A 115,733-nucleotide genomic window follows, 5' to 3' on the forward strand; every position below is an offset into this window, starting at 1 on the left:
AATTATAAACTCGACACCGGAGACCGTGAATTGCTTGTTACAAAGTTTTCGCAAAACAAATTTGTTGGCCATTCCCGGTGTTTTAAAAAATAAAGATAGGAAAGATTTTGAGGTTGCGCCGTAATTTTAAACGAAAATTATTGTAACTACTGGTCTCATTCATTTTATATCTAACAAATATTTCTTTTAATAAATATCGTGTTTAGTTAACCTTATTTCTCGTTATCTAAATAAGGTACGAGACGAATTCGATGTTACTGAAAGTTTCTATGTACGTCTCTGTATTTGGAAAGATTTCTTTCCACAAATACGAAAAAGGCGACCGATGAAACGAGAGATGTCTCCCTTTCGGGAAATGAAAGTGGTACAAGTTCGTCCCTTATTAAGTGGAGACGTTCGGCTCGAGTGCGAGAGAACACTCGAAGGATCCGTAAGTGGCACGATTCGGAATCGAATATTTAGACTGGCCATGACGTGTGTACTCGTACGTTTTCCATTTTATTGCCGGCTAACGTTAATTGTGACAGGTCCCGCAGACGGTTCGATTATTTTTTCACTACGACCTTCCCGGTAACCTACCTACAAAATCACCTTAAAACTCTTCGGAACGAAACTCTTGAGATTGTTTCGACGAAATTGTCCCGAACGCGTGAACCGAACACTTTCAATCTCAATGGCAACATTTCTTACGATTTTACGACTTTCGCTGAAACGTTGTGAGATAATCGGTAACGACCACATCGTACGGAAGAAATTCGAAATAGAAAACGAAGTGATGAAGGAAATGTTTAATGGCGGATACGTCTTTGCAAAGAATTAACGACGTCGTTTAAATTGAACAAAGAGGGGGGAGCTTTCAGTATAAGTCATTCGATGTTGAAACTCATCTTTAAAAGCTTTTAACAAAATTTCAAATAAAATGTAATATGAATTATGACCATTTTCTTACTTCTTATGGATCAGTTCAAATTATGGGTTAACATTTTTAGTTTGCAAAATTATTAAGCGCATAATTTTTACATAACCAATATCTTTTTTGTACGCGTTATCTTCAGCATCTTACAAAACATACAAAAAAGAGTCTTTAATTTCACCTGATGACGATTGAATAAAAAACGAAGATGAAAAGAGTTGGTCGAAGGGTTATTTTAGCGAGCGAACTTGCAAGCCAGCAACTGAAAAAATATTTTCGTCGACTCATTGTGTTTCTATTGATATGCAAATTGCATCGCACATTAGAGTCGGTCGCATATCGAAAACTGGCCCATCGATCATTAAAGCGAAAGTTTTGACGGACATAAATTTGATATCGGGAACAAATGACTATAATTCGTCCCGTTCGTAAAAGTGCAAAGAGAAAAATGACGAGCAAGACCTGTTCTGATCTAACTAACCTACCTGTTGTGCCAAGGTCACGCGGAAGATTCAATATTGATTCAGAAAATATACGAAATCAGTCGGTGAACAGGTTGGGACAGGGGGTTCGAGCGATGTTTTTATTTAGTCTGGGTTAAAGCATTTAAGGATTCAGCTTCACGTATTACCCAAAGTACACGTAATTCTATAAATGGTTTTAATACATAACTTTTCTTCCTTGAACGTGTAAATAAAAATATTAATTTTTCTTGAAATTTGAATTCATTAAGATGATCATTAGTATCTTAGTAGTTTAATCATTTTCAAATTCACAGTTGAAAATGGAACAAACCTTATCTACCACCTTTCAAAATTATTGTTACAATATCAATAAATCCGTATGGGAATAAAATTGATTCAGGTATTATGTCGTTATTGATTAAATAAGCCTCCTTCTTCGATGTAGATAGTGACCTCTGGCGATAGAGATTCCAGTCGTCAACGCTGTACTATATCGGTAAAGTAGATTTCTATAGGAAAAGGTTAAAATCAGTTTACGACCGAGGTAAACTTTACCGATACTGGGCTGCTACATGAATTTTCTACTTTATCGATTACTTTTTATAAATATTTACAATATCAACCATCGATCATATAGAATCTGTAACATTGTAATTCAAATTTCAATGAAAACAAACTTCACATTTTTAATAACAAACCCTTTGCTTACGTAACAGTAATTGAACTGTGTATAATACTATCGGATCTTTCATAACATTATCTGTACTGTGCATACATATATTAAGTAACAAATTTAATTCTTTTATATACAAATAACAATTTATACTATACTTTCGAATTAGCCAACTCTGACATTACGTGTTACAATAAATACAAAGCAAAGGAATACCAGAACTATTTTAATAGCAAATTTTTCTAGTGTAAATTTTCGTAATTTTTTTAAGGGTTGCTAGAGGGTGACGCAAGGGTGACGCAGAAAAGAAAGATACTTTTTTGGTATCATCTTCCTGCTGGACGGTCCAAACAGATGGTTCACGTCCGAAAGCTCGTAACGATACTCTGTCTTGTAAACATAGAAAGGGCGGCAGAAGTATTGTCAGTTCCCCCTGTCATGCGCCAGCTAGTATCCTACCAGAAAACAGTCTTAAATATTTCCACCAATGAGAAGGACGGGAGGTGGAAGAAAGAGTTAAGATTTATAACTTCCGGTTCGTTGAAGAAAATTCTTAGAAGATGGCGTTTGGTTCGCAAAGATCACGGTTGCTAAAAACGATCGATTCTTAATCGATGGACAAATCAAATCGATTTATGCAGAACGCCGAGTGCAAACGAGTGCGTTTCTACTGTTTCCTAACCTAATCTTCGATCCGCGTAAAACAATCGGATAACAAACGTTTATTACAAATCTAACGACATCGATTCGATTTTAACCACAAAACTACAGTGGTATGTATGAACGATACACAAACTACAAAACCGATCGTAATGTAGCGATCAGTTGTTTCTAGAACTAACCTATCGTAAACCTTCTCAAAGTTTACAGTCGATCGTCGAACGATACAAACATTGGTACTGTCAAAGTAATCTCATTGATCACGAGGCAAGAATTTCTATTGAACGTAGGTTTTGTTTCGTTCAGGTGTCCCTAGAATTCCGTGAGGCGAGAAATCGGCGCACAGTTACCATTGACTCGTAACGCAGGCCGCAGTGTGTTCACGGTGCCCGGTTTCTATTCCGGTAGGCCGAGTCTTTTAACAAACGGTCGTTAATTTTTAACGATGCCGTTAAACGTCGGCCCGGCAAGATGGCTGCAGCTGTAACGCTCTTCGTTCCAGCTCGAACGAGGCCGATCGACGAGGGCGTATCAGACGAGGGTAATTTATGTCGCGAATTCCGCGATATCTGTTCCGTTCGTTTTGTATTCACTCGACAAGCTGTTACCACTGCGGGCCGTTATGACCGAATATTAATTCGCAGGCTTGGGAACGACGTGAAATAAAGCGTCGGTGCCAGTGTCGATTGTAATCGTCTAAACATTGCGGCGGCGTGAACAATAAATCGTTCGAAACCCCGTCACGTGACCAAATTACGCCACGAAAAAGCAACGCCGCTTTCGTAAAGGACATTGTACCGGCATGACGTTGTAGCGACATAATGATAACATTTAGAGAGGTTAGATTTAAAAACAATACTTTAGCTGTACATTCTTTGCACATTATACTTCGATTCTTATCCCGTCATACGTATATTTTATGTTCGTATTATTACGATGTCAAATAAAAACGTTAATGAAATAAATAAATGTCGAATATAAGGTATTTCGAAATGTTTCAACTCGGAGATTGAAGTACTAATTCTGAAAAGGTATGTGCGTGTGTGTGTCGAATTGTTACATACAGTGATCAGTTTGCAATTCATATTTATTATCAATTATGAAAGAATGTGTACCTGGTTTAGTATTCGTAAAGTATAGCTTCGTAAGCGCGTAGAATAGCAATAAGCTTCTCTATTTAAAATTTTTACCGCATTCACCATCAGGTGGCTACAGCCATCAAACCGTTAGCGGTTTTAAAAATAACACAAAGTTATCTACGTATTGAAAATCGGTGTAACACCTAATCGCGTTTAAAGTGTAATCTGCCAGATAAAGTCGTGCTGAAGAATCGATGGAAACGTGCGTGTTTACATCGAATCTGAAACCCGTAACAATTACTCCTCATTAAATAATCGTACGAAGTATAAATTGATTTATTGTTTGAAGAGAACGTTCCATTTTTGAGAAAACGAATACTCCTTGATCGGGTATTAGCAAAATTCGATACACAAGGGGAGATACAGTTTGATAATACTTCGAAAATTGTAACGAGGTTAATAGAGTCTGCAAAGCGATTGCTATGCTTTCGAATACTACCGTTGGGACACGTAAATGTTCACTCGAGTTGTGTTTGCGTAGAATTGAAGGTCGTTGCTTTGGCACTATCGCGTTTCGATCGTTTGCCGAATTACAACCACGTTCTACGGCAGTGTTTACAAAATTACATGGAACGCATCGAGTGTTCGTGTCTTTCTCCTTTTTTTTTTTTTGCAGCGAAAGAAAAGACGAGCGGGAGGAAAAAAAAGGGTCCAAAGACCCGGGACGGAATCCCAGAGAGGTCGTGTCAGAACAACCCCCTACGGTAGTCGAGATCTAAACACTAAAACACTGGATTAAGTGGGGTACACACGTTGCGTAAACAACCAGTCTCCACAGGGGTGCGGACCGGTTAGTGAAAAATTTCTAGGCAGCAGGCAAGCGTCTATTACTAGAGTCGGTCAAATTGTAATCAAACTAATGATTAACGATCGTAATTACCGCGCGATCGATGATCGTTATGACGATTCTATGGCAATCTACGAACGATGGAAATAATCAAGGTAGGATCATCGAACACGATCAAGTCGTTATCATCGATTCTGTATATTTATCGTGTTTTCGATTGCGTTCGATTGAACGATACAAAGGAACATTGACAAAAAAAAATGTTCACAAAGAAATTGTACGTTTTTCGATGAAATTTTAAAATCGATCATCGTGTACAACGGTATACACTGTATTAGACACTATCCATTTATTATCATTGTGTATATGTACGTATGTCACTTGTTCTAATGAAGACATTGTTTGTTTACAAATTATAGATTAACGGCCAGGAGTTGTGAACGTGGTTTACGACCACCGATTAATCTCAGAGATGATTAATATCTTCGGGGATAACCTTCTACAGACACCTACCGGTGTTTTCAAAGTATGGTCGATTTTTCGTTACGAAAGACTGGAGAGCCCGACAAATTTCAAAAATCTTCAAGAGGTCAACTCACCAACGTGCTTAAAGAAGCTTGGACGTTAGAACAATTAATTAATAAACTTGTAAATCTCGTTGCAAGATAGACATCATAGATTAATACACTTTTTTCTTACAATTCTCTTTATTAGAAATCGGAATACAACAGCACACTGTAAGCTAAATTCGTCGATTTGAGAACCGCGTGGAGAACTCGTGGCACGATTGTTGTCGATTATTTCTCTCGCCATTTCGTTAGTACGTTGAACGCCACTGATGATGTACGTTGACGTCGACGCTTGGAAGTTACAAGGATTCTCTAAAGCGCTTAGAAGACACGACTTTTAAATACTCGTAAACTTTTAAATACCATTTCTCATATCAATGATACTACAAAATCGTACATAAGTACACGGACAAATTTTCTAATATTTCTATTGTTTACAAATACAGTGGACATCCTCGAGCATGGAAAACCGACGTGGCGGCCTCGAGAAAGCTCCAGTGACGAGAAGAGTGCGATATCATCCGAAACTCGAAGACTCTCGTTTCGCGGAACCGTAACGAACAGAGAACGTTTTTTTTTTTTTCGCGCGAATCGAGGTCGCCGTCGTGTCGACGTGGATTTTCCACGTCGCTCGGCGCGTCTAGAATAAAAGAAAAAAATGAAAAAAAGTAAAAAGAACTCTGGGAAGTATCACGGGGATCGATATCGATACCGTGAAATCCGAGCTTTCGCCGCACGGAGTATCGCAGGGAATCAAGGGTAGCTTCCGATAGAGACTTACGCACAGGAGAGGGACTTGCGCTCTTTCGAAAATAGCAGCATCGGCGGATAAACATGTCTTATTTCGAGAGCCCGGTCTTCTCTCTCCCTTCCTCTTCGGGCTGTTCCGCCGGACGAGCCTGATCTTACGCAAAAGAAACACTATCCAGACACTGTACGCCAAGGATGGACCGCAGAAATACAGGGGAGTCACGGTGCTCGTGGAAAGGCAGGACAAGCGAACGTTCGCCTGTGAATTTACGAGCTTCTGGACAGATCGATTCGAGGACGATTTCCTCGCGACCTACCGGCGCAGTCGCCCCGTACTTTTCACTCTGGCCGGTTCGGGTGATTCGATTTTCTCAAGTGGTGAAAACAGTACGCCCCCCTCCCCCCTCCTCCTCATCCGCCGCTGTCTGCAACGCTTCGAGGAGCCTCGTGAGAAAACGTGTCGTTGCGGAGAAACGACATGGGTGGTGATGCGCTAAGCGATTCTTTCGGTTCAGGAACAGATTTCACGTAGATAGATCGAATATGACTTTTATTATATTTTTTTTGTAAGTATATTTGCAATGTAAAAATGTTTTCCATTATTTCTTTTTTGTAATTTTGTTTGTACTCCAAAAATATTTTTTTTTCTGTAATCTTATTTGTAATCCAAAAGTATTTTATTATTTTTTTTTTGTAATCCAAAAATATTTTACTATTTTTTTTTTTGTAATCCAAAAGTATTTTACTATTTTTGTTTTTGTAATCCAAAAGTATTTTACTATTTTTTTTTGTAATCCAAAAGTATTTGACCATTTCTGTTTATAATTTTATTTGTAATCCAAAAATATTTTACTATTTTTTTTGGAATTTTGTTGGCAATCTAAAAATCTTTTACTATTTTTTTTTTCTAATCCAAAAGTATTTTACTATTTTTTTCTGTAATTCAAAAGTATTTTGTTACTTCTTTTTATAATTTTATTTGTAGTCCAAAAATATTTTACTATTTTTTTTGGAATTTTGTTGGCAATCTAAAAATCTTTTACTATTTTTTTCGGAATTTTGTTTGCGATCTAAAAATCTTTCACTATTTCTTTTTTTTGTAATGTAGACGATACGCCCGGTGTCTTCCGTCATTGATTTCCGACGAAAGCAATATCTCCGTTTCCAAAATAGATTTTGCATAGGCAGATCGAAAATGTCGAGCATCCGAACGGTGAACTCGAAAAATTCGAAAACTTGGAAACAGAAGGCGGACGGTATGGCAACCACGTGCTGCTCCATTTTACCCCCACCACACGTACAGTACGTCGCGTTCTCGCGCGGGACGCGGGCCAACAAAAGAGAGACGAAATTGTTTGTCTTAAATACAGTTTAGGACCCAATCAAAACAGGGGCCCGTTGCCAAAGAAAAGATATCGGTTTCCTTAAAGGTGGCCGAACTGTTTCCACCTCGTAGGTGCTTTGAAATAAAACAGACGGGAAATTCTACAATTTCTACGCGCAATTTGCAAAAAGAAATGAAAAATGTTGTCGAACGACAGCGATGGAAATATTTCGAAAAAAAAAAAAAAAAAACAGTTTACGATCGTTCTGAACTTCTTTGGACTCGTTTCGGTACGACTCTAGGAAAAATGGAGGAAGTCGAGGCGGTCGAGGTCGTTAGGGTACGGAAATTGTACAGGTACGCGGAAAGAAAATACATTCTGACGGGGAACGTAGGGCCAGAGATGCGACAGGAACGTAGGGTTCGTAACGTGCACCCACGATCAGCGGCATAAAATTACGGTATCGTGTAAACAGAGAATATCGTCGGCGCGTCTGATGGCCGCTTGGGTGGCCGTCAGGGCCTCACGTGTTCTCCACAAGCAGCGAGGCTCTAACTTCGGCCTCGTCGAGCATCCAGATCGCGTGAATCGTCGTGGTAACGAGAAAACGGAAATTCGCGGTGGAATCGACCAATATGCGCAACGATCGAAGATCCCGAACGCGTTTCCAATTGGCACACTTGGATTGGTAGTGTTCGAATAATTTCGTGTTTGAATATTTTTTAAGTATTCGAATTTCGCGAATACTTTATAGGCATTCGAATACTGTGAGTACCTATATTTTATAGGTATTCGAATGCTACGAATACTTATATATTACAGATATTCGAACGATAAGTGTATTTTGTAAGTAGGCATTCGAATGTTATGAATATTGTATAGATACTGAATGCTACGAATAATGTTTAGGTACTGGAACGTTATGAATATTGTATAGATATTGAATGCTACGAGTAATGTTTAGGTACTCGAATGTTATGAATATTGTATAGATATTGAATGTTACGAATAATGTTTAGGTACTCGAATATTATGAGTGTTGTACAGATATTGAATGCTACGAATAATGTTAGGTACTCGAATGTTATGAGTGTTGTACAGATATTGAATGCTACGAATAATGTTTAGGTATTCGAATGTTATGAATATTGTATAGATATTGAATGCTACGAATACTGTACAGGTATTCGAATGCTACAAATATTGTATAGGTATTCGAATGGTACAAATATTTTATAGGTATTCGAATGGTACAAATATTTTATAGGTATTCGAACTCTACGAATGCTCTTCGAATATCCGAACGCCACGAATACTTTTCGAATATTTGAACGCTACAAATTCTCTTCGAATATTCCAATGCTACAAATACCTATATATTACAGGTATTCGAATGCAACGAATACTGTACAGGTATTCGAATGCTATGAGTACTGTATAGATATTCGAATGCAACGAATACTGTACAGGTATTCGAATGCTATGAATACTGTATAGATATTCGAATGCAACGAATACTGTACAGATATTCGAACGCCACGAATACTCTTCGAATTACAATACTCGTATATTACAATTCGAAGGAAAAAGTATTCATATATTATTCAAACAGCACAGCTACCAACGATGTACCAACAAAGTACAATTTAATCTTATTTCGATCTAATTTTGTTGCCTTGGCGTTTTGAACCAGAAGAAGATTCCCCGTGAAAGTTCGAATCCGTTTCGCCGTTCTCGAAAAGGCGAATCTCGCTCGGTGTAACGAAATGGCTACCCCGCCGGATGTAAACAGACGGAAAGTTCGTTGCGCGCACGTGAGACAGCCAGCGGCAATGTCTGGTTCCGGTCTGCGGTTTTCCTACGGGAACACGTGCGACCGAAACGGGTTTTCTTCGGGTGGTCCCGGTCGTTGGTGCCGCGTACCTCTTTTTATCTTAAAAAAACGCTCCGGAGCGATCCGCGACACGGAGAGTCGCGTTGTTTATCGAAGAAGTAACAAAGAGAGCCCATCGGGGCGGTGGAGGGGGGAGGGTGTAGAGACCGGACCGGGCTTATTTTTCTTTTCAACGACGATCGTCGAGCGAAATTATTTTCCTTTCGCTATCAACGAGGGATTCTTGATAACTCGAGGGGAGAGATTTTCCATCGCTGGCGTGCTTTCTTCTCTGTCGTTGGATGTCTACGACTCGATTAGTCCTCACCAAGGGCCACTTGGAGCTGTCGCAGAAAACGTCACGGGTAAACTTGGAAGCAATAAAATGGTAAACACTACCAAGCGCCACTATCTCCTCGGGGTAGTCCTCGGGAGAAAGGACCACTTCACTTTCAACCCTTAAGGCACGAGGTCCGCTCGTCGAGTGTCCAAGGAGTCTGAAACAGTGCCACGGTGTACAGGGTGTCTCGAGAGCTATCGAAAAATTGAGGAAAGAGTAGATTGGAAATTACGAGAGAGCAAGGACGAGGGAGAAAATAATTTTCTAGGTGTCCTTTGTAAGAGCGAACCATTTTCCAGGAGACACGTATGTTTATTTTTTTGTATCATTTTAAATATCGCGATATGGCGGTCACAGCTACGATTCTTGGAGTTTAAACGTTTCGATAGTGCAATGTGCTTTACTACGGTCGATTATTTCTACGAACATTTATCGTTGAGAGCTACGGTAAACAATGAAGAAGGAGTAGAGAGAAATTTGTGCAGAGGTAAGAAATTGTCAATTTTACGATAGCTCTTATTTACAATTGTTAAGTTTTCGTCGGAATAGATATAATTGCACGAGATTAAAATTTCAATGTGAAAATTTTCTCTTTCCAGCAACAACGCGACGTATGGTTAAATTATGGTTGAGAGTTAACGGAGCCACGAGCACTCGTTGCAGAGATCCGGCCCGAAGGCAAAGACAAGATGGCCGTGACGCTTCTCTTTCGTCGGATCGTTCGCTGTAACGCAAACAAACTCCTTGAGAATTCGTGGTCTAGAGAGCACACGGAGCGCGATATCGTCGGACAGACGCTTGGATGACATTAAATGATCGCTCACCGGATACTCCGTTCTCAAATTTCCGTGTTTCGCGGAACTTGAACGACAACCGGGCGAACAGCCGCAACAAAGTGGCGAAGATTCGGATGTTTGGCATATTTTTAACCATAGGGCGTTCATCGGGTCTTTTGCGATCTATCGCGACTCCATTGTCTACTGTTTTTCTGTAGCTAAAGCTTTTACAGTGGATGCAACTAGATGCAATTGGATGCTTTTGAAAAGTTCTCTCATTATATTATAAAGTTGAAGTTAATCTTGAAGCATTATCACGTATTGTTAAGGTTAACTTTAAAATATTCTTATGTATTTTTAACGATAACCTCAAATGTACCATTAAGGTTAACCTTAAATCATTTCTACGCATTATCTAGTATGTAGATGCAACTGGATGCTTATGTGTTTCTTAAGTTCTCTCGTATTGTAAAGTTGAAGTTAATCTTAAAGCATTGTTACGTATTGTTAAGATTAACCTTAGAGTATTCTTGTGTATCTTTAACGATAACCTCAAACGTATTATTAAGGTTAACCTTCAATCATTCTTATGTATTATTAATGTCAACTGAACCTCGATGGTATTTGGGTTAGGTCCTGTTTTTAATTTTATAAATCAATTAGAGGAATAAGGAAATATTGAAGCATCCAGTCCAATCTATTTTAGTAGCTTTATGACGGAAAAAGAATATATTGCGAGAACACTCTGGGTCGAAAAAGACCCGAGGAACGCAATAGGATTAAATCGAATCGTAAAACTTATTTCGACGTAGACATTTTTCAAGCAAGTTTGCACCTGTTTCAGAACATTTTTATCGGTATTTCTGGCGCCATATTTTCCCAAAATTTGAAACTGGATTTTAGACACGCGTTTATTTATACTTGAAATGAACACGAAATCGTGACGGAGACCTTCGACTTCGAAATTTACCGCTACTTGGGAACATTTATCTATTTTGAGCGTTAAAATTTTTCCAAAATTCGAAATTGAATTTCAGACGCGTGTGGATCTATTTTTAAAACGAGTCTCTACTCGCGACTTGGAGGGATATTCAGCTTCGATCATTGCTACCGCTTCCTCCGACTAGAATAATTAGAATTCTGAGAATCATTGAACACTTGGAGCGTTATACCGGTATACGTATTCACTGATCCTTGAACCTACTTAGAACATCGCTCTTTCAATTTTTGTAACGTTATTTTTCATTGCAGAAGATTACTCGAAAGATGATCAGAAGTTTCGAACGGAAGAGAATAAAGAAGTATTGTGCTTCGATCAACTGTCGAAAGAATTGGTCCGAATTCCTATCGACGATGTCACCGAGCCAGGATCTTGGAACATAATAAATTCGAGCACGTAGCGTCTGCCACTAATGATAAGCTCTGATCTCCTGCGCCTTGTCTGTTACTCGATACACTGTCACGTGCTTCTTTGGATAAACATTTCGTTTCGATCGATAGTGATCAACGAGTCGATTGATAGACGGTTCGTTATGACCTAACCGCGACGATGATTGGTAATCTTGCGATAAGATAATTCACAAAGTTCGTAATTAGAACAATAACGCCCCGTGCGTTGTTCATTGATAAATTATCGATTTTCTACGACGACGTGTTTCATATGGAAATTTTTTTTATATGGAATTTTTCCTTTATATGGAAAACGTACGGGAAATAAACTAATATAATAATACTTTATTTCACGTACCTACGTGTGTTCTGTATTTACATTCAGGGATTTACGTTTTTCATATTTGTGTACTCTTCTTGATGCACCATTTGCAATACGAGTTTCTCGGTTCAGATCTCTTATACCTACGCGGAGAAAATAAGATAAAACAGACGAGAGGAACGAATCGGACAAAAAGGAACAGCAGGACCGATTGTGAATAAACGAGACACTCGCGGCGGACCACATGGCCTGGAAAGCTCATTTGCCATTTGGTGGTCAACGTATATTAGCTTTTCACTGATAGGGTGAAACGTTTGTCGGATAACCGAGAGGAATAATCAAAGGCAGGTTATACGATCGTAGAGTGCAACATCGATGTAAAAAATAATAACCAGATCAATTTAATCGTCTCGTTAGAAGTCTCAGAACGGAACGAAGATCGAAACCTTGATAGAAGTTTGTAAGATTTTAAGCGACAGACGATTGTCGAAATCGATTGCAACGCTTTGGAGGAACAAAACGTGTCGTTTCGACTCCACACGACTGTATCCAGAAACACTACATTGGTTCCTGTTTTTATCAAATATTCTGACAAGAGAATAATGACGACGGTTGGACATTTGATGAGGGATGAGAGATTTGAGCGATGATTCGTTTCTGTCGGTGATTGATATCAATTGGTAAAATTTCCAGAAAAATACCACTAATTTCAGGAAAATCGATGATGCAGAATTTCCGAGAGAAGACCGTAAGAGAGGTTAGAGGGCGGTTCCACGCACGGGCGGAGCATGGCTCTGACATCTCGTTGGCCAACAGGTGGACCAATCGGTTCTTGGAGCTTTTTCGTACTCGTTTGCTGGCAAGTATCCTGAAATTGTAAAATTTACTGCAATGTTGTTCACAAGTAATCGCTTCTGCAGACACCACGAAGAAAATATTTTTCTTATTTAGGGAGTGAACGAGTCTAATGCGACGCAATACGGTTAAATGCAGTGGAACTCGTCAGTCGATATGCATATACCTTAAAATGTGGTTACAACAGTAATTATACTTTGAAAAACTTTAATTTCGTCAAAGGAAATGTTACAGTGAGATATCTAAATTTCGATTTCTGAAGAAACGTAAATTAGCAAAGATATTGAAAAATTACAGCTAATTTATGAATGATTGGAGTCCAAAAGAGAATAATTATGCTTCTGTGCAAGGTGGAAATAGAATTTTTCAAAAGTTATTTTCTACCAATCTGAACAAAATGCACAGAAGTCGTTTTATGACATTGTTTTTTTAATACGATTTACGTTACGATTCGCTCCTAAATATTTTTAAACAGTGTCTACGAAAACATGTTCAACTTCTACGCAAACTCCACCTGTAGATCCGCGTTTAGGTGACATCGACTATTTCGGAATTCGATCGCTAAAGGTCTCTGGTTTTTAGTATTCCATCTGTAGCAAAAAATTGAAAAATGGTACAGCAAATTCAAGTACGATTTCAAGAAAAGTTAAAAGTGAAAGCAGTAACAAGTGTGAATCCAGAGTCTTTGAATCTTGATTTTTTGTTACTAGTCTTATAATCAATATTTCTATTGAAATAAAATTTGTCTTCTAACAAATGTTGTACACCGACAAAAATTCAATTCTCTAGAAAGACTAAGCGATTCTGTAAAATTGACATACAAAAAAGTTCAGGAAAAAACCCAAGCAAATCAAACATTATCGAAATCTCAACATTTAGAGTTACTTTTTTACACCTATTTTACAAATAATTTATACCCATCGACTTGTAGAATTTAAGAAGCGATTAAAAAAAGTTTTCGCGATCCATATTGTCGCAATTAATATTGTTCCACGCAGCCTGGTACAAACGATTTAGTTGTCAGTCTTCCACGCCCCAAAAAACCGGAAGATCACCGCCAACGAAACCGATAACTGATAAGAAACGATGCAAAGGACCACAGTGTTAGCGTCACTCGGCGTTAAAAATGTTATTCGCTCAATTCGGGATCTCCGAATGAAACGGAAAAATGAAAAACGAACGGAGATCGACCATAGAAAAATCGTAAATTTTTCCACAACGAAAGTATCAATCCCCTGTCCGAAAACACTCCGACAACTAACAGAAAGTAACAACCATTTCCGTATACTGACCTTAAGAGGGAACTAATTCGTGGACAATCCGAGGAGCTCGACTGACCGAAATAATTGAACTCGAAATAAAAAAATCCCCGATCGGTGACCATCCAGCCCGAAGTCCCGAACACTGTCGGTCGATTCGACGAGCACCGATCCGATAATCATCGCGAAGATTCCACCGTAACAATGAAAACCGTGGAAATTATGCAATCTTTTTCGTTACTCATAATCTCTCTCTGCGCGGCGCGTCGTCGTCGTTGTCGTCGCCGTGGTCGTAGCGCGCGGAGCTTAGCGCCGTCACGCGTGACGCCCCGCGGGGGTCGCGGGTCGCTCCGATTGGCCGGGAGCGAGAGCTAGAGCGGCGCTGGCCGCGCGGCGACCAACCGGGTCCACGCGACACGGTACACTCGGCGCGACACGCCCCACCCCAGGGACGGCGGACAGGGTCGCGCGCGGCGTGGTCGCGTCATCGGGACCCGCGAAGCTCCCGCACGGTCCGTGGCTCGTCCCGTGGTCCAGTCATCCGAAAACACTTAGCGGCGCATCAGCGCAACGTCCGACCGAGTGGCAAGTCTAAATAATTGACCCCACCGTCGCGCGGCCGGCGCCCGTGTGCAAACAATTTACATCGGAGCCACGCGTAAATAAGGAACCACCTCTCTCTCCACCTTGGATCGCGATTAACGGAGCCGAACCCGCGCGGTCTCCACCGCGCGAGAATATTCGTCCCTCGAGAATCCGGTTTCCGTCTTGGCGCGCGTAAACAGTAAACACAGTGGCGTCCCGACGGGTGTGCGTCGCGACACCGTGGTGCTAGAAATCGGTGGCCAGTAGTGTGCGTCGAGAAAGGAAACGTCCACCTGGGTGTGCACGGAGAGGAATTAGGAACCGATCGCGCGTCAGATCGACCGAGTCGCGACCGATCGCGCGTCGGATCGACGAGTTGCGACCAGTCGCGCGTCAGATCGACCCGAGTTGCAACCAGTCGCGCGTCGGATCGACGAGTTGCAACCAGTCGGGCGCGCCGCATCGACTCGCGACACCGGTGACGCGGGACAGAGTTCCTGGAACACCGTCGATCCGAGGATGTCACCCGCCGCGTGACGAAGAGGACGAAGATGGATCAGACAGTGATCGTCCCGTCGCTTCCACGCGGCAGCAACGTGGAGAACGCGAGGATCGCGATGAAGAACGAGTCGGATGCGAGTCTGCACCTGCAGGATCAATCCTCGGCCGTCGGTCATCCCAGTTCCGGCACCCTCGTGCCGCGTACGAGTTTGTCGATCGCGGGCAGCTTGGGCCAGGATCAGAGCCTGGACTCCCTGATGTGCAACCCGAGCAGCACCGAACTGCCTAGGAAACCGGGAGCACGTCGCCAAGAGAAACCTCCTTATTCGTACATAGCGTTGATAGTAATGGCGATCCAATCGAGTCCCGGGAAACGGTTGACCCTCTCGGAGATCTACTCGTTCCTTCAGCAACGTTTCCCGTTCTTTCGTGGCGCTTACCAGGGCTGGAAGAACTCGGTGCGTCACAATCTCAGCTTGAACGAGTGCTTCATCAAGCTACCGAAAGGCCTCGGGAGACCCGGTAAAGGACACTACTGGACGATCGACCCATCCACGGAGTACATGTTCGAGGAGGGTAGCTTCCGGCGACGACCACGGGGTTTTCGTCGCAAGTGTCAGGCGTTGAAGCCCCAGTACCCCCAGTATTTCTCCGGTAGCGGTCCCGTGGGCGTACAAACCGCCGGTTACGAGAATCTGGCACCTGGTGGCATGGAGTACGCGAACGGTTACCAGAACCAGTACCAGAATTACCAGGAGTACGCGATGTACGGGCCGGGGGCGGCTGTGTCGGCCGATTGGGCGTACCCGGAGGCCACGTACAAGACGCCACCGATCGCGGAGGTGACTTACAAGACTACAGAGGTCACCTACAAAACCGGTGAACCCTCGGTGTATCGTAACGGGGAGATCGTCGCGTTCAAGAGCGAGCCCGGTTACTCGGCCAGGAGCCAAGATCAATTGACCTACAGGCCCACCGAGGGATTCTCGGTGAAGGATCACCAGCAACATCATCCCGAAACGGTTTACAAGGACAACGAGGCCATGATGAGCTACAAGTGCCCGTCCAACTCGACCACATCCGCTGGTCAGACACCCGGACAGGACTATTACGTCGGTTACGGACTCCCCGGGGTCAACAATGCCGGCGCCAACGCGAATGTCTCTATGCAGGGGATCCAAGAACAGACTGGCAACACCAGCCCCGTAGGAAATGTCAGCTCGCCGCACAGCGGCTGCCAGACACCTGTAACGGATACCGGTGAGTATACTTGACCTTTCGATTCGCCGATGGAGTGATCCTGGTCCGGTGAGAACGCACGGTACCGTTCTCAGGGGGACGTCTGATCATTTAGAGAGGAAATGGAACGGACAGTTTTTAACGCGGAGACTCTTACGGTCGAGCTGGACATCTATTTTCGAGGACACGGTGATCATTGATAGCTCAAGCTGGGGGAAGAAAGTTTGGATACACCAAACATTGGTGTTTGGGATGAATCGTTTAACGATGGCTCGACTAGCTTCGGTGATGTTTTTCTGTTTTTTGGGGGGGTTATTCGACTCGAAAGAACTTACTGGACGATTGTAGTAGATTTTTTTGTAAGTTTTGTATTTTTTTTTTTTTTTTTTTTTTTAGAAAATTTTCAAGGTCACTCTTAGGTTTTCAAATAGAAGCGAATGGTGACGATCGACGTACGTCGGATTATAATATTGCGAAGTGCTCGTGGTGTTGCAGCATCTCTTTTTGGAGATTCTTATCCATTGTGAGCATTTTGATGTTTAATTTTGATATTTGGAAGATTCAGAGCTCGTTGATGCTGTCGAATGGTAGAAGAGAAAGCTTTGTAGGGAAACGTTTAAGAAATTGGAGGTGATTTTGTCTATTTTGAAAGTAACTTTACAAATAATTTACCATGATCGACTTGTACGAATTGTAGAAATCGAGAAACATGGAATCGGTGTACCGATACAGAAAATAATCTATGTGATCGAATTACCTCGATGAGTTATCGATTGAACAAAGTACAAGGAATGGATGAATTACTTGCGTTAATGCAACGTAAACTTATTATGATACTGTAAAGTCCAAAAGTAACGTGACAAAGTATCAACAAACAGTGCAGTCGGCCTACTATTTACGAGCGATCCAAGTCTTGTAAAATTCGATAACAAAGATTACACTCGGACATTTATCTTCCACAATTTCGTACAAGTGACGATCGTTGCGAATTTTGGTCCAATTTTTGTTTTTGTGCGTGAGAAATGTCTGCCGTGCTTGTTTGCTAAATTGTGTAGGGAAAAAAAGGACAACGATCGGGTATCTCGTTATTTCGGAGACAAAGCTTGGCTTACTCGCAAGGAATCGCGCGCAGTCGTTGATCCTCGTTGACGATTCACCGAGATCCTGGAGTCGAAGAGAACAATGACAATTCATGACAGTCGGGGCGGGCCATCTGGAAAATCGTAGACAGTTTACGACCACGGAGGCGCCGGCCTCTGTATAGCCGAACTGTCGTCTACACTCGTTCACAAAGTGTCTCGACGCGTTTTACATTCGCGCGATTCGCTTTGGAATCTTTAGATGCAATCCCAACTCTATTTCGCTAGCGACTTCTGCGCAGACTTGGGCCAGAACTGCTCGAATAATTTGGTATTCGGATATTCGGAGATCGTTTCTTGAATAATTGAGTAGGATCGTTTCTCGAGTAGCTGAGTATTCGAATATCATCTCTTGAGTAGCCGAGTATTCGAATATCATTTCTCGAGTAGCTGAGTATTCGAATATCATCTCTCGAGTAGCCGAGTATTAGAATATCATTTCTCGAGTAGTTGAGTATTCGAATATCATTTCTTGAGTAGCTGAGTATTTGAATATCATTTCTTGAGTAGCTGAGTATTCGAATATCATTTCTTGAGTAGCTGAGTATCAACGAGTATTCGAATATCATCTCTTGAGTAGTTGAGTATTCGAATATCATTTCTTGAGTAGCTGAGTATCAACGAGTATTCGAATACAATATATTGAGTAGTTGGTTATTCGAGTATCATTTTTTGAGTAACTGAGTATTAACGAGTATTCGAATACAATATATTGAGTAGTTAGTTATTCGAGTATCATTTCTTGAGTAGCTGAGTATTAACTAGTACTCGAATGTAATATCTAGTAGTTGGGTATTCGAATAAAATTTCTTGAATAATTGAGTATTCGAATATCCTCTCCTGATTCAAATATTATTATCCGAGTATGATTACATAGAATATTTTACCATTCGAGTATCATTACTCTCATTCAAATATCATTATTCAAACGAGTATTCATGTACTTACACTAGAATTAGTACTACTCGTTGAAAGACACTATTCAAACATTACGAATATCCGGATACCTTAATCAGTGTACAAAACATTGGAATACCAGTCGAGTATACAAATACTATTCGAATTATAGGGTCTATTCGAATACAGACAAATTCCACCATTTTTCAAAGTAACCTCCCCGAATAAAAATTTCGTTTCGAAATTGTCTCGACGTTGATAGACACCGAACACTTTGTCGAGTACAATTTTCCATCGAAGACGGAAGCGAACAACGTAAGACGACACCATTTTCGACCGGTTGAATTCAAAGGTTACTTCCGTTTAATAACAGGGGCGGGAGTTAGTACCCGTCCCGCGGAACCGACAGATACGAAATCACCGAAGTTGACAGGACCTATTAGCCGGGGGTGACAGCTCTGTCACGCCCATGGGAGAAGTCGTAATTCGTAACTGGTAACCGAACACGTGTAACGCAACGCGACACGAAGTCTTGGACGTGTTCCCCGTCGGATTAATTTAGCGTGGAGACCCACGTTTAACAGGCTGACGATTAAACACTCGTTAAATGTCGCCTTTTGCCAGACAGTGAAACGCTCATCACGGTGCTTCATCGACTTGTACAATTTGTACCGATATATCGGTTCGAATTAAGGGTAACATGTATACCTAACGCTCGACTTGCACGATAAATCGGTTCTTCAGAGATATTTACAGAGCAGAGAGTAATATTTATAAAGAAGATTGAGAAACAAATACCGTGCTTTCGTTATTCTTTTCTTTCTAATGTAAATTTACTTTTACATTTACCGGAATATATAACATAAATAAATAAATAAATATATATATATATTCGATTAAGAAGATAGATTAATAAACAATAAAAAGCGTTAAATCCGTGAACAAAGTTCGGTGGTAAAAGATTATTTTACAGCCTCCGATAGTAACCACAAAGCGTTTTCGCGGTTACATTTATGAATGAACCGATTCCACGATTGCAACAACGTATCACGTTCAGTCGCGCGATAAACAAATGATCGAGACGAAGGAAAATACACGTTTCAATTTTTTTCTTTTCTTTCTTTTTTTTTTGTATCGGTTACCAGCGGTCGCGTGCTACCGAGCGAGGTCTCGAATCGCTTATCGCGTAAACGTTTACAAGTGGCGTAAACAAGATGTTCTTTAATCTAAGTACATCGACCGTGGGTACCTCAAACACTAGACGTTCGTTTATTAAACCTCTCCGCGGAACCAGTTTCAGTCCGTTGATCCGCAACCCTAAGGAATGTTATGATAGCGAAGATTGCCCACTCGATGACAAACTAATCATTTCTTAAATACCGGTCTTCGTATTTTGCGCGACCGTCCCGTACAGGATGCCACGCTGGAGATAAATTTCCTTGGTACATTCGTTGTTTTAAATAATAGAAAGAAATTTTTCCGCCGGAGGTTACGCAGTTTCGAGGGAGACACGTAACAACCGTGGATGTAGTTTCTTCGTAGATGGAGTCGTAGGCGAGATTACGTTTCTTTCAATGGAACGTTCGGTTTCCTTTCACGGAATCGGATAGAGTGATCAATTCTCGGAATAAAACTATTAAGCGACATCTATCCTAAAACCGATACTTTCCGAGATACGGTGATCCCCGCTTTCAAGTGTCGCAATCGGTTCTCTTGAAACGGGACGAGTAGCGATTTTTATCTCGAGCGAAGAGGCGAGCGTCTACAACGCTCGACGAGAAAAGATACGGGAAGAGCGAGTGAGACGCAGCGACAGCGAGACTAGCATTACACTCGCGGAAACTCGACGAAAGTAATCGAAAGCTTTTCTATTTTTTTTTTTTTTTTTATTACACTTTTACAAGAGTTTTCCAAACACGACCCAATTTCATTCTTTCCACTTATACGTAAAACGAATCACATCCGAATTTCAAAATAATTTGAAAAAAAATCACGTTTCGTATTCGGATGTTCAATTTGAATTTTCCATTGCGAATAAAATTCTCGATCGCCTCGAGAAAAAAAAGCTGTCGTTCGAAAACGGGAATTGGGTTCGCGCCCTTTCAAAACCACGCAAAAGTGCTATTTCAATATCTCGAACATCTCTGGTTCCCGGCACCTTAATACCATTCGTTCGAGAAATCTCGCTCTTTCGAAACGCACGCGATCAACCTCGCGCACCGATTTACTCTCTTGGAAAGACTCTTGGTCTCTCTCTCTCTCTCTCTCTCTCTCTCTCTCTCTCTCTCTCTCTCTCGATCGCGCGTCATTTTTCACGCGTTGTCCTCGAGCCCCTGTCCATTCGCAACGATACCGAGCGACCCGTTCGACGGGCCGTTCGTGTCCGCGCACTCCGGTTGCGAGTACGATCCCGTTCTTTCCCCGCGTCGATACACTGGGCGAAATCGACAAGGGGTATAATAAACGTGCCACCCACGCACCCTTCCGCTACCTCCTGTCTCCCCCCACCCCTCTCCGTCCGCCCTTTCTCCGCCCCCTCTTCTCTCGTTCAGTCGGTAAAGTGTAAACGAGATCAATCTGCAGACGCCACGGTAGGCCCCGGTCCGTTCTCTTTCTCTTTTTCTACACAGGTCTCGGTGATGTATTTCTGGAGCCCCGCGATCTCTCTGCTCGCGCGACTATGGCATCGTTGTTGGCGCGCCGCCGCCGCCTCGCGATGTTCGCTCGGGTGATCGCCGCTGCTGCTTCTGTGCTCTTTTACTGCCCCGAGACGTTCTCGAACGGTGTTCCAGGCCGCGTACGTAGATACGTACGGACGTACGTTCGTACGTGCGTGCGTGCGTGCGCCGCGCCACGTCTCGCTCGGAATAAAAAAAGACAGAAATTCGCGCCAGCGCGAGCCCGAACGCCGCGTCCCAGGAAGCTTCGGATTCGTAGCGCGAGGGGGCAGAAGAGGCGACCGGGGAGATTTTGACTGACGGCACTGCCATTCGGACCTCACACGACGCCGTTTTAAGGCCGTCGTTACACTTGCCTTCGTCCCGGGATTAAACCGAATTCCGATTGCCATCGAGACCGTATCGCTTTTAAACCCATCCGACATCTTCGATCCCTTCCCTCGTCGCCCGAAAATCTCAATTTTTCCTCGGCAAACGATACGGGCTGCGATCGACCCGTTTCGCACCCGGACGGAAAAACGAGAAATACGTAAAGTTGTTACACTTTTTTTTTCATTCGATACGAAAGTAACAATATTTCGAAACGTATCGCGAAACGTTTCAGCGATTTTCAAAGAACGAGAATAAAGAAAGTATGTAGTTTTGGGATGGAGAAAACGGTGACCGTGTATAGTATGGATATTTTAGCGACTAATTACGGGGAATTGTCTATACGTGGGACGAAAAATTTGGAAAATACGATTTAAATGTCGTATTTTAAATTATCGAAGCTTGTAACATGTTTTCGAATATGAAACAATTTGAAACGACCGATCTGAGATAAAATTTGGACTAGGGATAGCGTTACAAGGAACTATGAATCTATGATACACGGGATTAGAACTTGAGAAAACAACTTCCTAAGTGATGTAGCGAGCTGAAGGATAAGATCGCGTATACGTGACAACGGCTGATAACTCCTGGCCGAAAAAGTCACGTACACGTCATTGCGTTACTGGAGTATTGCGAAATTTTTCCGACAGATGGAGTTGTGCGAAATATCAACCGTAGAGTGTGATATATCTTGCTTGCCGTTGCTTCTACAACGAAAACGTATACGACAAAAGTTGTTGAAAATTACATTTGGAAGCCTTTTGATTCTACACAAATTTTCAATAGGATCGACGGTAAACGAGATATCGACCCTTTTTGCTTTAAATGCGACACGAGGTCGAACTCTTCGTTCGTGCACTAGGAAGTGAAACGCAACACGTTGCACAACGGAGTACTCCGGGATAATTTTTGCATTCGGACGATAGTTTCTATCCCGGACAACGTCGGACGATTCAGCTAGTAACGAGTAAGAAAGAGATGGGGACAGAGAGACAGAGACGGCGTCGAGACACGAGTGAAGTGCACACTCGAGGAAGAACTACTCGAGAGCTGCCGGAGGTTCAGATTTATCGTACCTATACAAGGACTGATTTCGTATCGTGAGATCTTTTTCTTCTCTTTCCCTCGGTTGCATCATGTGTGGTCCCGACCGGGTGAAATTTCCGAAAAATTGTCCAAGGATGCGTTGTTTCGACTCGAAAATTTCATTTCACATTTTTGACTTGTTTTTAATCGTAGAATAGGTAGATTCCTTTTGTACTGGTCATCGGGGGATCTGAAAGAAAAAAATTCGTTGTTCAAAGTGTTACGTCCTCGTGGTCTCCACCCCACCGAGATAAAAGTCACTTCTACTGTGTTTTCTTTGAAGTGACGTTCATCTCGTAGGGGTGGGTATTGAAAAACCTTCTTGTAACGAGGTACGGTAGAGAAATGGTAGACTCTAGAAACAGTGTAGAAACAAAACCTCAAATAGCGTGTACTTAATTCGATTTTAAAACCTTGTAACGAGGTACGGTAGAGGAATAGTAGACTCTAGAAACAGTGTAGAAACAAAACCTCAAATAGCGTTTACTAACTTAATTCGACTACGTACTTAATTCGATTTTCAAACCTTGTAACGAGGAACAGTGGAAGAATAGTAGGCTAGAAACATTCTAGAAACAAAACCTCAAAAGCGTTTACTTAGTTCGGTTCTAAAATACGGACGAAGAGCATCACGAATCAAGGATCATAATTTTCTCTGTTCCAGGGATAAAGATGCAGTGCTCGAACTCGAATTCGAACAGTTCCGGTGGTGGACTGATCGATCGTAAACCGTCCTACTTCGGTCACCCTGCTGGATCGGTTACCTTGAGCTCATTGGGTTCTCTAGGATCGCTCAATTTGAGCAACATCGGTGGTTTGAGCATATCGAACATACCCGGCGCGGTTTCCTCGAACATTCATCACACGACGACGACGCCGTCGTCGACGATGTATTACGATCAGATCAAGTACGGTATGTGAGAACCCGACGAACCGAACCTGGATCAACGTTACCATTGCGAAGCCAAAGTGTCGCGGATTTTCGAAAAAAAAAAGAAAGAAAGAAAAAAAAGAAAAAATAAATGAGAAACAGTGCGACGAACGAAACCAAATTCTTGAAACTGTCGCGAACCGGATCGCCTATTACGGAATGTGTGTGTATGTATAAGTTGTAAAGAAACGGAAAATGACGTCGTGTGTTCAAGGATCGAAGTGTTATCACCCGTACAGTCGCGAAAAAAGCCCGTAACAATCTTCGATAACCGTGTACGCAACGACCTCCTATTTATATTTATAACTATCAATAAATGTTATTATTAATTTAAGTCTTTCGCCCGCGAACCAAGTTCTGTAGTATTAAAATGTTCTTTGCTAAAAAAGAAAAAGAAAAAAAAAAAAGAGGGTGTTTGTTGTCTTCGATCGACGCTCTCCACCTTACTTAACATCCATAACACGGTAGACGGACCTGAGAACAGAGCAAGTACCGAATCTAAAATTATGACGTCCTCAAGTCTATAATTGCCAATGACGATGACGAACACGAGGATGAACACGTTCGTAATGTAATGATGGTTTCACGATGACGACCAACCGTTTGTCGATAACGGAAGTTCTTCCTTGTCACTAGTTATCGCCCGTGAATGAATTCAGAGAACTCTTCTCGCTCGTCTGACAGTTCAGGGCTTAACGTAATCTCGAACGACGCGTGATTCGCGTTTCCTGTCGCGGATCAAAGTTTCGTACAACGAATAAAAGATGGTGGACTCCTTCGTCGAATAAAAATTGGAATTCGAATTCTCGTAGGGATTACTTCACGGTGAAGATTTCCTTTTACTCGAATCAAGTTCTGCACATCTCCAGAAAGGATTTTTCCTCTTCGTTGATTCGCCCGTTCTTAACTGAAAAACAAACCATTATCATTTTTTGATCATTTTTTTCTAAAAAGAAACAAGTTTTACCAACTTGAAGATCTGCAGATGTTTTCAACCACTCCATTGTTCGGAATAAAGATAGTGGATGTAAACAAACAGATCGTCACGTGATAAGATTTTTGTTGTATTAGTTAGAGTGTCGGAATATGAAAAATGCAACCTTATATATATATTAAACACACACACACACATATTAAATTCTATTGTGCTCGTATCTATTCAGGGAATAACCCCTCTGTCAATACATTTCTGTCCGAGTCACGTGCTCTTGTTTACGCGCGTTCTATTTTTATATTGAACGAACAATAATTTCCCCCTCCCTCAGCAAAAGAAAAATATTAAAAAAATCTGTATCCCAGAAAATCCAAACCTGTGGTTCCAGATCCCCCGTAGCTCCCATTCGCTTTGCACTTAAAAATTCCCCGATGTTAATAAATTCTAAAAGAGAACAACGCTTTACGACCTCGGTAGTTTCGGTCCTCTTAGATTTTTCTCGTCCTATAACAAAAAAAAGGAGAATGAAAAAAAAATACGAACACCAAAGATTCCGGCTAATTCGTTCGAAGAATTAAGAGTGGGTAGCCCTGGATCCTTTTTTGGTTATAAAGAAGATAATACGGTCGTCAACCATAGTATGCTACCGGTCCAGCAGTGTGCGACAGATTTCTATTGGAACAGCTTGTTGCCCATCCCTGTCATAAAAATGATGAACACGTCGGAGGCTCCAGCAAGGATACACTTATTTGAGTAATATGGCGTTCCCTTGGACGTTCTCTCGGTCACGTGTTCAAATATTGCCGCGGCTCCTTTTCGAACGTTCCGATAAATCACGTGTCGCACCTCCGCACGGATACATGGGCCCGATAATCGATCTCGTCACGTCCTGAAATAGCACGATGACACTTTATCCAGATCTCATTATCGCGGTCAAGGGAAAGTAACAAAGAACGCCCTTGGCAAATTCACGAATGACTCGTGGCCGCTGCATTTAGGCAGTCTGATACATATTACAGGTTACGTAACATCAGAGGAAGATATTCATAGGTTAGGTTACATGGCAGCGCATACGAGTTCCGTCTTTTACACCACGCTGTGTATGTAGCCTTTTCTTACGGTGCAATAAAGACATTATTATTATTAATATTATTATTATTATTATTACTTTTATTACCAACATAATCTGTCAAAATTGGGCTACCTTTTTTGCGTTTATTGAACAATAATAAATATTATCGTTTAAAATTCTTAAATCGATATAGACATTTTTTTATTCGCTACATCAGTTTTACACGTTTACGATGAAAGTCAAGTCAAGATAAATTTAAAAACAAAACTTCGTAAATAGAAAGAAATTTCTACAAGAAATAAAAATTTAGATTCTTATAACAGAAATCTGTAATCATTGGTAGAAACTACATAAAAACAGGCTGCCCTGACGAAATTGAATCGCATAGTCACTTTTATTATTATATTAAATAATTATCCGAGTAATGTTCAGTATTATGATTCTGTCCGTATAGGTTGAAGTGGATGTAGTGGATTCATTTTACATTGCAATTAATTACAGATTACAAATGCAATGCATGATTACTGATTAATAGTTTTAAATTGAATTGAAAAATAATCGATTATTTGCACGCTGCGCACCATTTGCGAATCTGTGCTTATATACACCTACCCATAGTCCTTTTTCACGTTCCTATCCGGTCCAGAGAATTGAGAGCAGGATTGCTTATGCAATAAATTAGAGAACGCTGTGCGTGATGGCGGATCGCATGTGGTGTCGGCTTGCACGAAACAGATTCATCACCGACATTAATTACGCATTAAAATTTTTCCTCCTCGCCAAAGAGGTTGTTCCTCGACACGTACAATAATGTAGACAACTTTTTCGTATAGTAGACTTTTCAGGGGAAAATGGAATTACGAAGATTTTATTTAAAAAATTTCAAATATTTAATAATTTCTTAAGTTTGTAAAATTACCTTTCAATCAAATATCTGTAACATGTCCGAAGTTGGTGAATTTTTAGCTAAGTTTCTAACAAGATAGGATTTTAAATATCATTCCGTTTCGTGAAAGCCAGTTTCTTGGTTGATTTTTATTAACTGCACACGAACCAGATACTAAATTGGTACGAAAAGAGCCACTACTCGTTCGAGTCGTCTGGAATGCACGTAAAGCAGACGACGAATATGCACGAGGTGCAAGAGGAGTCACTCAATGACGTCGCTGACAGGCTATCCGCTGTCTTCTGGCCGTGCTTCGTTGAGTATAGCGTTTCTGCGATACTTTTTAGAGATAGATCGTCAGTCTGTGCATCTTGCATGAAAAAATTAAATGTCTATTTTTTTAAGCACAATCATTACGTCAAACATTAGAAGAATATTATTCAATAAATCACTCAAAAGACTTAGGTAAATTTTTACTTTCTAACATTTTTATCAATTTTCATAAGTTATTATGTAGTAGTTGTGATATTTACTCCGATATGGAAGATATTTAAACATAAATCTACAGTTACAGCACTAACTAACTATTCATAAGAAATAATAAGAACTATGGCAATTTTTGCTGCCCTCTATAAATACATTGTGCATTAATTGCGACATCTATCTCAATGTAGATTTTTTAACCTAAAACCATACTTGTATTAATGACTATCCACTTATATGAAATCTAAGGATCCACTTCCACTATACGTAACTCTGAGATGAGTGTTGGTTCTTGAGCTGCGAGAGATGTAACTTAAGATATATTTAATCTAACATATAAGTGAACGTTATGATCAATTTTCAAAGTTGATAAATTTATTGGGTTGCAATACTTGAAACTAAATACTAATTTATCGATGTGGGATAAGTAGAGTAAACGATAAGAAGCGATAAATAGAATAATAAATTGAAAAATAATGTCGAAGACCAAACGATGGTTCAACATTTTCCACGAACTGGCGTATACGTAGATTTTTAAAACAGCGAACTAAAGAATTTCGAAGACTGCATTATCTCAAGGCGCCTTCGTATCGAAGCTTTCACGGAAAGAGAGGAAGCGACAGAGAGGGCACGAACTGAAAGAAGGGTGAACAAGGAATAGTGAAAGAGAGGGGGATGTGGGAGGAAGGGGTTCGCTCTAAAATAATAAACTGTTCGACGCGTTGCGAGACTTTAGGCGAAGTCGGAACAAACGGTCTCGCGTGACTTACACTGCACAGGCACGAAGATAAAAAATCTGGTCTTAAATTGCGGATATTGAAAAGGAAGCAGAAGTTCACAATAAATAACACATGACGAGTGAACCTTCATTAACTGTTTTAAGACAATCATTATCAACGAACATGATACCAATTTCCAGTAAAAACAAGGAAGAACGAAGATTGAGTCAAGTCGATAATGCAGATTGTACTGTTTGAATTATATTACATTTTAATAAAAATCTGTGTACAGTACTTTGAGGTTACTCTCTAAGGAAGATTTTAAATTGCATGAAGTACTATCGTATTTCGTGCAAAAATATTTGATTGCATGATATCTACTAAATTCTCATAATAATTATAGCCGTGAGTAGTAGTTTAAATATTAATTAGTTTGATATGATATCTTAAATAATTCTCTTGTAGAAAAGATATAATGTACTGTAATTTTCTGAAAAATAATACTTTATGCTCGCTCGGTAAACGTTTTGCTTGAAGTGCCATCTACGTAACTCAAACATTGTACAGTCACTTAGAAAATTTTCATTATTTGTGATAATGATACATCTGTTTAATGAAGGAAACAAATTAAGATATATAAAAAAATATATATTTATAATAATTAAACCACTTTCTTTGTTCACATATTCTTCTTCAAAAATTAAAAAAATTCTATTATTAGAAATAAATAATCTTCAAAAAAAGTTTGTTCATTGTTTATACATTTTAATGACACGCATGCGCAATAGTGGTATTGTATGGACGTCACCAACAGGTCAGAACAGCAGTAGTAGACAGCCGGCTACTTTGTTCATAAATACTATTAAATACGTATTTTATTACTAATATTAAATTAACAATGGAGGAAATACTATCAAAGTTGCTTGTAGCTGATAACGCGACGATACAACAGGTATGTCTAGAAAAGTGACAATTAACAAGAGAAGTAAATTTTGCGATGTTCGGAACATGAGGTCGGTTCGGCTCATAACCATTTTAAATACCATCGAAGTTATCTTATTAAATCCTCGTTGCAGATTTTATCAATTGTTACTCTCTTTTTTTCTGTACATTACGTCTGCAAAATAAATAAAATATTGTATTACCTAAAGCGCTTTCCCTACTGCTATCGTCTTTGATAATTTAATATGCATGTCAGGTAGTCTTTAAGTTCAAAGTAAGGACAAACTTGCGTTTTATTTATTAGCACGTAGCTGTCAAGGACTTACATGCAAAGACTTTTATATTTTATATAATTAAATAGAATATTATAATGGTACAATATTTCTAGGGAACAGCAGAACTCAGAGAAACTGTTAAGAAACCAGAAAGTACACCATTGCTATGTCAACTTATTGTATCGTCATCAAAGGCCCAGGTTAGTGTTTTCATTATGTAAACATTTCATTTAGTAAATATTTCAATGAATCCTTTTTAACAAGAAAATAATGTTTATTCAGATACGACAATACGCAGCTGTATTGCTTAGAAGCCGTTACAATAAAGGAAAACATTGGTTACAATTACCGCAACATATACGCAGTGAATTTAAGGCATTAATATTACAGGTATCAATGTTGGTTATGGAACCATATTTGAAAACAGAAAATGTATTTGATTTTTATCATTCCAGGCATTGGTTAATGAACCAGAAAAATTTGTAAAGAATGCAATTGCACAATTAATAGGTTTAATTGTAAAACATGAATTGCCTAATAATGGATGGCCAGAAGTTTTGCAGTTTGTACAACAATCGGTTACAAGTGAAAATTTAGCCGATAAAGAGGTACAAAAAATATTAAACTTTTTTTGTCTTTATGATTTATTTGATAAGTTATAAATTTATTATAGTTGGGAACCTATACTTTGTCAGTTATGACAGAAATTGCCCCTGATGCATACCTAACACATGCCGAATCACTCACAGTTCTTTTGAGTCAAACATTAAACAGTTTGCAAAATTTAGGAAATCCTGTAGCATTTTATGTTCTACGAATAATGCTAAATCTTGTCCCTTTAATTGGAAATAATCAGACAGTAAGTCTTATACAATAATTAACATTTATTCAAAATAATATTAACTGTCTTTATTAATAAATTATTTTTGCAGCTGATAAATGCTTATCATCAAATGATGCCACAAGTAATAGGCACAATTCAAGCTTTTACTACTACCAATGAAGATAAAGCTATTGAGTGTTTTGAACTGTTAGACGAACTGTTTGAAAATGCAATTGTTGTAATAGCACCTCATGTTAAACTTCTTGTTAGTATGTGCCTTGCTATTGCTGGTAATAAATCGTTAGATAATGCTCTTAGAGTTAAAGCTGTTGTTTCTATTGGCTGGTTAGCCAGAACAAAAAAGAAAGCCATAATAAAACATAAACTTGTTGAACCCATCATAGGTAAGTTGAATTAATGAACATATATATTCTTTGTTCTTGCATAGAGGTATAATTTTCTAGTATGACTTTATAGATATGTTGTTCAGTCTTATGTCCACTCAACCTGAGGATGAGGATGATGAAGTTTACTTTAGTGATAATGAAGACAATACACCTGTAACTTGTGCTGCTCAAGTTTTAGATTTACTTGCACTTAACTTACCTCCAGAGAAATTAATTCCTTATTTGGTACAATTTAGAATATTTATAATAATTTTCTCTGTAAGATAGAAGTTTATATTATGTTTCTATATTATTTTTATAGTTGCAATACATAGAACCTAGTCTTCAAGGAACGGACATATATGCAAAAAAAGCATCGTATCTAGCAATGGCAGTGTTAGCAGAAGGTTGTTCAGAATATATTCGTACTAAATACCTTGAATCCATCTTGCGGTGCACTTGTCAAGGAATTACAGATTCCATTCCTGTGGTCCGGAATGCTGCTCTTTTTGCTCTTGGACAGTTTTCTGAACATTTACAACCGGAAATTTCTCAATATTCTTTCGAATTATTACCAGTATTATTTGAGTATCTTGGTCAAATATGTGCTCACATTAAACAAGAAAAAAAAGCACCACCTTCTGTCGATCGTATGTTTTATGCACTGGAAATGTTCTGTGAAAATTTGAATGAAAGTCTTCTACCATATCTACCGACTTTAATGGAAAGGCTTTTTGAAATTCTGAATGCTGACACACCAGTTCACGTTAGAGAGCTTTCTCTGAGTGCTATTGGTTCAGCTGTCTTGGCCAGTAAGGAGAACATATTGCCATATTTTGAAAAAATTATTTCCATTCTTGATAGTTACCTTGTAGAAAAACAAACAGAAGAGACCATGTGTCTTCAAGTACAAGCAGTTGGTTCGTATATTGAAATGTTTTTTAAACTTTACATAATGTTTAATAATGTAATTAAAAGATGACTGATTTACAGATACTCTTGGAGTGATCGCAAGAACAATAGGTGATAAAAATTTTGCACCTTTAACTACTAGGTCTCTTAATTTTGGAATGAAATTGCTAAAGGAAACACAAGATCCTGATTTAAAAAAGTCTATTTACGGACTGTTTGCTTCAATTAGTACTGTAATGAAAAAGGAAATGGCATCTGCTTTGCCAGAAATTGTTGAGCACATGATATTAAGTATACAGAGCTCAGAAGGCATAGTGGTATGTAAATTATACAAAGAGTACAAATAATTCAATGGTATTTTGCAATCATATCGCTTTATTTTTTATAGCCCCACTATAAGGAAGACGAGACTTCTGCCTTTCCAGTTTACGAAGATCTTAGTGATAGTGAAAATGAAAATGCAGAAGAAGACATTGAAAATACAGATAACGAAGAAGATGGTGATGATTACGACGTAGCAGGTTACAGTGTTGAGAATGCATACATCGATGAAAAGGAAGAAGCAATATTAGCCTTAAAGGAAATCGCCGAACATACAGAGTATAATATTTAATTAATGTACTTTTATGTTTGATTATATTATTTTTAGATTTTTTTACTACACTTAAAATTTTATTGTAGAGAAGCATTTCTGCCATATCTTCAGAAATCTTTTGAGGAAACTTTTAAATTAATGAATTATCCACAAGGAGACATTCGTAAAGCTGCCATTGATGGTCTTTTACAGTTTTGTATAAATTTTTCTAAAATTAGTACTAATGAAGGAAAAGAAGCATTATTGAAAGCTCTCTATGTATTTATACCAAAATTATCGGAATTGATAAGACTAGATAACGAACTAACAGTAGCTATTAGTGGTTTGGATGCTTATTCAGGGCTTTTAAAAGAAATAAAGACAGACGTTCTTATTGGAGAAGGCCATAAAGATGCTATAATGAATTGTGTCACAAATGTTCTGTTAGGTAAGTGTTTAAAACAAATTTATTATATTTCTATTTTTGTTTAGTAATTAATATTGTTTAATATTGTTTAGTAAAGAATATTGTTTACTACAGGTAGAACGGCGTGTCAGGATGAGGAAGATGCAGAAGAAATAGAGACTGAAGCTGAACAAGATGAATTATTGATTGAATGCGCGGGTGATGTATTATCTAATTTTGGAGAAATAATCGCTCCAGAAGACTTCGTGTTTTATTTTCAAATTACTTTGCCGATGCTTTTAACAAGATTGGTATGATTCTGTTTATTCAGCATTAATTGATAAACTATTGTACTCGCTCGTTTAATAACTAAACAATATTTACAGAAAAAAAATAAGTCCGAAGCGCAACGATCTTTTGCGGTGGGAACAATTTCAGATTGCTTCTCAGGACTTAAACATACAGTAGCAGCTTTTATACCTCAGCTTCTTCCAACATTGTTAAAACTTACGAATGATCCTAGTGCCGAAGTTCGCAATAATGCGATTTATGGAATTGGTGAACTTGCTTTTCATGGCAAAGAAGCAGTTTATTCGTATCCTTTTAACTGTTTTGCAATCTAAGGGGGTATTCTATAATTCAAGAGAACCGTAAAATAAAATTGATTTAAATATTTTGCTTTGATCATTTTAATTATACTATTTATTATGGACCCAGAAAATCCAATGTTTTAATGTGTCGTTTTAAATATTGACAGAACACTGCAATTCGATATTTCAAGGAAATGAAATACTAAAATTTTCTTAACAACAATCACATAGACATTATCCTGACATTTTACAAGTATTGTCAGGTTTGATCGCTAAAGAGACTCATGCAGGAGCTCGTGATAATGTTGTTGGAGCAATTGCACGACTCATCATCGCTAATTACTCCATTTTGCCTCTCGACCAAGTGTTTCCAGTTTTTGTTAGCCAGTTGCCATTGAAAGAAGATTTTGAAGAAAATAAGGCAGTTTTTAAAAGTATATTAACATTATATGAGGCTGGTCATTCCATTCTACAACCGCATATGCATATATTGCTGAAAATAGCTGTTAGTGTTATACACGAGGAAAGTGCTACCGATGACGGTGAGTTATGCAATATTTTTTTATTATATTCTATAAATAATTGTCATTATTACAATACGAAACTACTATGACTAATATATCGAATCATTATGTATTCATATTTTCTGTACAGAAGCAAAGAGTTTTGTCTTGGAATTTATCAAGTCTGCACAACGAGATTTTCCAAATGAATGGAATTCCATGTACGCTGAGCTCCCTGCAGAAATTGCGACAAATATTCAACGCCTATTTTCTTAGATTTCAATATAAATTCGAAAACAACGATCTTTTATTGTTCCGCATTGGATAAGACACACGCAGACTGATAAATGAAGATATTTTCGTTGCGAAAAAAGTGACACAGAATATATTTCATTTTTTCCTTTAAGTTATACCTATCGTATCGAGGTTCACGGCATCAGTAACAGTAGTTTACAATCATTTATATAAATTTATTATCATCATACAAATCTTGCTCCATTTGTGCTCACGAAAATACGGTATCGAGCAGTCAATAATTACAATTAATCAAATCAGTGAGGTAACAAAACATGTTCTGTTTAAACCTTCCAGCTCCTAACAGTATAACGTAAGAGATGTCACAGCCGAAGTATACTTTTTATATGGATATATATATACATATATATATACATAAATATATATATTTAAACAATATTAAATTCTAGTCTTGAGTTTCCTTACTTTTTATTTTTAGTGCAAAGAAATTCTCGGTGTAATTCTAAATTGTTTAAAGCAATAGGATTTACAATTGACAAATTTCAATCAACAAAGTTGAACGTATCAATTTAACGGTACCGAATGATGTAAATCAATGATTTCAAATCCTGATGAATATGCGCACTTTATGAAGGCGTAGGCGTAAGAAATGTTGTTATTACAGAGCGGACATTATGATTGTCACGTCTCGAGTTTGTTTATAACCAAGAATGCTCGTCGCTATATGAATCATTGTATGTATACATTGAACATAAATGTATTATTTGAAAAAATAAATCTGTTGCACTATATCCTTTTTATAAATAACATTTGTGTCTTTTATATCTTGAAATTGCATAGCTAAAAATGTCTATATACACAATAATTTGTAAATGTAGATAAGTATGTTGTAATTCAAACTAAACATAGTGATAATTAATTATTTTTGTAGCAGATACACGTACGTGTACATGCGAAAGATGATTGTTCTCGTAAAAATAAATACCTTTTAGATTCTTATTCGTTATTAACGAATACTAGCAATAATGCATAATAATAATAGTGTGAACAAAATTATTCAAATGAAAAGTTTTACTCAGATATTATTTAAATAATATTGTTAATATCTAGATCGAAATTAATTTCTACAAGTAAATCAATCATTTATAATGCATAAATAAGATGCATATTGTAAGATTTATAGTCGGAACATGCGTAAATGTTAATAACAATCGCGGAAATGAACAAACATTCACCGAAACCGATCGCCTTCGCAGATTTCGTAATACCTTGATGTTTATTTATCATAATTATTAACAACCGTCGTAGGATCATAGGTTAGACAATTATTAACAATATCCAAGTATAAATAATGGCTTAAAATATCATTTTGTCGAAGTATTCTTTGTTTACGATTGAATTTTTCGTTGAATTCGAAACGTCATTGTCAAGGCCACACGTATCGATTATCGATTAACAAGTGTTCACCACGATGATTTTTCTATCTAAAGAAGCGATTAATTGAATCTCGGCGCTTCTCAGTAAAAAATACAACTTTTACGCGTATTGTGTAAATAATAAAAATTAAACAAATGTTAAATTAATGTACCAAATAGACAATTATTAATTTCCATGCATTAAAACTTTACGAAACACATTCTTACTTCGAATCTCGATTAAAATCAATTTCTATAAATTATTTCATCATTTATAATGCATAAGTAAGATGCCTATTTTTCGATTAATATTGGGAACATCCGTAAATGTTAGTAACAATCGCGGAATGGAAGAAACATTCACCGAAACCGTTCGTCTCTACGAATTTTGCAAAATCTTGATGTTTATTTATCACAATTATTAACAACTGTTATAGGACCATAGTTTAAACAATTATTAACAATGTCCTAATATAAATAACGGCTTAAAAGCCATCAATTTCTTGAAATATTCGATTAGATCGAACAAAGACAATCGAAGTAACGGCAAGTGACCTTGTTGTGGGTATATAAGGAGCCCCCCCTTTGACGGAATTTCATTCCACGGGGAGCCTTCGAGGTGGACGGATCTCTTCATTTTAGGTACCTGCGAAGGGGAGGGGGCCCTCCTGGTAACCGGTACTGACCGCCGATAGGCGGGGGTCAGTACTGGCGACCACTCTCATTTTTTTTCTTTGTTTAATTTATTTAATTTGTTCTCTGATTTTAATTTGTACTTGTTTTTCAATGTTTATTTTCTTTGTTACTGCACGACTGTATTTAATCGCTAACCAACTTCATTTCTATTTTCTATCATACCTTGACTTTAGGTTTCTCTTAGATAGGAACATAGAAGGACGAAGAAGGAAGAGGACTCTCTCTTTAGTCGAGGTTAGAATAAGTTAGTTTTAAGGCCACCGTGTACAAATATCTGTGATCTACCGAGCAATTATCCAATTTTTAGCTTAATTTTGCTCGCTTCTTCGTTCCTCAACCCGGTCACCACTGCTTGTTGCATAAGCAAGTGACCGGCCGTGTAGCTGGTCCGAACGGTCTATCGCCGTCTCTTCCGGTGCATTCGCTTCCAGAGAGGGCATGTTGCGAGCACAGGAGCAGGCATTTTTGCTGGTCCCTGCGAAAGCCTCCAAAATAAGACCCTCTCGTCGTAAAGATGGAGAAACGGGGCACTCCTCTAGGGGAGTGGATGGCGTCGTTCGTTTTCTCTGGAATCGGACCCACCGAGGGGAAACGGGATAGACCTAGTAGGACCAACTGCACGGTTCGCGTCGCGTCTTTCCCAATTTTGCCTCCTTTCTTACTTAATGTAATCGCTCGGCAGAACTGAACGAGGAGATTGAAGGAACTTTGATTCCTTCCATTTCCTTAGTTTAGTAACTTCGTTTGTATTGCGCGTCGAGGGAGATCGATGGAACTTTGATTCCATCTATCTCTCTCCGGGTCTCCGCTCGCAGCAACCTCCACGTGGTGAGACCTGGTAATCGGTATTGCTCGCAACGAAGGACTACATGTCGTTGCGGGTAATACCGAGCTAATCGGCTGCGTATGTATAATAGAATAGTTTCTGAAGATATAGGAATAAATAGAAAATTTTAATTGTGATAACTTTAGTAACAAATAAACAACCCAAGTGTATGAATATAACTCTTATGCATTTCAATAAATCGATTTCGAGTAACATATGTAGCTTTCTACTATAGAAAGAAATATAAAAGTTGCAAATGTTGTTTGACTATTCCTTCTTTAGAATATATGATATATATTACAGAATATGTGTCTGAAACTAAATGATGTTTGTAAAGTTTGATCAAGGTGTTAGAATAGCCAGCTGTAACTTTGAAAATGTTGTCAGTTTCATGTTGTGGAAATATTTCAAGTTTTCATTTGTGTGAATAAATGGAACTTGTTATAATATTTTTTTTGTTATCTAACGAGTTATCTACGTGTACTACCTTTACCGACTTAGTGTTTCAATTGAATATCGTTCCCAGAATCTCCGTTCTTAAACGAAGAGGTCGCTCCAACTAGTATTTTACGAGTCGGTATTTCATATCGTGTCACACCAACTCCCAAAGATGAAATGTCTACTCTCATCTGTGTCTATATCTCATCTGCGGTCGGATGATGCTATCGATATTTTATCTTGTAACACGTGATAACTCATTGTTCATCGTGTTTTTAGAGAATTGTCGGAATATCGTCTCCTAAACTGAATGTATTCAATCTCGTGACCAACCAAAAATACAATTCTTTTTACATACTTATAGAAAAAGGAATAAGGAATTATTTAAGGAAACGCCGGTTTATCCACAATTTTTCTTTTACTGACTTTTTACAAACAGTGTGTTCTAACGGTGTTAGAAGAAAACGTGTTCAATTCGAATAAGTATTACATGACATATATTATTTCGATTACTACTACTAAACTTTATTTTGAATTGTGTACACGTGAAAATTTATGATAAATTATAATTGTGAAAAAAGTGTTTGGTAAAAATAGAAAAAATAGAAAAAATAGAAAGAACCCAAAGTAATAGCATACTTTAGGCGTTACTCTTCGTGTTAATGATGGGCGTATTTCAAGTGTAATAACTGTGCTCGAGCCATCGAACCATTTGGATTGCAACTTTTTTTTCGTGTAAAATATGTGTCAAATAAATAATAAGAAATAAATAAAACTTAATAAAATAGTGAGAAAGAGGACAAAGATTAAATTACTTAAGCCCATTTACTGTCACATTAGAGTACAAATTGAATATTTGTAAATATATAGTAGATTTCATCGTTATCGACGAAATTGATTTATCGTAGATGTACACATGTACTTTGCAATAAAAGTATTCAAGCATGACATTAATCAACTATAGAATCAACGTTCTGAAGAAAATACAGTACGTGTCAGTCGGTGTATATCCAAAGAATAGCAATCCTAATCTAGTATCGATGCTTAACAATAATAACACGACTACAATCATGTGGTTAGGTTTTACAAGAGTTGTATTATTACGTGGACATTACATGCGTAAAAAGCGCGGGATTACAAAGTAACCTAAATGTATGCACTCGAACGAGGAAAACGGAATTCGTCGTTATCGACCGAACCGACTTGACGTAACGCGTGATCGAAACGATCCTTAACAAGAGGACGTCCGCATACGTATCTACCTCTACGTATCAGGATTCAAATATGAAGTACACTTCCTACGAAGCGTGCAGCACGTTTGGAGAAAGTGTTCCGTATACGTGTAGCGTCGCAATGAGTTCCACGACCAGATGATACGATCAGTTTTTGTGAATCGTCGAAAGATACGAACCTTACGATCGATGACCTTCCGACAGCGAGACGAGGAAGTCATAAAACTTGTCGAGGTTCTTTTCGTGCCATTGAGCCGGGTGAGTTAGTCATCGACGATCGAACGTGTGTATTACCTACAGGTATACGCGCCTGCATACACGGTGTATCGAAACTCCACTACGCTTTCCGATTGAAATACCTTTTAAGAACAAAAAGTAATTCACAAATAGTTCCGTCCCCCGCTGCCGCTGGTCATTCGTTTCGTTACAATCATAATTTTCGTATTTGAAAATAACAGGAATGTCTGCTACGCGAATTGCATAAGTACAGATCACTTTCGCGATACAACGCGCCGACAAACGAGCGGGAAGAATTATCGGAACCGGATGTTCTGAAATCTAAATATCGATCTGTCTCGAAATAACCGAGTATTTATGTGCCTTTCTGTTTACGTATAGAAACGTTCGATTTACACGTGAATACGATCTATCGATCGTAAAATGCACCTTTATTTCCGTCGATTGAGAATCCACCTACGAATATCGGGCATGTGAAAAATTTAATCCTGCAACTTCGAACTTTCCAATTTCAGCGTTACCACGAAAATTTCCCAATCGACCGCTGCCTCGCGTGAATCGTTATCGACGAACAAAATATATATGGCTATAAGTATTGAGGAACGTGCTACGACGCTTAACAGGCTTCGAAACATCAAGGAGCGACACACTCGAATTTTCTGACACCCTGTGCGTGCACGCATATCGAGTTCTTGATGCTGGCAGGCGTCCTTGGGATCTCCACCATGACTCGAATCGAAAAGGAGCCGTAGGTGTACGACCCATAGTCCGTGGCTCGGTTCTGTACCTGTCGAGCTTACTATGCTTCACGGAGATATCGCTAGTGGAAAGTTTCGTCAGACGAAAGTGGTTTATTGCGCGCGACCGCTCACCGCGGCTAAATCGTCCGATCTACCGACCAATAGTCCGAGCAACGTGTCTACATAGTGGAAACCGTACACCGTGCGCGCTATAGTGGACAGTTTGGCGGAAATTACGAACACGACGGGGATGACATAATATTGGTGATTTCGGTGAGTGATCGTCAGTTCTGTTTACGAAATGTAAAAAAGGAAATAAAAATTCCCACAAAGCGATAATCGTTCCTGAGACTATCATCAGCTATTCAAATATTCGATTTCTTTGTTTATTAGCGGAGACAGGTGTCTTATCGAACTCACTGGCGCTCTAGTCGATTTTCTATATGCGTGTCCATCTTTCTTCGCGCTCGTTATCTTCGATGCTAATGTGTTCAGATTGACAAAATTAGCGCGGGACAGCGCGAATCGAAACATAACCCTTTCGTATGAAAAATGTATTAAATATGAAATCGATTATTGATATTACGAATGATTTCGATGAAATATTACGCGTTCAATCGTCGAAGACTTAAAATTCCGAATATCTTCTGAGAAAATTATTGGTGTAAGAATAGACATGTCAGATTGAAGATACCTCGCATAACCTATGTTTTATTCGATTATTCGAAATCGGATAATACGTATACGATTTGTGATACTATGGTATTATTTTTACTAGTATTATTATTATTTTTTTGTGGGAGAATTTTACGGACAACCACTAAGTGAATTTAAACGCTGCTTTCTTTTACTACATTATTAATGATCGATTCTCAGATTGCATTTATCCAATCTAATATCGTAACGATTTTTTTTGCTCAATTGTAAAATCAAAAACACTGATTTTTTCCATGATAATTAATAGTGCGGCTCGGTTAATTGCGTAATTTGGTCGATCGCTCGATTATTTGGTTGTTAATCTAAGAATGCGATTATCAGGCGATCATTGACGGTTGTGCCAAATATTTGATCGATGAAGCACCTCGAGACTTTTAACGTTCCCTTCGAGTTCTATTTGCGATGAATTGTTCGAAATGCAATTAGTAAGAAAATTATTATTCGTAATTCAGAACATGAATCCTGCAACTGGGAAACAGTCAAAAGGAATAAAAACGTTTTATGAAAATACAATTCTCGTCTTTCCGGATATGTAAACTCGTTTGAATAATTATACACGTGTACGAGCAAAGATCGTTATGAAATATACATCGAACAAAATTGAATGCCTTCGCTGCAGGGAATATCGACCAGTCAACGTCACTACGAGCAACCATTGTATTTCTTCTAGATAAGACGTAGTAAGAGTAGACCATTGGTAACCTTGAGAGGTCAATTGATGTTGTCCCGACTATAATCCAAAATAATCCGGTTATTTTGAAGCCGTGCAATTTCCAACGAAACTGGATGAAATTTACGTACACACGATGTGCACGAGAAACTATGATAGTTCATTTTCGTTCCTGAGATAATTACGCTTTGTTAATCGAGTCGATCGGTTCGATTTTTCTCTTAGATTTACACAGCAATTTAATCGGTCGATATAAGCAATATCGTAGCGTTCGGTGTTACCGAGGTGTCGAATACCTTCACGAGCGATGAAGTCACACGTGCAACTGATCCTCTAATTATGTTCAACGGTGTAATAATTGATTCGTTTCTTCGCGCATCACCTATCGACGCGAAAACATCCCGAGACAAACAGGCCAATCGTATCCTTTCCCCAAGTGTCATTAGCTTAATCGATCGATCGGTTTTGGGTGGTTGAAATTATCGGGGGAGGGCGTTACGAGTATGTCTGGGTCGTCACTCGCATACGAAAGAGCGAACGCAGGATGTGATTAAGATTCGACGATTAAAAAACGTCTGTGAGACGGTGGTTCGCGGTGAGGGGGAAAGAGGGCGTTAGGTCTTGGAATCGTTGGTTATGATACTCGCGCTACAAAATTCTTTTCGCGTAGGCGAATCGTTCGTATAACTTGTTCATTGTTTAATTCGTTTATATTCGGCAATTGTTCGTTCCTTTCGACGAAAATCCACGACGATACGGCGCGGTGCTTCCCCGAGTTGCGTTCTATTGGGAAAACATCGTTTCAACCTGATCAGGAGTCTGAAGTTGCAACGATACCGATTATCCTCGGTATCTTTAGAACGTGGAGTATCCTCAAATCCCCGATAAGGTTAATTGCAACACTGGCTTCTGGATTACAATGCAATAGAGTAATCCGGGGTTTGAGGACGCATTGATACCGACTATCACCCGATCCGTGATGAAACTAGCTGCTAATGTTGGCTGCTGGATTGCGCAATTTTGTAACCAATCGATCGAGGGCACTTGCAAACGTATATTTGACAGAGATCCGATGATCGATTTGAGGGAGTATTCTCACTTTGAAAATTTGATTTTAAGCGTACTTTAACCTAAATAATTTTTATACAACTTTGAAATGAAAACTTTGGTATTTTCCCCGTGGTTTTAGGCATGCTGGCGGTAACGCAGTGTAAATTTCAAACGATTATATCTTTATTATAATCAAAGTTATAATACAATTCCTATAACGTGTCATTTTTCATGGTTGCAACGATCAAGGCATCGGTCTGGAATAAACAAACCAAACAAAAAATAATCAGTATATCTATAGTTATCTTCCGAGCCGTAAAAATTAAATCAAATGTATTTTATCATAATGGCGGTCATGTGAGTTCCATTTTTAATTTTTATCATTACCTTTTTTTATTTTGGTGGGTGATTAAAAACGAATCGGTGTAGCTATTTATATAATTCCAGGAAGGTAAAAGAACATCTACTTTAAGATATCATAGCAGCCAATTCGAGAAACATGATTTCAAGAAAGACGCATTCGAGGGCTTCTAATGGTCTGCTATACTTTTCTTTCGATCGACGATCCATGTTTCCCCCCAAAAAATCGTAACTTTGATATTTCGTCAATTAGTAAGATTTTAGAAATAGGTTCTTTGGATACTACGTTACAAGAAAACAAAATTAAAACAAAAAGTTTATTTTCCCCCTAAAGTGGGAATATCTTTCTCTTTACCTACTAATTTCTTTTCCTCTTAAGTGGGAATATCTTTTTTTTTATCTACTAAATTTTTCCCCAAAGTGGGAATACTTTCCTTTTTACCTATTAATTTCTTCTTCCCTAAAGTGAAAATACTTTTCTTTTCACCTACTAATTTCTTCCTTAAATTGAAAATACTTTTCTTCTCACCTACTAATTTCTTCCTTAAATTGAAAATACTTTTCTTTTCACCTACTAATTTTTTCCTTAAATTGATAATACTTTTCTTTTCACCTAGTAATTTTTTCCCCTACCATTCTCTTTACCTACTAATTTGTTGTTCTCCACAGTGCGAGAAACGAAGACCCTCGAAGCCGAACGCCACTCGATCATCCAATCAAATGTGTTCCTGGATTTGTGATAAAGCTACAATACCGTCATCGTAGCGTAATCCTCGAACAACGTTAGATACAAGAGATTGCGCATTAATCGCTCCGAAAGTCTCGCAATTGGCATTACTCCGATGGCCAAGTGTTTGCAATTGAAATTGGTGCAACACTGAAACGTTCACGGGGTGAATATCTCGTAGCAAATAAAAGCAAGTTCACGCTTATTGACAAGGGGTTTAATTCATCGATGCACACATTATTTCCGGCAGCAAGAGGTACTCAACCGTGACACGTTAGACACAATGACCGACCAGTTGCCCGTAAAATGTCACTTTCACACTCGATGGCAATAACGGGAAACGTGACACGGAATATTTTTTTTCTTCTTTCTAAATTTCCTCCCTTTTTTTACCATTTCTTATCCAAGAAAGGTTACGAGTGTCCTGGAATTCTTCAGTCTATTCTGGACCGATTTGTACCTTCGATTCTGTACAATACTCTACCGAGTTGTTAAAAAAAATTTTCAAAAAAGAAAATAGCCGCTCCGGGAGCTGGTGATAAAGTTATGCAATTCAGTTTGCAATTCGTTACATTTATTTCAATCGAAGCGCCGAAAGTTGGTATTTTTACCCACACGGGATATTTCCCAAACGAATTTCTGGACCGTGAAACGAAACTCGAGCTGTTGAAGCTATCGCGGTTCGAATTAGGTGAATTAAAAATTATTTTGATTTCCCTTTTCGATTTCGCTCGGTTCACGGGTAAACGTACAGTTAACGATCGTGGAACCATTCGTCTTTCGTACAATGTAACGAGTACGAACTATCGGCTTCGTCGCGATCTTCTCTCCTGTTTTAAGATTCGTATCAGTTGCGTGCCATTGTACAAAACTTGAGTCACGGTCGTGAGATACGGATCTCAATGTCGCGAAATTAACGGGGTACAAGCCATGGATCAAGATCGAGCGAGGAATGAATCACGGTTTCCGAACTTGTTCGCTTCGATGGTACTTGACGTTCTTAAGAGAAAAAAATGAAAAGAAAAAAAATAACAAAAGTAGTCGTTCGAAACGTACGAACCGGTTTCAGTGAATATGCATCGAGCGTGAATCCGACAGAGAAAGTCATCCGTCATAATAACAAATACCGTTAAACCAGCTACAAGTTTCTATGAATAACACATTTGCGCCATTCTTGCACTTACCTCACACATCGAACGTTTTCCATCCGTACCAAGTCAACAAAAATACAATCGATGAACCTTAGGTTTTGCAAATCTTTTCAAATTTCTTTTCGCGTGGTTCTTCCATCGAAATCGATTTATCATAAATTCCCTTCGAAAGATTCGAGAAAAATCCTCGTTGAAGAATTTTCACGAACATCGATAAACAAACGAAATTCCCCGCGCTACGCGTACACCGATAAACAACGCGTTCGTAAAATTTCCCCGAACGAAAATTCAAATATGCTGCGTTTGTTAAGTAAGGCACGAGGTATATATAACCGCTTCAAGGACATCGACACGTACTCGTTAGTGAGTTATTTTAAATACCACGACACGGAGGTAACCGTCATAATAATTAAATTTCATGATGATATAACGCGCGAACGTCGTCGCGGGACTTTATCCGTGTTTTTTCCCCATTGAAGAATCTCTTCCGTGTTCCCTTGTGGGGGGTCCTCGGGCCCCATTAGTCTAAAACGTTGGATTACACCCGGGAGTTTTCCTCTCTGATTACATTCTCCGCTTGAAAGGAGCATCGATTCGTCAAAATTTAAATAAAAGAAAAATTGTTGTATGTTTCGTAAAAAAAAAAAATTATCTCTAATATATCGTTCGATGTCGTTAAATCGAATGTCAGTAAGTCCACGCTCGAACTCCTTAAATAACTCGTGGACACCGTCCTCGTGGCTCGAACGTACGAAATAATTGGAGGATCGCTTACACGGAATGAGGTAATCGGTATTTCGGGCGGTTTCGTGACTGCTAAAATCGGTAACAATGGTCCCAAAAAGGAAATAAACCTCGTTGAGATAAAACTACCCTCAACGCTCGTCCGATTCTCTGCAACGATCAAATAGAAATTAATTGCAACGAGGGTCGCGTATAAAGTTCGCGAAATCGTTCGTGGAATTCGGATCCGCGATATCTGATCGACGATTTGGACCTGTCTCGCGAGAGCTCGTTCCGAGATCAATTTGCATCGCGCGATGCACTCGAAACGTGGCCAGCTACTCGAGTAATCGCGCCGCCATTGTTGAGAAACTCCGCGCGCAATTACACGCGACGCTTTGATTTTTTATTCCAATAATCGTCACCGAACGATTGCACGGAAAAATGATTGTCGATGACTGAGTAACTTCGAAAAAGAAATTCGAAACGTATCGAATGACCTCTCTCGTGGTTTTCAGTCTCGAGAACATTATTTAAATTATTTCTATCGGATTTCGTACGTATCTTTGAAAGTAGAACCAGGGAAAAATTGATTTGTAAATATTCCATGCAAACACGCCGATAATGATCGAGTAACTTTAAAAAGGAATTCAAAACTGTTCAAACGAGACCCAAATGAGACCCAGATAAGACCCAAAGCTACTCTTTGGTAGTTTTAGATCCCAAGAACACTATTTACACTATTTCTACCGAATTTTGTACGTATCTTCTTAAGTAGAACCAAAGAAGAATTAATTTATTCATATTCCATGCAAACACTCCGATAATAATCGAGTAACTTTAAAAAGGAATTCAAAACTGTTCAAACGAGACCCAAATGAGACCCAAATAAGACCCAAAGCTACTCTTTGGTAGTTTTAGATCCCAAGAACACTATTTACACTACGTCTACCGAATTTTGTACGTATCTTCAGTAGAACCAAAGAAGTATTAATTTATTCATATTCCATGCAACACTCCGATAATAATCGAGTAACTTTAAAAAGGAATTCGAAACGACTGGAACGATCACTTTTGTAGTTTCAGTGTCGACGCGCCGTATTAAAACGCCTTGTGTCTCCCGTTTTACTTTCAGTGGTGAGCGATCCACGGACACCGACGCGCAACCGTTCGACGTAGCTGTCCGACGACGCACGAGGGAGGAACGGGCCTGGTTAAAGGGACCATCATGGCGACCGCGGCCGGAAACCCGCGAACCCGCGCGACGACCGAGGGACCGTTCGTTCGGGCGTCTTACGACGCGTAGACACGGGGAAAAACGTGACCGTGCGCGTTGGGACGCGTACGAACGGGGGAAACGGGGCTGAGCGCGGTGGTGGGGGGGCAAGGGAAGCATCCAGAGTGGCCCATTTCCCTTATCACGATAAAGCGTTGCACTAACGGTAGTGTCGCGCAGCCCGGCGCGACAGAACGCGCTTCGTTCGGTCACCGGCTACGGGGTGAGTCATTTACACGTACGATCAGTCCGATCGTGGATCGTAGCCGCGATGGATCGTGCAGCCACGAGGTCGTGGTCGTCGATCGAGTCGTCCCTCTGATCCCGCCACGAGGACACTGTCCCGCGAAATGGACATGGAACTGGTCACACGAGCGTCCTTGAATTCCCTCCAGATGAGGGAGGAGGGAGGGATCGTCTCGCCGAAGTATCTCGACGAGGGGACCTGGTCCAGCTTGAGAGTAAGTTTTTTTACTTTTTTTTTTCTTTTGTTTTTGTTTGTTTTTTTTTTGCTCTTCTTCCTACTCCTCCGAGAGGAACTCTTTGATCATTCGATTCGAACCGATTCGTCGGTGAGAGAGATCGTACGCAAGTGTGCGACTCGATCGAATGCATATTCGCGAGACACCGGAAGTAATCGAGTCTCGGTGACCAACGACGGTTTGCATTTAGAAATTCGTGCATTGGTTCGTGTATACGTATAAGGATAGGGAATGGAAATAAAAAGAGAGAGATTTTTTTTGTTTTTTTTTTCTTTTGAACTTGCTGGTAGGACGTTTGTGTTTTCGGAGTCAATAATTTCAACGGTGTACGATATATATTCGCAGGTGTATGTTATGTATCTGTATTTGGGAAATTATGCAATGATCTTTCACGATATATTTCTGGACGTGTGTTTACAATTTTTATAAGACCGATTCACTATTCGAGCCTAGGTAAACAGGGTACGGTAAATTAACCGGGGAAATATTTATTTTATCTCGTTTCTGTAGTAGTACGAAAATTTGCAAGTTCCAATTGTCGTTCGTTTCTAATTTCCAATGTAATTTCATGTACCGAAATAATCGAGGTTCTAGAGGGAAGTCAGATTCGTGGGTTGCAAAGTAGGCTGAGTTCCCATTCGATGTGCTCGGTTTTGTTTTTAAAAAAAATTGAAACAAATCGTTCATATTTTTTCCCATCAAACTTTCAATCAAAATTGTAGGGACGATTCAAGCAAGAAAAATAAGAGATAAAAGAGAATAAAAAAGAATAATGCATCCAGAAACGTACGAATATAGGAAAATTAAAGAAACTACGTTTCGACTATTTCCTGGATGCACTTGTAACACGAAAAGAAAAAAAAAAAATTAAAAAGTAGGTACAATCAAAAGACCCGTTTTCGTTGATCGGTGCGACTGTTTAAGTAAGGAAAGATAAGAGACGATAAAAAAAGAAATAATGTATCTATAAATATATGCATATATATATACATATATACACCTATAAATATCAGCCATTTTCTCGATAGGAGTGCTTACCGAAATCGTCGAATTATTGTTCCAAGGGCTTCGAATTCCGGTCAGTCGTACACTCGTATCTCGACTATGGTCACTCAGGTTCGAGATCGAGGTTTTTATTCGGTGGTTATCCGATAAACAAACAAAACGCTCCTAAATGGAAACACGCGGGAGCGTTTCGAGCGGAAAAGGGGCAGGTACGCGCGACCGTTTTAATCGCTACGATAATGACTAACGCGTTAAGCAGTTTATGGTGCGACTTAAACCCGTGGATAAGTTGTTTACGAGTCACTTCGCAGTCGAAAGATCCTTGACAGTGAACCTAGCTGGAGGACGTCGTTCACGAACAAACAAAAAAAAAGAAAAAGAAAAAAATCACCGATGTTACAACGATGGTGAAAAAAAGAAAAAGAAACCCGAAGATTTTGTTCTATCGTCACGGCCACCGTGTTAACAGTTTCCAACGACACGATAACGCGTTCTAATTGGTCACTAGACCGGCCCACTTCGCACTCGAAACCGTGTTACATTCCTTTTTTCCATTTCGTCCCGGTCGATTGTCCATCGCGAATTATTCCTCCGTTTTATTTGTTTTATTTGTTTTTTTTTCTTTCTTCTTCTCTTCTCTTTTCTCGTCAACCTGTTTTCGGTTCTGTGTCGTCTCGATGAGTGTAACTTTTTTTTTTTTTTACTTCATTTTTTTTTGTCGTCGATCAATACCGTTTAGCGATATTTCGCACACTCTTTGAGGAAACATTCCATCCGGAACGATAATTAGATTATAAGGATAATGTTAGAAAATAAGGCTACGAGGGCATCGGTGTAGACGTTAAGAAACGTCGCCGGTATCTCGTTACCGTTGAAGAGGAGATTTCCGCGAAATTGCACTTGATCGTCGATATCTCGGCGACTTTCGATTGCTCGCGCGACGGTGAAAAATTCGCGGAGCAATTGGGGACGTTACGAGTGTGTTTCCTTCTTATTTTCCAACGCGAGTGGATCGCGTGAAATAAAAAAAAAAAAAAAGGGGTGGGATGGAGAGGGGGGAAAAGAATCGCGGCGCGAAGATTGCGAGAACGGTCTATTTGTTGCAACGTAACAGAGCTTGTATCAACAACACGCCTCGATAACCGCCGACAGAAAAAAGACTTATTCAATCTCGATCGGCGTCCTTCACCATAATCCGTATGCGTGGAAGCGAGTTGATATCGTGCTGATCGGATCTTTAAATCGGCGTTACGGGGATTAACCGATGAATACACGGAAATATTTTTTTCGCGATCGGTAGGAATTCTACGGAAATATTTATGCTCTATCGGTAAGGATACTACGGAAATATTTATGATTGATCGATAAGAATTCTACGAAAATATTTACGCTCGATCGGTAAGAATTCTATGGAAATGTTTAGGCTCGATCGGTAAGAATTCTGGGGAAATATTTATTCGTGATTGAGAAGAATTCTATGGAAATATTTATTCGCGATCGAGAAGAATTCTATGGAAATATTTATTCGTGATTGAGAAGAATTCTATGGAAATATTTATACTCGATCGGTAAGAATTCTATGGAAATATTTAGGGTCAATCGGTAAGAATTCTATGGAAATATTTAGGCTCGATTGGTAAAAATCCTATGGAAATATTTATGCGTGATCGATAAGAATTCTACGAAAATATTTACACTCAATTGGTAAGAATTCTATGGAAATATAGTATTTAGGCTCGATCGGTAAGATTTCTATGGAAATATTTAGGGTCAATCGGTAAGAATTCTATGGAAATATTTAGGCTCGATTGGTAAGAATTCTATGGAGATATTTAACCTCGATCGGTAAGAATTCTATAGAAATATTTACGCTCGATCGGTAAGAATTCTATGGAAATATCGAATCGGTTGTAAATTCGGTTTAAAAACTTTCAATATTATATAATATTGTCCAGTTATTATACTTCGTACGTCGTTCTCTAACTTTTCTATTCTTCTTTCGTACGATCGTTCATCTATCGGTTCTGTATCGGTGATAAACCGGTAATAAATTTTACAAGAACCACGAATCGTCGAGTCGACAAAAATGAACATCTTTGGACACGTTTTGCTTGTTGCGAATTTAATCGTGGTTCCAAAGTTATCGAGACGGCTTGAAATATTTGCACACTACACGAAGAAGGTTATATTGTTAATAGAACAGCACAAAAATGGTTGTTTCGATTCGAAAGGGGGAATTTTTCAACGAACGACGAGCCATGTTGCAGTCGATCAATTTTTTAATGAAAATCTGGTAACTGTTCTGCGTAATGATCCACGACAATCGTCTCGAGAAGTTGATAATAACTTTGGGGTGTATATCGTAAATTAATTTGTGATCGATGTTTACAAAACTTGAATTTTTCATCGCACGAACTTACAAATCGATCCAATATTTCTATTCGATTGTTTTCGGTTAATTTCCGGTGTTGACCGGCGAATTTCACTGAAATGGGATAATTAATTTTGCGAGAACGATTATTGCTCCGAAGAACGTTATCCAGGGCAAGTTTTCGTGTCCGTTTTGCAGCGGAGCGTTATCGACGAAACGCGTTATCGAAGGTTCTAATCTCGCGGCACAGGAATGCTAAATATTTTCAGATCCCGACTCTCGAGTTGCACAATAATATCGATTCGGTGAGAAGCGTTTTTATCGCACATATTGCCGATCGAGATGCAGAATTCACGAATTTATTGGCCCGCTGCACAACGGTGCAAGTATTATATGAAGCGTACTGGAGAAAATTCATAAATTTTTATTAAAATTGTTTTCATTTTCTTAAAAATTGTTTTCATTTTCTGACCTGACATTTTCTCTTCAGGAAAATACAAATCTGCATCCGTTAAATATCGAAAATTATACAATTTCGATAAAGAATCGATTATTGTGCAACGAAAGATAAGTTTGTCAATTTGTAACGGAAAAATGATCTAGAAAGAAAAAAGAATCTATTCAAAATTAACCTTTGAACTTTTAACTTTCTTCCATTTTTCCAATTCACGGGATCCGTGTGTTTGTTAAATTTGAATTTTTTTACTCTCGAATGTGAACACTAAAGAGAATATCTTAAGGCGAAGTATTGTATTTAATGTTTTTATAAATGTGACCGTACAAGAAATAATAAACGTTGGGCAACAGATGCAAGTAAATGCAAACGACTTTTTTAAATACGAAATGAATTGGAACAGTGCAATAAGATCTAAATTTGTCGGATACGTGATTTTTCGACTTTCGTTCATTACTCGTGCAATTTTCTTTTTTTCTGATCGATGATTTTTCGACGATTGACGAAAAATGGAAAAAATTTCGGAAATTCGAGTCTTGGATAGGTGTACACGTTTTCACTCGTAAATACTCAACTCACGAAGAGGGTATTCCGATTGTTTTCGATTTCGTCATTCCGTTGTCGATCTTCATCTTTGTTTTTACAAATATACATTTATATAGTATTCGGATTTATCAGCTGTAGATAGTCTCGCAAGTCTAGACGCACTTGAGAAGCTTTTCAATAAAATTAACTCATACCAGAATTATACGATTACAGAATTTACAATATCGTATCGAACGTTTGCCCCTTTCCTTCTCTCTCTCTCTTTTTTTTTTCGAAAATAATCGTCGATCGCTCGCGACTCGTTGAAAATTAATCATTCCCTAATTCACTCTGAACAAAATTTTCCCGAACGAGATGCATCTGAATTTCGTCTCGCGAATTCGCAATTGCATCGTCCTCGAGATTAGTATTTTTCAAACGTGTGCCACCCTGTAGAGTTCCAGTACCTGTAGAGAAACGTTTTCTCGTTTTTTTTTAAATTTACGACCGCTGACGAAAATACACTAAACGATTCTGTTCTAAATTGTACATCACGCCTCGTACCTTTCGTTGTTTATTATTTTAGTCGTCAATTACGATTTGTTTCGCTTATCTGCCGACAATGTTGTTCAAGTTAACACGGACGCCACGGTTAATTGGATAAGTAGAGGAAAAAGCTTATAATCGATAAATAAACACCGGTTGTCTAGTATAGTACGATCGCAAAATTTTCATTCAGTTCTCGCGGTATCAAACGCGAGACACGTGACCCCGGTTTCTCGTTAAGCGATGTCAGTTGTTTCTATATGAACGAAAGAACGCAAGTTGATGTTCAACCTCAGCTGAAGGGAAGCCCTGTAGGCAAATGGCGCCTTTATTCACGCGTGTAAACACTACAGGTCTATTGTAACAGAGCACTCCACGTGCTGCAACCCTGTTGCGTAGACTGTCGTACAGATATAGCCTAGGCACCACACGTCACCCTGTCTGGGACGAGTAGAAAAAAAAATAATAACTTGGGTATCGTCTATACTATGGCGTATCGCAATTACCGGGTCCAAGTTCGCGATTTTTACAGAAAAGTCGCTACTTTCCGAAAAGGAAAGTGTACGAAAAATCTCGAGTGTCCGAATGCTACTGAACGTTTATTTCCAAACCTCGATCTTAAGAATTCACTCGGAGAGAAGATGGAGGTTCGATTCGGGTCGGGAAGTTCGCGTTGAAAATGTTTGCAATTTCACCTATCGAACTGTACACAATTCTATCGTATTTTCATTATTAATGAAAAAAGAAACGAAGACGAAAGATTGAATAAATGTCTCTACGAGTATTGAGACGATTTGAGAATTCAAGGATCGTAAGGTTCAGCCCGCATCGTGGATCGATTTCGAAAATTCTACTCGGTTTGCTCGCGTCCTTCTCGCGAACGTTCGCGAAACCGGAAGTTGGACTTCGTAGTACCATCTTCCACGGTGGTACAATTCTCTCGAAAACGTTCGATAGTTGAACAGGTAAAAACCGTTACACCATTCCACGTCGATGGATGCGAAGTATAAAGTGTTGTACTTATATCGAGGGGTATAGTACCGTTCTTCACAATGGCAAAATTCTCTCCAGAACGTTCGATAGTTAAACCGTTACATCATTCCGTGGTGTTCGATAGTTGAACCGTTGCACCATTCCGTAGCGATGGCTTTGACGAATAAAGTGTTGTACTTATATCGAGGGATATAATATCATCCTTCGTAATGGAAAAATTCTCTCGAGAACGTTCGATAGTTAAACCGTTACACCATTTCATGGTGGTGGATTCGACGTATAAAGTGTTGCACTTATATCGAGGTATATAGTACCGTTCTTCACAATACTAAAATTCTCTCGAGAACGTTCGATAGTTAAACCGTTAAAAATACCAAAAACTGTTAGAGGATTCCGCGTCGTTAGTTTCGACGATTATAGTATTGCACTTATATCGAGGTATATAGTACCGTTCTTCACAATAGTAAATTTCTCTCTAGAACGTTCGATAGTTGAACCGTTAAAAACCGTTACACCATTCCCTGGATTCGACAAATAAAGTATTGTACTTATACCGAGGTATACAATACCGTCTTCCACGATAAAAAAATTCTCTCGAGAACGTTCGATAGTTGAACCGTTAAAAACCGTTACACCATTCCCTGGATTCGACGAATAAAATGTTGTACTTATACCGAGGTACACAGTACCGTCTTCCACGATAACAAAATTCTCTCTAGAACGTTCGATAGTTGAACCGTTAAAAACCATTACACCATTCCATGGATTCGACAAATAAAGTGTTGTACTTATACCGAGGTATACAATACCGTCTTCCGCAATAACAAAATTCTCTCGAGAACGTTCGATGGTCGAACGGTTGAGAAACACCGAAGCCCGTTCACGCGATTCCGCGTGGTTGGATACGACGAATAAAAGTGTTGCACTTATATCGAGGGAGAGTAACGGAGGTCCCCCGATCCAGCCGCGACGAAACAGAACCGGCGACCAACGCGACATAATTTGCTTATGATAATTGCCACCGTGAAGAGAAGAAACGAGGAGACGGAGCCGTAGGGGCGGCGGGGAGGGGGAGGGGGGTAGGGGAGGGACGGTCGGAGCCGCGTTCGAGATTGAAGATCAATATTCGCCGGACCGAAAGGTTCGCCGCGAGCTGCGGCGGATGCACGAAAACGCACGCGCGAAACGCACGCGAGGAGAGGAGGCTCCTCGTTGTATCGAAAGTTTCGACTCGGCGGCGGCTCTGCTGCTGGCGCCTGGGTGCTTTTCTACGGTAGGAGTCCGTACGAAAGGACACACACGGTCGCTTGGGTGGAGGCGCGGCTGCGCCCGGCGGTAGTACACCTTCCGATTTTTATCGTGGCTCGCGAGCTCCATAATTCACGGTAGCCGCCGTCGCCGCCGGCGCACACGCGCCGATTTTCCGTCAGACCGCCGGTGACTGCCGGAGATACGCGCACGTTGGACAACGCGGCGGTTACCCGCACACGACGAAGGTCGTTTCACAACGAAAACAGTGGCTTCATTCGGGACCAGTTTCTGTGAACCATGTGCCGATAACGTTCGCGGGCCAACGCGTGATGGGATCTGCGCCACGTCGTGGAACGCGCTGAACCGAGGAGGTAGGACACTCGTGGATACCTTCGTTTTTCAGGTCGTCGGGACAGTGAATGTTTTAGTCGATTTCGCGAGTCTTCTCACCTGGCGGTCGTCGGGACTGGGTGTACCTGATTACCATTTTACAGAATCGGGGACGCACTCGAGATACGAGCTGGTCGAATAGTTGCGTTCTGTGGATTCAATCTTGGGAAGATTCGTACCTGGGACTCGTTCACTGGTCGTAGATTGATTGGATTGTATCAAGGTAGGGGATTCGAGGTTCCATTTTACGAAGGTTTCCGAATCGGTGATTTCGTGAATCGATTCTTGGCGATGTTTGCATCCTGCGTGTGACTGTATTCGTAGTTCGGCAGAACCGAGGATGGGTGCAACTTTCGAGGTTCGATTTTAAGATCGTCGAATCGGTGATTTTTTCCGTGGATTGATTCTCGGGGAGATTTGTACCTTGAACTCGTGATTGGTCGCGGATTGATAGAATTGGAGGAGGTAGGGCACTCGAGGTTCTATTTTGAGGTTGTCGAAGCGGTGAATTTTCTGGATTAATTATTAGCGATTAATTCGTGTCTGATAATAGATCGATGGGATTGTAGAGAAAGTAGGACACTCGAGATTCCATTTTATCGAGATTGTCGTATTCTTGGGAACTTTGTACCCTACGAGTGACCGTGTTTCTGGTTTGACAGAACCGAGGACAGGTGCAAGTTTCGAGGTTCGATTTTCAGGTCATCGAAACGGTGAACATTTATATTTCTAGAAACAATGCTCGAGTAGAATCGAGGACGCAGAAGATACGTCCGCTCGGGATTCCATTTTCTCCGGTTGTTGTTCTCCGAACAATAAATTTTCTAGCCGGTTTAATTTCTGCGTGTATTGTACCCTGCACTCGTTGCGACTAAACACACTTGTACTTCTAGTTCGATAGACCGGACGAAGGTAGAATTCTTCAGTTTCTATTTTAAGACCGTTATCAAAATAATGACTTCTATAGTCGGAGTAATTATTATGAACCTTGTACCAGCATCGATCGTGACTGGTCACACCTGCACTCCTCCAAAGAACAATAGTTCTCGATTGGTTCCTTCGACCATGCTGTTTTGTGGGACGCAGGAGGGGATTCTATTTTTAGGTTGTGGTCGAAACAGTGAATTATGTATCTGGATTAACTTCTGTGACCCTTTCACCTGTACCGATTCCAACTAGGCACACCTGCGCTTCTTCTGCTTCGACAGAAGGATGTAGAAGTTTTCTGTAATCGAACTAACTCAACTACTAACCAACGTCTCCTCCAGGAGACAATAGTCTCGAATTGGTTCTTAGGATTACGTTGTCCGATGAAACATACCCAAAAATCAATTCTAGGTTCAATGTTGAGGCTGTTGCCACCTTCGAGCCTGTACTATTCCAGGCAACCATAATTTCGAATTGGTTGTTTGCACTGTTCGATATAATCGTGGATACAGGAAACACGACACTCGAGAACCGTTTCTGTGGTTATCATCGAAACATCGATTTTCGTAGTAGGATTAATGCTTATGGCATACGTATTTGCACCGATTATGACTGTACTCTCCAACAGAATTATGCTCTTTGATACGATCGAGGACATACGTAGGCCACACTGCACTCGAGATTCGTTTTTTCGACTCACAACGTCTTTTGTGCAACTGGATGAACTCTCACGATCCAGGTGCAAGTGACGTCCTGTGTCGTGGTACACATCGAGGAACAGTCGTCTTAATTTCTGTTTTTAGTCACTGTACTGTGAGTCGAAGTCATGGAAAATAGGACACGAGAGGTGTTCTAACGTCTTCTGTGCAACTGGATGAACTCTCACGATCCAGGTGCAAGTGACGTCCTGTGTCGTGGTACACATCGAGGAACAGTCGTCTTAACTTCTGTTTTTAGTCACTGCACTGTGAGTCGAAGTCATGGAAAATAGGACACGCGAGGTGTTCTAACGTCTTCTGTGCAACTGGATGAACTTTCACGATCCAGGTGCAAGTGACGTCCTGTGTCGTGGTACACATCGAGGAACAGTCGTCTCAACTTCTGTTTTTAGTCACTGTACTGTGAGTCGAAGTCATGGAAAATAGGACACGAGAGGTGTTCTAACGTCTTCTGTGCAACTGGATGAACCCTCACGATCCAGGTGCAAGTGACGTCCTGTGTCGTGGTACACATCGAGGAACAGTCGTCTTAACTTCTGTTTTTAGACACTGTACTGTGAATCGATGTCACGGAAGATAGGACACGCGAGGTTCTCCTCGTGCCTCGATAGATCGCTTCCATTCAGAGGGATGGTTTTAGATTACACAGACCCAAGGAAACAGTAGATACGAAACGCAAATATAATATAACCTAACATCGTAACCATCAAACCGACCTGTACAGCTCGAAGAAAGATTTTCTAATCGATTTCTACGATTAGACTGTTTGACATAACCGAGGAAGAGTCCAAAAAAAAAAAATAAAAAAGAAATTATGAAAAACTCGATGTTCTCCTTCAACGTTATTATCTGAACAGTTATCGTTATCCGTTTCACTTCGTTAACCGAGCTCAAAGGAAAAATCAATCTCGGTATCCCGATTGGTACTCTTTGTCGGTAAACAATAACATCGATTACAATTTCTTCTGTCAATCACAGCTGTCAATTGTGACGAACTGTACTTCAGAATTACCGTTCGTCGGGTTGTGCGAAGAAAAAAGAACACGAATGGCGGAAAATTAGAAGAATTTATCATTCAAAAGTTAATCGATATCTTTATCGTCTGTTTAAACGTCGATCGACGAGTTTCTCGGTCTCGTAGAGATCGATAGAATTCGAGATCGAACCCTTCGATCGTGTTCGTTCCTCCGTGTTCGATAAGGCTCTCTTCTGACGTCGTTAACGAAACAGTGGACTCCCAATTGGGCGATTAGGTGAACCACTCCCGAAGAAACAACCGTTTCCAGTCGGCTCGTCAATACACACGCGTCGATCACCACCGAGGAAACGGTAGGTGCGAATTGACAGATGTGTCAAGTGACTGCGGTTGGTTCGACCACGAGAGATCCTCGTGACGTTCCTTTTTTTTTTTTTTAGTGCTCTCCTTCGAGAGTGAAACTCACCGATGTCTCTCCGTCTTGATCCCGAGACGGATGTCACGCGACGTCTTCCGTCTATTATTTTTCATTTCTTTTCTGTTTCTCTGCAACGAAATTGCACATCCCGTAACGGACACCGCGTAGGAAATGCGCGAAGGATTTCTCCTTAGTGTTCGACGTCCTTAACCAACATTGCCCGGTACGTCCGGAATATCACCGTGTCCTTGTTATCGCTCGAAGATCCGATTTTCCACGATCGAGACTGCTCACGAACGAGTTCCTTGTACGTGGAAACGAAAGAAGAAACCGGATCCACGGAGGTAAACAAGCGCGAACGACGCTCTGAAACCAATTACATCGATACCCTGTCTAAGTGTCACCGAGTCCGGTCCGGGTCGCGACCCTTGGACAGGGAGACGGCTGAAATTCGATCTCTTTTATCCGTTTTACGTTCGTGGAGGTGTATTCACGTATCGAAAGAGAGTTGAATACACAAACGAGCAAAAACACGACCGTGAGAACGAGTAGGAAGCAACGAGTGGGATATATTTGCATATACACTCTTCGTTAATTGTATATTCCCCGTTTGATTAGAAACGGTCGAATGTGTTCGCGTTTGGAGTGATTCTCGTCGCAAGAATCTCGTGAACACGTTTAGACGATTTTTATAAGGATATAGAGAAAGAATACGAAATATTTGGTTTTCCGCTTCGCTGAGTCGTTGTTAGTAACCCGAGACTTCCGAACGGTCGTGTGGCTCCGAGTCAGCAGTTCCGAGAAGTGGTGGGGATACCGCGCGAACCTTACGCAGGGAACTCCCGCGGCCCTTGTACAGGGAATACCGTAGCATGCTCGACGACAGTAAGAAGGAACGGTCTTCTGGAGTAATAATGAAACAGTCGTTCGTAATAGTGTGTTTCGCTCGCATGTGACCTTCTTCCAGTCAAACGTTAAATATAGTATTTCACGATACAATGTATGAAATTTCAAGAAGGAAGAACTTTTGTATAAAATTTTTAAAAAATTCTAATCCCCTCCCGAGAAGAAATTTGACGCGCGATTGTTCGCAAATTTCTATCTTTCAATGGAAGAACATTTTTAGGCAATTATTTGTAAATTCTTATCGTTTATCGAAAAGAGCTTTCACGTGTAATGTAAATTGTTTGTAAATTTTTATTTGCGAAGGAACTTTCGCGCGTAGTTGTACGTAAATTCTAATCATTTGCCAAAAGGAGCTTTTCTATGTGACTATTTATAAATTCTGATCATTTATTTGTCGCTTCTTATCTTGAAAACAAAAAAGATTGCATTGATTTCGAGATTTTTAATTATTTATAAATTCTTGCGTTTGATAAAAAGAAAAAACTTTTCTCCACGACTGTTCGTAATGTACAATTTCTTATTGGTTAATTCTTCTCTTAAAACGAAATAAATTTTGTACGTAATTATTTGTAAATTTTGTATCACCTACGAAAAAGAAAAGAAATAAACTTTTGTACTCTCTCTCAAAGGAGGGCCGTTTTTTATCTCGCGCTCTGAAAAATCCACCGATCGAGAACACCAACGAAATTCGCTCGATTCTCAAGGATAGTTGTCCACGTTAGAGAGCAAAGAATGCCGGGGAACGCGAGACCTGATTTATTTTTTACGATTTCCATTCACCGGGTTCGGACGATGCAGAACCAAGCTTTCCCTAAATCAATAATCGCCACGGTTTAAATTGCGGCTGTGTGTGTATATATATATATATATATATATATATATATATATATACACACGTGTACACCCTGTGTGTGTGTTTTCTCCTTTATCAGGTCGATCATAAGTACACGGGCAGGTATTATTTTAGGCGAACGATCGACAGTGATGGAGCACTTGCGCCCACTTGATGATTCAGTTTGCAAATATGCGCAACGCCATTTCCGCGCGCGAGCGCGCGAGTTTAAAAATCCGTTTTCCATTCCGAATTCAACTCGCATATTGGCCGTCGCGTTGTCTGGTGATTTCGCGTCTGTTATTAACCAGAGTTTGTCCAGCCGTGATTTCGTTCGTACGTTAACGAAGCGGGGGGGTACACCTGCTACATCATGCGTTAAATTTAAATGATCTCGGGAGTGAAAGTGGCAAGAACGTATTACAAAATGTTCATCGCGTTACTCTTGGCATACGATATTAATCGCGAAACGATGGCTCCGATTCGTGGACGATTTTTTTCGGTACCGAATATTCTATTTTTCGTTTTTTTTTTTTTTTCATTTCTGCTCCCCCCCAAAATTTCGACGATTCGAAATTTCTCGCGATCGGATCGAGAATTGACGCATCATCGAGACGTACACCGTTCTTTATTTTCTTTCTTAACTTTATTCTGTTTCTTTTTTTGCTTTTCCCGCAAATCTCGACCGCTCGAAGTTTCCTCGATACGGAACGTATCGTCGGGACATATATTTTTTATTCTCTTTTTTTATTTCTTTGGTATTTTTATTTTATTCGTTCCTTCTGTTTCTTTTTCCACAAATTTCGAAGTTTCCTCGATATCGAACGTGTTTTCGGGACACATTGTATTTCTTTATTCTCTCTTTTCTTTCTTTCTTATCTTTATTTTATTTGTTCCTTTTTTTCACAAATTTCAACCACTCGAAGCTTCTTCGATATCGAACGTGTCGTCGGGACATATTATATTTCTTTATTCTCTTTTTTCTTTCTTATCATTATTTCATTTGTACCTTTTTGTTTCTTTTTTCACAAATTTCGAAGTTCCTTCGATATCGAACGTGTCGTCGGGACGTACTATTTTATTCACTTTTTTCTTTCCCATCATTATTTCATTCCGTTCCTCTCGTCTCTATTTTCACAAATTTCGAAGTTCCTTCGATATCGAACGTGTCGTCGGGACGTACTATTTTATTCACTTTTCTCTTTCCCATCGTTATTTCATTCCGTTCCCTTTGTTTCTTTTTTCACAAATTTCAACCGCTCGGAGTGTCTCCGATATCGAACGTGTCGTTGGAATTATCGTTGTTAACATTGCTAGAAAGTTCAAACATCGGTCACACGTCGAATACATAATCTCACGTGAGCTTTCACTTTCAGAAACAGTTCAAATACAAGAGCCTAGAGAAGCTGTTCACGATGTACCAAAGGAGGGTCCAGTACGGTTATCTGTCGCTCTTCGTTCTACTGCAACTGATACTCGGGACCACGTATTGTTTGATCTTGGTGACAATGGTGAGCGAAACGAAATGCAACGGGTGCAATCTCGATGCAATTTCGTCGGTACCAGCAAACCCCGTAGAAAGTATACAGCCTCACGTGTGAATATCTTCGTTGATTTCCGATCACGCGAAACGAACGCGCATCTTACACAATCGCGACGATATTGAAAAATTATACTTATCGTCGAGACGTACGTTCCTATCTTCCGTATTATCGAAGGGAATCCGATTTTAACGGAAGAGACGTTTTCAAATAATCTTATTATTAGAATACAAGTATCCATCGTGCGATGATAATAACGAAGATAACACGTGGTATTTATAGTATAAGGATAAACTAACCGCGGAGTTCCACTGTTGTCCGACTCCAAATATTGAATAACTTTTAAACGACGTTACGCGCACGTCGCAAACATGTGACAACGTTCGACCGTTGTTTAGAAAACCAGCTCTAATAGTTCACATCGGTTGTAAATTCTCAAAGATGAGGTTTATCCATCCGATTAGGCTTTGTGCGAATGGCACGGAACTCGTGCACATAATTTAAACACCATGCGTGTACACTGATTACGTGCGACAATTTTACATTCGAACAACACTTGGACGTTCGCATCCAAGGGAACCGAAAGGGAAAATATATCGTTTTACAAATTGATGAACGTAAGAAGAATCTAACGACAACGGGCTGGTCTTTTTTTTTTTCTTTATTTGCAAATATAAATAACAGCTACACTGTGAAACGCTCGGTTTTAGAGGAAATGTAAAATATCCCGTGGAAGAATTACGTTACGGGTGTCTCGATACTTTTACACATCCAGAACGAAGAGAAGGATCGAGTCAATTTTTTTTTTTTTTTTTTGATATTCGTTTAGAGAAGTTGTCCCAATTTTTGGTATCAACATGTCCAGTCTCGTTCCATTTTTCACGAACGTTGTAATTTACCAGCGGTCTTTGCGAAACGATATACCTGTATCGTTGCCCGTAGGCAACGTTAAATGGTAAAGAAAAAAAAAAAAAAAAAGATGAAGTACCGCGTTCTTCTTAGCGAGTGCGTTAATATATTGCTCTATTAACACCGAAGCGCTGTTTTTCCTTGAGAGAACATTGTTGCCACAGGGAGATCCCCCCCCCCCCCTCCGCAAGACATCGCGTTTCTCATTTTCGCGGGCGCTTTTATCCCGTAAACAACGACAACCTGCAGATGTTACACAACCATCTGGCTACGACGCTTCATTACATTCCTGCGCGTCACGATGTCCAATTTTCCTTAAATCGATAATCTCTTATTGGCAAGGAGTGCCGCGGGTCTCCCTGCAATCAGCAAAACGTACTTGGTGAACCGAAAAAATTACCAACCCTCGAATACAGCACCGACCTTACACGGTAACATCGCCCCGGTTTGAACAGAGCGGACTCGTCCAACCGCTGTTTACGCGTATAAGAAAAAAAACTGAAATTTCATCGATTGATAAAAAAAAAATTTTCGCGGTATATCGTCGCGAGAATGTTACCAACGGATCGGTGACATTCTCCCGATGAAAACGAGCCCAAACACGACTACTTTGTGACTACTTCGATTTCTCGAAATTCGAAAAAATTTTCAAAAATATTAATTTTGTGTACTTGAAAATGCTCGGTACATGGCCGTGTTTGTACTCGTTTTAATCGGGAGAGTCTCGCCGGTCCGACGATACCATTCGCGCGAAGAAATGAACACAAATATGTTCGTTCTTGAAAAAATTCGAAAAAATATTAATTTTGTGTACTTGAAAGTGATTGGAGCATGGCCGTGTTCGTATTCGTTTTAATCGGGAGAGTCTCGCCGATCCGACGATACCATTCGCGCGAAGAAACGAACAAAAATATATTCGTTTTTCGCTAATTCTCTCCCTAACAATATCGAGAATGCTTTCCCCTCGATTTCCTCAACGACTGATAATTTTAATTTGTCAAAAATAGCCACTTCAGATGCGATTTTTTCACCTAGGTCAGCATCGAGAATTGCGTGCCGGACGTGGTCGTCCACAGTGTGGGTAGCGCGTTGCTCTGTCCGGTGATCGCGCTCTCCTTCCGGTCGAAGATCATCGCGAAGAACAACTACATGCCCGTGATGTTGTCCTGCCTGATCGTGGTGCTGCTGGTGATCGGTGACCTGGCCGTCCCGTTGTACTACACCCTCACGTACACGGAGGATATACCACCGATAAGGTAACCGACCGAAACTGTCCCGTTGGGTCGTCCCAAGGCTGCCATTTAATTATCGTCGACGACCTCGGTTTTCTTTAACATCCACGCCCTACCTGCCGCCCGATTTCGGTCCCGTGGCTTCGTCTCTTCCTCGAAACGGTCGGTTACGAAAGATCGGACACGACCGTGCCTCCGTCGATATTAATCTCGAATTATGGCTCATTATTTTGCAACAACTCCCGCGAGATACTTCCTCGAACGCGATTTCCCGTTTACTACGAACCATCTCGCCGGTGGTTTCCTGTCCCGCGTGTACGCCCGCGGGGGCAGATAAGACGATGTGAATCGTAAATCGTTATCTCACCGTTGTTCGGACGAGAGACGCGCGCGATAAATCAGCTCGGGGCGGGATGTTGACGTTAACGCTCTTGTTGTTCCTCGCTCCTTAAACAACCTGGAAACGAAGCTGGAACATCGAACGTAGCCACCGTTGAACCCCCCCCCCGTCCCGCGTCCGTGACGTGTAATTTTTATTATTAGATCTCATTCGGTTAATTGCAAGCCTGTTCCACCTTTAGCGGCGTAACCGTGAACTTCCCGCGTTGCACTTACGTGTTACATACATTTGTACGTGTTACTGCGTTTCTTTTTTAGACCTGCGTACGCAACGCACGCGCTGCTGGTCTGTTACGTCTTCCTGCCTCTCACAGAAAATCTGCACGCTTTCGTACTCGGGATCACGGCGACCATATGCTACCTGGCCACTCTCTCGTTAATCACTTATAGAAACACGACCGATTACACTACCAAGGTAAACGACAGCGACAATCGGGGTCCGCTTGTTAGGCGGTCACGTTGACAATTGACCGAGCAAACACGCTTACACGGGAACGATAATACGCTGTTTAAAGTAATTAGAGGATCGCCTATTCAAACAAGTTTATCGCCGATTTTGGCGGCCAATATTTTGACGGACAATATACAGACAGTGGCCGACGAAAGTATTCACGTACGCGCCGTTCGATGAAAATTCACCTAACCTATAAATCCGATTTCGATGAAAATTTGCGAGCGTTTGGAGTACACTGAGTCGCGCGCGATTTTTTCGTCGATAAAAAATGTTCTCGAGGGGGACGAAATCGGGCCCGGAAAGTTCAAAATTTTTTTTAATATAATTTTTATTTCTTCACGATGGAGCGATAGAGCACCAGAGACTGACAACTGTTGCTTTATCTCGTCGCGTTACGAAGTTGTATAAGGCCCAGAAAAAATTGTATTAAAAGAATTTGAAAATGTTGAATTTTCGGGGCCTGATTCGACGAAAATTTTTTCTCTTTTTTAATATAATTTTAGTTTTTTCACTATAGAGCGATAGAGCACTAAAGACTGATCATTTTTTCTCTATCTCGCCGCGTTACGAAGTTGTATAAGGCCCAGAAAAAATTGTATTAAAAGAATTTGAAGACGTTGAATTTTCGGGGCCTGATTTCATCGCCTCGAGAATATTTTCCGTCAACGGAAAAATTGGGTCATACGCGACCCGGCATACTTTAGATGTGTGCGAACTTTCATTAAAATCGGACTTATAGGTTAGAAGGATTTCTTTGGGATGGAATGTACGAATACTTTCGTGAGCCACTGTACTTACCTTACGTACTATACATACGTATGCCCACGATCGGTATTGGTGCTAACGAGGAGAATTTCGATGTAGTCGATTTTTGTCGATAAAAATGTGAAAAGATCGTGTTTACCTCGATTTGAATTCCAGAGGAACGAAATTTTGAAATTCCACTTCCGAAATACAGCGATCCCTCGATTATTCGATCTAACAGGCACAAAAAATCGATTGGTTAATCGAAGAATCTATTTTGCTTAGGACAACTTGTAGGTACGTATAAATACATACATCACCATAATACGTACCATGTTTAGGATATGATACACGCCTTATTTAACGTACATTTAAATAACAAATCTCACGAATATTCAACGAGTTACATTTCGTGTAGAAACGTGAATAGAGAAACAACGATGATAAAATTTATTAATATTTTAAAGTATTGCTCGCGTACCGTACTAACGACGTAATCTAAAAGGCCGCAACTCCCGATTTGTAAGTTGAAACGAGCTTTTTGTTTTACAATTACGTGATCGGATAATCGAGAGACCACTCTAATTTCGTTCCTCGTTTCGAGCTACGAGTCAATTATACCGAAGATTCAATTAAGAGCCATCCGGTGTACGTGTAATTATAATCGTGGAAACGTTTTTCGTAACGTTCGATCAGAATTTTATCGAACGAACGTATAGAAATTAACATTCGTCGGTAGAGATTATACTGCGATTATTTTTTATAGATCGTTACGATCGAACGATGTTCATTCAAATATACAAACCGTGGTAAAAAGTTATTACCAGAGTTTAAGAGCACGCGGCTACCAATAAAAGCAAACGAAAATGGCTGAATAAACGTAGGTCAAGAAATCATCTGTTTTCAAGTTGGGAGATGGTGGTTTCCTTTGGTCCAGTGTTAGTTTTCTTTACCAGCGCACGTTCGACATTCCGGTTTGTTTTAAGTCACTTCGGTACAGTTCTTCAATGCACGGTGCGTTAAGTCAAAAGTCCCAAATTATTTACGCGGGAGAAATTTTCGTTAACGACGAAAGTACAAATTTGTAGAGTTTACGAAACGTAACGACAATACCGTCGATAGATTGGCGAGTCTTTCACGATGAAAATGAGTCCAAACATGCCCTTATTTTATTGTGTGATCAAATTAATTGTTTAAAATTCAACAGATAACGTATATTTTCGAATAAGTTCGTATTTGTACTCAGAGAACATCGTCGATCCATCGACGAATACACTGGAAAAATAAATAATCAATAATCGATAATACAATTTTTATTTCGATAACCGTGCGTATGTAATGCGAGTCTCACTGGCTGTTGCTCTCTCTCTCTCTCTCTCTCTCTCTCTCTCTCTCTCTCTCTCTCTCTCTCTCTCTCTCTCTCTCTCGCTCGCTCGCTCGCTCGCTCGCTCGCTCGCTCGCTCTTGGTATGTGTGCCCTTGACTCGCGCTCGCAAATACTACTTACACGATTCGTTCCCCCGAATTGTCGATAAACTTGATCCTCTAATTGTCTCGAGCAGCGTAACACGGTCCAATCGAACACCTCTCTCTATTCTCCGATTTCACAGATTCTCACGGACACGATATATTTCGTCTGCGTGAACGGGCTAGGATTGTACTTCAGATTCATGAACGAGGTTTTCATCAGACGATCCTTCCTCGATCGCCGGAAGTGCGTGGAATCGACACTGAAGCTGACGTACGAGAAAGATCAAGAGGTATTACTCTTTATTCGTAACTTTGGATAGAATAATCGAACTGTAATTATCTTCAGGAACAACTCACGCGGAGTATACTTCCGCAACATATAGCCGCGAAGATCAAGAAAAACTTTCGAGACATTTTCAAGTTTATCGAGGAGCACAAGAAACCACCGCTTAAAGGAGGAACCCATGGGTACGTTTCTCTACAATAATCGAATTTTGTTCTAACATTGAAAAAAATTTGAAATTTCTATTAGATCGTATTCACCTCGATTTGAATTCGAGGGGAACGAAATTTGGAAATTACACTTTCGAAATACAACAGTTCCTCGAATGTTCGGTGTAGTAATTTTAATTTATATTAAAATCTAACGTTTACATTAATTCTTGGTTAACGACGAATTGTCGTATAGATGAGTTCTCTTTTGAAAGAAAAATACCAGTTACTTGAACCACTGGTAGAAACTTCGAATCGCTTGTGTACCTACTGTTCACGACTTGCAAGAAGTCCGATGAGATACACTTCGCACTAACTCGCTCGCTCTTAATACTACTTTCTTCGTCACTCGATCCAATTGGTACGTGTGACCTCATTGGCCAATAATACGCTACGACACGAGGTGTGTCCCTTGCACTCCAACCAATGGGAGCCGCATTCTTTCCGCGGAACGTCTTCTCAGTCGTGCACAGTACATTTCCTTTAAAATTTGTTTCAATTTGGTCAAGTGTACCTCGAATCAATTTCTCTCTCTCTCTATCTCTCTATCTATCTATCTATCTATCTATCTATCTATCTATCTATCTATCTATCTATCTATCTATCTATCTATCTGTCTATCTATCTATCTGTCTATCTATCTATCTATCTATCTATCTATCTATCTATCTATCTATCTATCTATCTATCTATCTATCTATCTATCTATCTATCTATCTATCTATCTATCTATCTATCTATCTATCTATCTATCTATCTATCTATCTATCTATCTATCTATCTATCTATCTATCTATCTATCTATCTATCTATCTATCTATCTATCTATCTATCTATCTATCTATCTATCTATCTATCTATCTATCTATCTATCTATCTATCTATCTATCTATCTATCTATCTATCTATCTATCTATCTATCTATCTATCTATCTATCAATCTATCAATCTATCAATCTATCTTCCTCTGCAGAGAGTCCGGGCTCTCCGAATCTTTAATTACATTCTTTAATTATAAAAATTCGAATAATAAAAATCCGAAATCGTAATTCTACGACCGTTTCGTTTCCAGGGACCTGTACGTCGAGACGCACAACAACGTGAGCATCTTGTACGCCGACGTGGTGAATTTCTCCGGCCTGACCGTGGCTCTGCCCGTGCGGAAGCTGGTGGAAACGTTGAACGATCTGTTCGGGAGTTTCGACGAGGCGTCCGAGAGGCACAACGTGCTGCGCATAAAGTTCCTGGGCGATTGCTATTACTGCGTAAGCGGGGTGCCGACACCGAATTCCCAACACGCGAAGAGCTGCGTAGATCTCGGTACATACGCGACGTTGCCAATAGCTAGCCGTACACTGACGTTCTTCTCGCGAGGGATAACGTTTCGTCGGTTTCAAGTTCACCCATTAACTCGAAACAATTCTCTGTTACTCTGGCGATACACCAGAAGAGATAACGACAGAGAAAAAATCAATGATAAAGTTTCCGAGTTCGTGGTTAACTAATGACGTTCTTTCTGCCAGGAAAATGAATTCCATGTGGATAAAACGGTTTCATCGTGGTTGTTAGCGAGCTAGGAGGGATTCATCTTGTACAACGATAAGAAACGACAGGAAGAAATGACGCGATCGATCAACCAGAAGGTTTCCAAACCAGCGAAAAAAGGGAATCTGTGTGGAAAGAACGTTGATGAACACTTTACGAAAGGATTCTGATGGTTTCGTCACGGTTAGAGGGCAACGAAAGGATTCTCCTTGTACAATGATATACGAGACAGGAAGAAATGACGCGGATGATCGATGAGTAAGTTTCCAAATTAACGAGAACGGATTCCGTGCGGAAAGAACACTTCATCGCGATTGGTTCAAGTTCTCCGTTAGCGAGCAACGAAGCTCCTCTCTAACGAGAGGAGATCCATGGAAGGAAATCAACAAGAAAGTTACCGATTCCGTGAATGACAACGTATGATCGCAATCCTTTCGACTTCACCGAACGGAAGCAATCACGTGAAAGATGGTTTCCACGCGGAGGGAATAGCAGTGTACGGCTAGTCGATAAGTTTGCAACGAAGTCGCAAATGGTAAAACTGATCGTCTCGATGCTCACTATTGCAGGACTCGACATGATAAAGATCATCAAAGATGTGAGGGAGAGAGTGCGCCGCGAGAGCGGTGTGGACGTCAACATGCGTATCGGCGTTCATTCGGGTAACATAATCTCGGGTATCCTGGGCACCAACAAGCTGCAGTTCGACGTATGGTCGCGCGACGTCGTTATAGCGAACAAAATGGAGCAGACCGGTAAACCGGGCAAGGTACACGTTACCCAACAAACGTTGGACCTAGTGGACGCGACCGAGTACGATTGCGTGCCAGTGGAATCGTTGAACGACGAGATCCTGAACAAGTACGACATCCGTAGCTACCTAATCACACCGTCGATCCCTGTGGACAGCACTACGACGCAGGTGCGTATTTCCCAGTGGCGTAGGAAGCCGACGAGCCCGCGTAAAAATCGGTTCACGTTGAACCTGCTTGGGTGTTCCTACGCCACTGATCTGTATTATCGACCGTACGAACGAACTTCCGTTGAGCGTTTCGCATCGTTGACAGGCGAACCTTGTTGCAGAACAGCGAGAACACCTTGACGCTCATGCCCCCGGAATCCCCGCCGGTGTCCAACAGACACTACGTGAGATTCTACAACGTCAGGTCCACAAGCGTCACGTCCAGCTCCAGGCACAGTAGACGGCTGACCGCCACTGTGAACAATCACGTTGACGTGCTCACAGGGACCTACAGACGGCGCACTCACTTCATGGATGCCTGCCTCAAGGATTACCATCTGATGCTAAAAACCGCGGACAAGGACATGAAGGACGCCATTAAGCAAATGCCTCTCACCAAGTGGGAGTAAGCGTCCACGATCCAAGCTTATGTAGTCGGGTTAAGATCAGTAGACCGCGCAAGGTCACCCGGGTGGATTATCCCCACCATGAACCTCCGGATTACGCTGTCTACAGTTCTGTAGAACTCTCTTTGTCCGTAGAACGAGGAAAGAGCCGGCTAAAAGTTTTTAACGAAAGATAAACGATACTCGATGAATAATAAAAAGAAATACTAGGTTGTTCGATAAGTTTTTCCATCGTAAAAAAATACTATGACGCTTCAACTTTGAACGACTGTACTGTAAATAAGTCGACAGATCTACACGAAACTTCACACATGTTCATTGAACAGTAGTACCATTTTTAGAAAAATAAAACGACGAACCTAATAGCTCCGTTTCTTATCGAATGATAAAAATTATTGAACAACCTATTATATCACTATGGGTGATTGAACATTGAACCGTGCGAAAATTGAAGCGAACAAACGTCTCTATGTTGTAAGAATGAAAGTTGTCCCAGGTGACCTTGAACGACCGGTTAATTTCGATTCGATTGTAGTGATTAGAAATTAGATTTATGCTCACAAGTATCTGACCGATTCCCTTGTCAATTTCTGTGTGATTGTTTCAAATTATTTGGTATAACTATGTATATTAAAAGTGTAGCTATACATATTTAAGCCTTCTTGTTAAACATTTGACGAAATTGATATTGTACATATCATAGTTACTTGTCAATCATTTTTATTTCTTCTACGGGACAGGCAAATACTTGTGAGCTGCCCAGCTATGGTTGCCACCTTCTCGTGTTAGAAAATCTGAAGATCACTGGTTGCAAAGCTAGATAATAAATCAATTAACATCTGTACTATAGTATTTTATCATTTTTAAAACAACGTTGAAAAAATTCGAGAATGGGATTCATAGTTTTCCATTGGAAGTTGAAAAGATGGCAACCCTAGTTGTAACAAACGATACATGACTGTACGCTAAATATCACGTTGGTGTTTCGTTTCAGGCAGTGGTTTAAATGGGAGCACATAAACCCGTTGTTGTTAACGTTTCAAGAATGGAACTGGGAGATACCGTTTCTCAAGGAGCCCGACCCATTTTTCAAATTTTACATCAGCTCCGCGGCTTTCGTTCTGATTTTTATGGGACTCATTTACTTGGTACCTACGCTTTCTTTTTCCGAGTATGTTCACTTCGTACGAACGTCTGGTTCCAGTAACACGATTCAAATTACGGTAGCGCAGAAGCTATACGAAGATCAATTAACTTTCAGATGGCACACAAGTACGGCGATCATTTATGCGGTGGCTCTGTTGTTCTTGATCGTTTTGCTGCCAATAACCTGGATGCACTTTGTCTGGAACCGGTACAAGGACCCTCACGACGAGTACGAAGGACAAGTACCACATCCACGTAACAAGTTGTTGTGCTTTCTGTATCAGAGTAGCGTGAAGGTCGGTACACCTGACCGTATCTTTCTTTATTGAATCAATTTCTCGTATGGTATCGTCTATTGATCACAACACGTTGCCTTTCAGGTTGTTTGGAGCGCACATCTAAGGACGATTCTCTATCTGGTAATAACGATAATGTTAGCAGCGTGTGCCATGTTCGATATGATCGTAAGTGAACGCCACACGGTACAAAATATTGTTTCGTATCTACGGAACGTTTTATTGAACATTAATATCGTAATTTCAGTTTGAGTGCAAAAACGTGGACGAGCTCGCGAGCAACAACGTAACGTCCAGCATAGCTGAGCCTGGCGCGTCCAATCTCGACTGTATAGCTACACCCTGGGTAAGATTGTTTAGTAGGTACTCGTATGACCTAGACATCCCTTCTAGCCGAATCTTCGCATACTATATAGGACAAGGTTTCTTCAATACCGTAAAAATGATTGTTTCTTTATTTTTTAGCAAATGACGCAAACATGTTCCTTGGCAATCCTAACGAGCTTTTTGTTTCTGAGGGTTCATTACGTCCTAAAGCTAGTTATAGGCATCACGGTAGTGGGATTTTATTCGGGGAATGTTTGGATACATCGTTCGAATTTATTTCAGGTAATTCTACGTCGCCCGTAGACCACACTCTTTGTTTGTTAATTATTGTACGTTAGTCCGTATTTGGCCGTCGCCTTCTTTATTTGCTACTTTGTTCTCCACAGTCGGGTGACATGTGGAATCCACACTTAGAACCGAGACTGGCGCACATTTTAAGCGTAGTTTTCCTTACATTTTTTTTGCATCTCATTGATCGTCAGGTGAGCTTTCCCAAAATTAGAACACCGTCGTCACGACGACGATACGGCGATCGTGCGCGTGTATATTAACCCGCGTGACAATTTTATCCAGGCAGAGTATTTGAGCAGATTGGATTATCTATGGAAACGTCAGTTGACGAAGAAACAGGACGAAGCATTCCACACGAGAAACGCCAATAAGCTTCTGCTTCGCAACATACTGCCGGAGCATGTTGGTACGTTGATCTTTGAACATTCCTCGAACGTCGAGATCTGTTCATTTCCGACATAATTATACATATATCATTCAAGTCCGTTTCCGCAGCGGAGTTCTACTTGAACATGAACAGAACCGAGGAGAACGAGCCCTATCACGAGGCTCATAACAACGTAGCCGTCATGTTCGCTTCGTTGATGGATCTGTGCATCGACGAGAGCAATATTCTGGCAGATCTGAACGAGATCATTTGCAAATTCGACAAACTGTTGTTCGAGTCGCATTTCGTTTGCCGAATCGAGAAGATCAAGATCGCTGGTAAACGATAAAACCGAGAAAAATATTATAAAAACGGAACGGTGTTGATGTTGGGATTTTTTTTTTTTAGGCACCACGTATATGGCAGCTTGCGGATTAGAAGCCAGTCGACGCGACTCGATGCGCGACTCAGAGGACGAGAAGAACTTCGACGACAACGTGGTTAAAGTGATGGCTCAATTCGCGGCTGAAATGATGGAAATCCTAGATAAATTAAACGCGAGATCGTTCTACAAGTCGAAAAAGCCGTACAGGTACGCATTTGTCGTACACGAAACTGTGTGGTATACGCAATAAATAAAGGTGAAGGATTTTTGTAGATTGAGAATTGGAATATCTCACGGAGAGGTAACGGCGGGTGTAGTGGGTGCTCAGAAGCCGTTGTACGATATTTGGGGGGACGCTGTAAACATGGCGTCAAGAATGGATACAACTGGTGTCCCGGGAAAGATACAGGTTCGACTGACGTGTCATTTTTGTTAGTAGTGGTAGTACATAATTGCTTATATCTTCCATTATACAATTATTTGTACATCTAACGTGTTGTACGAGCTTTGTTTACAGATATTTCTAATTAACTTCTTCTTCCTACATGTCTCCCTTACTTCGTAACTTTCCTTACTTAGTTCCTCAATCTCTTCACTTTCTTATCCAAGTTTGCACACGTCTGCAGGACATCCACTCAAGATTCCTCTCTACAGAACTCTTCTTCTGTTCAATACATTTTTAATCTTTATTCAAAAACTGGAAACTCTCATCATTCTCTCTTTCCATTTTCTTTACCCTATGGATATCTTTACAGAACACCTGAGCAACTTTCTTAGTCTTCAATATACAAAAATGCGTTAAGTACTGAGTAACTCAATAACCTAACCTCTGTTGTTTATTTTTAATCCAAGGTCATACTGAACCGCACGGTGAAGAAGATGAAAATACATCTTCCCGGTGAAACGCTGAAATTGTTGACCTTGAGAAACAAATTCTCGACACTTTTTCGTATCTTCGAAACCAAGAAAGTTCTACGAGCTTTTTCTTTTCAAGGGGTGTGGACACCATCCCGTATACTGTCTGCGCATTGTTTTGCTCTAACGAGATAATATTTACGCAGGTCACGGAAGAAACCGCCGCCGTCCTCGAACAGCAGGGTGTCAAATGTCACCTTCGAGGATCCACGTACGTGAAACCGAAGGGTTTCGTGACAACGTATTTCGTGGGTATCAACGAGAAACGGCAGCTTCAGCGAACGGATTCCATCGAAGTGACCAGACTGTGATCGAAGCGCTAAACCGATTTTTGTACGGATGAATCTACCTCGGTCATTGGGTGACCACATTGATCGCAGGACCGTGTGAAAAGTGAAACGTTGGGTATCTTGGTGAACGCAGAGAGGGTGAAACAGAAGGAAGAAACCAAAGAAAAATCCGAAAGACCAAAGAACTGACAGAAAATGCAGTTTCGTAGACTGTAATTCTGCGCGCGGAATACCTCAGAACTTATTCAAGCCGTGATCGGGTTTGCAACTGTATGTCTGCAAGCTTGATCACACGGCCGAAGTGATAATGCAAATGGTGATGCGAATCGGAGAAAGGAATTTTAAATAGCGTCTTTTTACGAAGAAACTGAGAACGATTTTATACGACCAGTACGTAATGTAAGGAACAGCTTTATACGCAAACGCTGTGCAACGAAGATAAACCTGCACCAACGTTTTCCAATCAGTAAAGTTGTCAGTTTTCATGGAGGTGTGATGGTTTTGTCTACGCGGACGGTCGATATTATCGTTATTGGATATCATTTGTTTTATCTATTTTAGAACGTTTATATTGTACATAAACAAACAAGTTTTTAAATGGTTACGCTTTGGGAAACGCTGTCCTGAACGATGCACAACCCAGTTGAAAGTACGATCTAATAATCGGTGATAAAAAGAAAAACACTTGCATAGGCGGCGGAAGTAATTTCAGATACGTGACTTAAGGAGGAAGGATTCGTCGATAACAGCAGAACTGTCCGAATACTCAAGAGAAACGATAACTCGGCTGGAACTTAGCAGTACTCGGATTATGAGTGCCTCGATATTAGAGTGTTCGGCCGACATTTCAAGTATACGGTTTGAATTTCGAGTATTTGAATACATATTTTGAATATCCAGCCCCAACGCTTTGTGCATTCGGGCAGTTCCACTGTGATAACTTAATCGGCAAGTAAATGGTCTGGTTTCGAGTTTCGGTTCAACGAACCGATTGATTTTTCCTCCTTAGACTTACGAGGATAATTTTCTGCAAACGACAATTCGATACATAGTGATTCGAGAGATAATCAAAACAGATATACTTTATTTGTGTCGATGCATGCAAATAATAATGACGTTTTTCAACTGTATGTTAAATGTACGATATACCGTGTCTGGTAAACAAAAAAGGTAGATAGTTCGAGATATTTATTGATGTAGATTCTTCCAGGGTCACGATAAGTGACGAACGTTTTGTAAATTTATCCATACGTTCGGACGTTTCGGTTAACGTTCGTTATAAAGTCACAAAATCATTGTGACCGAAGGTGCTCGTAAATGTCAAAACTCAGCCTTGTAAACATCTAGATGACATTAAGCTTCCCTTCATTAACGTGAAACAAAAATTTTCATTGAAATACGTTCATCTAGAATATTATAATTCCATTCAATATCTTTTCTATAGCGTTAATATATTTTCTGTATCATTTTTTGTATTTTTAATTACAGAAGCAGAGTGGACTTTTTATTTTAATGACACAAAGATTTCTGCTTTGTAAAGTTAAATATTCGTCACAATCGTGATTCAAATTTTTTCAATTTCGTTTAAACAAAAAAGTAAGACGTTGTATATGTCAGCCCGCGAATTTCTAATGGTGAGAAAGAAAGAGAGAGAAAGAGAGAGAGAGAGAGATTCGTATTTAATCAATAAATTGAATTAATTATTCCTGCGTGATACCAATGCACTTGGAAAAATAACACAATCCATGCCAAAAATCATTATGTATTTTCATTTTACGATACGTTCTTCAAGAATGACACGCCAATTTTTTTATTAAACAATTTACCAAACTACATCGTTTTCTTGTTTCTTGTATTTTAATTTATAAATCACACGTTTGGTAAACTGAGCTCCTCATCCTGATCGTAATAAACAACTACGACTTTATTTTTCTATGAAGTATATTATTGACGTGACCAGCGTTCGTTTCTTTCCATGTAAATACTTTTGTACATACATTTTTTAAATATTAGAAATAATGACCAATGTAATTATTTAATAATTTGAATAAAGTATTTATTACCACCCGCACGAGATACAAATACAATTTGTCAACATGGAAAAGCGTTGTAACGCATTGTCCGATAAAATGTTTACAGAGCCAAATAAAAAACCTTATAGCACGTAGTTTACTTTTTCCACTTCCTTTGTTTCTTACAATGGTATAATTTCTTAGAAGAAATGATTCATTGCATTAAAAGATAACATCAACATAATTTAAAAATACTTTCAACATTTTCTTCAATTTAACGGAACGAGATCGCGAGATAAGGAATCCTACTACATAGCAACACTAGTAATTAAAGATATTTTTAGCGAAATGGAAAAGAATTAAGACGCATAGCAAAAGAAACTTTTTCAACGTTACGTGTCATTCAATAATCGTGTGCATGCGTGTACTACATACAAGATCACATTTCTCTACGCGAATTAGAATTGTTTCCTAACTTCTCGGCAAATGGCAGTGAAGAAGGTTTCACATGCGTAGTGGCCTCGTTTTTCGCTCCGAAGAACAGTTTATTTATCTCGATGTGGCTGCTCGCGTATAATTACGTGTAAGCCGTGACGAACGGTGACGGCTATATTCATTCAAGACCTAACACTTTATCGATTTACGCGAACTTTTAGAGCTTCACATAGTGAACTTGGTTCATTTCAAAGAGCAACATAAGGATCGATGCATATAGCCTTTTACAGGAGAAATCATTTTACGACGGTAACTGTATGAGTCATCTTGCAAACCGATCGTCCCACTGGTGATTCCATTAACAGAAGTGGGATAACGGAGTAGATAATATTTTTTGCCGTCATTGACATTTGAATTGTCATCGAATTCTACGTTCTTACCATTTCACTGCACTCAAATTCTGGATTTCACGCATCGAAAACGTAAAATCTAGCAAATTCCAATTTCTATTGCGAGTCGTGTTATCTTTCAGTTCGACGTGTCAAAAAATTGCTAGAAAATTACGGAAGTGACTTTTATTACGAATGAATATCTCAATGTGTTAACTAGTGAATAAATAACCTCTATAAAGGGGTTACTGTCTCTTTTGTATAGTACAGAGTATTTTAATAGTTACAATCTAGCCTAACTAGAACACAAATCAATATGGATATTGGGTTTTCATCGTACCACAATGGTGGTCCCGCAAGGGAACAAGATTTTGGTAGACTGTCTCAAACAATAGGCACGTCAATTTTGAAAATATCTCAAAATGGTAAGTACTTAAATTCTGATCATGTTAGAGTATATTAAACATTTTGAGTTATATTCGACAGTATCTTCCATGCAAAAAATGGTCAACCAACTGGGGAGTTCTACAGATTCTCAAGAACTTCGAAATCAGCTGTAAGTATTAATGTACAAATATTTGATATAAACAGTTACTTTATATAATAAATATTTTAGACATCAAATACAACATTATACGCAGCAGCTGGCAAAAGATACAAGTGTACATCTTCAAGACTTAGCCATATTAGCTAACAATTCAGGTTCAACGAGCCCTGGAGAACAAAGGCAACGTAAAATGCAAAGAGAACGTCTTCAAGATGAATTTACAAATGCATTAAACTCTTTTCAAGTATGCAGTAAAATACTTTTATTTATATAATAATGTACATCTGTTTAAATAAATTTATCTATACATTATTTTAGGCAGTGCAAAGGCATGCAGCTTCCAAAGAGAAGGAAATGGTTAGGAGAGCCAAAGCTAATGCAGGTATTGCACCATTTGGAGAAAAGAAACAAGAGACATTGATAGAATTACAAGATAGCAGAACTCAAAAACAAACACAACAACAACAGATGAAAGAAGAACAAAATTTGCGAATGTTGGAAGAACAAGAAGCAAGCATAAGACAATTGGAGGTAAATTTGTTTACTTCAAAACATTATTACTAATTTTTATGCATATCAGTAAAGTATCTTATATAAATCATTCTTATAGAGAAATATCAGTGATATTAATCAAATCTTCAAAGATCTTGGTGCTATTGTGTATGATCAAGCAGAAGTCATTGATTCCATAGAAGCTTCTGTTGAAAGGACAGAAGTATCTGTCAGTGAAGGTACTGCGCAAGTAAGGCAAGCAAGTATCTATAAAAACAAACTACGCAAGAAAAAATGTATACTCGTTCTTATCGGAGCTGTTATACTGTCTATATTAATTGGGATCATAGTTTGGAAGAGCTCTTAAATCTGTTCATATCGCTAATGATACACTCATGCGAGTAGTGTAACGTTAATGGTGTAGCTGCATCTTAATTGCAAGGTACCATAAGTTGGTGTATTTTGAAGAAGCCCTTAATTTAATTACAGTTGCTTTATGAGTATCTGAGACGCATAATAGTATCAAAGAGAATGAACGCAAAGAAACTTGCATCGTTCCGTATCTTACTGATAACATTCTTGTAATTGTGATAATAAATGGTGCAAGATCTATTTTGCATGTAAGGTGTACAATGGCAAGTCTCAGACTGCCCTGTCCATTTGTACGTTTCATTACTCATTGCATAATATTAGTGCATAAACACACGTATAAAAGTATATACACATACACATAGGTCTATCAATGGTATAGTCATGGTTAATATTCCATATGATTTTATGAAATATACTCAGAGTATGTATGAAGGTTCATTTTAAGTAATACCGGTGTGCACTTTGAACTGCAAATTTCATGTGAAATGTATGAATTAGTATGAATGGATATGTTGATATAATCATTGTATAGTATGTAAACACGTTTTTTGAACGTCCTACAAAGTTTTATTGATATTACCGGGATGAACAATTAATAAGGATATCTGAAACAACAAAGAATATGAATGGAAGATCTGTGTAAGTTAATGTATTATATTTAAAAATGTTGATTTATTTTAATCAAAATGTAATAAACTATATATAATACAAATTACATTATACCAAATTTAAACAAAATGACTATTGTATGACTAATATTCAATCTACATATTTATTAATTTATCTAAAGAAAAGTTAATTTTTATTTTGTATTATACTTTTAAATAATGTTTATTATTAAATATCTCTTCAAATATTTTCAAACTAAATATTACCGTACTTCCAAGAATTTACCTGAGTGTTTCTTATTCTATATTACTATCTTTTATAAATAATTGTAAGTTTAATTATGTTTGAATAAAAATAAACTGTATAAGATTCAATAAAAATGCGCGCCATGTCGTTTCATATCGAAATGTGTTGCGATTTATCGATTAGATGCCAGCTATTCGCGGGACATGCCACCTGGTCAGTTACCTGCAGTTACCTTTGTATCATTTGACAGTTTGGAACTGTGTTTGGTAGAAATGGAATTACATTAATTGTTTTACTTATAAGTACGTTCGTGGAAAATTAAGTACATCAAAATAAAAGGAAAGAAACACCTGCTGAATGAGACGTCTAACTATATAATGTTGAAACACATTTCTCTTGCAACGGCAATCATACTGATATGTTTGTCACAGTCTGAGGTTAGAATATTAACTTACGAGTAAACGAAATTTAATTGTTACAATATATAATTTGCACAAATAATTTTAGGCACAATATGATGACAAACGATGCAAATGTATTTGCCCTACCATTTCCTCCGTGATAAATACAATGCAATCGTCGTTAGAACGACAAACGTACATCATAAACGTTCCACCTTCTCAATGGTAATTAATATTCCTATCATTTGATTACAAAACTTAATCGCATGTGTCTGACATTTGTAGAATAAATTTAGTATAATATAAACTTCATTTATGTTTTAATCCGTAGTAACTGTGAAGGTGTTGTATTATCAAGGGTAGGAGATCAAATAAAAGGAAAGGAGGAAATATTTTGTTCGCGATGTGACTGCAAATATGAAAATAGAAATACCACTATTATTAAAGTAAGTCTTTCATTGTTATTATCACCATGAATTTGGAAATAACTTTCATCTTTGCAGATAGTGGTGATACTTGTTATTTGGGTTATATCCCTTTTAGTAATTTATATGTTATTTTTAATTTGTTTGGATCCATTATTGAACAAAAGAATTCATAAAGCTTCAGCAAATATTGGTTATCATGAGCATAATAATGAAGAGGTATGCTAATATAGCTTATTACACACACTTTAAATGAAAAATATTTAAGAAATTCATTTATTTAAAAAATGACACGATTAACAAATGATTAGAGTTAATACATATGTATATAGTATTCATGTAAATTATTTCTAATCTAAATAGGATGATTCATCAATAACCCCTGGAACATCTCATCCTATGCGTGAAAGAGGTAATGTTCTAAATCGTGTTGGTCACCAGCAAGATAAATGGAAACGTCAAGTTCGTGAACAACGACGTAATATTTATGATCGACATACCATGCTTAATTAAACTGTACAGTTCTGTTTCTAGAAAGGATTAAATATGATAATTAAATGTACAAGGATTGTGACATACATTTGAGGGCATTCACAGTGGTGTATATAATTTTCTTTCTAATTTCTTATATATAAATGTGAAAATTTAATTATACAATATGTAACAAATAAATAAGAGACTCAATTTACTCGTGAATGCCAGCAAATCAGGTCACAGTCAATATGTTAACATTACACTGAATATACATAGATATATCTAGTACTTTTAAGATTCAGCAGATCTGGTGTACTAAATAATAAAGTATTAAAAATGTGTTATTTTTTATCGATAAATGTACATACATTTTTTGTTAAAAATCCGTTAAGAAGTAAATTGAAATATCTTACATTATGCTTTTCACTAATTGTCACAGACATGTGGATAATTTTAATGTATATAATTTTGTTTCAATAGCATTAGTAGCAAAAAAACATACTAAATTAATTTATTAATACTAATCTATACTCAATTTGTAAAAAAATCAATGTTTATTTAAATTTAATTTGACTGTATAAAGCACTTTAATATTGGATGTAATTAAGGTAAAAAGTTATTTGGATTGCTTATTGGGATCTTTGTCTTTTAATGCTGCATCGATTCTATGTTTAAGTGAATCATATAAGGTTAAAACTAATGCTCCACCAGTGCCTCTAAGAACATTTGAAAGTGAGCCTCTAAAAAAAGCTGTGACTCCTTCTGCTTTGGCTGTTTTGATCCAACAGTCCAATGTATTTTTATACATTATTTCTGTTTTAGAAAGTCCTGATTGCATCATCATACGTCTTCTAACTGTATCAAAAGGATATGATATGATTCCAGCAACTGTTGTTACTACCTGTAAATATAATATGTGAAAATAAGCAATTAGCTATTAATAACTTGTTAAATAATAACATGCCTGTGCAATTAGAAATGTAATATAGAGTGGAGTATTTTTTGGATCAGGAAGCATGCTTTTTGAAGTGTCATAAAAACCAAAATATGCAGCTCTATAAATAACAATTCCTTGAACGCTCACGTTGAAACCCCGATATAAACCTATGAAACCGTCTGTTTTAAAAATTTTTACTAAGCAATCACCCAGACCTTTAAATTCTCTTTGATCTGCTTTTCCAATATCTGCGGCTAATCTACAAAATAAACTAACTGTTATTTTGTCTAAACTTGGAAGTAGGTGTACATAATACCTTGTACGAGCAAAATCAAGTGGGTAAACAAACAATAAAGATGTTGCACCAGCAGCTCCACCAGATGCTAAATTGCCAGCAAACTGTTTCCAAAATGACTCTTTTGGTACACCTTCCAAAAATAAAACCTTGAACTTGTCTTTAAATGCAAAATTCAATGCTTGAGTTGGAAAATATCGAATTACATTAGCTAGATTGCCTCTCCAGAAACTAATGAAACCAGTTTCTTTTGGTATACGTACAAATGCATCCATCATACCTAATTAAATTTAAATTATGTAAACATAAATAAATATTACATTAAAATTTCAACTTTTTTTAATCGATTCAAGCAATTGAAATATTTTTGTCACAGAAAATGACTTAGAAAATAAATAAATATTCTTTAAAGAAACAAGGAATTGCTTAATTCGACTCAAAAGACCTCAAGTTTCATTTACTCTATAAACAAGTTTTAATTTTAAATATTATAATCGAAAATGTACCCTTATATCGATTTTCCGGACTTATTTGTTTAGAAGTAGCTTGTACTTGAAGCAATAGCTTCACCCTTTCTAAGGGAGCAACTACAGTTTTTGAAACAGCTGCAGATAACCCACCAGTTAAAAAATCTACTAAAAATGATCTATATGTATCCATATTAATAATAAATTTTTATGGAACGTGCGCGACTTTGGAAATAAATTGCAGTATACAAAAATAAAATAGTTTGGAATTGCAAATCATAATGTTAATATAATTTTATAAATAGATCACTGTTTACTTCTTCATAAAAAGTTTGAATTGAAACACATTAAAATTATGAAGAAAATTTACGTAAATGAACAATAACCCACGTTTGTCGTGAGCCGTTTTATGACAGTTTAGTTTGTAAATTCTATTGTTTTCTATTTTTGTTTTTTACATATGACAAAAAGGTAGATAAATTAATACACACCAAATTTGATTTTAACCTTTAATAGCTTTACATAAAATCGAATCTTTCTCATCAATTTAAGGCGTCAAATTGGTCATACAAATTTTGTCATCAAAGTTCTCAAATATCTCTCAAGAACTATGATTATTCTTTTTTTCCGTACAAAGAGTTAGATCACAGTAAATTCTAGCTAAACTCGACGCAAAATATATTAATGCATCTTTAAGTGTAGGAAGTATAACTAAACATTTATGTAAAGATATTTAAACTTCAGGGACTAGACATAATTACTTAACATCAAACCACATTGAACAAGTGTTAGATATCAGCACTTCCATTTCTAAAATGCTCATACCCGTTAATTATATTAATATAATTGGAAGGTACGTATAGCATATTTGGAGGAATGTTTCGGCACATAGTGGCAAAATACGCATGGACAAAACTGGACCATCTTTGGTCAATATGAGATTCAAAAAGATATATTTCCATATATTGTTCTCTTCTCTTCTAAGTGCATAAAATACCGATTAAAGAAAAAGTTATAATAAAAAATAAAACCTTATGATTTCAACTTATATCATGACATAATAATAGTCTAGTATTATTAATACTTAAGTTTGGTTAAATAAAGCATACATTCACTGCCTCTGTAACATAGATATTTATAACTATTGCATAAAATGGAATAATATAATATAAATCTTGTGCGAATATATTCACAATTTTTAATCTATTTTCGAATATGTATACCAATTTGAATTTATTTGTCTTTAAAATATTTATTCAAAATTGGTACTAATTAAAATTTATTTGTATTATATTTAAATAACTGGCAGTGAAAGTAATGAATCCGTTATTCAACGAAATATCATTAACTTAAAAATTATAAATTGACTCTAATATGCAACAGCATATTTAAAATAAATGTATATATCAAAGATTCGTTAAATACATCGTACAAGTACAGATGTGGCCAGGAAGTGTTCAAAATACTCATACATTATGTTTATGCAGCATGGACAGACTGAAAAAAGATTATAGTTAGTTTTTCTTATATACATGTATTTTTAATATTAATGTCTATAATGAAATTTACCTTTGTAATATCGACGCCTGTTAAATACTTGACCAATTCTGGTACACGCGTTACAATATTAAGAACTTCCCCAGTTAGTTTCTCGGCTCCAATAGTTCCATTTCCACTAGAAACCATTGTAATTTTCTTTGCTTGTGACAAAGGTGCCGCAACTTCAGCAGCAACCTATAAAATACAATGTGAAAATACTTATATTATATAGCAAACAACTAGAATTTGAGTACAATTACCTTTGGAAGAGTATCAAGCATCATATCTATCATAGCAGCACTCTGGTATTCATTCAATGCTGCAGCCTTCTTTGCCATTTGCTCTGTCTCTGCTTTAGCTTTTGCTTCAATAGCAAAAGCTTCTGCATCACCGCGAATTTTTATGGCTTCTGCTTCTGCTTCAGCTTCCATTACTAAACGCAATTTATTAGCTTCAGCCATTTTTTCCAGCCTGTAAATATGATACTTATTAATATTTATTTTGTAACTTTTAAAGATTCATATAACTTACCTGTATTTTTCTGCATCAGCTGGGCGCCGTACAGTTGCATCTAATTCTTTTTCACGTCTCAGCATTTCTTGCTCTTGTACCGCGATTTCTTGTCCACGTTCTACCACCTTTACCTGCATCTGTTCCTCCATAATCCTTTGTTTTGTTTTAGCAGCTTGTAACTCAAATGCCATCTCTGCTTCTGCTTTCTATAAATAACATAATACATAATCAAAATTGATAAAATACTGTTTACTTAATCAAAAACATAAGTAAAAAACTCACCTTAGTTTGAACTTCGACATCATAAGCGGCCTTTTTCAATTCAAAATCTCGTTGTGCTTTAGCAATCTCGGTATCGTTCTGAAAACGAGCAGCCATTCTTTGCTCTTCAGCCATAGCTTCACGAATTTGAGCGTCTTTGCGAGCTTCTGCCTCACCCATTCTTGCGTCTCGTTTCACTTCAGCAGTTCGTGCCATTCCAAGGGCTTTCAAATATCCCTATAAATAATCCACAAATATTTAACTCAATACAATAGCTAGTGATTAATACTATTTACCATTAAGAATTTTGAATAATAACACTGATTTCAGCATTTAATTTTAAGTCAGCCTGAATTACACAAATGCGGCACACAATAAGAGTTATCATATCACATATATTTAAATGACATAGGTCTGCAAATGTGTATAGAAAAATTGTGCTACCATTAAAGCAAGCACTTGAGATATGCTCTAAATCCCTCATTGTTTGAACGTTAACAATTTTCGCTAACATTGGCCGAATAGCAGTGCATTGGCATTATATGTAGTGATGAAACAAAATTTGAACGTACCTTTGCCCCCTGCAAGTAGCAAAACAAAAATGTATTCAATATTTACAATGTAAAAGATTGGACTACATTAACTGATATTAATTAAAATTACTTATAAATATCATACAACCAGTTAAAGGGGGACTTTTAGTGGTGTATAAACTATTGGTACATTGACATGAAAATGAATTGATGAACACATATTTATATTCTAGTACTTCAATTTTTTGTATCTTTCTACATAAAACACTTCCTGGATTGTTGAACATAAAATAAATATTCCACAATGGAAAAAAGATGAACTTACTTCCTCATCTCGAATATCTTTTAATGTATAGGACACGACAGTAATGCCCATGTTGACTAGATCACTGCTTGCTACTTCAAAAACTTCCTTGCTGAATTTTTTACGATCCTTGTATATCTCCTAAGGTATAGAATTGAATAGGATTGCATGAGGTGAACATTTATCATTACATAATGACTCAATTAAACCAATACAATGCTATGTTCATTATACCTCTACAGTCATGCTTCCCATTATTGCCCGTTGGTGTCCTTCCAGTGTAACAAGAGCAATATTATGAATTTCTTCTTCGGATTTTCCAAGAAACTGTTCACATGCAGTGGAAAGCATTTCTTCATTTTGACCTTGTATCTTGACCTTTGAACATATTAATAAATCTTCTTTAAGTAAATTATAATTACATTACTTTTACTTGAACATTCCAGTTGGATGCACAAGTTAATTTCATTCATTACCTGTGCGATTCCTGTTACAGATATTGGAACTCCTTGACAAGTGTATACGGTTGGACTTTCAACTTGTAAAGTCATAGTATTTAGTGAAATTCTGAAAAGATACAAAATTTGTTTAGAAAAGATAAATAAGACTGAATATTGTGTAAATTGTATTTAAAATTTTACAGTATTGTTCTAAATTTAGCATTAGGAATTTACATGTATCTGAAACTTTTATTCTTTCATGTGATATACGAAAATCTAGTTTACTTATGAATTTTAAGCACTATTAAAAATTTAATATACGTCACTTACTTTTGTACTTGCTGAACAATAGGCCATACAAATACCCGGCCACCAGGCACTAAAAGAGGTTTGCTGTAGCAGCATCCTTAAAGAGATGAATTGATAATAAATCGCAAATCGATGTAAAAAGACTGAACATAATAGTATAGTAAGTTATTGTATATTATTTTACATCAGCATTTTGAATTTACGTTTGAAAGAATATTTATAAAATAAACAAGCGATTAAAAAATGAAATAATATAATTAAATAACGCCAATGTGAATGAATTAGTGTAATTAATGATACGAAGTGTAATTAACTTTTTCATTTATTGACTGACTAAATATTACTAATTAGTTAATTGACACACTACTCCTCCCATGTCGATTTATTCGAAGCATGTGAAAGCAAATAGATCGTCAGAGAAATCTAACTATATAATTACCTGATACTACAAGGGCCTCGTTCGGGCCACAAGTAACGAATCCACAACTCATGGTCACAAGTGTAAAGAAAAACAATAGTCACTGCAAGTTTAAAGGGATCGAATTACAGCCTAATTCCACTACAGTCAATTGACGTCGTTATGATGTCGTCATTCTCCGAGATCGTATCGAAGCTTATGCCGAGTTTACACTAAGCACGGCGAATGTATATATGCACTGCCAATACATATTCTTCCCATCAAGTTTACATGATACTAGGAAGCACCAAAAAGTTAGCAATCATAACAAACTATCACTGTTCTTTTTCGAGATATAAGTTATCTAGAAAATTAGAATTATTTTCTATTACACCACAGTGAAGTTCGAATCATATCTAGTCATTAATTTAATGACTCAAGGATGTTTAAGTAAGATCGTGTGACAGGTTCTAAGAAACTGAAAAAAAGATGCTAGAAATAATTGTGTAATTGTGTTTGAAATAAAGACTAAGGAAATATTTAATAAAGATATAAACGTTCATGGAATAAAATTTATTTGTTCAACATTTTATATATACGTACGTATAAATAATATATTGGAAAAAAATACGTAATTACTAAATATCTATTTTACAAATAATCTTAAAATCGTCTAAACTGTTTTTTGAACCTTTCATAATGATAATCATCAGTTGCTTTTTCTCCATTATCTTTTCGTTTTCCTTTAAAATCATCCCTGGGTACTGCTATTTTCTTTTTATCATCAGAATCTTGCCTTGATTTTTGGAAATCTGCATCTTCTATATTAACTAAAGAGAACAATACAGTTAATAATATTTTGATTTCATTTGAATTATTTTATGGAACAGATAAAGATAAAAGAAAAATCAAATAAATAACATACATCTATTATGTTGTACAAAATTCACAGCCATATTAGTTGGCACAAATTGCGAGGGACCATCTTTTTTCCTATGTCTATCCCAAAGTAATTTCAACTTAGCTTCTTCTGTAGCTTCAATATTGCGAATTTTTGCTCTAAAAATAAAAACATTCGTTTACGTATAACTAACTAGGATAATAAAAAATATAAACGTACATACTCAATCCCAAGATCTACTTCTGGAATACCAGATAACATTTGATTTGAAAGCATTTCTTCACTTCGATGTGCAGAGCTTTGTCTTAAATGTTCAGGTACTGCCTGTAATGCTGCTTCTTCTGGTGAACAATAGGATCCTTTTTCATTGTTTGATCCATTCTCTGTTTTCCCATCATTTTTGCTCTTTCTCTTTGATAGTTCTTCTTCAATATACTTTACCCTAAAAAAAATGAATAATGCTCTATATTTTAAGTAGCTTCATAAAAATTGTAATATGCTCCTATACCTACATTTCTTCATCTTCATCCCGTTTGTTTGTTTCTGCATTGAATTGTGTACCAATTCCTGTTTCATATGCATCATTTTGTTTTAATTTTGTGTTCTTCAATGCAGCCATATTTACCATTCCTCCAGCTTTCACATTGAAAGGATCTGACTAAAAAAAAGAACAAGTTCTTCTATCAAAATAGTTATTTAGTAATTGCATGAGAAAGCTTACCGTCATTACATCAGGTGTTACATTTTCTCCAAGAGCTAATCCAACAATGTTTATACCCTTTGGACGTTCTCGAAGCTTCTGTATAGTTTTCATTTCCTCAACTTTTTCCCTACATAAATATTGTATTTATGATAATCTAATAATGCCTTTGCAATTAATATTTCTCAACAAAACAATTCTTTGACATTTATTTGTTTGGACTATGGCCATTACCTATGCAGTGTAGATATATTAAATATTTGCTACTTACCTGACAGAAATTTCATCATTATCATTGTCATCTTCATCCGACGAAACTTGTCGTTTTCTTAGTGATTTCTTCGATTTTTTCTTAAATTCAATCTTAGTTTTATTTTCTTCAGTACTCGTCATCTATTTCGAAGTATATCATTAAAACCAGTTTTAGTCATTTTTTATTGAGTAATGTTTTACTGTAAATATAAATAAAAAGTTACCTTATCTTGGTACACTATTTTTTACTAAGTACATTAATACTAATAACATTGATAACTAAACAATTCTATGAAAACACAAGTCTCCGTAGCTTACTATAGTTAATAAGTATTTCAACTTCGTTCCCTTATATTTCATGAACTATAAATTTATTATAGATAGGTGTAAGTGATGCATAGAGAGTCTTGAAACGAAACTGAAGTAAAATTCAAATTTCCCTCTCACATTTAATTTTGGAATATTTCACAGGTTGTACTGTTGTATGCTCATTAATCTCGAAGGAATACCGATACTACTACGACTATTATCCATACCCTATGGAGTAACACGTGAGAAATGCACGTGTTGTGAGTTGATGTCAATTTGAATGGTTCTGTAACAATTGTATCATAAATAACAAATCAGTTTGCTTGAATGTGAGATTTATACGCATTTTAATAATATGAAGAATAAACCAATTCGTCATAAAGAATCAAATACCTTTCAGGTACGAAATATAATTGACCTATTATTTTAACGTAAAATGTTCTTTAAATGTTTTCTCTTTTATAGTTTAAAACATTTTCTGAAAGGGTAAGTGAAATCGACGTCGATGTATTTCACCGTGTCGCTCATCGAAATGAAGAAGACAATGAAGAAGTGGAAACATACTTCCACCAAACTCTTCAGAAATGGAATTTTCTTAACCTCACAGAAGGTTACTGCATCTTTAAAAAGAAACTTCGTGACATTGTCACTCTTCCACAATTGATTAATCAAAAGCAATTAGTAATTGACACATTAATAGAATATTTGGAGATGAAAGATGTTCTGTTTCTACAACCAATTTTAGAGTAAGTATTGTATAATGAAAATTCATTAAGATGATAAAATATGATATATTAGAATATCTAGTTAGTAAATATTCTTACATAATTTCTTTATTATAGATTAGTGGTAGCTGTGTCAAAAGATTTACAAAAGGATTTTTACGAATATTTTCCTCGATTTTTATCTGTTATCATTAATTTATTACAGACAAAAGATACAGAACAAATAGAATACACATTTACATCATTGGCTTATTTATTCAAGTTCTTATGGCGGTATTTAGTTAAAAATGTTAAAACTGTATTTGACTTGTTGCTACCATTGTTAGCAGATACACAGCCAGTTTATGTAAATAGTTTTGCAGCAGAAAGTTTTGCATTTGTAGTGCGCAAAGTTAAAGACAAAGATTCTTTCTTAAAAACATTATTACTTATCTTGGAAGATAATCCTAACACAGTACAAGGATGTGGCAAATTATTATTTGAAGTAATATCTGGTACACCAGGACAGTTTCATTCATGTGCAGAACAAATGCTTTCATTGTATTTTAGTGCATTAAACATTGAGTCTGTTAATCAAAATTTAACATTTAAAATACTAAAAGAAATTGTTAATTGTTTTGTACAAAATATACACCCACAAAATTGTAAAGTATTCTGGTCTGTGATGTTGAATATTTTAGATGTATTTATTGAAAAAACCAAGAAGTTTCAACCAGCAGCTGAAAGAGAAAAAAGTTTGATTCTTGTAATGCAATTGTTATGCATAGTCATTAATTATAAAAATGGAAAATTGGTTGTAGATCCTGTACCTCTAATTAAAAAACTAACACAAACTATAGACATTTTTGAAGATGATAGTGATGTATTACAAGAAGTTATAAATGCAGCAGTTGCTATTCTTTTAGCAGCCAACATTAAGTTAATGCAAGAGACATCTAGTCAAATATTAATCAAGATTATGACCATGAAAGATGTTAAGTTATTACATCAAGCTGTTGAAAGTTTAATGCATTATTCAGCATTTGAAACTTTGATATTACCCCAGGTAATACGACATTGTATTGCTACTAACATCAATAATGACAGTTTACAATTGTTTACTAAAATAGTTATAGCAAAAGCACCATTATGTATTAATGGTATCAATCTAAATAAGTGGAAGAAATATGTTTTAGATATACGAGGTGCCAAACCTGATAGTATTAACTTCTTTTTAAAAGAATTAAAAGCCATATCAGACATTAATATACCAAATAATGTATTGAAAATATTAATTATTTTACCACATATGAAACCTTTACCGGAAGAATTCAAAGATATTTTAAAAGAGGGAATATCATTTCTATATAAGCAGATATTGAACAATGCTAATACAGAAAGCAACACATCTAAACTATGTTTCACTTTCTTATTAGCTTTAGAATCGGCAATTCACATTTTAGAGCCTGAAAATCTACATGAGTTCATGACTACACATAATATAAGAATATTGGATCTTATAACTAAATACCCTGAGGATAGATTGATTTTAAATACAGTGGATTTATGTATAACATTTTTTAGTACCTCACAGCAAAGGGAAATGTATATAAATCAAATTGTCTTTGATAACTTAAATAATAGCATTGCACATAAATTAAGTTCACCTTACAGTGAAATTCGTTTAATTGTAACTCACTTATATTCATTGTTTTCCAATGTTAAAGAAATTGCATTGTCTGACAAAAATACTGGAGAAAGTGTCATGGAACTTATGTATTTGGCAGAATGTATATCTGTAACTGTACAAAGTTACCGTGACAGATTGTTGCACTTACAGAGCTTAGTATTTGAAGGTAATGCAGTATCATGTTTACATTCCAAATACAGTGAACTTCCACTACGTTATTTAATAGGGAATTTGTATGTAAATTTTTCTCTACTTTGGGAACCTATCAGTAAGATTATAGCTACTTATGCTGTTAAAGAATGTGAAATATTTTGGCCAATATTCTTGACTGAATTAAAATATAATCATAAATTGACTATAGATCATGCACCATTATATGAGTGTGACATTATTTCTAAAATAGAAGTTGCAATACAAAAAGTTAACGACAAACCAGATTATGAAAATCATAAAATTCTTTTGTGGAAGTGTATGGCACATTTTACACATTTCTGTGAAATGAAAAACAGGGACATAACTGGATTGTTTATTGATTATGTTAATAATAATTTTTTTAAATCAGATTCTGAAGATGCTAAGTGTTGTAGCATTTTAAAGCCACAAGAAGTAAATATTTCTGACAATGCAATAGAAATTGATGTTCAACATGATAGTAATAATGAGTCTGAAGAGAACGAAATGGATGAAAAAGAGGAGAAAGAAACTATATTTTCTACAGAAATGAACCTTAAACAAATGTTTATGTCAAGTAGGAGTTACAAAACAAAACTTTTAATTGCACAACTGGAGATATTTGAAAAGGTGACAAATCCAAAAACATTGTACAGGGAATCAGAGATGCAAAAAATTTACTTAGATTTATTGTCATCAAAAAGTCCTGATATTCAAAAAGCTGCTTTAAATTGTCTTCTCACTTACAAGCATAAATATCTATTACCGTACAAAGATAATTTGTGCAATATGATTAATGAAAAAAATTTGAAAAATGAATTGACACATTTCAAAATTGATAGTGAGAGCAACATGATACAGAATGAACATCGAAATGAATTCATACCTATACTCATGAGATTAATTTATGCAAAAATGGTTTCAAAAACAGGAATGAGAACTGGTGGCAAAGTTGGAGGAAATATGAAACGAAAAATGATTTTACGTTTCTTAGCTGGTACTGAAGAAAATGAAATGATCATATTTACAGAAATGGCATTCAAACCTTTTAAAAAATATATATCACTCGAATTGGATGAAAAAATCAATTTAAAACAACTTACACATAATATTATTAATACAGTCGATTTGAATAATGTTATTCCACCTAAACGTTTACAGAGTGCTACAAATTTACTTGCAATCTTAATAGAACAATTTGGTAGTAAAATGGCTCATAAGTTGTTACCTTATTTACTTGGTTTGGTAATATGCATTTTAGCTGAAGTTACTGGAATCTTACAAAAATCAGACAAAGTTTTCGTTGGTTATTTACAATCTATCAAAAGTGTACGAACAAGTTGCATCTTAATATTGGCAAGATTCTTTGGTCATTTTGAAAACTATGCATGGAGTGAATATGAAATAGATGCCTTGTTTAATGTAGCAGTATTTCCATGGTTAGAGAAACTGCCTGTGGAGGGTATTCACAGCCCTACTCCATTATTAAAGTTGTTTATGGCATGGAGTCAAAACTCTCGATATTATTCATTATTTATCAAATATCGTGAAGATAATAAATCTATCAGTCCTCTTCCATATATTATGCAACTTCTTCTAGGTCCTAAGACTCATGCATCTGTAGTGAATGCGATACTTGAAATGATTGAAAAAATGGTAATATTACAAGATTATGGAAAGACAAATGAGAATGATATGGAAATTGATACATCTTTCATTCCTTTAACACCTATTGTTACTAATTTACTTGAAATAAACAAAGAAGTTTCGTCCAATGACATTAATTATGGATCTATTATACTTCTTCCTCATGTTTTCAGTATCTTAGAATATATTAAAAAAAAACTTGAGAAATCAAACAGAGGAGTGAATAAAACAGAGTTAGTCATTTTATCACGAATTTCTGAATTTGTAAAAGATGCAGATGCATGTGATACACTTCTTACTCTCATTTTACCAATATTAGTGAAAAGAGCTGCTATTGGAGATGCAGAAGAAACGACTATTGAATTACTTACAACTGTTATAAACCTTATAAAACACATCAGAAAACCTGAAATCCATATGCGTGCAATATTACCTTTATTGAGCATGATATCAGCTATACCTGTTCGCAAACTTTTCTTGGAACTTTACAAAACTATTGCTGAAACATCTACGGAAGGTTATCGTGAGACACTAGTACAAAATTATGATTTAATAACTGCACTGAATGCATGGGATCGCAGATGGCTTGATCAACCAGATTTTCAAAAAAGACTGGATGCATTTACTGTGATTAATAATGCAATAGAAAAAGACGAAATTACATTAGAGTTTGGTATAGCTATTATTTATAATTGTTATTATTTTCTTAAAAATGAAACAGATTTAGCAATGAGAGATTATGCAGGACAGTGTCTCAAACTTATTGGCCCCAAATTAGCAAAAAAATATAAAGAAAATATATTAGATAGACGTTATCTAATGGATGACACAATTTTAGTACTTATAAGAAAAGGGATTGTTAGTAAAAACGAAGTTGTACGATTTCAGTCAATAGGCTTCTTAGGGTGTATGGCTATGGAGTGTCCAGAAGTACATCCTATTTTGCAAGATTTATCATTGTTAACTAATAAAGTGGATCCTGAAGTGGATTTCTTTGAAAATATGCAACATCTGCAAATGCACAGAAGAGCTCGTGCATTACTTAAATTTTGTAACATAGCAATGACATTAAAAAAGATGCCAAATCCAAAAACATTAACGCAGTTTATCCTTCCTCTTGCCTCTTCATATTTGTGCAATGAAATCTATATACATAAAAACAGTATTGTTGATGCTGCAATTGAAACAGTTGGAACTGTGTGTAGACTTCTACCTTGGTATCAATATGAGATCATTTTAAAACATTATTTAAGGAAATTAAAAAGTTCTGTTGAATTTCAAAAACAACTTGTTAGAATAATTGTCATTATTTTAGATTCTTTTCACTTTAATTTATCAAAGTATAAGTCTGTTGAAGAATTTTCAGAATTAGGAAATGCTAAAACTGCCAAAGAAAATGAAGTAGTTTATGATAAAAAAGAAAAAGAGGAAAATAAATACAATGAAAAAAATATTGATGAAAATATTCATCAAGAAGTAGAAGAAAAATTAGATGAAGTTTTAAATTTTGAAACTGTTGAAAATGCTGAAGAAGTTGTAGCAACAGTTCAGAAAGAAGCAGATGAAGATGTACTTGTGATGGAAAAGCAAACAGTACTTTCACAAAATGGAGCACAAAGAGTTGTGTTTTGTATATCTAAAGAATTATTGCCTCAACTTCATTGTTCTATTATAGCAAGAACCAAGCATGAAAGAAGTCACAAAATTAATAAAAAGAAAATTTCATTGGAAAATGAAGAAGAAGAATTAATGCGAGTTCCCATTGCACTTGCATTTGTTAAATTATTACAGAAATTACCTGAATATATTCTAAGTATCAATTTACCAGGGTAAGTGTATACACTATCAGTATAAAATTTATAAACTGTAAATGATTATTAACTTTTTAAAATGCTGTAATAAATTGTTTCAGAATCTTTATGAAATTATGCACATTCTTAAAATCACGTTTGGAGTCAGTACGACGTGTTACACGAGAAGTATTACAAAAAATTATGATAACTTTGGGTCCAAAGTATCTTCATTATTTGTTAAGAGAGATGAATACATTGTTAACAAAAGGTTTTCAAGTTCATGTCCTTGCATTCACAGTGCAATCAGTGTTAGTTGCTCTAAAACCATATTTTCAGATAAAAGATATTAATGAAAATCTTCAAAGTATTTTATCTGTACGTAGTATTATATATACACTTTAAAATAATTATTCCAGATACTCTGTTTCAAATAAAATAATTCACTTTAATGATTTAGGTCTGTAAAATAGATCTATTTGGGTTAACTGCAGAGGAGAAAGAAGTAATGGGAATTGTGAAAAATGTAGTAGAAGCAAAGTCTACAAAAAGTTTTGATATTTTTCACATACTGGCACAATATATTACAGAATCATGTTTGGTGGATTTAATTTTACCATTGAAAGAAGTGCTCATGAGAACACACTCACATAAAACTGTACAAAAAGTAGTAGAATGTTTAAGGAATATAGTATTGGGTTTAGCTGATAATACCTTTATACCAATGGAACAAATGTTGATATTTCTTTATGGAGTAACTTCAGAAAGCATTCCCGAGCTTATACCTAAGAGAGAGGAAAAGCAATTTACAGAGAAAGAAGCAAAAGCATTTGCTAGACAAAAACCAGATTCCTTCATTATACCGCCTCAACCAAAAAATAGAATGGGCATAAAAGTTGCTTCAAAAACATCGAAAAATACTAATGTCCATATTATTATAGAATTTGGTTTAAAACTCTTTCATATTTTACTGAAAAGAGACAAAATATCTGGTGCAGATTTCAAACCTTTTGTAGATCCATTTGTACCATTTATGAACGAATGCTTAAAATCTCAACATATTAAGGTAAATCAACTTTGTTATTATTCTAAATAAAAATTAAAATAATTGATTGTTTAGTATTTCTAAATCATTAAAATCTTTTTTTTCAGTTAAGCACTTTAGCTTTACAGTGTTTAAACTGGCTGCTTAAAATGGATTTATCCTCGATACAGGAGACAATCTCCGATATCTGTTCATCCATCTTTAGTATATTGCACAAATACGCTGCGGCGGGTTTAAGCAAAGGAGATAATTTTGACCTCGTTATGGCTAGTTTCAAATGCATGTCTGTAATCGTTCGTGATGTAAAACACTACACGATTAGCACGAATCAATTAAAAGTTCTTATTATGTATGCCGAGCAAGATATGCATAATAGTAATAAACAGGCAACAGCGTTCGGTTTACTTAAAGCAATAATTGCTAGAAAAATGGTTTTCCCGGAAATGTATGTTGTCATGAACAAAGTTGCTGCTCTAAGCATTACATCGGAATTAGAACATGTTAGACTGCAATCTCGCTCGGTCTTCTACTCGTATTTGATGGAATATCCTCTTGGAAAACATTTACACAAACATATATCATTCTATTTAACACAACTTGGTTACGAGACGCAACCTGGTCGACTTAGTGCGTTAGAAATGCTTCACAGTATCATTACAGGGTTTCCATTAGTATGTACTTTAACATTCTCGTAATTTGAAACACGCGCCAGATATATATGATTGTATAATTTAAAAATTATAATTTTAGAAAACTTTGATTTTGAAGTCAGGCTTCATATTTATAGTGGCAAGTGCGAGATTAGTGAACGATGAAGATCCAACTTGTCGCAAATTATGTGCCAAATGTATCAAAGAAATGATCACACGCATACCTTATAATAACAGAAATAAACTTTTTGACATAGTAGTGGAATGGTTAAAAGATACTAAGGTTATTATTAATGATTAAATCTTACAAACTCGTTTATGTTTAATAATTCATACAAAAAATCATTTCAGATAATGCATCGTATTTTGGCTGCTCAGTTATGCGGTATATTTGTAACAGTGGAAAAAGATACTTTCGAATGTCGCTTGAAAGAAATATTACCCCTTCTATTGAGACAATTCCATGCAAAGTTTGATGACAAAGATGAACCTGGCCGTTTTGTAAAATTACATACAGTTGAAACTGAATTACAAATGCAATCAAACATCAAGGATCCTGAAAGAATGAAAGATCATCATATGTTTCAAGTCTTACAGTTGTTATTAAAAATATCGGCAAATTGTACAGCGTTCCTCAAAAACGAAGAGTACACGGAAGCTATCCGTTTGTTTGCTGGTAAGTTCAACATTCTACTATACCATTAAATGATTTTCTTTTATATTTATTCTAACATATAATTATATGTATTTTTCAGAATACAGTCAATATTTACTGGCACATCCGCATATGTGGGTTCGTTTAGCAGCATCTCAAATGATCGGTTTTATCTTGGCTGCCCTCGACGTTGACAAAATTATAGACATTTTAGAGAATCCTGAAAAAGGCGAAATGGAAACCAGTTACATGTATTCTGAACCTACCATTGTTTTAAAGAGTTTAACATTGGATTTAATTGCACAATTAGAACCTGATATGATGTTCGAGGATTTGGCCGATCAAGCTATTAAAAATTTAATTTTTATTGCAAGAATTTTAAAATCCATTAAAACGTCCAATATTGAAATTGTTGATCAAGATGATCAGGTAAAAGAGAAAGATAAGAGCCAGTTATCTCTTGCTTGGCTCGTTAGAAGACTGAGAAAGGCTGTGAATGTAGAAATAACTCAAGCCCCTAAATCGACAATAGTGGTATGTGAATTTTATAACAATGGTTATGTTTTAATTGCTATTATGGCAAGAAGTAATCGTAATACGAGCAATATTTTTATTTTTTTAGCGAACTGCATTCTTCAAATGGGTTGCTGGCGCTGTGGTTACTATACCGATGGAATATTTAAACAAAATACTTTTTAATATTATGTCACCAATTGCACGCGAAATGTCAAGCTTGGAAAAAACTAATATTCCTTTGCGGCGACTGGCGAAAGAAGCAGCCGTGATGATTAAAAAACGTTTAGGCAACGAAGAATACACTAGGTTATTGAGTCGAGTACAGCAGAAATTAGATGTTAAGAAAGCAGAAAGAAGAAAATCGCGCACACAACAGGTAGCTTTGCGTATTTGCTTATCTTTTGAGATAATTAGAAATTAAAATATTTTTGTAATTGCAGTTTATAACGGATCCGGAGTTGGCTGCCAAACGAAAAATTGCGAGGCAACAAAAGAAAAAGGAAGCCAAAAAGAGGAAATTGGATACCATGAAAGGCAAGAAGAAAATACCAAAAAAAAGACCTAAAAAAGAAGTTGATTTGGATATCATATGAATTTTTTATTTACAGTCAATTTTCAATGTATATAAATTGAAATAATCAGAACATAGATAAAAATTATTTTGAAGTTTTATGATAATGTGTAATATTTATAATATTTTTATGATAAAAGCGAGTATGTATATTCTGTACATGCATGTGCACGTGTGTATTTGTTTAAAATTATTATTATATTCTATGGCTACGCGTTGTAAAATAAAACGAAAGCGATAAAAAAATAGAATTAAATAGAATTTTATCGTCTAACATCTCTTTTCGCGCATAATATATATTTTTATATTTAAATATTGAAATAATATCTCTACGAATTTAAATACATTATGGAAAGTTAATGTATTTTAAAAAGAAATAAAATGATGTTATCGGTAATTACATCCCCAAAAGGATTAAGTGCAGCGTCGTCACGTGGACGGAATCGGAACCGAACGTGATATTTTGCGTGCTACATAACATTTTGTATGGACTGAATGCTTCGGTCAACACAGACAAACTTGTCTAACTATATAATTGAAGCATCGCCAAATCGTATCTTCTTTCTTTCTTTCACTTTAACAGGTTCCTAAGCAAGGAGTCGAATACTGCTGCTTAGCTCGTACTTATCTAAGAAAGCGCGTTATCGACAGTGGTTAGGTACTATAAATCGGAACGACGATCCAAACGGGGGTCTTGACACTCACAATAGTGCGACCGAGGAATTCCATTCTTGGATAACTATCGACCGTCGTTCTTTGCATCGTCAATCTTAGTTCCACAATTGCCCTCACTGATCGTAGGAAAATCGATTTGTAAATCGACGTGCACAAAAACATACCACGATGTCCGCCACCGTGATACTGATGATCGTGATCGTGATATTACTACTAACCTCCCGGGTAATCGGACTAAATACAGGAAAACATCCGCCAGGTAACGGAAGTTATTTCGTGCGTTGATACTTACGTCGCAATGCTTGATCAGCACAGTACACGGATTAATACATCGATCGTTATTAATTACCTCTATATCGACGTATCTTTTTTCCAGTAGAACAATATTAAATAATAACGTTACCGCGGTAGAAATGTAAAGATAATTATTTACGTTTTTTTTCTTTGTCCTTAAGAATTCGTAAAGTTAAATTTAATTCTGTTGTTTTTTCTTCTTCGTTCGAATTAGGAAACGTTTGGATAGATAAGTTTTTCGATGAAAGAATTGATCGATGATAGATCTACGCTCTGTGGAGCATACGGAGATTGGTTTTTATTAGACAATGAATTGCTTTAAATTAGTTATTTTACTGTGTAGAATACACAAGAATAAATGAACCATGAATGGATCTAATACTTTTGAAGATTTATTCGCTGGAAAATCTTTTCAACCTAGTTTTTCGCTATGAAGCTTATAACACGATAAAAATTTACAAAATAGCATCGTCATATTAATAAGAATACAATAACACATAAGAGAATTACCAATAACGTATCAATTCTTATAATCAATCAATTCTTCTCATAATTTCGATCTGTATGAAACAATTTTAATTTTAAACGTGACAGTGACAATTACTATACAAAATTTTATTGTAATCTGACACCCTTCGTGGCATCAAATTCAGTTACTAACAGTAGCAAGTGCTTCGTATGTATCTCTATGGAAATCTTTCTTAACCCATTTAAACTTAAAAGCAAAAATTTCTGTTCACATTTTCGAAAGTTCGATGATAAAACATAAAATGAAATATTGCCTCCAGGTGTAAATAATATCAATTATTTTATCCACATAGATCCCTTATGTGTACAAACAAAGTGGTTTTCTGCACAAGAAAATTTTCCATTAATACAAATGATATTTTTGAAAAGGCGGACAATATGGATCTATTAGGCAATATATAACATTGCATCGTTCTTGATGCGTAAAATTATATTTTTTACAGGATTATATACTTGTCTGATCTATATATTTAAATCGTATTATTTTTTAGGGCCATTTTCGTGGCCGTTTATCGGCAATAAGTTTTTATTGAACCGTTTGACGCGTAAACTTGGGGCACAGCATTTGGCTTTTTTGGAACTTTCGAAACGATACTCCAGCAACGTGATAACCTTGCAAATTGGTATCAGCAAGATAATAATAGTTTCCGGAAATAAGTTCATTCGATCGATGCTGCACAACGAGGATTTCGATGGACGGCCTTGGAACGAATTTATCAAAATGCGAAATCTTGGAAAGAAGCAAGGTAGGGTAGTTAAATGAAAGTCCCCCCTCCCCCCCTCTCTCTACGAGAGGCAAATAACGCGCGCCTGAGTCATGCGACGAGAATGTGGGGGTAGTTAAACAATATGATGGAGATAGTATTTCGTTGGCCTTGAACAACCAATTTTGACGCGTTATTTACACGAGCTACTTGTGATGAATATTTAATGTTTTGCACTATCCTGTATGCGATGAATATTTAATGTTTTGCACTATCCTGTATGCGATGAATATTTAATATTTTGCACTCTCCTGTATAATATTATTGCTAAGAACAGTATTATCGACGCAGTGGTTAAATTACTATTACCGACTATTATCGTCGATAATAGATGTAACGATAATTCTAATAAAATGGTCATTTTATCGGCCGTTAGGTGTCACGATGAACGATGGATCGGATTGGAAGGAATTGCGTACTTGGATCATGCAGGCATTGAAGATTTTCGGTTTTGGGAAATACAGGATGTCGGAGATGATTAAGGAGGAATTGACGGTGATCTTGGAGAAGTTGAAGGAGGGGGGTGTACGACGATTGAAACCAGTGATCGCACCAGCCGTGATAAATGTCCTGTGGACGATAACGACAGGAAAACGATTCACCGAGGGCCCGAGGTACTTACGTGTGGTGTTGCCGACAGATTTCTTTACTTTCAGGATTATTAAGTTTCCACGTATTTGGCGCTTAATGCGCGTGAACGACTCGGTAAACTTGGAATGGTTCGCGTACTCGCTTTGATGTTTCTTTTCTTCGTTTTTTTCTGCTACAAACTCGAAGGAAATACGCCCTCGGTGCACGAAAGTAAAAGGGTATTGAAAATAGCGAATAGGAAACAAAATAATTTCCACGGTGGATGGGAATTCAAGCACTCGATTTTTATTCGATGAAACAAGGGTTGCTTCTCGCAGTCTCTCAGGTGATAATAACTAGACGTAACGTACAGAAGAGGCAGAAATGTGCACTTATGTAACGTGAAATATTAATTTCGTTGCTTCTGTTCGTGAAATATATTTTTTATATTTTTGTTAGGTTATTGGGAAAAACTTATAGTGAATATTTATTTAAGAAGCGATTTGCGCACTTCGAGTTCAATTGCAGAACGAAAGAGGCGGTGTAAATCATTTTGGAAATATAAAGTTGGAGCAGTGGTAAATGATTTTAAAGGGTCGATCGACAGGGATCGATAAATGGCTCGGTTCAACGGTGATATCTTATCTTTATCGTTCAAAGTTTTCCACCACTAGTGTGTGCCCTCCTCATAGAGTAAATAGTGTTCTAACGCTTGTGGGTTTTTCCCCCATTCGTTGGTGTTGATATATTTGGATTTTAGTTCGGTTTATTTCGATAGCGATATCTTATCTATACCATTCTAACGTTTTGGTTACTTTCGGGGTTTCTCTTCGCGAAGTAAAGTAATCTTTTTGCGTGTTTTTTATTCTTCTTGTCAATGCTGATATATTTTTATCGGTATTAAAATTACTTAATTGGAAATAATATTTAAATCCACGGTGATTAAGCTTTGTAATAGAGGTAGAATCTTCAGTCTGCCAAGTATGGGGCAATTTTAATTTCGTACAATTTATTTAAAAGTTTTAAAAGTCTATTTTGAAAGTAAAAATTTTTCAAATGAAAAAATGTTATCGATTCACAAACTAGAGACTATTATCTAAAATATAGCGTACGACTTTTCAAAAATTTCAGAAAAAAAAATTATTTTTATCAAAAAAAAAAAGTGACTTTAAACGTTTATAAAAAATTAAATAATTAACATATTAAAAATATCGTACATTGTAGAATACTCTATGCAGAGTATCTCCGTAAAATTTGAATTTCGAAATATCTTTTTTATTCGAAACTTTAAGAAAATAAGAAAAAAAATTTCATTTTTTTGACTTGTCAGGTTGGTGTCCCCCCCCCCCCCCCTAAATGTTTACTCAATTTTGAATACCGTACAGGTCATGAAATATGTCTGTATCTGTTGATGCAAAAAGAGCTCACGGAACGACCGGTAAAGAAACGCACTGCGTATCTGGAACAGAAGGTAACGACCCACGGCGAGAGTTTATAAGTCGCAAGTGGGTCGCACATTTGAAGCGTATTTGATCGAGATCGTTTATTGTCCCTCCAACGTCTGCCTGCAGGTTACAGTATTTTATGGACTTGCTGGATCGTCGTAGCCGAGTGTTCGACATGGTCGGTGGGCTTCTCACCACTTTCCCTTGGATTCGTTACATTGCACCCGAGGCCTCGGGTTACAACCTTCTCCTCACGCTGAACAACGAGCTCAAGGACTTCCTATTGGTGCGTCTGTTTATGCGAATCAATTACGAATCTCGCGGTTTTATTAACGCTGATTAATCATCGAGCCGCTCTGCGACTTATTTCACGCAGGAAATCATCGCCGAGCACAAACAGAACTACGTTGTGGGCGGCGAAGTGGACTTGATAGACATGTTCATTGAGAAGATGAACAAAGAGGACCCGTCCAACTTACTCTACAATGGTACAATTGTAACAAAGTTCGTCGAGTTTGCGCGCGGGACCAATTGCGGGAGGTACTGTACAAAAATGGCGGATCAGAGAAAAAAGAAAAAAAGTTTTGCAAATTTTGACCGTGTGGTCGTTGAAGTGTCGAGGAGACGCATTTCAACGACCACATGGTTTACGCAAAAATGGAGACTTGGATTCAACGAAAGTTTGCAAATTTTTTTTTTGATCCGCCATTCTTCGATCCGACAATATGTGTGTTCTTCGAGACTTCGATGACCACATGGTTGTTAATAATTGTTCAACTTACCTTAACTAAAGGTAATATTGTACGCGTGTGTAACTGTCACCATAATTTACGATCGAGTTTTGTAAATATTTTCTTTCTCGATCAGTCATTTTCATACAGTACGCCCTGTAATTTGTAGGGTACGATTAACAAATTAATTGTACACCCAGAAACGTTGAAAAAAGTTACGTCGATCCGATATAGCTTCTTAAAATGGTTCCTGGTGTATTTCTGGACTTGTGGGAGACCTTGTTCTCTTCTGAATCATATTTCAAAATTGTAAAAGTATAAACGTTAAAGTGTACATGTCTTAAACAAATTTAATAATATCGGATGGACGACCGAAAGAACGAGATCACGTGTACGTGACAACGAGTATTGATATTTATTTTGAACATTTCTACGTTTCTGAGAACAGTCCGTATAAACTATTAGTATAAATCGGTACGTTAATAGATGTATCTGCGCGAGAGAAAGTGTTTTCACCGGAAGAAGCTTTTGCGCGCAACCCTTCTCGAACTTTCCAACATGTGCTTCATTTTGGTATTGTTTTTTTTAGAGGACCAATTGGTGATGATACTGATCGACATCTTCCTCGCCGGTTTGTCCATCACGACAAACACTTTGGATCTTATTTTCATGAACACTGTGGTGCATCAGGACATACAACAGAAGGTCCAGAAAGAAATCGACTCCGTGATCTCCACCGACAGAATTCCCGACTTGACAGACAAACCAAAGTAATCTCGTAGACAAATTAACGAAGTTTCATTCGAGACGTCGAGGACACCAAAACTGGAGGCTCCTTTCTTCGCGAATATAATAAATAAACGATTTAGTACGTCTTGACCAAATTCCGTATTGAGTTTTGGAAGTGGACTTAACAGACACGTTTATCCAGAAGATGAACAACGAGCCGGTCGAGCAGAAAAATGGAAGTATACAATAACGAATGCTTCCCTCGACTCACCTCTTTGTTACAATATTTTGATACCTCCAGTTTTGGACATCTTCTGCAGGAGAGTAAACAAGTTGGAAATCCGTGAAAAGTTACAAGTTCAGAGAGAAAGACGAGAGAAACGAAACGTCGAGTTAATAAGACGATTAGAAATGTAACAAATTGAAAGGAAATTGTAGGCGAACGATACGAACGGTTTGAAAAAGGAAACAACAAAGATTTAGATAACGTCCGAACGATGAATCGTGTACAATTTGTCTAAATTATTTTCACCCCGTTCTTTTCACCCCGTTTCTTTTTTCTTCGAGTTCACTGTATGATCGTTGTCCCGTTTCGCGTTGGAATTCGCGCGTGGGAGAGTAAAAGCTGATTTTAGACGAAGATATTGGAGAAATGCAGCGCACGTGAAAGCAAAAAAATTCTTGATTGTTACAGTATGCCATACGTGGAGGCTGTGATAACCGAGTCACTGCGTCGTTGGCCGGTATTCCCCCTGGTTGGACCACGTCGAGTTCTTCACGATACGAAACTGGACGAGTACACGATACCAAAGGACAGCACTGTGTTGATGAACATATACACTGTTAATATGGATCCGGAAGTTTATCCCGATCCAAACACGTTTAGGCCTGAGAGGCACATTAAGGAAGATGGCTTCAACCCGGATGTGGACATTTTGACTTTTGGAAAAGGTACTAAAGATGTATCAGGTGCTTGCCAAATGTACCTAACAAAGGGTGTTCAAGATTCATAAGTAATTACAAATCATTCGACTCGATCGAATAATCATATTTCTCCTAGAGAAAAAAATCGTTACTACCAATCCATGGAGATTCGAAATTACGTTCTTCGGTGATTGGTAGTCGGAAATTTTACTGCTGTGTCGATTTTTTATTTACTCATTTTTCGCATATACTTTAACATTAGAACTATCGATGATGAACGTGTTACTATTTGTGTCAGATCGTATACTAGGTTGTTCAATAAGTTTTATTGAACGACGAAACTTATTGAACAACCTAGTATCTTCGATGTTAGATGGGGAAAGGGCAAATTAATTTACCAGTACCATTAGTTGTCTATTTTGATAATTGTCTACGAATATTGTAAGCAAAGACACCATTAATACTTGAGTAAGTTTAAAAAGAAGTTTGAAACAAATCAAATTGATCCCTTTGGTAGTTCTAGTGTTAAGATATTGTGTACGTGAGAAGTATGAAAATTGAATACATCATTTTCTTGAAAAATATATACCTTATGCGAACACCCTTTGCCATAGGCATAAAATAATAAACCGAAAAGGTATGAAAAGTAAGACAAAAGTAAAACAGTACCATGAGTAGAAATAAAAGGAAAAAGTTCTATAAACGTAGTCGAATAAATGCTTCCTTAAAAAGTTATGATAAAAGTTAAAAGTTCTGAAATAAATGGATAGTACTTGTAAAAGCTGTTTATCCACATTATATTTATTATTTGAAATATCTGAAGGTGACTTTGTTAGTTGCATAATCTTATTGTTCTATTTTAAACTGTTTGTCACATTTGTTGACTGACATTGTTAAAAAACGGATCTAATAGATATATCTAACCGATACTTAGCAATTGTAACAAAAGTGATGTATGCAGATTACCTTCAGTAATCTCGAATAGTAAACGCAACGTGCAATAACAAATTACACAAGTATTATCGAGTTATTTATACGTTACAATGTATCGGGGGAAATCTCGTTGCGATTTCATATTTTTGTTATAAATTTTTAACAAAACATTTATTTGACCAGGTCTGCAGGACTTTATAGTTTTCATTCGTGTTTCAACGATAACATAACAATGCAACGAGAGGCGACGTTGTATAGTATACATAATTTTTTCACCCACTTCTACAACAAAGAAAATATTTTTTTTTTTCATATTATCAGTTACTCGTAAGAAATTCAACTTTGTCGAGATAAAACAGACACTATATAATACGAAATTGTGTTACATTTATTATGACTAATGGCTCTGATTGTTTCAACAAGTTTTAAATGCGTCAAAAGTATACGTAAAACTTGAGTTAATGATGACGAATATAAAAAAAATAAAAAGAAACACATTTTACGATAAAATTTCTCCAACAGGTAATTTTTACCTGTCACCGCGTCGAGAATCGTAAAAATCTTTTATAGGACGATTAGCTCGCATTTTATAAAAACGCTATAATATATAACGACGAAAGCAAGCTGACACCTTTTTACTGTTCGTTTCCGTATAATTCTAAGAAAGTCGGAAACGCCATTTTACGCGGATGAAAAACGAGCATAAACTCGTCTCCAGTTAATCGGTACAATCACCATAAGCGACCATACACTATCATCGTGATGACATACTCAGGAATATTAAAAAAATATGATCAATATTAAAGAAACATTAACTTCAACTTTTTATTAACTATTCCGTGAAATTAACTAAAAGTCGTTTCTCCTTCGTTCGTAATATGTTTAACAATATGTGCACCGAAAATGATTTCAATACAATTGCCTTCACGTCCGTAATCTATATTCAAAGATACAAGAACGAGTTCTAAGTAATTGTAAATGGAAATTTAAATTTACATCCGTAATCGGTAAGCAGTCTTGTCACGTCGTTGAATATTCACGAACAATTTGGCTAAGTTAAAGTAACAAAAATTGCTACGAAAACATCGAAAAGGTGATAAAGACAAAAATAAATGTATCAAAGATACATATTTAAAACTTGAGTTTGAAATAGTTCACTATTTATAGCTATTGTTTTTTTTTTTTTTTTATTTTCGTTACAAATCGTCGATCTTACGGTTTACTATCTGTAACTATTGTTTCTTACCTTTAATAACAAATCGAATTGTAGCTAATAATCGCTTACTATTGACAATTATGGTTACTTTAATGGTTTCTTTTTCTCCATTTTAGGAAAAAGACGATGTCCCGGCAACGTACTGGCAAAATCCGCGTTATTCCTTCTGTTCGTCGGCGTGTTGCAAAAATATTCTCTACTTCCGGTCCCCGGTAAGGGACCGACGACCACAGAAACTGTCCCTGGCTTGGTCATGGCTCCGAAGTATTACGAAGTATTAGTTGTGCCACGATAATATATTTTCTGTCAACCGTATCAAAGAGCTCGAAGGAATGTCTCTGAATGGAATCCGAATTTAACGATCAAAATTTTTGAAAAGGGTTATTTTCGCTACCAGTACGGCTTTCAGCACCGGATACTGCATTTAAGGAGTCCCACGTTTATTGTTGGTTATGTTCAAGTGTTGTAAAAAGTAAAGGAATGCAATTGCCCCAGTCGAGGACTCCATTTGGTTTTGTTTTGTTTTTTTTTAAACGCAAACTGTATCACTCTTGTAGCAATTTCCAGTCAGAAATCATACTCGTAGTGAAATGTAGTTTTCTAAGAAATATTTTTCCAAAATTTTTCTTAAAAGAACTTCTCTATATCGGAAAGAACGTTCAGAGGCATTCTTTACAATTCCCAACAGTACATTTGTCCGCGTTGCGTACGCCGCTCGTGCAGCTAATGTCTGGTGGTATTAATCTACGTATTATAAATTGTAAATCTCGTTAGGAAGTAGATTAACATTCGCAACAATTGTACATTTTGTAATCGGACAATAATGAACGACGATGAATCGATGGAACATTGTAAGCGATAAAATTCAGAGAAAATGTTTCCGTTTTCTTTTTTTCTTTTTTTTTTTCGTTTTTTCACCACCCGTACGACACAATCGCGAACAATGAGTAGATTTACTATTCGAGCGCACATTTTCACTCAATCGATGTTTTTCGTAACTGGAATGCGTGGTTCCATCGGGTAGGTTTGACGTTTTCGGTTGGAAGTAGCTCGACCCGTAGATAGACGCGTGTTTATTTTACTTCAACAAATTTTTCTCTCAAATATCGTTTATTGTTCCTGCCGCCCTGCGAAAGTCGTTTTACGTGTTCGACGAAATCATCTCGTTTCGCGGAAGTCCAAATGTACCTTTGGGCGTGCGCCACGTGGCGATTCAGTCCTTTTATATTGAGTCTCGACACGTTGACTGTTGAATGTTTTCTCGTCGCTGGAAAATAGACGTCACGCGTGGCAATAAGGGTATCGGTTGCCGCCATATTTTTCTACACACGCGGATGTCGCAAACTGAATATGTAACACTAGGGAAATAAATTGATCTTCTTCTGTGTGCAACTTTTTGTTACAAATTGTTTCAAGGTAATCGAATAAACAGTGGATTTAAACTTCCATAGATTTAACGATTTCAATTACGGAATATTGTGCAATTTGAAGCATTACAAAACCGATAATCACGATTACACTGCTAACAGAAATTAAAGATTTAACATTCTGCGGGAATGATAATTCTACTTGAAATTATTCGAGGGGACAATATTAAAATATTGTGAAAATTTAAGTCTCTGTATATTCGATAATGCTAATAATAATAGTGAAAGTAATTAGAAGATCACTTGGATTGTAAAATCGTGAGATTTAGGTTTCTTTGGATTTAATTGATTCTGTTCAAATATTTAAAGGACCATGTGTGTTAGAGGATTAGCTAAGGTTAGAGCTCCAAAAAGTGTTAATTTAAATGATTTGTAGCTTGAATAATATTTGGATTGCAATCGTACTCACAGTTTCTCCTGAATTCTTTCCCTCTACGTTGCAACACTGTTCGTGATATCTGATCTCTTCGTGAGCCTCAGGTAGTATGGTTTCGGTGATATGGTGAAGCCGTCGTAACCATTCGGGTCTGGTTTACCATGGTTAGGAGAAATTTCGATGTCGAAGTAGTGTATAACGTAGGCGAAGAATAAAAATAAAGAACTACGAGCCAACATTTCTCCTGGGCAACGTCTCTTGCCTGTAACGTATGTAAATAGATCGTCACGAAATCTAATTTTCATTTTTCATATTTTGCACCGGTGCATCGCAAACAGGGGCGAATTTACCATGAAACTGACGAAGCTACCATATAAAAGGGGTCCTCGAGAACAAGTACATTTGGTGACTTTTTTAATTTAACCACTACATAAGAAAAAGTCTTTTTGTTCTAAAAAAAAGTAATCTTTTTCCTAATTTTAATTTTATCTTAATTTTAACTTTTTCATAATTTTAGCCAAAGCTTAATAACTGTAAACTTATTGTTCATTAACTTCACATAAATTATACGCCTCTAACAATAATGCATAACCGTCGCTCACAATGTAATCTTATCTTGTAAATTATTTGCGTAAAACTATTGAGACGGTTGCTACATGGACCTCGGATCAAAGATAAATTGACAAAGAAAAATTGTTTTCTTGGATAAAAGTTTCCAACAACTAATAAAAAATGGACAATCTGTTATCCATTGTTCGTTGAGTAAACAATAGAATTTGAATCATACAATGAAATATTAACAAATTAAAAATGTTGTCTCTCTGTGCAACAAAGATGATCTTGCAAAATAATTTTTTTCACGGAAAAAAATTAGTTTATCGATAAAGTTACCTAAACCGAAAGGCATATTCGCGTTCTTCTGACAAAATCGGCCATTTTCGTCCAGAAATCGTTGAGGTTGGAACTTCTCCGGAGAATCCCAGTAACTCTGATCATTGTGCACACTATGAAAATCCAGAAGGATGATTGTATCCTAAAACCATGAGAAAGTGATCACCAATTTCGAATATTTTAAGAAACGTTGCACGAATTGATTAAAAATACTTCAAACGTGACAAAAAGGAAAGAAATGCTCGATTTGTAGAATAGATACCTTTCCCGGTTACTCGAAACCGAGTAGACTCGATTCAGTTCCATGTAACCGGGGACTGTTGTGTTTCTGGTATTTACCTTTGGTATTAAGTGTTCTTTAAGAGTTATGTCTTTCATGGTTTTATGGGGTACTCCAAGTGGTGCCAAAAGCAGGAATCTCTGCGTCTGTGTGAATTATTTGCGTTATTTATTTATCCCCTAACTCTTACAACTCGTCTTGTAATTTTCGTTTAAACGTTTCTTATATGTTACAAGTTCTGACATTCAAATTTTATTGTCCATAAGAGAATGCAATTGCAACGATTAAGAGTGATGACGATAATCGGTGTCCTTGCAATTTAACAACAATGAAAATCCTAATTGTAATCGTCGAGAATCGTAGAGGACCAAGGTAATCGGTAACGATGATTAATCCACCAAGTAATCAGCGACTTCGCACACGGTCACAGTGTGCAATTAACGACCACGGTAGTCGGTAATTTCGACGATCATCATCTGTCGATATTGAACCACGAGCTATTATTCACCTCTGCTAGAAACGATTCCATCATGGGTAAGGAGGAATAATCTTCCAAAGTGGGGGCTCGTGATCTACCCACAACGTTATCCAACTCATCCTGGAGTGTTTTGATCCATTCCGGGTTCAGAGATAAAAATAGAAAAATGGACGCCAAGGTATCGGTTGTGGTCTTCGAGCCAGCTAGAAAGAGATCCAGACAGAGCACCAGTAAATTTTCACCTGAAAAGGATGCAAGGTATTTTACAACGTGACGTATACTGCCCCCCACCAGAAATACTTTCTTGAGAATAGAATTAAAAAATTTTTAAATTTACGTTTTCATTCCAATCGAATTGTGTTCTGTTTCGTTTTCACGAGAAAAGTCTCGTTGATATACCATAGGTGTTTCCGTAAGAGTGGAACCAAAAATTTACATATTGATTTTTTTATACCATTTCTGTTACAGAGAGAAAATTACTCACGATCGAAAATTGTGTCTTTTCGATCGTTGTTATTGGACGCGATTTCCAAAAGGAAAGCCTCGATCAGATCCTGTGGTTCGTTCTCTGTTAAATGTTTCTCGTGGAGGGTGATCTCCTCGTCCAAGAAGCTCCAAAGTTTTCGCAGGATTCGCATCAATTCGTTGTAACCGGACAATTCTGGTATTATAAAACGGAGAAACGGCAGTTGCGAAATAATACCGCCCATGGTGTCCATTAATCTATGGGGAGAAAGAAATGCGTAGTAATTTTGTTTATTTTTAATATTCGCTACTTTACATTCCATTGAAAATTACCTTCGTTATTTTAAACGATGGAAAAAAGTATTGCTCGCGTGAAAATTTTCTTTCACTACTAGTCGAAAGTTCGAGACCATCGTACAAGAAGAATGTTACGCAGAATGTATAAATATAACGAGAGAAAATTATTTTTTTCATTGTTTAGATTTTTAGATTATTATTACTTTTTTTTATTATTTATCTTCCTTTGTATTACCAAGAACATATACAGTTCATGCACGAGCTAACGCTGTAAAATCATTTTGTATCTATTTTTTCATCTTTCTTTGGTCTCTTTTGCTGCTTGAACAATTCTAGGTATCCTTTGAATTAATTTTTCGATCGTATCTCGAGCAATGTTTCTCCGACGTTCGTTTAGCAGCTTTCACGAGCGTTCTTTCGAGACATTGGTATTCCCTGACCGTCGAATATACGCTTTTGGAGGATTAACTGCTTATACCGGTATTATAAACAAAGAAAAATTACACGATCCAATAATGCAAGATAATTGCTCATTTTTAAACACAGATTGTTACAACAAAATTGTTCACCTTGCAACAATTATACTATAAAATAGAATAAAGAGAGATGGTCCCAAATTTTTGTATCTCGTAGCAAGTAGTCGGTTTTATGTAACGGAATCTGAATTGCCCATTTTTAAACACAGATTGATACAACAAAATTGTTCACTTTGCAACAATTATACTGTAAAATATAATAAAGAGAGATGGTCCCAAACTTTTGTATCTTTTAACAAGTAATCGGTTGCACGTAACGAAATCTGCTCGATGTCTTGTAACCGAGGAAGGTAGCGTTCCAACTCCACGAATTAATCAACGTTAAAATAAACTCGAACTTAACCCTGTTCTCTTAATTTTCAATGATAGATTCTACGAATTAATTCTGAGAAACTTTACACACACGTGTGAATAAAAAAATAATGGAATATTAAGTCACGAAATCGAACGAGGTCCTGTTTGAACTAGTTTTCATCGAGAAAACTTCGACAAATTACAGATTTTCCTGTTCGTCGACTCACCTGAAGGCGTCGTGGACGATCTCGAGCATCTCCATCAGCTTCTGGTCCTCATAATCGAACCTGTGCCCGGCGAACATGAACCAGAGGGAGTTCAGAACAGCGACGTCGAAGGCTGTGTGCATAGGTATCGGACCTTTCGCACTTGCACGGTGCAGGTAATCGACGAGACTCTTCGCCTCGACGATCAGTTGCTTCTCCATGCTCGACTGGCCCAATCCGAAGGTCCTAAGGTGACGCATGGTAAAACGACGACACTGGGACCACGTTGGCCCATCCGAGAACAGGACGCCTGGCAAAATTCGAAAAATAATTAACGAATTCTTCACTGACCAATTTATAAAAAAAAAAACACATTATTGTTTTTACACGTCCACTTGTGAAAGGTGCAAAAAATTTACCTTCTTTCCACGATAAGATAATTAACTTAAAACCGAATTCTAACGTAAAGACGCAATTACTATGGTATAATGTTCAACACGATACTGAGAATAGAATTTACAAGAGAAAATACATATTATATTATTTTTACACGTCGACTCGTGAAAAGGTGCACTCTCTTCACCATAATTAACTTAAAATGAAATTCTAACATAAAGACGCAATTATTATGGTTTAATTTTCACGGATTCAACACGGTATTGAGAATCGAATTTATAAGAAAAAATACATATTATTATTTTTACATACACTTTTTCCACGATAGGACAATCAACTTAAAAATGAAATTCTAAAGTAAAGAGGCAATTGCTACGGTGTAATATTCACTGATTCAACGTTACACGAATTTCAGCATCGCGTACCTTTTCTTTTACCGAAAGACCGAACCCTGAAGAAGAATCCATCCGGTCTGCCGTTGAACTCGTCCTGCAGGAGAACTTTCTTCACCAGATCGTGCGTTGAAATCACAACCACCTTCTGGTTTCCCAACTTGAGGCCCAAAATTGGACCGTACGTCTCCGTTAACTCTTGGAACGCCAGATAAGCGTATCCGTGTTTCGCTTTCAATCGTCGGAACGTGAGGAAGCAGCCGAGTAGCGGCAGCCATTTTGGACCTACCCGGACATCGTACAAGAGAAGATATTTTTTAATTACCCCGCGTTAATTCTCGCGCACGTGATCCTTCTTATCGAAATTTCTAACGAAAGATTCTAATCGTTTCACAGAGAATCTCCACGATTCGTTTCGTTGATTCATTTCAACGATCTCTAATTTACGCTCTCTTCGAAACCGAGGAGACTTCGATAAAAAGAAGAAAAAAAAAAAGAAAAGAAAAAAATGTTCACTAAAACAACCACCGAGCGACGAATCGACGCGTTCAAGGTGAAAATGATTCGTAATCGACGTTCCTGATCGCCGATTCGCGATACACACGACGCACCAGGTGGAAAATTACGCGGCTTGAGGCAACCATAAACGCAGAAGAGGCAAAACAGGACAACCAGAAGACAGATCGCCGTGCACATCATCTTCGGAACGAGATACTGTTACTTCGCTCTTGGTGGCTCCGTTCGTGATTATTATACCGTGCATATATACGTATTGGTGACAAAAACGTTTCTGGTGCCACCCCGTGATATTATCGGCGTGACACCCATGATCCCTGACGAAAATATCTTTTTGTACTGTAAGAACCTTTTCACGGCACTCTTCGCGCTCGATGCACCGTTACGGACACGGTATTCGGTCTTTTTCTTTTTTTTTCTCTCGTTTTTTCTTTTTTTTCAAACTTCGATACAAACCAGAAGACGGATCACCTCGTTAACCGGAAGAGATCATTTTGTACGGAACACAAAAATTGGACGCGTTTCAACGAATGATTTATACGTGTAATGGAATCGCAAAAAAATATTCTAGGGTTCGAGAATAAAAAATAATCGATCTTATGGAAAAGGAGAGGGAGAGGGAGAGAGAGAGAGAGAGAGAGAGAGAGAGAGAGAGAGAAAGATTGATTTTTTTTTTATCCGCGAAGTACTCGTTCGTGTGGAAGTGATTTATTCACAACGAGTAATATACATACTCACCGTTCGGAATACGGTATACTCGGGATCGATAACCTCGAGATACGGAAGACTTTTAGTGGAAATTTGATTTCACCGCAAAAAAAAGGATGCCTCGGTCCCAAGATTACGAGAATCGTGTCCGTCGAGATAAAGGACTCGGATAAACGAGGGACTTGTCACTCTTGATTTCTATCGGCAGTGGCGTTAATCTGAAACTAGATTTCTGTGAAGTGTCGAAATAAAATTGATAAACCAGTGTCCAGGAAATGGATTTCAATATTCTTCTTATTCTGGTATCAAATCATCTGGCCTTTCTCTGTACGAAACTTTCATTTCTCAATGCACACCGATAACAACCTTCGTGCAACTAATGTCTAATCTTTTAAGAACGTATACATGTACTGTACTATGTATCGATACTGAGTCCAATGGTTTGGAAGAAAGGAAGATCGAAACTCTTTGCGGCGTTGAAAATGAAAAATTACCGATAAAATTCGCAGATGTAAAAAAAAAAGAAAATAGATAACAATCCTTGTGAATTTCCAGTGGCACTAGTATACACTGAAGAATGAAAGTTTCGTAGCGGAGAAAGGCGAGATGTTTTTATTAGATCGAAGAATATTATTATGTATTTTATCGTTCGAATTCTGACTTGAACGCATCTTGAATTATAACTCGGAAGTCTGATTACCAATGCAGTAATTTCTTTTACGGGGATCATTGAAGAAAGTTCTTCGTTACGTATTTTTAACCGCAACGAGTGGCACGTGACGTAAAACGAGCGTTCTATTTAAATCCATTTTTCTTTTTCGTTTTTTTCTTCTTTTTTTCACGTTATCGATTCACTGTCCATTTCTTGCTGAAGTTCTGTTTATTTTCGTCGTAAACAATCCGGTGTAACGAGAACTCGCGATAAGAACGGAACTTTCGAAGCCCGTTATTAGATTATTTCCTGGTCGGGCAGGTCTGATCGACGTTAAACCGACCGAACTGGTTCCGCTTTTCAATGAACTCGGTGGGGAAATCTGACGCGAGAAGGTTCAACGGTGGACTCGTTAATTATTGTATCCGGTACGTCTTGGAATCTCCGCGATTTATTCGTGCTTGTTGTTGACCTTCCGTAACATTGAGCAAGCTACGACGAGAAACTTTCGATGCGACGAGTCTTTGGGAATCACCTTTTTGGAAAGTCGAAAGCGACTCTGTTCCTCGAAAACTTTTTTTTTTCTCTCACCGAAAATCTTTCCAACCACTCACAACGGTCGAAATTCGTACGATATATTCGTGGAATATTTTTCTTTTTTTTTTTTGTTATTTATCGAACAAAAAAGGATGAATTTTTCTAAATAGAATGGACATGGATCTATTTTGTTATTGTTCTGTGCTGCTCGATGAATATTTGTGATTAAATTTAGATGTTCCATTTTATTCACCCTTGCGACTTCTTTGAGTAATCAATCGTGGTATGAATATTCATGTGGCACAGGTGAGTAACAAACACACGTGATGTCATACGCTCGAACGCGTATGTTTCGCGAGTAACGTTTGTGGATACGATTCTGCGAAGTGGGGGGCAACAGACACTCGATGACCTAACATTTTCGATGCAATTATTTCTGTCGTCGCGAATCGAGTTCACGATCGAATTATCGGGGCCACGATGAGTCCAGACTGCTTGACAGCTTTCGAACGGTGTAAAATATTTGGTTAATTTTCCATTTTTATTTTTATTCTCTTATTTTTTCTTCTTTAAATATTTTGTTATTGAGTCGAGACAGCTTGACAGTTTCCTAACGGTGTAAAATATTTGGTTAATTTTCTATTTTTATTTTTATTTTCGTATTTTCCTTTTTTAAATATTTCTTTCTTTCTATTTTGTTATTGAGTCGAATATATCGACTCAATTGTTTTCTATTTTCATTCTTATTTTGTTATCTTTTCTTTTTTAAATATTTCGTTCTTCTTATCTTGTTATTAGATCGCAGAAATTGTTTACGATCAATTTCGGCGCGGTGGTAACAAATTCACGCGAACCCGGCTGCGATTCACGACAGAAATTATTTCGAAGCGAGGCTAATTGAGCATTGTTTCCGCGCCGCGTCGAGACCCGCCGTTATAGCGCAAAATTGATCATTATCGTGGTAATCGTTCGCTATTCAACGCGAGAGATTTCCATCCGAGTGTACCTTCGCGTCGAGGAACGTTGGAAATAATTTTCTAAGGGAAACAACCTCGAGTGCAATCGTGTCGTTGAGTTCTTAATCGACCTCTTGTGAGCTCCGAATTCGACAAATGATAATCTGCAGTATTGTCTGAGATGTTGTCACAAGCTCGGGAGAATTCTGTGACAGTTACTCGGACGAAAATATTTGATAGCGTAGGTTAATTCCTGTTTACAAAATTCACGATAAGTGATTTAAATATTTTACACTTTTGAATTCGAGTTCAAAATTTCGCAATTCAATGTAAGATAAATTTCGTAATCAATTTAATTGAATCGAAATATGTATATAATCAAAGATGGGTGAAAATTGATTCCGATACGTATAACGTTTAATTCTGTAAATAAAATTCTAATGGTTATTCAATAAGTGACGATAATCTTTCGTTCGTTTTTCGAAGCTTCTAACCAGAGACAAATTTCGTCCTTGTACAAAGAAGGAGAGGGGCGAGACTGACGCAAAGTGTGACGAAACTAACGGGTGAAAGAAGACCCCGAAGAAAGTGAAAACCGCGCACGCGCGGAGACATCGAATAGAAAATACATTGTACGACATTTCTCCGGCTTAGTGTTGTGTTTTTTTTTTTACTCTCCGCGACGATCGAGCACGATGAAAAGTCTGACCCCGGGGAGGACTGGATCGGGCAAAAGTTTCTCTCTCGTTGCGCTTTGTAGCCGATTCCGTCTCTCGCGACAACTCGCGCCAGCCGGGAGTACAGTGGCACGGATTAATTTATGCCGCTCGGAGCGTGTGCGACGCATGCGCACGTGTGGGTGCAGAGACACTTTCTCCACGGTCGAGGTCTGCCCCCCACCACGGAGCCCGACTTCCTCCAATAACAGATCCGACTTTCTCTGGTTTCACGGCGCCGGTGGTGGGGGTACGGTGGCGGCGGATCTAGCTGCGCGTTGCGTCATGTCGAGCGTGG

The 115,733-nt window shown here is 37.7% G+C and overlaps 12 protein-coding genes and 1 long non-coding RNA gene across 23 annotated transcripts; 8 read left to right on the plus strand and 5 right to left on the minus strand.

Moving 5' to 3' along the window:
- The first annotated feature begins 3,224 nt into the window (after nucleotides 1-3,224).
- LOC143148491 (uncharacterized) lies at nucleotides 3,225-5,796 on the plus strand. Its single transcript, XR_012992491.1, has 6 exons — nucleotides 3,225-3,251; nucleotides 3,355-3,549; nucleotides 4,466-4,791; nucleotides 5,056-5,259; nucleotides 5,351-5,552; nucleotides 5,652-5,796. It is a non-coding gene; the product is annotated as an uncharacterized LOC143148491 (long non-coding RNA).
- A 1,215-nt stretch (nucleotides 5,797-7,011) lies between these two features.
- Nucleotides 7,012-14,323, minus strand: LOC143148279 (uncharacterized). 3 transcript variants are annotated; one of them, XR_012992447.1, is made up of 4 exons: nucleotides 14,128-14,323; nucleotides 12,682-12,848; nucleotides 9,482-9,650; nucleotides 7,012-7,414 (listed from the first exon to the last, which is right to left on the minus strand). XR_012992447.1 is itself a non-coding variant. In XM_076314468.1 (4 exons), the coding sequence occupies exons 1-3, from the start codon at nucleotides 14,217-14,219 to the stop codon at nucleotides 12,690-12,692; spliced, it is 327 nt and encodes a 108-aa protein (XP_076170583.1). In that variant the 5' UTR covers nucleotides 14,220-14,323; the 3' UTR covers nucleotides 9,610-9,650; nucleotides 12,682-12,689. The 3 variants fall into 3 exon arrangements, 2 of the variants coding, with proteins under 2 accessions (XP_076170584.1, XP_076170583.1); XM_076314468.1 differs by lacking the exon at nucleotides 7,012-7,414 and adding an exon at nucleotides 13,350-13,425 and having other exon boundaries at nucleotides 9,610-9,650; XM_076314469.1 differs by lacking the exon at nucleotides 7,012-7,414 and having other exon boundaries at nucleotides 9,357-9,650.
- Nucleotides 14,324-14,533: 210 nt separating this feature from the next.
- Nucleotides 14,534-24,011, plus strand: LOC143147974 (uncharacterized). Its single transcript, XM_076313760.1, has 2 exons — nucleotides 14,534-16,440; nucleotides 23,256-24,011. Exons 1-2 carry the CDS (start codon nucleotides 15,231-15,233, stop codon nucleotides 23,510-23,512), a joined length of 1,467 nt encoding a protein of 488 aa, XP_076169875.1. The 5' UTR covers nucleotides 14,534-15,230; the 3' UTR covers nucleotides 23,513-24,011.
- A 4,419-nt stretch (nucleotides 24,012-28,430) lies between these two features.
- Nucleotides 28,431-34,073, plus strand: LOC143148342 (importin-4). The gene is made up of 15 exons (XM_076314614.1): nucleotides 28,431-28,568; nucleotides 28,947-29,033; nucleotides 29,116-29,223; nucleotides 29,289-29,441; nucleotides 29,507-29,692; nucleotides 29,766-30,060; nucleotides 30,134-30,288; nucleotides 30,365-30,962; nucleotides 31,036-31,271; nucleotides 31,343-31,554; nucleotides 31,636-31,976; nucleotides 32,070-32,245; nucleotides 32,321-32,529; nucleotides 32,756-33,066; nucleotides 33,179-34,073. The coding sequence occupies exons 1-15, from the start codon at nucleotides 28,515-28,517 to the stop codon at nucleotides 33,301-33,303; spliced, it is 3,246 nt and encodes a 1,081-aa protein (XP_076170729.1). The 5' UTR covers nucleotides 28,431-28,514; the 3' UTR covers nucleotides 33,304-34,073.
- Nucleotides 34,074-37,699: 3,626 nt separating this feature from the next.
- Acxd (Adenylyl cyclase X D) lies at nucleotides 37,700-74,668 on the plus strand. Of its 6 annotated transcripts, none has more exons than XM_076313466.1 (22): nucleotides 37,711-38,147; nucleotides 38,642-39,139; nucleotides 45,400-46,001; nucleotides 59,712-59,846; nucleotides 61,821-62,041; nucleotides 62,675-62,831; nucleotides 65,224-65,373; nucleotides 65,430-65,551; nucleotides 66,648-66,895; nucleotides 67,690-68,042; nucleotides 68,204-68,487; nucleotides 69,483-69,659; nucleotides 69,750-69,930; nucleotides 70,015-70,098; nucleotides 70,178-70,276; nucleotides 70,396-70,539; nucleotides 70,644-70,739; nucleotides 70,831-70,954; nucleotides 71,044-71,253; nucleotides 71,324-71,507; nucleotides 71,574-71,709; nucleotides 72,362-74,668. In XM_076313466.1, the coding sequence occupies exons 3-22, from the start codon at nucleotides 45,891-45,893 to the stop codon at nucleotides 72,524-72,526; spliced, it is 3,381 nt and encodes a 1,126-aa protein (XP_076169581.1). In that variant the 5' UTR covers nucleotides 37,711-38,147; nucleotides 38,642-39,139; nucleotides 45,400-45,890; the 3' UTR covers nucleotides 72,527-74,668. The 6 variants fall into 6 exon arrangements, with proteins under 6 accessions (XP_076169586.1, XP_076169581.1, XP_076169582.1 ...); XM_076313467.1 differs by lacking the exon at nucleotides 37,711-38,147 and adding an exon at nucleotides 38,214-38,264; XM_076313468.1 differs by lacking the exons at nucleotides 37,711-38,147; nucleotides 38,642-39,139 and adding an exon at nucleotides 42,529-42,646.
- A 242-nt stretch (nucleotides 74,669-74,910) lies between these two features.
- Syx7 (syntaxin 7) lies at nucleotides 74,911-77,599 on the plus strand. Its single transcript, XM_076313473.1, has 5 exons — nucleotides 74,911-75,766; nucleotides 75,828-75,897; nucleotides 75,958-76,132; nucleotides 76,207-76,419; nucleotides 76,499-77,599. Exons 1-5 carry the CDS (start codon nucleotides 75,658-75,660, stop codon nucleotides 76,745-76,747), a joined length of 816 nt encoding a protein of 271 aa, XP_076169588.1. The 5' UTR covers nucleotides 74,911-75,657; the 3' UTR covers nucleotides 76,748-77,599.
- A 205-nt stretch (nucleotides 77,600-77,804) lies between these two features.
- On the plus strand, nucleotides 77,805-79,249 carry LOC143147831 (uncharacterized protein CG1161). Its single transcript, XM_076313474.1, has 5 exons — nucleotides 77,805-78,044; nucleotides 78,115-78,233; nucleotides 78,340-78,454; nucleotides 78,512-78,652; nucleotides 78,797-79,249. The coding sequence occupies exons 1-5, from the start codon at nucleotides 77,985-77,987 to the stop codon at nucleotides 78,944-78,946; spliced, it is 585 nt and encodes a 194-aa protein (XP_076169589.1). The 5' UTR covers nucleotides 77,805-77,984; the 3' UTR covers nucleotides 78,947-79,249.
- A 274-nt stretch (nucleotides 79,250-79,523) lies between these two features.
- On the minus strand, nucleotides 79,524-80,799 carry LOC143148394 (ADP,ATP carrier protein-like). Its single transcript, XM_076314696.1, has 4 exons — nucleotides 80,646-80,799; nucleotides 80,161-80,419; nucleotides 79,868-80,103; nucleotides 79,524-79,804 (listed from the first exon to the last, which is right to left on the minus strand). The coding sequence occupies exons 1-4, from the start codon at nucleotides 80,797-80,799 to the stop codon at nucleotides 79,524-79,526; spliced, it is 930 nt and encodes a 309-aa protein (XP_076170811.1).
- A 308-nt stretch (nucleotides 80,800-81,107) lies between these two features.
- Nucleotides 81,108-85,091, minus strand: LOC143147923 (flotillin-1). The gene is made up of 10 exons (XM_076313666.1): nucleotides 84,945-85,091; nucleotides 84,527-84,602; nucleotides 84,233-84,323; nucleotides 83,991-84,134; nucleotides 83,778-83,897; nucleotides 82,941-83,156; nucleotides 82,677-82,864; nucleotides 82,406-82,616; nucleotides 82,176-82,340; nucleotides 81,108-82,103 (listed from the first exon to the last, which is right to left on the minus strand). Exons 1-10 carry the CDS (start codon nucleotides 84,994-84,996, stop codon nucleotides 82,086-82,088), a joined length of 1,281 nt encoding a protein of 426 aa, XP_076169781.1. The 5' UTR covers nucleotides 84,997-85,091; the 3' UTR covers nucleotides 81,108-82,085.
- Nucleotides 85,092-85,460: 369 nt separating this feature from the next.
- Nucleotides 85,461-87,083, minus strand: LOC143148153 (splicing factor C9orf78). Its single transcript, XM_076314131.1, has 7 exons — nucleotides 86,980-87,083; nucleotides 86,775-86,896; nucleotides 86,525-86,633; nucleotides 86,316-86,461; nucleotides 86,027-86,245; nucleotides 85,828-85,961; nucleotides 85,461-85,732 (listed from the first exon to the last, which is right to left on the minus strand). The coding sequence occupies exons 2-7, from the start codon at nucleotides 86,894-86,896 to the stop codon at nucleotides 85,566-85,568; spliced, it is 897 nt and encodes a 298-aa protein (XP_076170246.1). The 5' UTR covers nucleotides 86,980-87,083; the 3' UTR covers nucleotides 85,461-85,565.
- A 152-nt stretch (nucleotides 87,084-87,235) lies between these two features.
- LOC143148657 (small subunit processome component 20 homolog) lies at nucleotides 87,236-96,779 on the plus strand. The gene is made up of 11 exons (XM_076315206.1): nucleotides 87,236-87,464; nucleotides 87,530-87,810; nucleotides 87,907-93,105; nucleotides 93,189-93,444; nucleotides 93,527-94,132; nucleotides 94,219-94,782; nucleotides 94,862-95,044; nucleotides 95,113-95,437; nucleotides 95,517-95,950; nucleotides 96,039-96,308; nucleotides 96,373-96,779. The coding sequence occupies exons 1-11, from the start codon at nucleotides 87,420-87,422 to the stop codon at nucleotides 96,523-96,525; spliced, it is 8,316 nt and encodes a 2,771-aa protein (XP_076171321.1). The 5' UTR covers nucleotides 87,236-87,419; the 3' UTR covers nucleotides 96,526-96,779.
- Nucleotides 96,780-97,119: 340 nt separating this feature from the next.
- LOC143148660 (putative cytochrome P450 305a1) lies at nucleotides 97,120-107,143 on the plus strand. Of its 3 annotated transcripts, none has more exons than XR_012992561.1 (8): nucleotides 97,123-97,437; nucleotides 98,492-98,746; nucleotides 99,141-99,378; nucleotides 100,906-101,065; nucleotides 101,156-101,319; nucleotides 102,100-102,280; nucleotides 102,934-103,190; nucleotides 105,429-105,566. XR_012992561.1 is itself a non-coding variant. In XM_076315210.1 (8 exons), the coding sequence occupies exons 1-8, from the start codon at nucleotides 97,347-97,349 to the stop codon at nucleotides 105,605-105,607; spliced, it is 1,473 nt and encodes a 490-aa protein (XP_076171325.1). In that variant the 5' UTR covers nucleotides 97,162-97,346; the 3' UTR covers nucleotides 105,608-107,143. The 3 variants fall into 3 exon arrangements, 2 of the variants coding, with proteins under 2 accessions (XP_076171326.1, XP_076171325.1); XM_076315210.1 differs by having other exon boundaries at nucleotides 97,162-97,437; nucleotides 101,156-101,267; nucleotides 105,429-107,143; XM_076315211.1 differs by lacking the exon at nucleotides 105,429-105,566 and having other exon boundaries at nucleotides 97,120-97,437; nucleotides 102,934-103,191.
- On the minus strand, nucleotides 104,534-112,076 carry LOC143148659 (methyl farnesoate epoxidase). Of its 2 annotated transcripts, none has more exons than XM_076315209.1 (9): nucleotides 111,962-112,076; nucleotides 111,384-111,635; nucleotides 110,584-110,872; nucleotides 109,249-109,487; nucleotides 108,795-108,967; nucleotides 108,346-108,432; nucleotides 108,007-108,148; nucleotides 107,149-107,377; nucleotides 104,534-106,579 (listed from the first exon to the last, which is right to left on the minus strand). In XM_076315209.1, the coding sequence occupies exons 1-8, from the start codon at nucleotides 112,047-112,049 to the stop codon at nucleotides 107,172-107,174; spliced, it is 1,476 nt and encodes a 491-aa protein (XP_076171324.1). In that variant the 5' UTR covers nucleotides 112,050-112,076; the 3' UTR covers nucleotides 104,534-106,579; nucleotides 107,149-107,171. The 2 variants fall into 2 exon arrangements, with proteins under 2 accessions (XP_076171324.1, XP_076171323.1); XM_076315208.1 differs by having other exon boundaries at nucleotides 108,795-109,006.
- Between the last annotated feature and the right edge of the window lie 3,657 nt (nucleotides 112,077-115,733).

The sequence above is a fragment of the Ptiloglossa arizonensis genome, chromosome 6 (genome assembly GCF_051014685.1).
Source record: "Ptiloglossa arizonensis isolate GNS036 chromosome 6, iyPtiAriz1_principal, whole genome shotgun sequence".
NCBI lineage: Eukaryota > Metazoa > Arthropoda > Insecta > Hymenoptera > Colletidae > Ptiloglossa > Ptiloglossa arizonensis.

Bases quoted from the DNA above. Each gene is read 5' to 3' on its own strand.
- LOC143148279 (XM_076314468.1), bottom strand. From the start codon at position 14,219: ATGGTCACCGATCGGGGATTTTTTTATTTCGAGTTCAATTATTTCGGT. The intron at 13,426-14,127 runs GTCAGTATACGG...TTTTTGCTACAG, and splicing joins CGAATTAGTTCCCTCTTAAG to ATGGAATACTAAAAACCAGA. The intron at 12,849-13,349 runs GTGGAGTTTGCG...TTACAATTTCAG, and splicing joins ACCTAAACGCGGATCTACAG to GATACTTGCCAGCAAACGAG.
- LOC143147974 (XM_076313760.1), top strand. From the start codon at position 15,231: ATGGATCAGACAGTGATCGTCCCGTCGCTTCCACGCGGCAGCAACGTG. The intron at 16,441-23,255 runs GTGAGTATACTT...TCTCTGTTCCAG, and splicing joins GACACCTGTAACGGATACCG to GGATAAAGATGCAGTGCTCG.
- LOC143148342 (XM_076314614.1), top strand. From the start codon at position 28,515: ATGGAGGAAATACTATCAAAGTTGCTTGTAGCTGATAACGCGACGATA. The intron at 29,693-29,765 runs GTAAGTCTTATA...TTATTTTTGCAG, and splicing joins TAATTGGAAATAATCAGACA to CTGATAAATGCTTATCATCA. The intron at 32,246-32,320 runs GTATGATTCTGT...CAATATTTACAG, and splicing joins CGATGCTTTTAACAAGATTG to AAAAAAAATAAGTCCGAAGC.
- Acxd (XM_076313466.1), top strand. From the start codon at position 45,891: ATGGACATGGAACTGGTCACACGAGCGTCCTTGAATTCCCTCCAGATG. The intron at 62,042-62,674 runs GTAACCGACCGA...TTTCTTTTTTAG, and splicing joins GAGGATATACCACCGATAAG to ACCTGCGTACGCAACGCACG. The intron at 70,099-70,177 runs GTAAGTGAACGC...TCGTAATTTCAG, and splicing joins GTGCCATGTTCGATATGATC to TTTGAGTGCAAAAACGTGGA.
- Syx7 (XM_076313473.1), top strand. From the start codon at position 75,658: ATGGATATTGGGTTTTCATCGTACCACAATGGTGGTCCCGCAAGGGAA. The intron at 76,133-76,206 runs GTATGCAGTAAA...ACATTATTTTAG, and splicing joins ATGCATTAAACTCTTTTCAA to GCAGTGCAAAGGCATGCAGC. The intron at 76,420-76,498 runs GTAAATTTGTTT...TCATTCTTATAG, and splicing joins CAAGCATAAGACAATTGGAG to AGAAATATCAGTGATATTAA.
- LOC143147831 (XM_076313474.1), top strand. From the start codon at position 77,985: ATGTTGAAACACATTTCTCTTGCAACGGCAATCATACTGATATGTTTG. The intron at 78,045-78,114 runs GTTAGAATATTA...AAATAATTTTAG, and splicing joins TATGTTTGTCACAGTCTGAG to GCACAATATGATGACAAACG. The intron at 78,234-78,339 runs GTAATTAATATT...TTTAATCCGTAG, and splicing joins AACGTTCCACCTTCTCAATG to TAACTGTGAAGGTGTTGTAT.
- LOC143148394 (XM_076314696.1), bottom strand. From the start codon at position 80,799: ATGGATACATATAGATCATTTTTAGTAGATTTTTTAACTGGTGGGTTA. The intron at 80,420-80,645 runs GTACATTTTCGA...AAATTTAATTAG, and splicing joins TCCGGAAAATCGATATAAGG to GTATGATGGATGCATTTGTA. The intron at 79,805-79,867 runs GTTATTATTTAA...ATTTACAGGTAG, and splicing joins ATTTCTAATTGCACAGGCAT to TAACAACAGTTGCTGGAATC.
- LOC143147923 (XM_076313666.1), bottom strand. From the start codon at position 84,996: ATGAGTTGTGGATTCGTTACTTGTGGCCCGAACGAGGCCCTTGTAGTA. The intron at 84,324-84,526 runs GTAAGTGACGTA...GTATCTTTTCAG, and splicing joins ATTGTTCAGCAAGTACAAAA to AATTTCACTAAATACTATGA. The intron at 83,157-83,777 runs GTAAGTTCATCT...GATTATTTATAG, and splicing joins AAGATATTCGAGATGAGGAA to GGATATTTGAAAGCCCTTGG.
- LOC143148153 (XM_076314131.1), bottom strand. From the start codon at position 86,896: ATGACGAGTACTGAAGAAAATAAAACTAAGATTGAATTTAAGAAAAAA. The intron at 86,462-86,524 runs GTAAGCTTTCTC...TCTTTTTTTTAG, and splicing joins TAACACCTGATGTAATGACG to TCAGATCCTTTCAATGTGAA. The intron at 85,733-85,827 runs GTATGTTATTTA...TGTTCTCTTTAG, and splicing joins TTTTGTACAACATAATAGAT to TTAATATAGAAGATGCAGAT.
- LOC143148657 (XM_076315206.1), top strand. From the start codon at position 87,420: ATGAAGAATAAACCAATTCGTCATAAAGAATCAAATACCTTTCAG. The intron at 94,133-94,218 runs GTAAATCAACTT...CTTTTTTTTCAG, and splicing joins TAAAATCTCAACATATTAAG to TTAAGCACTTTAGCTTTACA. The intron at 94,783-94,861 runs GTATGTACTTTA...TTATAATTTTAG, and splicing joins TCATTACAGGGTTTCCATTA to AAAACTTTGATTTTGAAGTC.
- LOC143148660 (XM_076315210.1), top strand. From the start codon at position 97,347: ATGTCCGCCACCGTGATACTGATGATCGTGATCGTGATATTACTACTA. The intron at 99,379-100,905 runs GTACTTACGTGT...GTCTGCCTGCAG, and splicing joins CGATTCACCGAGGGCCCGAG to GTTACAGTATTTTATGGACT. The intron at 101,066-101,155 runs GTGCGTCTGTTT...TATTTCACGCAG, and splicing joins AGCTCAAGGACTTCCTATTG to GAAATCATCGCCGAGCACAA.
- LOC143148659 (XM_076315208.1), bottom strand. From the start codon at position 112,049: ATGATGTGCACGGCGATCTGTCTTCTGGTTGTCCTGTTTTGCCTCTTC. The intron at 111,636-111,961 runs GTGCGTCGTGTG...ATGTCCGGGTAG, and splicing joins GCCGCGTAATTTTCCACCTG to GTCCAAAATGGCTGCCGCTA. The intron at 109,007-109,248 runs GTGAGTAATTTT...CATCCTTTTCAG, and splicing joins AAAAGACACAATTTTCGATC to GTGAAAATTTACTGGTGCTC.